At 46.4% G+C, this 133,778-nt stretch overlaps 1 protein-coding gene and 1 non-coding gene across 3 annotated transcripts; both read left to right on the top strand.

Annotated features, from left to right (window-relative positions):
- Positions 1-14,687: 14,687 nt before the first annotated feature.
- On the top strand, positions 14,688-104,978 carry LOC119431139 (eyes absent homolog 2-like). 2 transcript variants are annotated; one of them, XM_049657858.1, is made up of 14 exons: positions 14,688-14,966; positions 43,157-43,227; positions 50,286-50,538; positions 51,012-51,214; positions 51,711-51,820; positions 52,731-52,880; positions 53,775-54,017; positions 59,651-59,728; positions 60,615-60,766; positions 75,940-76,029; positions 96,274-96,332; positions 96,897-97,190; positions 100,281-100,503; positions 101,842-104,978. In XM_049657858.1, exons 1-14 carry the CDS (start codon positions 14,811-14,813, stop codon positions 101,920-101,922), a joined length of 2,163 nt encoding a protein of 720 aa, XP_049513815.1. In that variant the 5' UTR covers positions 14,688-14,810; the 3' UTR covers positions 101,923-104,978. The 2 variants fall into 2 exon arrangements, with proteins under 2 accessions (XP_049513815.1, XP_037554540.2); XM_037698612.2 differs by lacking the exon at positions 14,688-14,966 and adding an exon at positions 33,332-33,604.
- Positions 57,592-57,673, top strand: Trnal-aag (transfer RNA leucine (anticodon AAG)). The gene has a single exon. It is a non-coding gene; the product is annotated as a tRNA-Leu (tRNA).
- Positions 104,979-133,778: the final 28,800 nt, after the last annotated feature.

Raw genomic sequence — 133,778 nt, 5'->3', positions numbered from 1 at the left:
TTTTTCGCAGAAACACCCCGTATCGTGTAGCGTTATAATGATAACTGTGCATACGATCGTTTGTAAGTGCAACAAAATCATATTCTTTCGATTACGCTTTGCACCTCAACCAACGTTCCGCAGAACGAAACGGGCTGGGACAGTCCATTGGCGTCTGTCGCACACGCGCGCGTTGGCTAGAGACGCCGCTCGGCATAGCACGGTCCGTACGGCTATCGCCGTCTGGTGGCCGCCGGCGGAAGGCATCATTCTCCGTGCCACCGGAAAGCCCGCGGTCGGCACACTAGTAAGTATATTCTAGGCACTATACCAACAGTGAACGCTTCGGTGGTCTCAGCACTACGACGCCTCGATGCCAGCATTCGAAGGGACGCTGGCATCAAGAAGCACTACCAACGCCACCTAGGTGGCGTTCACCGTACTCAGCACAGCGGAGCGTGGCCTCCGCAATTAGCTCTGAAAATGTTTCTGAAGTTGATCGCGGAGGCTGCAATTACGACGCGCTGTACGCGCTGATTTGACTCGGTGACGATTCAGTTACGTGCTTTGTCTTGCGCGTTGTATTAGTGTGTCAGTTACGTGCTTCGTCTTTCGCGTTGTGCTAGCGTGTGCAGCGTAGTGCAGCTTCCATATGCACGACGGTTGCTCATGGTCATCGACGTTGGTAGTCGTGATGGAGGAGACGTGCCACCAGGCGTCAGCGTGGGTGCATCAACGCCTAAGGGCGCTTTAGCCACAAAACACCAATAGACATTATATATCAATGTGCAATAAACATTACACTACTTCTGTGAAGACACGTTTCACTTTCGTGTTCTATACCGATTCCTATATAAGAGGGATCAACCACATTTTTTAATGTATCTTCTGCAGACACTGTATTGCACACGTAAGCACATTCAAAATTTCACCGCATCTTTGCCACGTTTATCTGGTGCTCTACGTGGGAGCGAACATCAAGGACAAATTTGGTTCATCGAGTAAAGAGAGGTGGTCTATCGTTGTGCCACTTGTTTCTTCAGGAAGTTGTATCGCGTTTCATATTTCTAAGAGACGAAAGAGACCCGTTTCTGTGTTGTTGTTGTTTTTTCAAACCATGTTAGCAGGTGTTATACCCGATTTTTTTAAATCTTCGGCCATTGGCCCTCGTTACACAATGTCACGGTTCTTGCGTGAAGTTATTACGTCCTATCGGTTCCTCAGAGCAAGATTTTCACTTGAGTACCTCCCCAATGTGAAAAGAAAGCTGTCTTATGAAGGATCTTGTGGAGAGTGTGTTCCCTGTACCATTGTATCGGTTAATGTTTCAAGAAGGGCGTGGGCAAGACGTACTCAAGAGGGTTAAAAATATGCAGATACCAGCCAATGTTAAAACTTTTTTCTTCAAGCTTCACACGGGAACCTTGCCGGTTAAAACGTGGTTAGAAGAAAAATGCATTTATGTGCCGTGGTGTAGCAGATGCTTTCTGTGCAACAAAGCTGAAACTATTGAACATGTTTTTATTGACTGCAATAACGCTATATTCTTTTGGGATATATTACAGAGAACTTTAAAGATAGACCTACCCCTCAATCCACATGGCATTCGTTTTCTACCGCCTGAACGCGATTTTGAACAGATGGACGTTATCTTCTTATTCGGGCTGCACGAAGTCTGGCGTTCTCTGTTGGCATATAGACACTGTGATGTTAAAGGCCGATCTCTGCATGATTATTATGCTGAAATGGTTGTGAAAGTACATGATGTGTACAAAACGACTGACTGTCATGAAGATGTGATATCAATGTGGGATGCTTTAGCACATATAAAACGAGTGTGATCTGACAAACTCCTGTTCAGGCTTGTAGCCAAGCCACGACGGCTCCGCGGTTCCGGCTGACTAAAGGTGTGCCTCGTGCGTGCGTTATTGCATACGTCACGTCGCAGCCATCTGGCTGACTAAAGGTTTCACCGCAGGGACTATAATGCTTCTGCCTTACCACACGTATTCAGTCTTAAGTCTCTCTGCCGAATTTTTGCACTCATAAGCAACTCATAGTCTTGAATTTGAGCCGCTTGGGAGGAAATACAATCACACTCTTTCGATGTACGTGCCATGTATACGAGATCAAGAAGGTATGAGTTTTCACGACTGCATACCAACTTTATGAGTGTGGCCCAGTCGGTTGGAAACGTACTGGGGTGAAAAAAATTAGTTAACGACGCAGGTGTGGATGATAATATGACTTATGAAAAAGGACTAAGCGATGTATTTCACGACAGGTTGCGAGAAACGGTAGATTTAAGCTTAATTTAATTACTGTTATGGCGGTACGGCTGTATTGAGAGAGAATAAAACGAACAGAATTGTTCCGAGCCATTTAAATCACATGCGATAAAGTTTCCTGAAATGTATCCAATATTGACGCAGCTTATTCAAGCTTTGGTCCAATTAATGATTTATATAAGAGAAGATTTAAAGAAGGTTATTTGCAAAAAATGCGACGAGCAATGCCAAGTATGCGGTTTCCGTTATTTACGATGTAGGTTATGTGCAAAATCCTAGTTTGGCTAGCCATGATATGTACGCCTAGATGCTTATATAAAGGTACATGTTCCAATGGTATGTTAGAAGGTGAAAAGGCAGTGTGTTAGTCGATCTGAACACACGCGTGCATTTACACTTAGTAATGATTAATTAAGTCTTAGCAATGTCTTGCAAGACGAACACACTGCGTGAAAGTCAGATTGAAGAATTGTTACGTCGTTGTCACAAGCTATTTTCCTGAATGCTACCCAATCATCTGCAAATAGGTGAATACTTCAAGAAAGAAAAGAAGGCAAGTCGTTTATATAAATTAGAAAAAGGAGAGGGCCAAACACTCAACTTTGCAGTACACCAGAATGTACAGCGCCGAGGCAAGAATTTGTGTTATCTGAGAAAATCTGGGAGCGATTACGAGGATGACATTCAATCCAAGTCAAAAGTTTATTATCTGTGTTAAGTAGAAGAAGTTTGTATCGAAGCAGTGTACGGCAAACTTTGTCGAATGCCTCGGAGAAGTGGATAAAAACGCAATCGGCTATGGAACCATTATCCAGAATGACGTTTAGATCATGCGCGAAGGTTACTAGACGAGTACGTGTGTACGTGTGTTTCAGACGAGTACGTTTTACGAAGGCCAGGCTGTGATGATGAAAAAATAAACGAGTTAGATTCAAGGAAGTTTATAGGATGTGAAAACAAGATATGCTCAAAAATTTTATACGGTATGCTATAGTAAGCGAGATGGGCCGCTAGTTATAGGACAATGCTTGTTATCTGATTTATACGTAACATTTATGATTTATGATTTAGATTTATGACTAAAATGCAAGCAGGGCGTTATCGCTAAGACCAGGCAAATAAGTAATGTCAGAAACGAGGTCGGGATGGAATGCAAGTACAAGGTCCAGAGTGTTAGCGACTGACTGCGTTATTCTAGTTGGTTGCTTATCAAGCTGCGCTAATGAGAAAGCGTAAGTCTAAAATATATTTAGCTAGAGAGCAAGATGGATGAACGCTGGAAGGATCTCTGCACCACTTCATGTTATATATATATATATCACTCTAAAATGACGCACCAGATCAAGCGCCACCGCGGAGGCAGCAGCCATAGCCCTCGCAATCAAAGAAGCAGAACGAAGAGGTCGCTCCGCATATATCCTGACGGATTCACAGGCCGCCTGTCGGTTATATCTTAGAGGCACACTTCCCAGGTGCGTCACCGATATCCTGGGCCCCACGCTGACTCAGGACCATGGGGTCGTCTGGTGCCCAGGACACACAGGCCTGAAAGGCAACGAGGAGGCCGACTGCGTAGCTCGCGAACTTGCTGGCCGAGCCGCAGAAGACTCTACGAGGCACCTCACAACCACCATGAAGATCCCATCACGAGCAGGCAGATTTTGGAGGACCAACGCCTGACCAGACGGAAGTACGCTCCTCCACATCCCAAGTTAAGCAGCCAACAAGCCAGGGACTGGCGCCGCCTTCAAACCAACACTTACCCGCACATATCAAGGTTGCACGCAATGTTTCCAGAGGTATACACAACCAGTGTATGCCCCTGGTGCAACGACCACACAGCCACACTGACACACATTACATACCAGTGTACGGCACGCCCAGCCGAGGCAGTATCCAGGCTGGTGAGCTCATCACAGACACTCACAACGTGGTCTTGGGAGGCACAGATTTCATAGCTGGCACTGGGAAGCCAACTGGCGACCCTCGACCAGGCCCGGCGAGCCGCCGCGGCCAGTGGGGCTTTACAACAGGGCTCCATCCGAGATGAACCACACCACTCTTCGTACAATAAAGTTTATTCATTCATTCATATATATCCATAGATATACTAAAATCACTGAGTAAATAGAATAGGAAGGGTGGCGTGACTGTATATATAGTTACCGCATGTAATTCATTTACAAAATACTGCGTAAGAGTGTGATGGTGATAACATGCACTCGGAACTACTTTCTGATGGGCTGTTTGAACTACCGCCCAGACAGTCTCTACGTTGGTCATAACTGGACCATTTTGAGACGGTAAATCTTTGCCGTAGGGCTAAGAAAACACTGCCACCCTGACGCTCGCTACAATCCTATAACGATAGACCGGGAAGTGTTGCTTAAAAATTACATGGTCTTGTTTGCGAGTGAAGCCCTGTTTCAGTTAAGGCTATTATAGCATCTGCATTACATGTGTCTTTTGCTGATGATAAAATGTCGTGTTTGGTAATGATGATGCGAATGTTACCAAAAAAAAAAGAAGGAAAGACGTTTTGCGTTGTTTAGACCCCTGCCCCTCACTGATCCCTATGTCGTCACGTGTGACGCGGAACCCGCCTAATTGGCATTGGTTGATATAGGCACACGTGTGCACCTACGCCCGTGTGCTTGCGTTGTAGGGCACGTTAAAGAACCCCAGGTGGTCAAAATTAATCCGAAGCCCTCCACAACGGCGTGCCTCATAATCAGAACTGGTTTTGGCACGTAAAACCCCAGAAAGGAGAAGAAGACACGTGTGCGCCTACCGAAATATAGCGAGTTAGACGCAGATATAGCGGCATGTTCTTTTACGGTATCAGTTATGGGGGTCGTGCACACACTACTTCCTGTTGATAACGAGCTTTTAAATGCGAAGCATTTCTTGGCGAACATTTGCCACTTCGACAGTATCTATCTATCTAGCCACCTACGTCTCGGTGCTCTCATGGGCGTTTCGTTCACTTGTATAGGTACCAAAATAGGCGTAGTATGACAAAAGTGTATGACGAACATAACTGATAGGTCATGACATGAATATCATGACATGCGTGTCATGTAGGTCGTGAAACAGCCACCTACGTCTTGGCGCTCTCATGGTGGTTTCGTTAACTTGGTATGTAACTAGAATGGGCTCGGACGTTGATACTAAGTGAAGGAATCACTAAAGGATGGTGGTAGAAGTCATAGTCATGAGCATGACTCAGCAAAAAAGACAATGACTGAGCGAAAAAAACATTAAGACTCAAAAACCACTGCAATGGTTTGGACGTAGGCACTGAGTGCAGGAAAAACTAAAGCATGATGGTGGAAGTCATAGCCATAAGCACGACTCATCAAAAATGACAATGACACTCAGCGAAAAAAGATTAACACTCAGAAACCACTGAAATGGGTTCGGACGTTGGTACTTAGTGAAGGAAACACTAAAGGATGATGGTGGAAATCATAGCCATGAGCATGACTCAGAAAAATGACAATGACTGATGGTAAAAAAGATTAACACTCAAAAACAGCTGAAATGTGTTCGGACGTGGGCACTAAGTGCAGGAAACACTAAGCAATGATAGTAGAAGTCCTAGTCCTGAGCGTGACTCGGCAAAAAGGAGAGTGACTCAGCGAAAAAAAATTGTCGCTGTTTCAGCCGGAAGGCGAAGCATCAATTGCGATAGCAAATTAGTAGAGAGCTATATGGAGTAAGGATAGTAGTTTTATCAGCTGTATAAACTTGGACATGCAGCAGCACCAGCAACGCGCAGAACTGTTGTCGACGCCGTCGGCGTTTTGCCCGAATTCGCACCAAACGCTGGCGGCGTTGGTGACTGTTGCCGGTGCCTCTGGGGGCAGCTCGGAGGTTTTCGATGAGATCAAAATGGGACACTCGTCGAGAAGCGTCGGAAATCTTACCCACCTTTGCCCGAATTCGCACCAAACGCTGGCGGCGTTGGTGACTGTTGCCGGTGCCTCTGGGGGCAGCTCGGAGGTTTTCGATGAGATCAAAATGGGACACTCGTCGAGAAGCGTCGGAAATCTTACCCACCTTCTCGCCTCGCAACGTTTTTATATAAATACGCATTTGGTGCCGCAGCTAAGCGTCGCCTCACCTCCCTCCCTCCTGTCCCCCCCACGGCCTTTCGCGCGACGGAAGAAGTCGCGTTTGCTCTCTATATATGGTGATTGTAAAGGAGGAAAGATACGCTTAATTCTGCAGCCCTTCAGGGAGCACGGCGCAGAACGCGCGTTTGCCCTCCGACATGCGTTCGCTCCCCGAGAAAGCGCGCGTCCCTCGCACCCTTTCACTCGCACATACAGCGTCCGGAGCGCGGCGACGATTTCATCGCCGTTGACGTCATACGGAACCTCACGGCGACGGCGACGGCAGAAATCCGCTTTGGAGTGTCCATATAATTGCTATCGCAATAAAAAAAATTAACACTCGAAAACCACTGACAGGGGTTCGGACATAAATGATAGGTCATGTCATGACATGCGTGTCATGTAGGTCATGAAACATCCTACGTCTCGGTGCTCCCATGGTCGTTTCTTTAACTTGGTAGGCTCCCCACACACTGCTTCGCATAACATCGATTCCCACAGGGCGTGAGATCTGGCGGCTTTTTATATCGCAACTGAAAGATTGGTAAGCTCCTCGCGAACTTGGCGTACGGCAGGTGAAAAGCACCCACTGACTTTAATGCTTTGGTCCACAAGTTTCTGTCGAGCGGAAATCACTGTATTTTTGATGCCATGGGGTTAGAAAACTTGACGATGATAAGGCGGCATTTATTTGAACATAAACATTGCGGCGGTAGGCACGTTCAATCGAATTTTCGGGCAGTTCGTGAAGAGCGGCTGCCAAACATTGTTTAATTTGTGTTTCGGACTGCGACCATGCTTCTAGCGAGTCAGGAATCCCACGAAAAAGCAGGCTGCTTGGTGATTGATCCTCAATCTCATTCTGTCGCGAATGTACAGTGGCAAGCCAAGCGTCCATCACCCCAACTGAGCTTTCTAAGTTGCCTGTAGCCTGCTGAAGTTCAACAGACTTGGCTTTAGCTTCACGTTCATCTAGTCTGGCATGAATGGCATCAATCTTTCCGTCAGTGCTTTTCTGGCACTTCTTGATTGCCTGACATTCTGCAGATTGAGTTATACTCGTACAGGTCACCAGCCCTTCCCCTGTCGAGAAAATGGAGGTAAGCGAAGCTTGTCGTGTGTGTATCTGACCTTCGTGGTGATTTTCTTTCTCTCTCTCTTTCTATTTTCTCCCTCTCTTTCTTTTCCTCTCTCTTTCTTTTTCTTTATTTCTCTCTTTCTTCTATTCTCTTTTTCTTTCTCTGAACTTCGTGGTGACTTTCTCTCTCTCTCTTTCTCTGTCTATTTATTTCTCTCTCTCTCTCTCTCTCTCTCTCTCTATATATATATATATATATATATATATATATATATATATATATATCTGTTTCTTTCTCTTTCTCTATCTATCTTTCTTCGCTCTCCTAATTTCTTTTTCTCACATTCACTTTCTGTCTCTTTCTCTCTTTATTTCGTTCTTTTTCTCTTTCTTCCTTTCTTTCTCACTTTCTCTCTCTCTTTCTCTTTTTTTTTTTGCCCTGGTATGTGCCATTGAGCTTGGACCTTTTCTGCACTATCACCAGGATCGGATCACTTTTCAGCGTGACACCGCCGCCGCCACCACCACTGCCGACACTTGTGAGCCTATAAAGCTTTGCTTAAAAAGTTAAAATACATTTACCCAGGAGGGAAGGATCCTGGGGCAAAGATTCAATTTCGTGGGGTGCGACTGTTTTCACAACAAATCCGTGCAGGGGCGGGGCCTCGCCTCGATGACGTATCACCATTTTCTTTTTTTTTTCTTCCTCTCTGTTTGGCGGCGTTGTAACGCCGCCGGCGTTGGAACGGAGAACACGCTGGGCTGGTGGTGACTAGGCACAACTGTGGCCGCTGTTAAGGGATCGATGATATTCCTAAATAAACGCATCACTGTTTTGATGATCCAAAAATAATCTCACTATCAGGGAGGGAGCAGTCTACCTGACTGGAGCAGTATTTCTTTATTTGGGGTGTTGCTATGCTGCGCTCCGCAACACCCCAACGACCGCCGCTTCGCGTCGGTGCCCGGCACCGCGGCTTCTGCCGCGGCACAGGGGCACAACCAACCGAGCCGCCAAACAGAGAGGAAAAAAAAGAAAATGGTGATACTTCATCGAGGCGAGGCCCCGCGCCTGCACGGATTTGTTGTGAAGACAGTCGCACCCAATTTGATGAAGTGCCCTAGAACGCGTGTAAGGTCTTGGGTTCACTAGGGGTACGGGAAAGGGGGAATAGAAAAAGTAAAACAGGGAGAGAATGAGTACTGAGTACACGTGGGACGATGTACAGGGACACTATAGGCGGTCTCTTAAACCGGTGCACTTCAAATACTGTACTAATGCACGCATCGCTTTTTGTGCCAGTGACGGGTGTAGCCACGGTCCGAGTATCTTTGACTCAGAGAACGGTCTCGAGTCCAGTCAGTTCAAAGTTGTCCTGAGAGAGAGGCGTTGTACGTCGTAGCGAGGACTATGTACACACAATAGGTGCTCGATGGTTTCCTCGCACATACAGGAGTCGCACATCGGGCTCTCGGCCATTCCCATACGGAATGCGTAAGCGTTTGTGAACGCCACTCCCAGCCACAAGCGGCACAGCAAGGCTGTTTCTCCGCGGGAAAGGCTAGATGGCAGTTGTAGACGTAGCAAGGGGTCCAACTTGTACAATCGGCAATTGAAGGCCCTTGAACACCATAAAGCTTGTGACTTTTTGCGTGCAAGCAGACGAAGTTCCCTGGCAGTGTCCGTCCTCGCCAAAGGTATTGTACGCGTCTGGGTGTCTTCGTGGGCAGATCTGGCAGCCCTGTCAGCAATGTCGTTGCCGATGATGCCACAGTGAGCAGGAATCCACTAGTGCAGGGTAGCAAACCGGACGCTCTTCTGGTTGACCTCCCTGCCTTTCCACTCCTTGCTCTCTCTCTCTCTCTCTTGGGTTCACTTCAGTATCGCCACACCCAAGAAGCAATACCATCATTGAGAAACAATCGCGCACTGTTGAACAAAGTATTTGTGGGCACGGAAGCACGAGTAGGCAAAGATTGTTTTTTTGTTTTTTTGTTTTTTTTTTTTTTTTTTAGATAGAAGGATGAACTCCTACGCACCTGTAACACGCAAAATGGCGGAACGTGAACGATGCTGTCCATCGCGGTGCCTCTGTGCCCACTGAAGGGAGCGTCGTGTTTTCAGTGTTTACAGCGCTTTGTTTTGGCCAGGAAAGGTGACGTCAACACCGACGCTGTAGGTGTGCAGGCACGGTGACGTTCCGGCGCATATACCAGATGTGGATTGCACGTTCACGCGCAGGTAGGCGAGGTGCAAATAGCTGAAACTTTCATTCGTCGACGGCTGGAGGGCTGAAGATTCCGCCGCGTGGACAGATTGCGGAGAAAACACCAGGAAGGCAGCAATGGAAACCTGTAACACGCAAACGCGCGGAACGTGAACGATGCTGTCCATCATGGTGCCTCCGTGCCCACCAAGAATTCAATTAAGGATTCAAGCTTGAAAGTTTTGGGTATTCACCCCTAGCCAAAAGGGAGGGTGACAGACTTCTGTCACCAGCTGGATGTTGTCTGTTCAACTGGAGTATTCGTTGATCAGAAATTCATTTAACGGAAAGATTTTTGCTAGAATGCAGAGGAAAAGCGCCGGGGATTTTCTATAAGTTCATTATTCTGAAATATTTGTTAAACCGACGTGCGTACAACTCAGAGTTTACTGTATATAGTTTACGTGGTAACCCCATGTCAACTTTTCTGGAAAATAAACACCTAGAGATTAAATAGACTGGGTGACCTGAATTTCGGTCTTATTGAGCAAGAGGGAGGCAGTTCATTTTTTTTTTTATTGTGTGAGTGAAACAATGCGGCTTTAGTCTTAGAGACATTTAGAGTGAGCGCGTTTTGAAATGCTCACCTTTCAACCAACCTTAATGTATTCTTCGCTACGTTAGCTAGGTCAGCACCCGTAGCACCAAAAGCGAAAAAGAGACTGATTTCTTCCACGTACATCATACACTTTCTGGAGACATCAATACTGAATATTTCATTAACATAAAGAGTAAAACGATAGGCTCTCAGAAAACTTTCAGATCTGAACGAATCGGGAGTGATGTTGTAAATAAGATAATACCAGACTGTGAGCCTGTCCGCGAATATCATGACGTTGTTGCTGCTTAAGTTAAGATTCGATGACTAACGAAATCGAAGGCCTTATTAAAGTCTAGAAATATGCCAAGCACTAAATTCTCATTCTCAAAATTTTCTAATATATACTCCTTCTGATCGAGAAGCGCAAACTCAGTGGACCTGTTCCTCCGAAGGATAGGTATGGTACGGTATGCAAGGTAAACCTTTAGTAAGGTCCTTCGGAACGCGCGTCAGCAGGTAGCGGGCCGCTCCCACGTCGGTTTAGAAAGGCCGAGCCTCTCTGCTGCGTCGCGGGCCCGATGGACAGCCCCATAGCTGTGCTTCAAGATCGGGGCTGCTTAGGGCAGCCTCCCATTTGGACGACGTGGCACCGTCGTGTAACGCGGGGCACCGCCAGAGCATATGTTCCAAGTCAGCTAGGTCTGAGCATAGCTCGCAAACATTGGTCGATTGTATTTCAGGATAGATTCTGTGTAACAGTGCGGGGTTAGGGTATGCCCCGACCTGGAGTAACCTGAGTGTTAACGGCTGCGGTCTGCCTAGTTCCCTATGTGGCGGAGGATATCGTCTCCGTCCCATGTAAGAATGTTTGGTAAGTTCGTTATAAGAGGAGGGAGGGTCCCGATTTTCCATAACCTCAGCGCCGCGCCACCCGGTAGCTACGCGGTCAACGACTCCTCGCGCAGCTCTGTGGGCCGACTCGTTGAGGTTGGGCGGGGCGCCCTCGATCTGCCCCATGTGTGCGGGGAAAAAGGGGTAATAATTGCCCAATTACCATTAGGTAATTATTATTAGAGACCGAATGTTTAGTCAAAAATTAAAAACTGCTATTATATATGACAGACTTAAAGTTCTAATTGAAGGCATATATGCGCCAAATACGGTGGCGAACCTTTCCTAGAACGTCTAAAATGAACCCCCAAATTCTGAGTCAGAGCAGCGCCCGCGCATTCAAGTTTTTAAATGATGTCGGCTAGAAACGCGAAGTGAGCGCAGAAGTCACAAGTCACTTTCGAGCGTATCGTCGCGTAGCTCAGTTCTTCTCATAGAGATGTCCTCGTCTGCTGCAAAGCTGTTAATAACAGTCTTTACATCGGCAAAATGTTAAAGTGGTAATTATCGCAGCCTTCAGCCTTGTTCCCCAGCTGCGGATGATAACATTATAAACAAAACACGGCTAAGACAAAACACGGAAAAATGCCTTTTCAGGCTCTGAAAATTCAATACCGGCACCAACATCAAAATATGCATTTATAGGCACAATAGAAGTATCGCTATTATGTTTCTAGACCCATAGTTCGTGCTTATTTGTTAAATATGCATGCAAAAGACGCAAGGAAGAAATAGGTATTTTCTCTAAAATTCCGGTCTTTACTTATTATGTCGTAACATTCGTTAAGTGACCAAAAATGTTTGAGAATAATATTTTCAAGACCTTGGGAGAATATCGGCAATATTGGAATTCGACGGTAATTAGATAACCCATTTCTGTTGCCCTTTTCGTGACGGACGACGACTTTCATTAAGTGTACGTATCGCAGGAAAATTCCCGCAGAGAGGCAAATGTTATAAACGAGACAAAAGCAGTGCAAGATTATATGAACGGCGTATACTTTAGTGGATTTATTTGAACCCCTGAAACATCTACGGATTTGCTATTGTTGATGCTCATGAACACTGCAGAGACTTCCCTTTGCCCTAAAAATAAGGTAGGATCGGACGCTGCCAACGCTAAACACCATAGCCTGCTAAACGCCAAATTCTTGTAAATGCATTGTGTGACAGAGCCTATGGCAGCTTGTTTGTAGAATGTAAAATAGAGCTGGCTATTGTCCTTTGCCCATTGGTACTATACTTGTAGGTTCACAGCAACACCATTTCGGGCAGACAACAACCGTCGTGCCATGGAAGACGATCGCATCCTATGCACCTAGGAGAAACTGTGTGGCCCTTCGTACACTCGAACGCAAGAGAGCAAGTCGACTTTATCTTTTTTCAACTTATTTATTTTCTGAATATAAGTGTCAATGTCGGACTCCGCGTAAGCGCTAGCGTGTCGACCGGAACGGAAAACAGAGCGGGTCACATTTCCCGGCTGCTGCAGGGTAATGTGACCTGCAGCACACTCACTCAGCCTGCAACAACAGGCTAGTTGGTTGACTGTCCAGGTAGACTTGCCAGCACCTGTGCAAAACACGGTAGAGATTAGTCGGGCCATCGGGCCGCACAGACTTTCACCTCGATCGCTCCCATAGCTATCGCAGCCTCTATACGGTGCGAGGGTAAGAAATGCAAACGTATGTTTTCTCTGTAGAAAGATGAAGATGCGGATTCTCGCAAGTGCGCTGAGAAAAACCCCGCTACGCCTTAAAATTTTGTATTGCATACAAGTCACGTTATAAGCTGTACGCAATATAGGACGTACTCAAACACTGGCGCTGCGCGCAGAAGCCCGTGAGTGGTGCGGCAGTGTACTCCACGGTTATTTAAGGGGTATATATTACTGGCGACATGGAAACAAAGGCTTAAAAGGAGGGGGTAGGAAAGAACTTTCCTATTCCGCTCCTACTAAGTCTGTTTCCTCGCCGCGCTATAGTATGTACCCGCCAGACTTGAGCCAACTAGCCAAGCAACATATTCTACTCACAGTTATTTATTTTCTTTAGGTTTAAAGAACAGCTCCGTCCAGACGCTTCCTGCCCAACACTGGAGGCGCAGTCTCAAACCATAACCGAAGCTCATGCGAACAAGACGCGAGATACACGGGAACAAAATTCAACTCTGGAAACATAATACGGCCGACGTTCACCCCTTTACCGCCCTGAGCCGAAACACGCCACGCGAAATGGCAACGCTCGGCGATCTGCCAAACAACGACCGACCATAGAAAGCGACCGTCGCGCAGCCTCCGCCAAAGAGAAGTGGGAGCAATACGTGCCGAGCGCCGCCTGCCAGCAATTCACTTAGGCGCTGCGGCGAAGCGCATCTCGCAGGACGGGAAACGGCGGCAGACGCACGATCACGCAGTCCCGGCGGCGGCATCGTGGTGGGGGGCAGCAAACAACCACCGCTGACTGTCGCTGGAAACTAATCGATCGATCATCGACTCGGCCCCGGCTTGAAGGGGGGGGGGGGGGGGGGGCAGATTGCGGGAAGCCTTCGGGCATACGCACACACACCTGTGCGAGGGCGGAGCTTATTTCCTGGAGGCGACGCCCCCCCGTTTTTGAGCCGGTAAGCGCCGCCTTCTCCCGTGTTCGAACCCAGGCCGGCTCTTTCTACTCTGCCGCGCTAGTTGCATGCAGTACGGAGGAACTTTGCCGCTTTCGGCTAATTCTGTCCCAGTGATAACTTAGGAGCTCAAGCGTGGCGTCAGCGCGTTGACAGGCTTTGTTCTTCCGTTCCGGTCCTGGCGATTTCATGACTTCATGCTTTTCCGCGTAACATATATCGTCGGATGTCGATTTCGTGGTTTGTCTGTCTTCTATGTAGATGCATACTTAAAACTTCATCGAGGCACTATTGAAAAACTGGTGCACACGCACATAATTTGCTTCAATTGCGTTTTCCGAGTAATTCGTTCCCAGGGCGAATTGTCATTCTTAGATACATTGTAGTGTTAGTTCTCGAATCTCAAGTACATCATCATTCCCAGTATACAAAAGAATGAGAGTTGGTGAAAACGCTCACGAGACTGGCAAATGTATAACTGGAACCACGAAGTATTGTAAATTGAAATATAAAAGAGAAGTGAACGGCAACGGTGAAGACTTGAAGAGGTAAGTTAAACATCCGCAAACGCAACTAATCGCAAATGGTATCAGCCGGCACCAGTTCGTATCAGCGGTTTCGCGCAATCCGATCTACTTTGCTTCGCATGGTAGTAGCTCGGCTGCCCGCAAATGTAACCCGCTCCTCACAAGTTCGGTGACTTGCCTGTCTCAGCTCTTCGCATACGTCGCGTGTTCTCCTTTCCCCTGCCTCTCTCCGTCTCTTTCTCTGAGCCGCGGTGCTGCACCGAACCTTCGGCGTCCCCTTCCTCTCCTCCGCCGTGGTCCCTTTCCTCCTCTCGCGGCGTGGAACCGAGCCGCTGCCAAAGCACCGCGGAGGCAACGCCCGGAGTCGTGGCTTGGGGGCCACGTAGTTTTGTCGGTCTTTCGCTCACCGCTAGACGGGGTTGCGATCTTTTTTCTTTCCTCGAGTGCGCGGTCGCCGGTCTCTCGGGCCTCCCAACAACCGCGGCGGGACGGATGTTGTAGCATGCTCTACGGAGTGGCGCACTCCTCTTCGGTCGCAACCGCTCACCAGTCGAGTCACCACAATCACCACGCTTGTGGCGGCGCCGCCATCCGGAGGAGCGTCGCCGGCGGCCGCTGCGCACCATCCAGGATTCAGCTGGCGCCCTCCAATCAGCAGGTGAGTAACTTACACGCGCTGGTCTCGCGAACGCGCGTGCAAGGCGCGAACACGCGATATTAGGCCGTCCGTTTTGAGGTGACTCGATAGATCTCGTTATTTTATCGTTTCAATAAGTATGGCAGGTCTAAAGGACACGCACTGAAACCAGTGTCCCTTTGTGTATACCCTATGCATGGCTGTTCACAGGGCAGCTTGTCTCTTTTGACAGCCGGTATATAGTGCACAGACTTTGAACCATCTGTCTGGAGCACTGTCGCTTGAGCGCAGCACGGTGGCGTAAAGCGAGGGTAAAAACACAACTGCGAGTTCAAATGCAGTTTGCGATCACAAAGCGCGTTTGACGTTTCTTCTCACAAGCAATTTCTCAAGCCGAGCAGCAACGCAACAATGTCGCGTTCTGTACTTCGCCGCTGAAAAGCCTCGTGACCGAAGGGTAGACGACAGTTCAAAGGACCTACTGTACTCAGAAGGATCATTTTCCGATTGCAGATGCATCGTCATCGACTGTGGCATCGACGCATGTCCGGATTCCCGAAGTCGTGAGGCTAATTGGCGATGTAGCATGACATAATCTAAAGGACTGTGTACTAAATAAATGCGAAAGTATAAAAAAAGCAGAAAAGGAAGAATATGAAGAAACGTAGTGGCGGTGTAAGTGCGGATTAAATTCTTTGAGTTCCAACAAAAACGATGCGAGAGAAGAGTGGTCGTGTAAGCTTTCGGTCTGCGGCAGGCTGCGCAGTGGCCCCGGGCTTCGTTGAACGTGTGACGATAGTACAATATCGAAAGTAATCATCCGTATCGATGGTTGGATACTGCAAAAATGTCATGGTTCGGAACTTCAGTCAATATTTCCAACTTCAAATCGGCACGAAGACCGCGTCAGGAGCAGCGGACTGCGATGCGCCACTCTTGGAAAAACACTCTTTGCTCCGCGGCTAGCTGTGGCACAGAAAACAAGCAGTATCGCTCAATAGAGCGCGCCACTGGCGTAACCGTATTTATCAATACCGCTAAAATATTGACACAGATATACGTACATTTTACGACATTTTGTTGTTTCAGTAATCTTAGTCTTGTTTTAATAATGTGCCTGTCTAATGACAGGCAAAAAACATTCCGCAGATAAAAAAAAAAAGAATGATGGCTCAGATACGCCTGTACTGGAATAATCATACCGAAACTTGATTGTTCTGAAATGTTCAAGCATTGAAAAAGACACGAAATAGTGCAGTCAGGGAAATCTGCACAGCAGTTTCCAGTGTACGCCTTCTGTTTTAACAGCCAGAAGTGCACTGACATTTATACACTTCTGTTTACACTCACTTTAGAGAGCGTTAAGGAGCAGGGCAAAGAGCGTGCCTTACCATAACTGCGGGGTTCAAGGTTGAACCACTACAAATTAAGCTTGTTTGGTGGCTTCTTCTCATAAGCACTGCTCCTCAAACCGACCAGCAACGTAAAAATATGGCTTTATGTGCTTATTGTAAGACCGCAGACCATTGCGCTAAGAAATGCAGTGTTGAAAACAAAAACTAAGTGGATGACAGAATCACGAAAAGGAAGTTACGTAAATAGCCGCGTATGACCCACGTACACATAAAGACCCGGCTGGTTTGTCGCGACACGTTTAATGAGGTGCTCATAGAAACTGAGACACATAGTGCAGGCACCTTTAAGTTTTAAGGTATATATATGTGGTCATAGAATCCTTGGTAAAATCAACAGCTGAATACCACAATCCCTGGGCCGTATTCTGAAACGTTCCACTTCGGCGATATTCTCTTTTTCGCTTTCAGGCGCGCGCTGATTGGCTGGGTGAGCAAAACTGAATGATGTCGGGCTCAACCAGCCAATCAGCTCATCCAATTTTCCTAAAACAGCCAATCATCGCGCGCCTTAAAGCGAAAAAGAAATATCGCCGAAGTGGAACGTTTCAGAATACGGCCCCCTGTCGCTGTGTTTTTTCGCCCTCTTGGCTTTATTAATGCGATAACAAAAGCCCCACTCTTGTCATAGAATCCTGTTTAAAGCGCACTGACGCATCACCGCGGGAATAGGAACGAGAAAATGTTGCTTCACAAGAAACTGTCACTTCATCGCAGTCGTGTACAGGCGTGTACATTTACGTGCATTTATGTACCCTTGTGTGTGCATGCTCATACTGGCACCTTGATAGCTGCTTCGCTGTTCTTACATGTATATTTCTTGTACGATTTTCATTTCCTTACTCGCACCACATAACGCGTAGGGATAACAACGTATGGTGATCCGTTATGCGTGAATCTTAGGGTATACAGAGTCATAACGAGCGAAACAACTGTGTTCAAAGTAACCTGCGCTAATCAGTACTTGATTGCTTAATTGTGGTCCTGTTTCATATGCATTCGTATGCATACTTCCAGCCGGTTGCAGTTTCATCTTATATCGAGCACCAGGTAAACTGATGTTAAAATTGCATTTTTATTTTCAGTATTGCATTCCCAATTTACGAAGAATTGAAAAATAAAGAATTTTGTCTGAGCAACGTTCCAAGTATAGAATATAGTGTCTAACGATAAAGCTCTTGCGCTGCGGCTTGCATGGATGAGGAATTGGGCTACAAGGCAAACGTTTCTGGCATGTGGTCGTGGCGGTCTCTCTCTCTCTATTTTTTTTTCTGTTCTATGTGGAATCTTGATTGCCATGCAGCAGTCGACTAACGCTCATTTTGATTAGTTGCCCACTATAGGAGAAGTCTAGCTGCATATGGTCACGGCTCACTTAACATTCTCACCGTTCTCAAAACGTTGTTCTATCAATACCTATTTTTATTTCGAAAGCGAATACAGGAAATTGTTGATCCCGAGGATTCCTCTCTGGCCAGGTACTTTTAAAGTTTCCGAGCCAGGTGGGCTGATGCTTTCTCACCAGGAAAGGGCAGACTGCCAGAAACGTTGAAAGCATTTTTTTCTTGTCAGTATTCTCGTCAAGGAATCATCCCTTTGTGTCATGGTTGTTATGTTGCTCTCCACCCATACGCTGGGCAGCTGTCCGACGATATAACGGTTCGCCGACTGCCTCTACATTTTCTTCACATGTAGTGACGGCGGGGCCCTCCCTGGGTCAAACCATCGTCTTCGTTTTCTCCGCGGACTCAAGATTATCGTTGAATCAGACAAACACAAGTAAAGGCCCTTGTCATAGTTAACAATTTTCGTGTAAAAACAATTCTCGTAATTTGTTCGCTATCAACTTCACGTTTGCTCACTGTTTCATCTAAGAATTCATGACAAGGGCGAGCGTGTTCCTCCTCCCTGTCATATAGCCAAGAAATAAATTCTATAAGAAAGCGAAGTGCTTAGTATGTGAACCATATAGAGAACCTATAGACAGTTCAACTTAGTTTTTATGCTAGTTTTGATAACAGTAATGGCTGTCATCATGGCCATCCTTCTCATACTCCCTTCACTAACTTGGCACAAATGGGTGAGTTCAGTCTTTTCTTTGCAGTGAAGCTACCCCATCCATTTTTTTTTCTGCGGCACGGTACGCGACTCGTCGAATCAAAACGAGAGAGGTCGTGTTTTGAGGTTTCTAGTGGGCAGTGTTTGGCAGTTGCGAGTAGAGCTTTGTGCGCTAACATCAGTGGCCGACCACAACGGTACGTCGACAACTGCGACTACAGTGGTCGACACTGGGCAACTCGCTTCGAAGAACCGAAATATATGTCTGGCTTGAATTAATTCCCGGCTATAACGCACGTCGATCACCAGTGACGCGTCACAGTGCACAAACCCCATAAAGCGCACTGCTCCGCTTTAGACGTGGAGGGCGAGACAGATTGCCAGTCACCGCTACTTACGAGGGAGTCTTTTGTGATGGCGAGTTGATGCAGACGGGATTAACAGCGGCGTTCTTAGGAGAACGGTCGTGAAGAGAGAGAGAAAAAAAAAAGAATAAAAAAGAAAGGACGGCCACGAAACGATTGGAAATGGTACAGCCGAGTGATGTACTTCACATTCCTGACTAGTTCAGGTGACTTCTAGTATACTGCGCCAGTCTTGCTCATGTAGACGAAAAAGAAAAAAAAAAAAAAACAGAAAAGAAAAAGTTATTGTCTGCTGCTAGCACAGCACTGTTGGCTTGGCTTGGCGCACAGGCCCATGATGGAGACCTATGGGGGCGCGTCTAATGAAGTGCGGCTCCCAGCTCTAGGGGGCGGTTCAATCGGTAGTCATTACGTTTTTGGGGAGTGGAAAATCCCTGCTTTTGCTCCGCTGTGTTCCCGTCGAGAGGGGCCTGTAGCTCTATAACAGAAGCGGCAAAAAGGGAACCGCTGGCCCGAAAAGCGACCACAATGAAAACCGGGGACGACAGCGGCTTCCAAAGGGAGGCGGGAGAGCAAAGGGGGGGGGGGGGGGGGGGGCTTTGCGGACACAAACAGCCGGTCTCACTCTGTCCCTCTTTCTTTCGCAAGAGAACCCTGCGGCGTGGAGCTGCAGGACCAGGGGGGTCACAAGCGCCCTCTACAGCCGCAGAGACACACGGTCCGCTTTTTTCGTGTTTGTTCGTTTAATAATCTTTGACGATGCTCGAATCGGTGAATGTCACAAGGGCAGCCGAGCGGAAGGAAAATGAGAGAGAGAAGGGCAGGGTGCTCTTCGCTGGTGCTCTTGGTCGTCCGGAGGCAGCCGCGGCTGAAAGGGGGGGAGGGGGGCCAAGAGGGGGCGCGATCCTGGTTTGGCGGTGCGCACACACCAGCGAACTGGCATGGCAAAGCGTTCGTCCTTTCGTTCCCCCCCGCCACCACCTTTCCCGTTTCGTCCGCCATTGTGGTGTGGGAGACTGTCGTCTGCTTCCAGTGAAGCAGCCCGCGTGCTGCGCTGTGGTCTGTTGCGAGGCGCGAGCAACGTAGCAGACGACAGGCAGAGAACTGGGGTCGGTTGTTGTCGCTTGGTCCCTGCTTGCTTCCTGAGTTCGCGTCATCGCGATTCGAGTGCGTGGCCGCAACGCAAGACTGGCTATGTCTGGTCAGTCGGGTACGAACTGCTGTCACTCATATCGTCGTGTTTTTTTGCCCTCTCTCTCCCCCGATGTTCTCCCGGGTTTGTGGTTCAGTGCGTCTGACCGGAACGCTGCTTGCAGAAGGTCAAGAAAGTGGTCCGAAGTGGAATGGACGGGGATTGGAGTTCGGAGGGGAACTCCGTTGGAGGGCGTCTATTCAAGTCACTGCTTGCTCTCTTCAGCGCCCGAAGAAAAAGAGTAGTCGTGTTAGTTCTCAAGTGGATCAAGATATGAATTTAGATTGCATAGGTAATTTTTTTCGATGTACCTGCACTGGCGAGGGTGCACCGATGGGGCAAGATTACAGTATAAAAAAGAAAGCTCAAAATGCGTGCGGCGTTGGTGACTGTTGCCGGAGCCTCTGATATAAATAGGCACTTGGTGCCGCAGCTAAACGTCGCCTCCCTTCCCTCCCCCTCCCCCACGGCCTCTCGCGCGTCTGAAGAAGGCGCGTTTGCTCTACATATATGGTGTTTGGCGCTGAGCCGTGCTCCCTCAAGGGCTGCAGAAGATAGCGCCAACCTTTCCCTTTCCCTCAAGAACCACTTATCATCATATATGGTGATTGTAAAGGAGAAAAGAGACGCCTACTTCTGCAGCCCTTAAGCGAGCACGGCGCAGAACGCGCGTTTGTTCTCCGCCGTGCGTTCACTCCCCGTGAAAGACGCGCCCCTCGCGCCCTTTCACTCGCACATACAGCGTTCGGCGCGCGGCGACGATTTCATCTCAAAATGACGTCATACGGAACCTCACGGCGACGGCGACGGCGACGCCGACGGCAGAAATCTGCTTTTGAGTGTCCATATAATTGCTATCGCAATAAAAGAGACGCCTACTTCTGCAGCCCTTAAGCGAGCACGGCGCAGAACGCGCGTTTGTTCTCCGCCGTGCGTTCACTCCCCGTGAAAGACGCGCCCCTCGCGCCCTTGCACTCGCACATACAGCGTTCGGCGCGCGGCGACGATTTCATCTCCAAATGACGTCATACGTAACCTCACGGCGACGGCGACGCCGACGGCAGAAATCTGCTTTTGAGCGTCCATATAATTGCTATCGCAATAAAAGAACTTGGCTTCACGTTTACACGACCAGAGCAGCTGGACAGGAAATTACGAAAGCAAGTAGCTATTATTGCGGAAATAATTCAACAGTTCAGTATGCATGAACCATATATGATCATCAGCTTGTTAAAAAAATGTCACAGTTTCGCCCTAAGGGCGAAGCAATGAATGCGATAGCAACACAGCAATGTCATACGAAGTAAGGTGAGCGGCTTTGGTAGCAACAACACGCAGAACTGTTGTCGACGCCATCGGCGTTTTGCCCGCGTTAGCTCAAAATGCGTGCGGCGTTGGTGACTGTTGCTGGAGCCTCTCATATAAATAGGCACTTGGTGCCGCAGCTAAACGTCGCGTCCCTTCCTTCCCCCTCCCCCACGGCCTCTCGCGCGTCTGAAGAAGGCGCGTTTGCTCTACATATATGGTGATTGTAAAGGAGGAAAGAGACGCCTACTTCTGCAGCCCTTAAGGAAGCACGGCGCAGAACGCGCGTTTGTTCTCCGCCGTGCGTTCACTCCCCGTGAAAGAGCGCGTCCCTCGCTCCCTTTCACTCGCACATACAGCGTTCGGCGGCGCGCGGCCACGATTTCATCTCCATTGACGTCATACGGAACCTCACGGCGACGGCGACGGCGACGGCGACGGCGACGGCGACGCCGACGGCAGAAATCTGCTTTTGAGTGTCCATATAATTGCTATCGCAATAAAAAGTGTTGAAATGGGTGGCTGCGCAAAAGAATGAAAACAGTGAAACACAAAATTTGAAAGCGATGTGGGGTCGAAAGCGATGACTGACGAATCCGTGCATTCTCGATAAACGTTCTAGCAACTAGTGGGAAACCTAGACCTTCAATTTTGCTTTCCTCTTCACCTTGGGAGAATGTTTTGGAACTGTGCGGAGAAACAAACAAAACACGCAACTACTCCCTGAAAGTTACCACTTTACTAATGTCTGTTAGTAGAGTTTGGGTTTTAACTAAATTGCGCGCATTATTAATTAATTTCAAAAACCTGTAGCGCCATGCAGGGGGTGCCCAGGCCAAGGCTTAATATTCATTTCACTCATAATCTGGCTGCACATACAAAGAAATCACTTCTTCGAGGTCCCTACAGTGTTCCAGTTCTCTGTAAGGCTGTAACAGGATCCTACAATTCCGTCACTATAATACTAGCAGGTAAGAACATCTCAAAAGGCTATTTAGTAGCGCGCACTTACACATGTTTCCATGTGTATTCTTTCGTAGTGTCTCTTTCTTCGTATTCGCGCAGTAATTGGCTACGTTAATCAAAACTGCTTAACGATTACCTAAGATTGCCTTTTGCAATGTAACAGCTTAGTGGACCACCTTGAGCCAGATAGGAGTGTCGTAGAAGTGGTAGGAGTTTGTTTCCTTGCTACCATCAATAACGTGCACTTTCATTTTTAGCCAGTTAGATTAGCTAGGATGGCGAATATAACAACGTCGGGTAATCTGAGAGAGTGAGATAAAGAAGATAATAAATAAAACGCAGAGGGGTAAACATAACCTGAGTGTCCTAAAATGGCAGATTCCGGTCCAATCGTGTCAGCAGTTTTACAGGGTCATGTCGGGTCGTTTCGCGAGTGGCGCGATCTATAAGACGCCCTCGCAGCAAACCTAAAACTTTGGTCACTAATCATAAACTAAATCATAATCATAAGAACAACGAATTCGATGCTTTAGGCTACCTATGGAAATCGTGTTCACCAAACAGGGATCTAACGAATGAAACAGTTTACGTATACCTAAAAAAGAAGAAAGATATGTAGAAAACACCACGGGAAGTGATCGGGCTTATAGGTTGATTGTAGATGGCTATTCGTTCTGTTAAGAGTATTTTTGGGATGACGGAGCAATTCCAGAGGCAGTCGTGATGATAGTCACGAGAAGTTTCGGTCCGTCGCCATGAATTTGCATGGTCCCGCCCTCTTGTGGCCGGATATATATCGCATGTATCGCTATGGTATTTGTGGTCACCTGGCCATTCCTAGCGTCATACTGGTAATCCCTCCAACATTCTGTTTGGATTACCGGTCTCATTGACTCAGATGGACTCGCATTCATCCTAGTAGTGGTACGCAGCCTAGGAGCAAGCACGGCTAGGAGGAGAGAGAGCACTGCGCACAGCCGCCGCTAGGGAGCGCTGCCTGTCGATCGCCTTTATAACGAAGCGCTTGGGGCCTCCGAAATCATTCGTTATACAGGTACCTTCGTTGTAAAGGTTGCGCAGCGCACTACTCCCGATAGAACCGTGACAAAAGTATTCCTGGATCCGTTATACAGGTCATTTTGTTGTAGCGGCGTTCGTTCTAGAGGCGCTCGACTGTATAAGAAAATTTGGCTCATGCAATCGTCCGGCTACTACTGGAATTATGCGTATAGTACATGAATTTATATAATTTTCAAGCTACTAAATTCATACGTTCTTGTGGCATTGCTTATTACGCTTTATCTTTCTAAACACCAAAGCAATCGTAGTTTTTTAAGCGCGTGAAGTCAATAAGTTTCTGCGCACCTGCATGATCACAGCCAAGTGCTGCATTTATAGCGAATATATTGTTGAAAATGATCAATTCGCGAAGCCGTTCGAAGTCAAGGACAAAGTTTAGACATAAATCCAAGTGCTATGTATACCTCGTCATTCTAATACTGGCTGAACGGCCATACTTTCTGGTCCCGTACACACTAGTAGCAGACTTCTGTATAGTAGTTTTGTGTAGGAAATGCTATGCCCTACGGGTCCCGAACATAGAGATTCCTGCAAAAATTATTACAGGGTTAATTCTGGCGCTATAGTGGCTGCGGCATTAAAGGAGCTGAAAGCATAGCGGTTGAGCCACCGTGGGAATGACGAGGTATGTATAGCTCCTGGATATATGTCTAAAAAACTTCGCCCAGAGACTTCGAACGGCTTTGCGACTTTGCAAATTGATCATCTCCAACAAAAATATTGGCTATAAATGCAGCAATTGGCAATGATTATGCCTGTGCGCAGAAACTCATTGACTTCGTGCGTTTAGAAAATGATTGATAATGATGTTTACAAAGGATATGAAATGGAATGAATAACGCGAGCGTCTGGAAGCACAAGCACGAAGGTTACACAAATATACATGCACTACCGGAGATTCCCGTAGTAGCTGAGCGATTGCAGCGCCACGGCTTCCGCTAGTAATTCTCGTAGGAAACTTCATGGCCGACGGTCGGCCGTCGTAGCCCACAGCGGCGGCCCTCGAGCTCACCTGCCATTGACTTCGCAGGCTCGACGGCTCAATCGCTCAGCGCCGCTGTTCTTTTCACTCTGTACGCGTAGCGCACAAAGAGCGCCGAGCCGCGCCTAAAAGAGGGAAAGGCACACACACTCGCGCACGCGCACCAAAAATACACAAAGGTGGCTAAAGCCCAGTGAGCGGTGTTTGCTCTGCGCCCTGGGCGGGTCTAATGAGGGCTCTTCACACGCCCCACGGGGACCGCACAATCGGCGACCGTGCCGAACCCCCGCTGAGCGAAGAACGCACACACAGAGATTCACCCGGTTTCGAACGCAGCCTCGTACACGGTTCGCGGCGGAAAACGACTGCGCGTTCCGGTACAAAGAAGCGAACACCGAGTTGAGGCGTGCGGAACGCATCCAGACAAGGACGTACACGACGACGACTCAATACGCGAAGCAGCGGCTGCCGCGAGCTTTGGGAAGCGACCCCGAATGGAGCCGTTTTCTCTGCGTTTTGCAGAGTTGGAAACGTGCCGGCTTTCCTTTCGTCGAGGAGTAGGTGCTCGAAATGCTCAGGCAGAGGGGCGTGCGTGTCCCTTTTATGAAGAAGAAAGAGTCGTCAACGAGCCGCAAAGCTTAGCGATGCCGTTTGTGTAACACACGCATACAGGAGGTGTGGTTTTGGATTTTGCGGTTGGTGGCGGTGCCTGACGTGGAGTCTCGAGATGTGATGAATCGGAGGCGTTGAAAGAACTCCTGAGCGACGTTGAGGAACCGGAGACGACGGGCGTTTTTGCGAGCGACGTAAAGGGTGAATATTCTTAGGCATTCGTTAGGGAGCTATGGGGGCGCTGGTGACAAATTAGGCGCTTCGCGATATACATAGACAAGGAAAGCAGTCGCATGCCAACCAACGCGTGTCAGGAGTCCGTTTCTTCGGAGACAGATATATTCAGCGCTGTTCTTCGGGCAGGTATAGGCTTGGTGACGGAACAAGGTGTACCACCGTGGAAACGCGGAAACCTTGTGTGATACCGGCACCTCTAATAATCTAGTGTCATTTTATCGCAGACGGCTGCTGAATCGTCAGAAGTTATATGTAGCGTTAATTCATGAGTGCGTATAGTGGAAACGCCGTTTTGATTGCTGTAACTGACACCATTGTAAACGGTGCTCGTCAAAAATGATAATAATGCTAATGCGAATTCGTTTTTGATGAGATAAGCACATATATAGAGCTCCATTTCTTTTTTTTTTAAGTCTGATTGGCGTGCAGCCGAAACTTATGGACTGGGAAAATGAATGCGCCATAAAGTTTAGTGGGCCAATTTATGACGCACAGTAAAAGTACACGGGAAGTTTCACGCCTTTAGCGTTCTTGAGGGTCGCTGATTCAGTTTAATTGCAGTAACATGAAGTTTGCATGAATCATGTCATCGCAGCAAGCATTGCTGGCATCAAAGTGCAGGAATAAAGGCACCTGCAGGAACTCGCAGACTTGCTTGTTTATGTCAACTGTGCCAATAAATCTTCCGAGCACAAATGCAGGGCACTTCCTGTTTCTACAAAATGTGCGCAAGGCAGACGGGACCAAGATGCCTATTATAACCGCTCTGCTGTCAAGATGTCGGTAATGCATTTGTGTATTAGTACTGTATAGAAGTTGTTGATAGACCCCCTCTTCCCCTTCCCTTACGTAGAGTAGCAGGCCAAATGCTCCATATTCCGGCCGACCTCTCTACATTTTCAAATCAATAAACTACTTCTTCTTCTTCTGTCAGTGAGTTTGCTCTCACTCAATATGCAGACAAGTAATCGTACAGAGGGCAGCTGACTTCTTCAAGAAAGCGGGAGACTCGTACCACAGAAAAAGATTCCTTAATGTATTTTTTTTTCCTGTGAGAAACTGGACCTTTTCAGTGACCGGTCCGTTTACCGTATTATGTGTTTGCCCAAGAGAAAGCAAATATTTGTTTCGTATAAAAAAAATAAAGCAGTAGCGATGCTTGTTGTTTGCGGGCACACTGCCACTTTTTGCCGCCACTGAGCTATGGCAATCATCCCGCGAAGCGGCCCCCGCTCGACAAGTTCTCGGCTTGATTCAACACAGCTGGGGAGTACCTACAGGGGGCTTCTCCGCATGCACCTGCGTTGGACGGCGGAGCCAACTCTTTGTGCGGAAGGGGCAAATTATATTTCCTGTATCTCGCTCGAACGCAGCAAGCGCTGAACACGAAGACAGCCCTACTGACGCATTGTTCAGTGAATCATTGGCTTGCGTTTTCAATCGAGGCGTTACGCTTGCTTCTTGTCTCAGAAACTGTGGTATATCTGTACACGCGCGCTCATGATAACGGAACGCATGCTTCTTCTCTGTCCCGCGGCCAATATCGCCCACCTCTGTCGCCCACGTACTGTTTGTGTTTACAACCGCCTGTCGCAATGACGGTGCTAGCACTTCCTCTTGTAGCCCTCTGTCTATCATTATGTGGCTCTTTAGGTGCTAGGTTGCTGTAACATAGAATAAACCATGTTTGAGTATCGTCGGCCTCTTCGTCTGTGGAACCTTTAAACAAACACGACAGAAACACCACAGAGGAAAGCAGGATTTGTTATACGAGTTAGACACCGCTCTCCCCACTTGCTGTCCAGGGAAAAAAAAAAGAAAAACGACCTGCACGCAAGCAACGTTGCAGTCACGCGCTCGTCTTGAACTGTCTGAAAGAGCCGGTGAAAAACTTCAAACACGGTGAGGCTTCATCAAGTCATGCGTTAGCACGGTTCCCGGGGGCTCGTCGACCGGGTTTCTCGAGCCCAGACTCCACGCGGAATCCTCACGCGACTGTTCATCTCAGGCGGGCCCCTTATTTTAGGCCAGCCGCTCCGTTAACCGTTTCGGTCTATTTTAGCAGTTACCAAAAGGAAAGAAAAAAGAACCCGCCACAGTAGTGCTTCTATCCATTCCTGGTCCAGCCCTTTTCTTCCTTCCCTATTGGTTCGCACGTCACCGCAGCGCCGTTATTATCGCCAGGATAGCCCACTCGGTGCGATGGCTGATAAGAGAATCGAGCGGAAGGAAAAAGAACCGTTAGAAAGCACGGCCACCGGCAGAACGCAGTCCCGCATTGCTCGTATCAATTAGCGCAGAGGCGTGCGAGAACCTCCACCCGATTTGCGGTGTGCTTGGGCGCGTGTTGGTGATCTCGAGGCTGGCGCCAAGGTCGTAATGGCAGGAGAGAGCAACACGCTGAGGCTAAGGGAGACGGCAGAACATAGACCGGCCGGCAAAGGCTTCAGCCGGAGGGTCGATATCCTCCCCTTCCATCCTTTCCCTTTTCTCAGCAGATGCCACGCATGCCCGGATGGGCGGGCAAACGATGAGGCCCGCCTTCTCTTTCTCTTCCCCTTCTTTATTCCTCCTTTCCTCCTTCTATTCTACCCGCTACTCACCATGCCTTCTCCTCGCCCGGCCTAGAGCTCTGTCAACAGCCCCGTTCGCGATTGCGCTAAGTGGGCTTGCTGCGTGGTTGTACCACTGCGACTTTCCCTTTCTTTTAGAGAACAGATATGGATAACAAGTTGTTGTTCAGACAAAGGTATCACACTCGCCCACTCTTCTACTCTTCTACTGCTATCGAGCTAAATGGCAAAGCGCTGCTTTGTTTTATGCTTCTGATCACAGCTATACGTAACGTTGCCGCAAGCTTTGCTTGTATAGTTACGTAAGCTGCAGTAAGTAGCTTTTAAGCTACGGCTACGCGCTGTGAACACCGCGAAAGACAGGGACGGGCGAGGCGGGAGGTATATATAAGTGGCCGGACTGTGCTATTGGTTGGTTTTTCGTTTTCGATTTCTGGCTTGTGCGTCTCTTTGCCCATGACTTTATGCTCTGTTACGTGCTAGCATAAGCAGAGGCTTTGCAAGTGGGCGGCAGGAAGCGCTTGGGCCTCCCCGGTCCTCGAGAACGGGGGGCTCAGCCCTCCCTTTTCGCAACCTACAGCTTCCGTTATCCTTACGCAGGACAGACACAATGTCCATGCCAGCCGTGTCATCACTGCACAAAGGAACGTCGCCTTCTTAAACCGAGCACACTAATCCGCGCAGTAAGCCTATGCATTGCCTCATTTCCTGGACGTCATGCGCGTGCCAGCCATGAAACGCACGGAACCGGGCATGTTACGTATATAGAATCGGCTTCATTACTTCCTCGCGAGACTCCGCTGAAAACCGAGCGCGCCACGGTACACCCCATTCCTCAGGAACGGAGGTTCAGGTCCCCTTGCAGACTCCGCCAGTGTGTTAAACCCTCCCCCCCCCCCACCCCTTTAAGAACGCTTCCGAAGCCTCTGTGCATAAGTGCTTTGTTTTCGCTCTGCTATGACAAAGAGATGTAATTTGTCAGTGTAGAAGATACCATATAAGGCGCACATATAGACGACAGAAAGGGTGTCGTACCCGAATGGATAACAATTCGGGGGTTTTAATTACGGGCCAGAACCACGATTTAATTATGAAGCACGCTGTAGTGGTGGACTGCGGATTAATTATGTCCCCGTGGGGTTCTTTAACGTGCACCTAAATCTAAGTAAACGAGCGTTATTGCATTTCACCCACGGCCTCGATCTCAGCAGCACAACAGCATAGTCTCTAAACCACCGCTGCGGGTGCCCGAATGGCTAAGGTGATAGACTGTAAGCGCGAATTGGATCTTTTCATGCCTGACTGTCCCAACGTGGGAGCGGCCCGCTGCGCGCTGAGTCGCGTACCTCAGGACGTTCATTAAAGTTTTCCATCCATCCATCCATGCATGTCTTAATCCTGTTGACCACATGTGTGCTTTTCTGTATTCTTTTTCTCACCTTTAGAATCCGCGGATATCGGTACATGAGTTGCTTCTTGTACAAAGACATTTCCGCGTTTCTCGCGCTGTTAGCCGAGTGCAATACAAGCAGTCTAGTGGAGGTAATATATTACGCATTCGTATATCAGCCGCACCCGCTACCTCTCTTGTCCATATCTTCCTGTTGGTTGTAGTTGCACGTATGATTTCTGTTCCTCTCTTGTTACGCGGTTCTTACCATTACCATTTTTCCTTTTTTTTATTACGTCCAAGTAACCAAACCCACAGGTTGATACTGTTAGAAGTATACGGTCACAAGTACAGACAGCATAGAGCCACCACAGTGAGTCAGCAGGTACAGCGTCCTGCTGCTGAGCTCGACGTGCACGTGTGCGATTCCGGGTGCTGGTTGCAGCATTCAGTCGCGTGCTGAATGCAAAATACGTCCCGCGCTTTCTTACGTGCATTTGCAATAACCTCAGGTGATCAAAATTAATCCGATGACGTCAACTATGCCACTTTTCTGATGGCCTATATTCTGCAGCTTTGAGACTTGAAACCACATCAATGTTCAAAGACAGTGGCGTCCGGAGTGTTGGGATGGAAGGGCACATGGGCGATTGCTTTTGAACCCCCTTTAGTCTTTTGGTGACTGCCCGTGTGAATTACCCTGGCTGAAGAACGCGGTATCCGGTACGTGGCGTGACAAACCGCGCGATTGTCGCGGCCGCACCTCCCAGGCATTTCCGTCAGCCCCTGCTTGAATACCTTCAGTTTTTCACTGCGCCGCTTGCTTGCATTGAGGGTAGGGAACATGGAATTGAGAGCGATTGATGCAATGAAATATCTTCTTCTTTTTTTCTTTCTGGGGCTTTTAGTGCCAAAACCAGTTCTGATTATGAGGCACGCCGTAGTGGAGGGGCTGCGGATTAATTTTGACCACCTGGGGTTCTTTAACGTGCACTACAACGCAAGCACACGAGCGTTTTTATGCAATGAAATAAAGAAGTGAACGCAAGCATTATGGATCTGGTTTGTGGGCTATGTATTTACACTGGGAGAACGTGATGACTGAAGGACACATCTTATGTACACACTGTCCCGCGAAAACATACAACTGTACCCATGACGACAGTCGTGGAAATAGTCGTGGTACTTGGTACAGCTGTTTAGTTAGTTAGTTAGTTAGTTAGTTAGTTAGTTGTTTGTTTGTTTGTTTGTTTGTTTGTTTGTTTGTTTGTTTGTTTGTTTGTTTGTTTGTTTGTTTGTTTGCATAACCATTCCCCTTTGACATGACCTAATACAAGTGAAAAATAAAGCGGGGATATATTCCCAGCCGATCTCGACGTCTTTCGAAATGTCTACACTGCCAATTCGAGTATTTCCAGGAAACTCACCCGATACACTAAAGGCGAAAGGAATGGTCACTTGTTTCGAAGGAACGAACGCAGGCAAAACTTTTCATCCATACTCTTCATCCGTACTAGCAGAGCAGGGCTTTCTTTATGTGAAACTTTTTAAAGCTCTTCGAAGTAGGTGACACACAGACCCCAAGCTGAAGGTCAAAGTATTTCGCAAAACAGAAAAATAAAATAAAATAAAACAAGGCCAGAGAATGACCGTGCAAAACACGGTGCAGTGGGGGAGTCGCACGGACACGGCCAGCAGCAGCGCCTCCTCCCGAGCTTCTCCGCAAACGACGCGGCACGACAACACAGGCACTGTCGGGCAAAAGCGAAAACAAAAACACACTGTTCCCGCCTCGTCCAGATGTTCGCGAGTGCACTCCGCTGTGCGCTCGCATCCGCGTGCTCAGGAAGGGTCCCGGAGTTTTACCACTTGCCATAGTCGTCGCCGCCTCGGAGGAAGAGCACGATGTATTTTTTTTTTTTTTTTTGCTCACTCTTTTCCACGAAGGAGGATGAAGGAGAAGAGGGCGAGGGGGGATCAAGAAGGGGGGGGGGGGGGGGGGGGGGGCTAGGCACGGCCATTAGCGAGAACGATGCTCGCGGCAGGCGAGCAAGCGAGCAAGCGAGAGGGAAGGAAATGCCTTCGTCTAAGCCGAGGGCCTCAGCACGGGTTTTAGTCGAGGGGTCGTCGACAACCGAGGGTGAGTTGCGCGCGAAGTGTATGCACGGCGGTTGAGAAGAGACGCCGGGGCCCAAGCGAATGCCCTCCCCCCCACTGACTCCGCGCTCATCCTCTTCTGCGTTTGCTCGAAAGCACGAGCGCAACGAAGGCGGTGGCGGGAATCACCGTCTCTCGCTGCTCTGTTTTGCTCGTCGTCCGTGCTGCCTGAAAAGACCTCAGGGTGGTTGGCGCGACCCTGAGAGAGAGCTCGAAGCTCCGAGAAAGCTCCGGCTGCTGCAGTGAAAAGGATGTGGGGCAGATTCCGAAAAAAACTAGCGATGGCCCCCTCGCCCTCCTCTTCCTTGCTTATAGGAAGCACCGAAGACAAGAGCAACCCTCTTTCTTCTCGACAGTACTTCTTGCAGTCAGGTTCAGTCGGGGCATGCACGGTGCCGTGACAGTACAGTTGTTCTTCCCTTCGCTTTCAACACTGTGCGCGTCGGCCGTCGGAGCCTGAAGACCGAGAGGAGCTTGACAACTAAGTGCGGCGGGTTTGGCAGAAGACCATGCTGACGCCTTGGGACTGGCGACGTCATGTCTTGTTGGCGCACTGTGGATGATGGCGTGTCTTTTGGAGTACTGATAACCTGTGCAGACAGCGAGGTGGCTGTTATCACGTGAAGAGTTCGTCAAAGTGGCAGTGGTCCATCTCCTTTCCGACGTGGATGTTGGGAATAGGCTCAATTTACCGACTCCGCAGTAGGTTTCGTGCGAGTGGCTTGATTTGTGCATATATATACAAGAGCGTCGAATGCATGACATGACAATATACTGTGTCCAATGGGTATCAACAGAACGGTGGCAACGACGCAAGTGGTCTTGATTCCTCTCTCATGCTTTGACGGGCTAGTTGCTTATGCACTGCGGCTGCGCTTTAATATGTAAACGTTGGTGTACTTTGTGTTAGGGAACGGCATTCGGAATTCATTTGTGGGTATTGTTTGTGAGGACACCGACCCTGCAGTTTCAGTAGCCAGCTGCTACCGGCGTCACTTGGTTTTATGTCCATGAGGCGTGAATTTCTACAGTTTTGGTAAACTTTTGCAGCGATAAGGTCCGTTTGCACTATACATTATTTTTCTTGTGCTTGGTGCAAAATTGAAGTCTTGTTGCTCGGGATCGACGCAGCTGTTCCACCTGGTTCCTCTAAAGGATGCGCTGCATGCAAAATATCCCCATCTTTACTTTTGTGGCAGGGCATCTTTGGACTGTCTTTTGATTACTGACACGGGTAGCTGCAATTGGATAACGTCAAGAACATTCGTGATCACTTCGAACCTCCGAAGTACGCGATGTGTATCGAGTGGCATCATAAGTCTATATGTTCAGTTTGATCGTCGTTACACCCTCAGAACATAGAAGGGTAGTGCACGCAATGTTCTAAAATCCTTGTTGAGTACTGGGGTTTTGATACACGGGAGTAAAGCAACCAGAAAGATAAGCCACATGGTAGGAAGCATTAAGCTTCCAAAAGGCAGTTGTCAAACGCGAACAGGTCTTAATGGCTTACAGATAGCGACGCTGGCTTGACACAACATGGTTGTTTTGAGAATTATGTGTATGTTGGAGACCACGTCAGATATTCCGACCACGCACGAAGAACGCAGGAAATGCCGAGCTTCATAAGCCAATTCGTTACGAGAAGCCTCCGACTTCAGCACAGAAGACGTTGATGACTTGTACTAAGCGAATCTCTCCAGCACTACGCAAAACTCGCAGGCAGCCTGACGATCTTTCAGTCTCTGTACAAGCTTTGTAGACAGCGCTGGCCGCAACGTCATTCGGTGAATAACAAGCATTACGAGCAGATTCCTTCAAGGAAGTACTGACGGCTTGAACCGACCGTTGGACAAAGTGAAGGTTCGAGGTCCTCCGCCCAAGGGCATAGGCATTTCAAACGACGCCACCAGCAATTTGTGAAATAGAAGAACAATAAAAGAAAAGCGAGGGCACGAAGAGGATCTCTGCAGTGAAGCTTCGGCATGGCGAGCAAGTGCGCCGTGCCACCGCAAACCACCGCCGCGGGAGTTGGAGCAGTGGTTGTTGTGAAGCAGGAGCCGCCGTCGCCTCCGCCGATGCTGAGCCTCTGTTGCTGCGCGCGATCATCGCACGACGCAGCAGCGGCGGCGCGCCGACGAAGCAGCATCGACGTCGGTGGGATCGCGTTGCCTCCACCGCTGGCGTCCTCCCCTTCGGTCGGCAAGTGGAGCCTGCCCAGGGGCCGAGCCTTCGGCGGCGAGCTAGCGTTCATTCGCCTGAGGGCGCATTCGTCAACGGAACCCGTCCACAGGCGGGACATGGTCGATTTGGAGGAATCTGAACCGCAGGTAAGAGAATCCCCAGCAGCAGCAGGCAGCCGGGCTCACACGTCATTATTTTTCTTTTCACTTCTCTCACCCTCACTTTCTTCCGCTTTCGACTTCTCTCTCTCTCCCCCCCCCCTCCCCCAACCACCCAACCCCACCACCCCATCGCGCGAAACCCGACGTCACACCATGGCCCGGATTTCTACTACGTGTGCTTGCAAGTGGTGATGGCAAGCGTGATGTTGACCACATCTAGTGCGGTCACGGACGGTGGACATTCCGTAACGTGCGCCAGGACTTCTGTGCCACCTGTTGATCTGGGGCCATCCTCTTCGGAAGTGGCCTTGTCGGGTTTCATGCGGGCGAGTTGCTGATGTGGAGCAGTTAGTTTCGTTCGCGTGGCTTTCCCATGTTGAACACTCGGGGCTTATAACAGGAAACGCGGCTGGCCTGTGGCGCCTGGTTACATCTATGTATTGTAACGCCAAGCTCTTCTGCGCAACCACTTCCCTATTGGAAAGTTCACTCAACGCACCACGAGTTGGCGATGGTTGTTGCTTACCTTCAAAGACAGTCCAAGATGGCCGCGTCTCGTCATTGCTCTTTAAATCTATGTACCTGGGATGGTCTACGACGGCATTCGTTTATCGAAAGATGGTTGCATTTGCGCAACGTAATCTACCTAGACGTTTCCCGGCCGCTTGCCTACCGCAGGTGCTGGAGTATCTTTCTTTCGCGTCCAACAGGTGGTTGTTTCCAAGTGCGCTCGCACTTCATGTAGCTGTCAAAGATGGGTCAATGTATAAGGAAATAAGTGATAGGAATGATTTACTTCAAATATGCTCCGTTCTTAGAAGCGGCTTCTTCCCGCGTACAATGATCAGCGCGCTCGCAGGTTATGCGCCCAGTCCTCTCGTCATATTTTTCAATCAGTCCGTCAGTCAGTCAAACTCTCTCTGTCCAAGCACCCTCCAGGTGAATGGTAAATTTGGCAACCTGAGGGAAAAATAGTAATTCGTTCGGCTGAAATCCGCGCAGCGGGATATGTAGGTCAGTCTCGTAGTCCGGCTGGTTTAGCTTTGCCACTGTAGCCTTGAACGCATGCGAAGATAACGATAGTGCGCGTGTCAAGCGCAGAGTTCGTGCCTCACACATCGCTGAAGCTCTTTCGACTTCTCGACAGCCATGTGATTATTTACCCTTTTCACCTTCAGCTAGGCGTGCGCGCCCTTCCTATTAGAAACAAACAAATGCCCTCGAGCTAACACTGCCGTCCGATGTGAACCTTCTTCAACAATCGCCTTCGCTACCTCTTCGCCCACTCGAGATGGAGATCTCCAGGTGGGTGCTTGGGCGTGAGTGGACGCGTGCTTGCACGTGTGTCTGCCACATTCAAGATACACCCCACATTTTATACACTCCTGCGAAGGACACGCATGAGAAATCCGCTCCTTTAGTTCTACAGATCACTGAAGCACGACTTGAGACCGTGTTTGCCCTGCGCAGTCACAGCCGGTGTTGTGCCCGAACACTTTCTTAGTATTCGCTCGCAAGTCGTCATGAGTTCCACGTACATGAATTCATTATCATCATCATCATTGTCCCCAGCCTAATTATATCCACTGCAGCATAAAAGACTCTCCATTACCACTTGTCATGATTCAAGCAAACATGCCCTGTATCCCCGCTTTTCCCTGATCACATCCTCCCATCTATTTCTCTTATGCCATCGCCTGCGGTTACCTTTGCTTGATACCGACTTTGTCATTTTAAAAGGTCACGGCTTATCCGTTCAAAGCATCACATGACCCACCAAAATTCACTAAATGTCGTCTAGAATACCATCAATGCGGGTTTATAATTCATAACTGCACTGCATATTAATTGTGCGATTTGACCAAAGACCATTAACGGTGGACATCGTTTTAGAATGCCGACCTCACAAGCCATCGCATCTGAGGGCGAGGAAGCATTCTTGCAGTGTTTAAGGGCAACAGACCTGCACAGGCGGATGTAGCCTGAATTGGTGTTCGTAGTGCTACAAGTGCCGCTGTGTGGTGATAGTACTATGCGGTGATAGTGACCGGCTGTGATTGTGTGTCTGTCCTCCCTTTCTCTCTACTTTCTTATCTCTATACCTCCCCTCTCTCTCCACTGTAGGGTAGCAAACCGGAATTTTACTTCTGGTTAACCTCCGTGCCTTCCCCCTTTCTTCTCTCCCTTTCTCTCTCTATGTGGCTCTCTGTGGCACGGTGCATACATGGCTTCTTTCAATCTGCTTCCTCAGCCATGAAGTTTCCTGGCTCATAGGCTGGTACCGGCAGAAGGCAGTGGTATTGTGCTGGTATATCTAAGGACATCGTCAAACTTCGTTCATGACTTGGGGAGTTTGGCCCAACTGCATTACAACTCAGTACCATTCTACTGCCTGTAGACATTCTTCCCATGATCAGGCTCCTCCATGACAACGTGGCTTAGACAACCGTACTCTATCGCTGTTTTTAAAAGAGACGACTCGTAAGCCGGTGCCCCTGACGAGGCTATGAGCATTATTTCCGACGTAACAATAGCGGAATAATTTTCATTTAAGTCGCGAATTTGTTGCAAACAGCAAACAGAGTTGCCTAACAAGGACATTGGCATCTGTGTTCCGGCGATTTTCAGTTTCATCGTTGATCGTTATTCCTAATCCTTCCAAACTTTCTATCTGACAGCGAATAACAACTGAGAGTTTGCGCCTACATTTATGACAGCATTCCTAAACTGATATTTTCATACTTTTCTTCTGAGGAAGTACGATAGGTGTGTAACCCGTGTAGGTGTTTTCTAACGTATATTCACGAGGACCTCATTGATCTCGTGATCGCTCAATGCTTGCACGAGGAGAGGCGTTTCCAGTGAACCCAACATCACTTCATAATCTATGGCCTCCATACACAGCGTCGGTTATATTTCGTACATTTCTTCATAACCTGATTATTGACATAGAGATGATGTATTGTTCTTTTTTTCTGGAAATCTCCATGTTTCATATCAGTAATCAGCAATCAACTGTAGATAGGTACGGTGGTGTGTACAATTTGAAACCGTATGGCTCCCGAGACGGCTAAATCTTCGTTGCCCTTCTCTTGAGCGTTATGATTTGAAGACTCCCGAAGAGCCGCCATACGTTCGAAACGAATACGGTCAATCAAGCGGTCAGGCGACGCCACAGTCGCACGTCACACCAAGATTGCTTGAAGCTATCAGATAATGAAGCCATTATTGTACGCGTATATGACAAATTTGATGTGTTTTAGCATTGACATGTAAAGGGAACGAGGGGGGAAATAAAAGTAGGAGACAACTTGCCTCCAATGGGAGCCTAACTGGTGGAAACTTCCAAATGATGCTCTACCATATGGAGCTACGGTGCCGGCTGTGAGCCCTTCCACTTTCTTAGGTGTCTTTATGTCTTGTAATCTGGAAGTGTTAGTCAGTGCCATTAACAGCGACAACGGCGAATGTGGAACATCCTGTAAACCGTACACTGCAAAGAGTAAATGAGAAAAAAAAAAGAAAAGAAAAACCGGACATTTTGTATTTTTATTTTTAAAGATGACTTTTTTTTTCTGTTCAAGGTGAACAAGAGAATTTTTCTTGATTTTAACAGAATCGGTCCCCATACGTTAAAGTGAAAATTTTGTCATCAGTAATCGTCCACTGTCAATTGAAACCATTCTCGCGTGTCGTCGACTGAAGACATCGCAGCTGAAAGCAACGAAGGGACTGCTTAGGTTTTTAAAGGAAACGGGCTTGGACAAGCGGCTATGACAGTGATGTCACGCATCACGCAAGAGTGACGGACTGTGACTGACGATGTGTGTGCTGTGTACGTTATGTGCTCTCTCTCTCTCTCTCCTCCCCATCTTTCATTCCCCCTCACCCCGCTCCCATGTGTAGGGTAGCAAACCGGTTGTTCTGAACTGGTTAACCTCCCTGCCTTTCCTTCTCCACTCTTTCCTTCCTTCCTTCCTTGTCATCAGTACAATCAGCGAAATGAGATTTGTTCGTCAGTTAACATTTGTCTGCAGCTTCACCAGCCATGCGAGTACAGATACATCTCGTATACGCGAGTCAATTGGTCTTAGTTTCTGAATAAGATACCGCTGCAATCAGAGCGAGTAATGCCGCTCAGTGCATGGCTATATAAACTTGTAGAGAGGACAGTTGGATTGTGTCGCGTAGTGCCGGGTGTCTTGGCGCAAGATGTCTTGTCAGGGTGGTCACATCTCATATTTTCTATGTATCATGCTGTACACGTATGATCTGTTACACAGCCGCATGCCAGCTTTTGAATATCTTGTACTACGCGAAAGCTGCACTCATGAAGGAGTAAAAGCCACTCCCTAAAGGAGTAAACCATTTGAAAATTCTTTCTGTAACATTAAGCAAAATCAATGAACATATTATGTTGGTGATATCACAGAAAACCGAGTTAAAAGGGCAGGAAATATATATTTTTTAAACTTATATAATTTTCCTGTTTTCATCGCACAAAAAATTTTAACAGTGTTGGCGTCGCGTAGTAAGTGAACTTAGGAGCAAGCAACTGGCCAATAAACCTTCCTACACTACCTCAAGCATGAAGGGTGCCAGGACCATGACCCTCAGACAACCGCCCTCTGTTGGCTTCATTTGCTTGTAATTAACTCGGTGTCCCCGATTCTTTACGCTAAAAGAACTGATCATCTGAACATTGTATTGTTTGAAAATTACCTCATATTGTTTATTTTCTTACGTTTGTAGGGTTTTGAACGGATTTCTCTTGTGGATTTACGCTATAACCTAGCAGATGCAAATTCTCCCTTTTATGAATGTTCCTCCAGCTTGGGGCTTCCCGAAGAATTCACATCGTCCCCTGTACGGTCCAGCTGCTATACGTTCCAGTTGAACAACTAACTAGTTTAACGCCAACAACTGCTTCCCCTAGATCAGTCACAAAGTCAATTTCTGAAAATATCCCTCTATTGAAACTAAAAAAAAAAACGAAAAAAAAAACCGAACGAGAATGCTACATTGTAACTTTTTGAAGTCAAAGATATGCTTCATGCAGTCCTTACAGTCTCCCCAAATTAACTTTTAAATGCAAGAAATTTCACTCACACATGTGATATGGTTACCTCATGACATCATTTCCGTCGCTTGCGCTTACCGAATGAATAGGAAAGGGAAAGAAAATTAACTAATTTAGACTGGTGGTCTACGCGTTCCCACTTCTCACCATGGAAAAAGATCTGGTTGTTAGCTGAGTAAATTGAAAACAAACGGTGCCGAGACTGTGCACGGCGCTAGTGACATTCTCGTAACATCGAGAATCTGACTGTTTTCGCGTATTTAGGATGTTCTTGGCCTGAAACGGCTCCCCAAACTTGTTAGGTAGCGCTTTTTGTCATTTTCGAGCACAATGTATTCAACCTGTATTAAGAAAAGTGTTAAACAGTTTCTATAAGACGCCGTCACATCTGTGACGTCACGGAGAAATTGTGAGGAAATCTCAAGTTATTGGTGCAATGCCGTCTTCCCTTATTGAGTCCTTTCGGGCTTACCAAATCTTAGTTCACGTTATAATGACTTATTTTGTTTTCTATACGTGTATAATTTACAAACTAGCTTGCCTTGGTGCTTATTCTTGAAGGTACACTAAATAGAAAATTAATTTGAGTGGTATTTGTAAATGACTCTTCTAAGTTATCAAAGAAAACAGTCTTACCACAGCAGGAGAGGCTTGGCAAGCCAGAAAAGAAACGCTGGTGGCGACGCCACCTTGAAATTCCCGCACTGGCGCGCTGAGTGGTCATGTATTTTGACGCAGTCTGCTCGGGCCTAGTTAAATTTTTATCGGCAACGATGTATTCGGATGTTATTGGCAACATTGCATTCCAAAAAGAAATAAGAAAAAAAAAAGAAGGAAGGAAAGAATGAAAGAAAGAGAACTGAAAGCCGCAATGTGTCAAGAGACTCTACTGAACGCCACACCTCCCAAATCCGAAAACAGTACTTTCAAATCCACGATGTCACACAGACATACCGGTGCTAAAATTCCAACGCAAAAAAAAAAAAAAAAAAAAAAAAACAGAAAAGAACACAAAAGGAATATAACGTTTACCTTCATTGTCTTTCAAAACATAAACCTACTACCGTAACATTTACGAGAATGCAGCTTTGACAGAATACATTATCAGTGTCCATTTAATGCTCATTTTAGTATGTAGATTGTAGCTTGTTGTATAAAAAGCACTATACAGAAAATAAAGAAAGTATTGTATTGTCACATGAAGCGCCGTGAGCCTCATGTCAACGTGGCTGAATTTTCGGTCTCCAGGCACACACTACTGCCCGTCGGTGTGCAATGCGAGGAGTCAAGCGTTTTAGGCTTTCAGTGAGGTAGCGGTGCTGCACGAGTTGTTTTTAAACTGAGTCATCAAAGAACGTGCGTGCGATTCGCCCTCTGTGACGCCACGGCTGCACAGGATGGCGCATAGTTCTACCGTTGCCTAATTTCCGGCTGATGAACTTTTTATTTTTTTATTCTGTAACTACAAGTGGCTGCAAAACGTGCTTTCTAGTAGGGACGCCTGTACTGCACTTACCGCAAACACGATTGTCGCGCTCCACACGGTGAAAATCTGCATTAGAGAAGTGGCATTGACAGAAGAGGGAAGGGGGGCGGTCCTTTTCTGTCCCGTTTATCTGCGAAATAAGCATGTGGTTTTTACGCTCTACTTAAGATTGTTACCTTGCTTGTGAGTTAAAGAAATGCTATATTCACAAGATAGCACTACGTTGCGGAACTAAGTATACAAATTTGTTACCTTCGCTTGCTTTGTACGTTCTTATCTCTGCATTTTGTAGAATTCGGATGCCTGTTTTCGTTCCGAAGTTGCGCGACTCTGAACTTGAAGTACTACTTTTTCTAAGATTTCTGAAAGGCTTGTTACATACTGTTCACAACTGGGGAAGTCAGCAAAAAATTTAAAAAAAAATAAAAGAAAAAAAAAATCACGTTGTAATGCACTCAATGAAACTGAATACAACTAGCCTAATTTCTCCCTTTACTAAAAGAATAAAATAAAGTGATAAAGAGCATATCTTTATTATTAGTATTACTAAATATGCGCACCGAGATGTTGGCGCCTCGCAGAGATGCTGACTATTCCTGTGTTACGACATGCGATAACAAGTGAAACACTGAAAGGAAATGAAACGTTAGGAAGTGAAACTAGAGCGAGAGAAAGAAACATTCTGCAATGAGATGCTGGATATGTTAGCCTGGCTATTCGCCTCACATGTGCTGCATGACAGGTGCTGGGTGATGATTATGATATATGCAGTGACACACACACACACACACACACACACACACACACACACACACACACACACACACATATATATATATATATATATATATATATATATATATATATATATATATATCACTATTTACAAAGTTTCGGTAAGGCTCGTGGTGGTGATGAAGACTTGTATTGAACAAAGAGAGAGGGTGAAGCCTGACACCATGAAACTAGGTGTCGTCCTTAGTCCGGGACGTCATTGGTGGTGGTGGTGGTGGTGGTGGTGTCACGCGGAAAAGTGGGCCGATCCTGGCGATCGTGCAGAAAGGGTCCTAGCTCAATCGCACATACCCCTGTCGTGCGGGCCGATCCTGATGATAGTGCAGAAAGGGTCCAAGCTTAATGACACATACCAAGGACAAGAAAGAAGGAAAGAAAGAAAGACAGAAAGAAAGACCTGTATTGGATATGCTACACGCGTGATCACGTGACGCGCGCGCGACCAATCAGGTTCGTTTGGTGTGTCGCGAGGCCCTAGGGACATGGAAGGAAAACGGGTTGGTGCGAGCTCCTCCGGGCTACCCTCGCCTCAGATCAGTTTCGGCGAACAGATGGGAAGGCCACGCGTAGTGCGCTCGGAAAAGGAGCAAGCTGCGTTTGATGAACGCCGGCGTGAACTCGCTCGGCAAAGGGCTCGTCGTCGACGTGCCGATTCTAGCGTGAAGGCTTCCCTAGCCGAGGCTCGCCGTCAGCGAAGAGCCGACGATGCCCGAGGCGAGGGCTTCCGAAGCCGATGCCCGCCGTCAGCCACGATCAGGGAATCCCGAGTCGACGGCTTCCGAGCGTTACCCTGACGAAGATCAGATACACACTGACCAAGCTTCGCTTACCCTCATTTTCTCGACAGTGGAAGGGCTGGTAAATTCTAAAATGGTTCAAATTGACTTATAAAAAAGTGCTTCAGAGAATGTGATTCACCAGGGCTTCTTTTTCGCGTCTTCTTCAATAAAGCTGAATGAAAGATCATGCCGAGGTCACATAATTTGCCGAAACTACAACTGAGGTTGCTTAGAATGTTATCACAGTGCTTGGTTTCTTCAGTGTGACTATAGCTCTTTGTTATAATGTTTTACTGTTTGTCGAAGTGGCAATGTGTTAGAGAACGTCGACCCCGTGAATTCCTGAGAACACAAGCTATGTGCACATAGCTGGTGCAGATAGCTATGTGCATATAGCTAACAGTGCCCCCGCCACTTGATCAAACGCACAGATCAATACGCACAGGTGTGCGTTTTGATCGAGTAGTCGTGACAGTGCACAGTAGCTGGTGTTGTATTTATGTCGTCGACAGCTGAAATGATTTGAACAGAATATCTATATTTTACTCCTCCGCACGTTTTCGTGGTGGTCGGACTTTCACCGGCGCCGAATCAAAGGGTACCTGCTCTCGCCCAACTGATTGCTGGGCGCGTTCGTCATCGAACGCCGGCTATTATAGCTCGCTGAGCTCACGTGCTGTCGCGTGAGAGCTTTGGGGGGTCTGAGAGTTTAGCAACTGTGGTGAAGCGCTCGGGAAGGTCAGCCCTCATCTCCCTGTCGCCCCTGTAGCAGCTACGGGAGAGGAGTACACGACAGTCACCTTCCACGCCGGCGCTCGCGCCACTGGAGACAACACGCGCATGACGAATCGGCTCTGTTATCTGCCGAATTACGCAATGAAACAACAAACGCCAGCTAAATATCTTCGCTGCAACAAGTATGCCAGTTCAAGCACATCATTCCCTTGAAAAAGGAAATACATTTATTGAGTAGTTCGATTATTCGCTTATATTGACAATCATCGTCGATGGTTACTGCCCAAATGTTTTACCTTCACGGACGACTTATGCGACCGAGAGAGAGAAAAGTGCAGAAAAGGCAGGCAGATCAACGAGACGCACGTCAGGTTTGGTATCCTTAGCAGGGGAGAAGGGGTTATAAGTGATTGACAGAAAGAAAAGTAGAAGGAGAGCGATCACTATGGTTGTCGATTCTTGCGGAGGTGCACATCGGAACTGTATTCACTCACTGAGGTGTGTCGACTTGACGAACTGCAGTAATATTATACGTATCGCTTTCCGTGCTCGGGAGGCATATGATCACGGTCCGAGTAAAAAGTACGCGACTTTAATTCCTAAAACACAAAAACATATAGGAGTATATAGGTGTACTTATTTCTTGTTTTATTTTGTTTCAGGCGAAACGCAGACGGCAGGACAGTGATTCGGACCTCGCCGTCGGAGGCCAGCATGCTCTGCAAGAGTCTAGGTAAGCAGGACGCCTTCCGCGGTCATTGTGCGGTGTGTGCGTTGCTTATGCAAAATGCACTTCGTGGAGAGTGAGGCGCGACGCGTTCTCACCAGTGTGTGTGGCGACATTAATTCGGCCACTTAAGATAAATATTAAGAGAAAGGTGTATCCCAGGAGCTCCTATACAAACATATAGGAACAGTTCAATCATATTGCTCGGCATTCACTGCACCAAATTTGATGACATTTATTCCATTTGCATGCCCTGGATTCTTAAACACTGCCCCTTCGAAAACCTGCTGAGCTTGCCCGCAATACATCGGCGCGTTCAACGGGCAGCATGTTCAAAAAAGTATATTTCAAGATATCGACCGAGTTTCAGCAACCTTCAAATAGTGAAGTCCAGCGGGTACTTCCTTCTAATGGCGTATACGTATTTGCAGCACTTAATCGGCACTCACTACTGCGTCAGAGCAGTGATTTAGTCCTGACCAAAGGCTGTTCAACGCTTGGCTCCGCATAACCTTGAGGAGCACGGTTTGCTGTAAATAACCGCTATAAAGAGAGGAAACGAGTTAAAGGATAAATGAAATTCTCGCATAGCGTCCTTGAGCTGTAGACCGATAACTTGCTAGACCAAACAACTGCGCAATGTGACCTTAAGCTTGAAGTAAACATTGCCGAAATGTCCGCCGTTTTAGGAAAGAAAGAAAAAAATAAAGAAAATGGAGAAAGACAGAAGCGGTGCGAAGGTTACTCCTCAGCACACGGCGGTCGCTGCCGTCGCTGACAGCCCAGCGACGCTAGAAACGAAACAGCGTGTGGCGTATTTTTGGTGCCTGCAGTTGACTTCTTTTTTCCCGTAACTTTTTTAGCCTTCTTATCTTCTTCTGGGCTGACCGGCTTCTTTTTCGGGACAAACATATCCTGCAATGCTTTATTTTCGTGTTTCTTCTGTTTTTTAAAGTTTACTTGCTCCTTCTACTTTTGTTCCGACTGCTGATCTATAAGCAAAACAGGTCATCCGGCCCCCTGCGCTAAATTGCGAACTGACGGATTCGGGCTGGCGACACATTTCATTTGGCCTGGGAACTAAATAAATAGAAATGACCCTCGAAATAGGTTCCTCTTCGCCTTCCCCTCCGAAACTCTCTCACACTTTATCTCCTAAGCGGTTACCGATTATATATATAAGCAGCCTCGGTTTAAAGCCGGTGATAAATTGTTGGCGCATCAGAGGAGGCGCATACGTACGGCTCGGTTCGCGTGAGTGGAGATAAGCCTCCACCGGCGTCGGGGAGGGCGCGAAAATACGGCGCGAGTCGCGGTGACCGAGGTTGCGGAAGGGGGACGGAGGGTGGAGGGGAGTGAGGGGGGAAGTTGAGGTAGGCTTGATTAGCGGTCTCAGCGGGCAGCTTCCGAAGACGCCCGTGCGACGGGCGATCTCCAAAGCAAACACATCCAGCTTTGCGAGGGAGTCGCTGTGACGTGGTGTCGCTGTGACGCACCACGTGAACCCGAGGGCGAGAGCGGAGAGGGAGCGACGACCATCTGTCGACCGCGGAGCCCAGACACGATCCCCGCTCTTTGCGACACCGCGTATACTAAAAACAATGATGAGTGTTGACGGCTTTTTCCTTTTTTTTTTTTTTTGATCGGATTCCGTGAGATCAAATGAAATTCAACTTACTCGACATTTTGAGTATGCAAGTCACGAGCATGGATACCGTGCATGACGACTTGTTGCATGACGACCGCGTTTTAGTGACTTTCTATGCGCTTTGCCGCGGACTCAAGTACACTTCAACATGAACAGATACTACTCATGCTTAACGCAGATCATGCGCTGACTCTGAAATACGCATGATTTGTGCACATTAGCAACATTATGTGATGTTACTAGTTTGGTTGGGGAGTGTATGTACGGTGATCCTTTCAGTCTAAGCGATTGCGAAAGCGTTTGATTATTTCTAGTCTTTTTTTTTTCTGTTTATATTGTACTCTCGTTTAGTTCTTTTTTTTTCTTTATGAGCTACGATTTTGGGATAGCTGGCTCCTGAGTAACCAAACTCTTCGTACTGTCTCAGTTAGTAACCAAGAACAACAAAGGCAAAAAAAGCCAAACAAAAATTGGCTTTGCGGGGAATGCCAGGCCATAACGCTGACAGGCATATAGTTAAATATGTTATCAGGAATGTTTCCGTAGTAAACGTTTGGAATGTACAGGCATGGTCAAAAGTTCACCGAAATGCGATATCTGAGAAAAACCAGAATACTTCTTGAGCCTGGGCATGCCGCTTGGATTTCAAATGGGATACGTGTACTTGTGGACAAACCAACATAGTGTTGAACTGTTTTAATGAATGCAAGCTAAACTGGGCTAATCTAGACTTTCCCGCGGTCATTGCATCCAGTAATCTTTTGATTCTGCCTGTACATAACAAGAAATAAGAAAGGGGAAACGAGCACTAAAAACATACTAAATTTTACTAATAGTATAGAAAGACGGCGCGGACGATGTTCGACGAAGTGCTCCACAGTGAGTTATATATCCGTAAATAGTTAAGACTAAGAAAAAAAAAACGGATTTGATTTAGTCAGCAGACTTCTTGAATCTACACTATCGATTTACAAAGGCAACTGCGCATGTCTGATTGACATTTTTGTATATGTTGATGTACCGTGAACAATGAAGAACTAGTTTCAAGTGAGCCCTCGTGCTGGTCGTCTCTCTAATTGTAACGGTCTCTTTTGTTGTGCTTTTCAAACCGAATCAAATTCGAATACTCGACACAAGTTGGCATTGAATATTGCATAGAATACCGAGTACTTCCTTATTTGCGTTCACGCGTTCGATGCGTTCAATGGGGCCAAGCTAGCGTTGCGTGCACGAGTGCAGTGCATTCCGCGTGCTAATATACAGTTGAACCCGCATATATAGAACCCACATATAACGAATGATTGTGTATATGGAAGAGCTGTAAACTCGCCTTGAAAATTTCTGTATATAATTTCTTATTTTATGTGTATAATTACCTATATATCGAACTTTTTTTGATCCCCTTCAGATTCGATATATCCGGGTTCGATTGTACATATATCGTACCACGTACCAGCCTTACAGTGCGATCTCGCGGCATTAAATACGTGCGGCGTCCATAAGACCGTCCTCATGTTGGCAAGAAAATACGCCGCAGTTCATCCTCATCCATATTGTTTGATTGAAATTCTTTTACAGAGAAGTCTGCCCACCGTGCGGAAAAGCTGCGATCTCTGCTTTTCTTCTTCTTTTTTGTTTAAAGGAAACAAAACGTCTGATTAAAAGGAAAAACAGATGCTTCAGATTTAGAAAGCCGTGACGTGACACTGTTGCATAAATGGCGCTACGAACCTATTCTCGGTAAACTTTAGAGCACGAGGAACTCTCATAACGCCGAGACCTCTGGTAAGAAACCACATTTGTTTCTTATCAGCGTGGTTATATCACATGACTAATGTTTCAGGGCACCCTAATAAATCTGTGTCAGTATATGTCCCCTCCTTTTACCCCTCTCTTAACTTTACCATCCGACTCTTCCTTTTAGTGCTTGGATTTCAGCTTCTTCCGGCATCTGCTGAACACGTGTGTGTTATATACGACTTCACCGTAACCAAAATTAGCATGTGTGATGGCATGCACGTTGCATTTGCGAGCGATCTTGTTTTCAAGTGGTGCGGCGGATGCGATACGTCTGCTACACAAAGCAGCTACAATATATGTAGGCTCTATACGTGTTTGAAATAATAATTAAAAAAACTATTATGTTTCAACCTCAGTAGCCGGTGTGGGCCCGCGGGCATAAACCGTCGTGTTCTCTTGTAGATGAGACGGAGTCAGAGCTCGAGAATAGCAGGTAGGGCGTTGGTTAATTTCTCGCACGAGCCGAGGAACGTAAACATGACTTCGTTTTTCCTCGGAACTATCGCTGACTGGAAGCAAATATTTCGAATGGGTGATCTTTTAGGCAGATTGGAAGGTTTTCTTCTTTAGTTAGTAGAAATGCTCTACACTTGTTTGGTGCTGAGCCGTGCTCCCTAATAGGTTGCAGAAAATAGCGCCTCTCCCTCTTCACAATCACACTCTCTCTACGATTGTTTTATGTTTCAGTGTTGTATTGTTGAATTTGCACATTGTAGTGATTTGCTGTACATCTATATTCGCCGTGCTATCTGTCTGCCAAACAAACAAACAAACAAACAAACAAACAAACAAACAAACAAACAAACAAACAAACAAACAAACAAACGAACGAACATATAGCTTGAAGTGCCAGCTATTATTATTATTATTATTATTATTATTATTATTATTATTATTATTATTATTATTATTATTTGATTTGAAAATTAGCAGTGACTTAGCTCGGCTATGCCAGGATATACGTAGCGTGAGCTAAGTCAGCCACATCGTTCAGAACCGGTAGACCTGGTGACATGGGCGGGTAACGATATCCATTGGTTTGAAAGTTTGAAAGTTTATTTAACATAAGTAAACAACACAATTAGAAACTACACATTTTTGGGACCCAACAAATTTGTTAAAGGGTCCCTACAACGCGGTAAAGGGTCCCTAACGCTAAAGAGTGGAATCTTCTGCTTGACGAGAAAGTTATTGCACGTTGTACAAACCCGCGCCACGGTTTCACCTCACTCAGGCGGCGCCGCTAAACTCAACGTTTCACGAATGGCACTACTTACCGGCGTCAAGTCTTTCATGTGCCACAGTCTTTCACACACGTCGCACACATATCCAAACGGATTGTTTACGAAGTCTGTCTCGAAGGTCCGAGTCGTACTGGCGCTTTCGCTAAGTTTCACCGCATAGTCAATCGATCGGCCAGCCCTGACGTCATCGACGGCGTCTTGTTGCTGCTGCTGAGATGGTCGGGCACGTCGCTCAGCCTCCTGGCGACGCCGCTTTGCTAGACGTTCCTCCCTTTGCTCTGGTGTCTCCGCAGCACGTTTAGCCTTCTGTTCGTTCTTCCTACGCTCAACCGCTAATTGCGAGGCAACTACTTCGGGATCCGATGAGTTAAGCTTCTCCGCTCTTCTGCGCCGCTGCTCTCCTTCGCCATGGCTATACCAAACTGGCAAACGCCCAGCGCACACTATCAAACGCCCAGCACAAACGCCCAGCGCGAACGCCGGGCCCAGCGCGAACGCCGGGCCCAGCGCAAATGCCGGGCCATAGCCTCCTCTATGGCCGGGCAAACGCCCGGCGCGCCAGCTGTGCGTCGTGTGCTCCTCGCGCACGCGCAGCACGGCTCTCCAGGAGCCACGCGAAACTGCTGAACCTCGGCCAGTGTAGCTCACGCTACAGAACATATACACAGGAAAAGGAGAGCAAGGCGCAAGGCTGGCAACTGCCACCGCAAGGGGCACAACGCCTGCCTACTCTTCAGAAAGGAGGAGACAGAAACATAGAAATGGAATATAGGAAGGAGGGGAGGGAACAGGAAAGAAAGAGCGAGATGACAAATCCCCAAGAATAAAGTATAACACACATTACAGGTCACACACAGTAGGGCCGGTCACTGCAGGTCACGCTACTAAAGAATGTTAAATACAAGAAATAGTTTCTGGGTTACAAATGTGCCTCTAAGTTCGTTAGTTCTACAAAAGCAAGGAGAGCGCGATGAGCCTGATCGCGTCGAGACGCACAACGACTGGAGTACAAACATTCGTCTAGTGTGGTACACCGCAGGTCAAAGAGATTATAGTCCTTCACTAGTGACATGCGCTGCGCACTAAAAGCGGGGCACTCCAATATCAGGTGCTGAAGTGTCTCGCAGCAACCGCAAGACGTACACGATGGACTGGCCACACGTCCTTGTCTGTATAAATGTTCGCACACGTTCGCACAGCCAACCCATAGCTTGAGTAGTTGCGCTATAGCGCGACGAGGCAAGCCTCGACCGCGAACACGGGGCGGGAACGTTCAGTTTGCGAAGCGCTGGTCTGGATGCTGCTTGAGTAGGTGGCGACGAATCAGCGGACGAGCTTCATCAAGCTTGCACAAGATTTCAGGGGAAGCGCAGTCGTTATGAGTGCTAGTTGAAGCCACCCGATCATCCTCTTCGTTTCCGGCGATCCCTACGTGTGAAGGTATCCATTGGGCAACGAGAGATACCCCACGTGATGAACTTTTGTTGGCAGAGTCAGTAATGCTGTGCACAACTTGGCAATCAATATGGTTGCTTTGTAATCCGCTAAGTGCAGTGCGGGAGTCCGTAAAAATGGCAATGTTCGATGCGGTTAACTCCTCTTGCTCGTATTTCAGTGCAACATTAATTGCTACTATAGCTCCGCAGTTGTTGACGAGGCTGGATGGGGTATACGAAATATACGTCGTACTTGAGTCGAAGGGCAGAAAAAAGCTGCAGAGGCGCCTTGACCGTCGCTGTGTACATATGCATCTGTGAATATTTGAAGATAGTCTGGAAATCTTTCATGTGAATGCTTTTCAGAAAACTTTACCTGCGTTCGTGACTTTCCTTATAACGAAGGCATTCGTACACGGACGCAGATGAAGAACAGCGCTATAACATTCTTACATAAAACGTCTGTGTTCCAAGATTTAACTTCAACGTTTCGCCTGTAAAATGGTTAATTAAGCGCCACCTGTTTCTGTTTGCTGTCAAGCGCCATCACTAGTTTGACTCGTGCTATATGTTTTACATCCTCCTCCTCTCGTCATCATCACCCATCGTGCGTGCCTCTTTCTTCCCTCTTTCTGTCCCTCTTCCCCTTCCCATAACGCAGAGTAGCTGGCTAGAGGAATGTACCTCAGGCCGACCTCTTTGCATTCCGTATCATTAAACTTTTCTCTCTCTCGTGCGCCGTACCAGATACGCCTATAGTTGTAAGCTACTTACAGAGACGTCTGGCTGGAAGCCGAGCTGTAGCCACTGAAGAATACGCAACGGGCGCTGGCAGAACTTCGCTGTTGCGTCCCTTTGGTGCTCGAACAATGCACAGTGATGACAGGATGAGGTCGTAGATTCAGCGCACTCAATTTGGTGCCGCCCTTATCGCAGCCAGGACAGTCAGAGCAGCCCCGCCGAGAACGGCTCGAGCGCCGGCTCGGACAACTCGGGCCCGGACTCGCCCGTGGGCGCTGACGACGCTCTGGGAGGAGTGGTGAATGGTCTCGGCTCCCTTCCCCAGCAGCCACCTCCACCGCCTAGTCAGCAGCAAGCTCAGGCTCAGCAGCCGGCCGAGCCGTACCCGACCACTGCCTGGAATCTCTGCAGCGCCCAGAATCAGGAGGCCCTTGCAAAACTGCACCAGGTCAGTGGGTGCCCCCGTCCGTTCTTCCCCACGCCATCCCAGTTCTGTGCAGTACTACGGAAGGTAGAGAAAAGCCAGAGAGAGAGAGAGAGAGGGTGGGGGGACGGTTGAAAGGTACACTCCACTAGCATACTAGGGTAATGGTGAGGTAATTTGATGGCCTATTTCATATTCTAAAATTGCATGGAACACAGGATGTATTCTTACCGGTTGGTTACACAATGTTAGGTTATAATTATTACAGTTGTTATTGACGAACATCACAGAGTGGTAGGTAGATCAAATTATTGATTAGAAATAGCACAGAATTCAAGGGGCACAAAATAAGAGGGCACCCCGCGCACACAGTCACACACGAAGCACTTGCTTACGACTGAAACATCTCCATTCACTGGAAGTGTCGTAAAGTGTAGACTTTTCTTCAGAACTTAGGCGTTGTTCTGCTTCCCGCTTGGGCGGTGCCCGCACCACAGGGCTCTGCGGACTACGCGGACTCGGCGTTGGGTCCCGTGGCCGCACCGTACGCGACCGACGGCTCCCTGGGCGACAGGCTTCACTGCGGGGCCGGACGGCTGGGAGTCGTGTCTCCCACGGACGCCGACCCGCTGCCTTCCAAGAGCAGCCCCGCCGCGGCTTCGGCCCTGGATTGCGCCGCTTACGCGCCATATTACACCAGGTTAGGCGCGCTATTCTGTAACTGAGCCAGCTCGTAACTATCTTTCCCCCCAGAGTAACCGCAATTCACACCGATTCCAAACAAATAGCTCATTTCTGAGCAAAGCTGTAGAGAGATTTATTTGTAAATAACAAATCTAATTATGTGTTTAGCCACCCAGTAGTTATTTCTCTTTAACGTGTATGTAACGAAGAAAAGCAAATGAGTGGCGGCCGCTGTTTGACGTAGCATGTAATTCGTAGGTTCAAAGAAAACGCGGAAATCTGCACCTCTAATGAAGGCTGGTGATGGGACGTAATAAGTGCGTACCTCCCTCAATGCTATATAGCTTATATTTAGCGAGACTGACTTCACTTGCTACCGCGTTGCCATCGTTGCTTTTGTTCGCAACTGTTTTTTACCGGTGGGTTTAGGATGTCTATAGCCAATGCTTGGTAAGTCGGGACGCTGCATTTCGTGGACACACGCCGCCCTCACCTCATGTCTTTCATCACAGCATGCAGGCGTACAGCCAGCTGAACAGTGGTTCCTACTCGATGCCGGCGTCGAGTCTATACGGCACCCAGTCTGGACAGGCGTACAGCTCTGACGTCCTCTCCTCGTACGGTCGGTGCCTGTTTTCCTCCTGTTGTCCGCATCTTTCTCGCTTTGTTCTACGTAAAGCATGTACTATCGCACTCAGCATGAGCTACAACGGGCGACCGCTTTTGCCACGCGCTTTAGCGTTGTAGCTCATGCTCAGCGGATAGCACGTCTTGTTACAGCTCTCTGTCTCTACAATGTGTGGTATTTCCCACGTGTTGCGCATTATCGCATGAAATCTGAGCAAGGCGTTGTCCGCTGATAATCGAAATCACAAGTCAAAGATAATTGAATTAGTTATCCGCTCTCAAACTGGATTTCGTTTATTTGTTGTACAGCCCATAGAAACTTGACTCTTCCTAAAGTAACAAGGACTACGGGGTCAAGGTTATTCTCGCCAGCTCCTTGTCCAGGAAGCCGATGGGTTTGTACGAACGCCGATGTAGCTACCCACTCAAACTGACGATCTTGCGCTTAGTGTATGGTGCAAGAGTCGCATTATAGTGAGAAGAAGCGAATATGCAAGATGCGCAAGAGCATGGGTATCGGACCGCAGTAATATTCGTTCGGAAACCACATCTCCCCTGTGTTCACTGCCAACTACACTAATAAGGGTAACTGCTGAAACATACGATTTATCTCTATATAAAACGTCGGTTATTATTTTTTTTTCGCACACCCTTTATTTCATCCCAACATCCATGTGAGATCACTATACAGCAATAATCTAGCTTCTGCATCTTTTCATCTTGGTATGTGACCGTCTAATTTCTCTGACATCTTCGTTCGACAAAGGGGAAGATACATGTGCTCCGTACAGGGTAATACCTAAACCTGAGACGAGATGGTATTTACCTAGAACATAGCTGGAGTTTCAGCAGATAGTTGCCGGACGGCGCATGAAGAGCCTTTTTCTGGTGTATGTGACCCGCAGGCTCCCGACAAGGCTCGTCGGCGAACGCATCGACTGGCCAGGGCAAGTCGAACCTGGCCCAGTCTTACCTGTACGGTGCTGGAGGATTCGCCACCTCCAACGGCACCCAGAGTCCTGCGGCACAGGCGGCCCAGGGACATTACGCTTACGGTAAAGATGACACCTCCTGCCGCTTTTGCCTTACACCCTTTATACCACTTCGCAAAATCGAAGGCATGCTGTGTGCTGTGCGAAACATGCCGCAAAAGATGCAGAAGACAGTCGATGTAGACATACAGTGCCTGTGTCGTGTGTTTTTTGTGGTGCCTATTGGCACTGCAGACGGCAGTCTGTAAAAGCGTCAGTTAAAGGTTCCGCGTACCCTAGTTGGTTCTTGACCATGGGCGCCAAGTTGCGCTGCATACCTCTAACATGACAGACGAATCATCCTGCATGGATGATCGTGTCTCTTACGTAGCGTTTTGTTGGATCTATTCAGCGTAGCTTCCCATCCATGTGTAAGCATCAGTTTCACAGCAACGTGTTTTCCTATGGTACACTCTAGTAAGTGCTTGTCATTGGCTGTCGCTTGACTGTCCGCGACCTATCACTCCCACATTTCTTAATTAATAGAGTGCGGTTATCAGTCTTCATCTCGCGACTGTGCACCAAGCGCTGAGTGCAGCTATACTGCGGGAAGGTTCTATCTTTGCGCACTCTGTAACGGTGCGTAGCATTTCTTAGGTTATAAGCAAATAAAGAGTTCACAAGGGACGGTGTTGAAGTTTTTGACGTCACGGAAATGGTGGAGCTGCATGGTGTGGCTATTTCAAGGTAGCGTCGCCACCATGCACCCGTCTCGTTCTTGCCTTTTATTCATTTATTTTATCTGACACACGAACTCTCCGCTCCTATTTCGTATTTCATAAGTTCGATTTGCTAATCTGCTCTAACTTAATATTTCTCTATGACGTGCTCTTAACTTATTGCGTCCTAAATTGGCGCTGCCATTCCACGTGGTGTTTTTTTCTTTATTTTTTTTTTTTTTTTTTTTTTTGTTGACAGGTTCGAGCTACGCGGGTAGCGCGTTTGGTGGCTCTGCTCAGGCCGGCGGTGGCGCGAGCGCTGCGCAGACGGCGCTCGACTACTCGGCCGGCTACGGCGGCTACGGAGCGCAGGGCTACCCGTACTACGCCCAAGGCTACGGCTACGTCCAGGCAGCCGCGGCCGCGGCGGCAGCGTGCGCCTCTCCGCTGGCGCCCTCTACCTACCAGCTGGCCCAGTTGCCGCCGTCGCAGCAGCAGCATGGTACGTGGCGCCCCCTGTCTTCTCGTATGCACTAAATGAAGTGGTGCCATTCTGGACAGATATGAAAAAAAGAAACGAAAAAGATAACGTTTTGCTTGTAATTACCGCCATGAGAAGCATCAGTTACGCAAATTGAAATCAAATCCACCGCTCGTTCAAATGGGACAACACGGAGGTGCTAGATAGTGTCTACAGCTCGCGAAGTGTGATTATTATGCAGCCTTGGAAGCAATAATTGCACAGACAGTTACGTAATAATTATCGGAAGGAAAGCTAGGGCTCCTGTATTCACGAGCCTCTGTGACGGAGGTGTCAATTGCCCCCCCCCCCCCCTCCTCCCCCAATTATGGGTCGTAGTAGCGCTGGCGTCAAAAGAAGTCCGCTTGACTTTGCAGTTCACTGCTTTTCACCGCATTTCCTTCGTAAATGCAGTATCTGGCCATAAGAAACCCAATTTAACCGCTGACTGGTGAACGTTCATGGTTACGAAACTCGCAAATACAGTTTCGCCAGGTGTCGCGCTAGGCGGCATTAATAAATCACATCTTATAAGTGCCGACTCGCAGACGAAAGTAGTTACGGACTTCTTCGAAAGTGCAGCACGTGCATGGCGGCAGCGTGGGGCCATATGAGGGAAGGGACTGCAGTCATGTAGCATTAATTTTAAAACAGCGCCAAAAACACGGACAAGGGAGAACACGGTACGAGGTCTGACTGCCCACATCTTTTTTTGAAGCTTGCGCAAATATATACTATTCGCAGTGGGCTGAAAGAGAGAAAAAAATTTATGATCCGTACCAACTAGCTCGCACCCTTCTGAATCGTCATTTATCACCCACTGATCTGACTGGCAGAGTACCAGAGCAGGCATCCCAAAGTCTATTGGGAAGTTGGGGCAGGAAGGTGGATTCGTTCTGATAAAATGTCAACATTTAGTTCACCTAATAGATGGGGAAATATGGTGCCCTGATATGGTGCCTTACACGCATATATCTAATCAGAAAAGTCAGCAGGATTTTGTGCAACATTAATACTCTTGGAAACGCTTGAAGGAGAAAGATAACCAGCCTTCAGGTAGTTCTCCTGGCCAACTCCTCAAAAACAACTTATATGCTATGCAGCCAACTTCATTTTTGTCCGCTACATACGGCATTGGCTGATGTGGCCTCCGAAGTGCGTACGCTGACGCCATCAATCTTGGAGTCCGAGTATCGCACGAAACCATGTCATCATCATCATAAGCCTGTATTTATGTCCACTGCAGGACGAAGGCCTCTCCCTGTGCTCTCCAATTACCCCTGTCTTGCGCTAGCTGATTCCAACTTGCGCCTGCAAATTTCCTAACTTCATCACCCCACCTAGTTTTCTGCCGTCCTCGACTGCGCTTCCCTTCTCTTGGTATCCATTCTGTAACTCTAATGGTCCACCGGTTATCAATCCTACGCATTACATGGCCTGCCCAGCTCCATTTTTTCCGCTTTATGTCAACTAGAATATCGGCTATCCCCGTTTGTTCTCTGATCCACACCACTATCTTCCTGTCTCTTAACGTTAGGCGTACCATTTTTCGTTTCATCGCTCTTTGTGCGGTCCATAACTTGTTCTCGAGCTTCTTTGTTAACCTCCAAATTTTTGCCCCATATGTTAGCACCGGTAGAATGCAATGATATAAACCACGTACTAACGCACAAATTTCCAAGTGTGTGTGTTCCGCGATAGCTCAGTGGTTAAAAGCTAAATTAAAGGAAAACATTAAGTCGAGCTAGATTTAAACGTGACGCTTCTGTAACAACAAATTCGTCATTCAGAGCGAGAACAAAACTTTTGCAAGAGAGAAAAGAACGAAAATGAAAAAAAAAAAAAAAGCCGGCAGATCCCACCCCACGCCCTGTGGGAATCGATGTTATGTGAAACAGTGTGCGGGGAGCCTACCAAGTTAACGAAACTACCATGAGAGCACCAAGACGTAGGCGGCTGTTTCATGACCTACATGTTACGCATGTCATGACATTCATCTCATGAGTCCTCAGGAGTCCCTTTAGTTACGCCTGAGAGACCTTAAGGCGAAAGCCTTAGTCACGCTCATGACTAAGGCTTTCGCCTTAGTCATGAGATAGATAGATAGATAGATAGATAGATAGATAGATAGATAGATAGATAGATAGATAGATAGATAGATAGATAGATAGATAGATAGATAGATAGATAGATAGATAGATAGATAGATAGATAGATACTGTCAAAGTGGCAAATGTTCACCAACAAATGCTTCGCATTTAAAATTGGAGTGGCACCGCATGTTATTGGCTAAGGTACCTCTGACGTGACGTCAGCACTGGCTGATTCACAGAGAGCGGCTTAGAGGGAGGTCATGTGGAGGCTACTTCCACTCGTCCGTATTGGCACGGGTGGTTCAAATTGGAGAACAGCAGCTGGAACTTAGGTGGCAACGTTTCTGTGCAACAAAGTGACGTATTGGCAGACGAAAAATAACAATAGACTTTTAGATGAATAATATATCGATCTAGCTCGACTGACTATTTTCCTTTACGGTCCCTTTAAGTGCGTCCGCCTCTCAACTCTACATAGCCGCACGGGTTCGAACCCTGTTTTCTTCGACATTTGATGAGGTGGCGATAACGAGATGGGGTGACGACGACCGTGGCTTGATGGAAAGGATGGACAGCTAGCACAGCACACCCAGTTTCAAATTCCGAACTGCTGTCGCAATGCTGTCATCCTGTACAGCGGTACATGCAACGCCCGAAAAGGTTGCAAGACTGAAAGCTTTAACATGACGTGCGGCTGTTATGCAAGAAACCCAGGCAACAACGCTTTCCCGCGACCGAGTTGCAACACCGTGGGCGTTGGGTAAGTAGTGGCAGAACTGCCGATCGACCTTTCCAACTTAATTGTGATTTCGGGTACCGCGCATTCTGAAGTTCCTGGTCTACGTACCTGGACGTTGCTTCTGTGATGTAACAATCGGCCCGGACGGCGATCCGATGACGCATAATGCCACCTGGTTTGCTAGTGACGCAGCTTTGCGCTGGCGCTGCAGAAAATGAGTACATCTACGGGTAAACAGGGGAGCGACAAGCTCCTGAAGAGCCACGGTTTCGCCTAATTTCAAGCTCACGTGACGATGCACGTGCTGCTGGAGGCCAGCACTGCGATAAAACTTTATCTGTGCATTTTCATTACCATGTCACGCTGACCAGAAATATTTGAAGAACAAGATATGGGAACAAATAATAAAAATTGGCTATGCCTTAACTAATCAATGGAGTTTTTTTTTTTTTTTTTTTAAACAAGAATGCTGCTCCCAGCCCAAGTGGTCGAGCACGGTTGTCCTATCGGTACCGTTGTATTATCATGTTGCTGAGATCGCTTCTGAGCAAGGCACTGCCGAATGATAGAGTGCACACGCAAAAGCGCGTTAACAGTAGCAACGTTTCGCGATAAAGCCGGCAGGGTGCGATTAGGGTTTCACCTTTGTCAAAGCGCTCTTATCAAGGTCAAGTAACCGGTATACGTGTGTTCCGTAGAAAAGAATCTACAGTTCACTTCCGTCGGTAGCGTGGCCGAGCGGTCTAAGGCGCTGGTTTAAGGCACCAGTCTCTTCGGGGGCGTGGGTTCGAATCCCACCGCTGCCACAATTTTTTCGTTTTTTTTTTAATTTTTTAGTCGTCAGTGGGGATGCCCGGATATTAGGATAGTGCCAGGGCCTTCGAGACGTTGCAACCTTTTCAATGCATATTGGAACTTTTGTTTCCTCCCACACCATATCGTTCATCATATTTGTATGAGCTCTTGAAGTGAGTGGAAGAAAAGAATGCTGCAGCAGCCTTCTGACGAAACAATCCTCATGGCAAGTACGTTTAGACTCGTAATTGTCTGCATGTTTCTTCGATGATTAAATAGGCTTATGCAAATTTTAGTGTTTCTTTCAGCAATAAAAATACTGCTTTATGGACACATCGCGTCAGCTTGAGTGAATTTGATAAGGTTTAGCAATTTAGCTTGCTTATTAGAGCGCGTCTGGTGAGTCGTTCTTTCTTCCTTATGAAATTTTAATGAAAAACGGACCTGTTCTTTCAGGAGAAATAAAAAAGCAAGCTGACTACCGAAGATGCCCTGCAGCTGTGCTTCAACATTCCGGATGATTCGAAGACAACTGTCCACAGAGAACGGCGACGATGTTTTACAAGCATTTAAGATCGACACTGGCTCCTTGGGAGAGCTATAGGCCAGCATAAAACGGGACACAAGCTATACAGAATGCAACAACACACGCAGATGAAAATAAAATAGAGGAAAGGATGAGAGAAGTGCCCTTTGACAACGTAGACTTCTTCCATTGAGGCTGCTGGTTGCAAGACCGTTCTTCGAAACGCAGATGTTACGAGTGGAATGAAAATTATATCGAACCTCCGTGTAGTGGGCAATGTGCTACTTCAGCTGTCCGCCGGCCTGTGTGTTTGGCCAGCACAGATGACTTTATGAGATGTGGCGAGCTTCCAGTTCAATTTCTACACGGGCATACATTTGCGTGTTTTCGGCCATTTTTATTACACCACTGAATAAATGAAGAGCTACGCCATTAGAATACCTACTGGGTAGAGAGGGTAAATTAAAGAAAGTAAGTAGACTGAGTTAATAAAATCTGTCGGCTCTGAGACCCATTTTCCTGAAAGTGAAGCAATGTCTTTAAGCTCTGTAAAAAGAAACGAGGGTGTTGTCATTTACTGTGCCTGACTTCATTCGTTCTTTTGTTTGGATGTGCAGCACTCGTTGACGACAACAAACACAGTGTTGCCTAGTGAGCTCCCCCACCCTCGTTCTGATAGTTATACGTGTTCCGCATTCTTGTTGGCATAGAGGTACCAAACCTAAGTAGCCAAAAAAGAGTGTGCACAAGAAAGTCGACAAAAGATGGTGGTGGTTATAGCATGGCAGACGAGGCTGGCAATTGCTCCCCCTATAGCGCAAAGACTTGCACACTGTGTGTGCTCTAATTATTTTGCTTTGAAAAATTTTGTTGTTTTATTCTCAAGCACGCAATGATCACTGAAGTGAATGAATGAAGCGGTATTGGTGGCTTTTCACAGTCATTTGGACCGCCGTACCCTACTTAAGAGCCCCTCATGGGAAATGGGACCAGGTATAGGTCGCACACATGGTTCAATGCTAAGTTGTCGCAGAGTTTGTTCTAGCCCCGTGTATGACACTTGATATATCTGTCATTTCTTCCCTGTTTTTTCTGCATGTGTTGTCGCGTGAGCAGAATCAGAAGATTGCAGTCGTTTGCTGTAGTTGATAGATTACTGTTTTCGCACTTCTCCGTGTGCTTGTACACGCGCACTTCATCACTTCACGCTCGTTTTCTCCGACACGCATCATCTCGCGTACTTTACATAACTGCATAAGCAAATTCATGCCGTTGATCTAAGTTCGTTCTACCATTTGTAGCTTTAAAAAAACGAAAGCTTCGTATTTCAGGACTGGTCAATGCAAAACTTACAGTTCCGGCTTGCTTATGTTTGTAATGTTTCCTTCGCGCTGAATTCGCCCGCAACTGTTTTCTAAATCGTATGAAGTAAGTGCACGCGCCCCTTATATATCTTTCGCAGTGGACGGCTCGTACGGCGCCGACAGCAGCCCCTCCCCTCCCGCAAAGTGCGACCCCGTCACTGGAGGAACCAAGAAAGGTGATTGCCCCCGTTCTGCACTATTTGTCACTTTAACTCTTGAAAGGCTTTAATTATTTACGCTGTAACTTTGTCACACGACAATGATCGTCAAAAAACGTTAAAGCTATGCGCTCCACTACTCTCTATTGTTAGGAGTGTCATGGGAAACTGAGACCCGCATGGGGTTAGTGACCGGAAAGTGCTGAGTGCACATCAGTAATAAAGGAAATGCTTGCGACGCATATGACTGTTATTTATGTGACAAAGTCACGTTGACCTTGGGAGGGACGGAGTTCGTTTGCGTAGGGAGAAACCCAAGGAAGAAAGTAAGTTCAAATTGATTACTTTTAACCTTTAGCCGTGTCAAACTATATTGAACTGCTTGCTTCGCATAGACCATTTTGAGAGTCTGGATTTGCTTGCGACCCCATAAAATAACTGCCTGCTTTCGCAGCCATAGTCGTGTCTGATGTTGAACCCGCTGTGAACATTGTTGATATTGATTGGGTTATTCCAATTGATTGATTGTTTGCGGAATTAAGTTCTTATCCCTACTGAAGCGTTCCATATGCACTTAGATAATTTCATACGTTTTCCGTACAATTCTTACGGAAATTATATAGAAATTGTATGGAATCCACATATATTCTGTGAACATTTTACGGAAAACAAGGGGAATGTTTCGAATGGCACACGGAACGTTTCAGTAGAGGTTAAACGTATTCCTGACTAAAACTAGTTTGTTGGAGTTTTACTGTCAGAATGGAAAGAGTTGGCGATCTTAGGTTCGATCACTTTAATGTCACTTTCCTCACGAATGGTCTGCGGTCGGAATGCGTGCGCAGTGGTCAGGGAAGATTTAAAGGCAGCGCGGTTTATAAAACGAGGTTCGCGTGTTCTGCAGGTCGCAGCGGCCGGGGCCGCGGTCGGCGGCAGGCGAACCCATCTCCGGACCCCGAGAACAGCCTGGAAAGGGTGTTCATCTGGGACCTGGACGAGACCATCATCATTTTCCACTCTCTACTCACGGGTACCTTCGCCGGACGATACGGAAAGGTACACGCGGCAATAAGCGCTGTCTCACTAGGACAAGCTATAGTGTTTCAGCGAACGCTTTCAAAAATTTTTAAAGGTTGCCTGTGGGAGTTGCACGATTCTCGTTGACGAGCTGGTCTACTGAAAGAGGCGGACATTAATTGCAAAAAAAATTGAAATGCATAATCCACTAATTAACAAAAATGCTAATTAAGTTTTTAACTAATTATCCTATGGTCCATATTGCAATTTACAAATTCTTGCCGTGGAGTTCGCAAGGCGAGGTATCCACTTGGAACGAATTCTCAGGATTACACCAGTTTCGAGATATTAATTCCCGAACTTTGCGGGGAAATGCATTCGCGTTCCAGTTACATTTGTGCTTCAATGCATAAAACGACGTTTTGTTAAGAAAGTAACTCGAACGCGAATGCATTTCCCCGCAAAATTCGGGAATTAACATCTCGAAACTGGTGTCATCCTGAGAATTCGTTCCAAGTGGATCCGCCTTGCGAACTCCACGGCAAGAATTTGTAAATTGCAATATCGACCATAAGATAATTAGCTAGAAACTTAATTAGCATTTGTTAATTAGTCGATTATGTATTTCAGTTTTTTTGTGCAAGTAATGTCCGCCTCTTCGAGTAGACCAGCTCATCATCTAGAATTGTGCTATCTGCCACAGTCAGCGTTTAAAAATTGAAAGTGTTCGCTGAAACACCCGGTATATAGTATACTGTATTGCTTATGCTACGTGCTTTGCGTTCCTTTATCCGTGATGCGTTCTGTTGGATGCAACATCCATGCCATAAGTGCAGCGAAACGTGACGCAGCACGCAAAGACACTCAACGAAGTGTCTTTTCGCAACTGAAGTTTGATGCATGGAACGTGAGTTTAAGAAACGATGGTGCTTGTCACTCAGTGTCACACTAAGAATGGAAGCACTGTAATACACAAACAAATAACAGTCGATAGCAAATATTCAGCCATGTGACCATGAATTGTATGAAGGGTGACTTGATGGTGCTACCTTGAATATATATAAAGGTGGTTGCTTGTAGTTGACCAGTCCATGGCGTCCCTTTCACGAGTTCCCGGTACCCGATGTAATCCGCATGTTTTGCGCGTAAACTACATTACACCTTGCCCAGATGACGCATTTTTGCGTTGATTTAAACGGGTCTTTGACATCGACAATGGGCCACGGCGGCCGCATTTCGATGGGGGTGAAATGCGAAAACACCCGTGTACTTAGATTTAGGTGCACGTTAAAGAACCCCAGGTGGTCCAAATTTCCGGGCTCCGCCACTACGGCGTGCCTCATAATCAGATCGTGGTTTTGGCACGTAACACCCCATAATTTAATTAATTAATTAAGTTAACATCGACAATGCCCACAGTAGCTGTCGCACATCTTCAGGTACTCGTACATGGTACTCAAGAAATTGGCCTCAGTATTTTTTCAGTGCACATGGATTTTCATTCTCGCCTTGCTCAAACAGAACACCACCACAAATGAAATATGGAAAATTACCGAGTGAATAATTTTATCGCTCGTCTTCTTGCTTTATTCGTCTAAAGTAAGCTATCAGCCGAGTTTGAAAACATATTAGTCTATATTATTCTATATTCGTCTATAACGTATTTTGACTAGTGAACTGCAACAAAAGGCGAATATGTTAAAGGAATCGTTAATGGACACAGTGTTCACGGAGTTTTCTTCATTAAATGGTACTGCATAGCTTGCGTACTTAGAGTTCGTACATACAGGACTTTATTTTTATTAATCGAGGGATTTTACCGCAAGGCATATGTACGAAAGTATTAGCGAAATGGCATCAAATAAATGCATGCAGTCCCGCTTGATGCAGGTTCTGCAGCAATAAGTTAGCGGCTTTTTTGTCTGTTATCCAACGAGTAATGTCATCGGGAACATTCGACTTTAGTTTGGCCTCCCTGAGCACCTTGTCTTACATGCAAGACTTCTTAACTACAGGTTAAAAACCGTAAAGTACACTGTATATGGCCCACTCTTACAGGGAGCAACTAAATGGTGAACATAACGGAAACAATTTTTCAACTTTAGTGAATTAAAACGCTTTATATGAAGCTTCAGGTATAGACATATATGTTTAGACAGTTATAGACCGTGTGGACAGGCAGACTGTTGTAGTCTTCAGGAATTCGCGTGACCTGTCAGCTGTGATTGATGACAATGTACTAACCGTGTGCTAAGAGTGGACTTTACTGTACATCCCGTATTGTGCGGTGGCATGGGAACCAATGAGGCATACACGTTTCAGACGTTTTCGTTTCCGTTGTTTTTGACGCTGCTGCCGTTGTTGCTTTTTGTCGCCGAAAAGACAGAAATTGAACCGCCGAGGCATTTTCTATTTGGACCTCGCCAAATCAACTCATTCTTGATGGAACAGAACAGAAAAAAGCAAAATGATGAAAATAAAGAACGAAAAGAATTTGACAAATTTTCAGTTAAGTAGGAGAAAGCTGCGAAATGCACGTGTTCGATCCGTAAAATACCGCGCCATGTCCACGTGAAACCAATAGACAATGAAGCTAAAGAAAGCATTGCAGAAATTAACCTTTTGTACGTAAATGAGCTGTAGAATAAAACATGGTCACGCGAACGAGGGATTCATTACACTGAAGACTATTTACAAGACATGTTTATACAACAACTGCAGCGCTGGCTAGTTCAGCCGGCAGCTCGAGCCCAAAAAGCAGTTCGTTTTCCTCGTCGCGACGCCCGCGCGCATCGTTCAAAAGAAAGACGCAATATGCATGTATCGATGTGTATATATATATATATATATATATATATATATATATATATATTGAGGGTGAATTGGCGATACATTTTGTGGACGTAATACTAATAATAATAATAAAAGGCAGGTGAAAGTGCTAAGAACGACTACTATGGCCGCTGGTGGCAGTCGAGTTCCTTGGCTTCACTGTTGGCTTGGCATGGTCGTAAATCAAGATCGAGCCTCAAGTTCAATTCCTCGAGCTCAGAAGCATTGTTCTAAGAATAGGTATACATTCCGACTGAATGTGCCCGGATGTTGAGATTGAGCTTCGAACCGCGCGAGAGGGACCCACAACATCCACGCCCGATGAAGGAAGTTCCACCTATACGCCGTGGCCCCGACGTAAGCTGAGAAGGGAGCTGAGAGACAATCGTGATTGTTCCCCGTGCGCGCGCCAAGCGAGCGTCGTCGTCACTTCCTTGGTACGTGCAGGTGCTGCGCTGTCCTTTGTTGTTGGTTTTCCACGAGGCATAGCAGCGTTGCGTATGTGGAATGTCGCTCACTATCAGGACTACAAAACACAGCATTTCTGGATGTCTGCTTTTCGAAACGCCACAGAGCCTTGTGCGAGCTTGCGCAGCGCACTTTTATGAGGAAGGAAAACTTCGTCGACATTGAAGAGTGACCAAAAGGTCGCGGGCACGAGTTCTGGTCGCGGCGGCCGAATTTCGTCGAGGGAGGAAAAAATTATCTACTTGCCAAATTTGGACGCAAGTTATAGAATGTCCATTCCACTACCACATGGTCCATGTCTTGTTTAAGAATACCAATGAATGAATGAATGAATGAATGAATGAATGAATGAATGAATGAATGAATGAATGAATGAATGAATGAATGAATGAATTGATTGATTAATATGATCAAGTAATATTTGAACACCTGCAAGTGCTTATCTCACGTATTTTAAAAGGGTCTGCTTGTTGCTAAATAGACCCGCCGTGGTTTCTCAGTGGTTATGGTGTTGGGCTGCCGAGCACGAGGTCGCGGGATCGAATCCCGGCCACGGCGGCCGCATTTCGATGGGGGCGAAATGCAGAAAACACCCGTGTACTTAGATTTAGGTGCACGTTAAAGATCCCCGGGTGGTCCAAATTGAATCCGGAGTTCCCCCCTCTACGGCGTGGTGGTTTTGGCTACAGATGGTGGTTTTGGCACGTAAAACCCCATAATTTAATTATTTTTTTTTGCTGCTGAAGTGTTTCTTTATATAATGAAAGAAGTAATCGAACATACAATATTAAGTATAGAGTCAACGTGACTACCCCTTCCCGTAAGCTTTTCCTGTAGGAATATATCCGGAAAACGCTAAAACGCGGTGAAATCCGGGACGACATACTTACGTCATCAGCGCCTTGGTACACTGTGAGCGCGAAAATGTGAATTTTGGGGTAGCTTGGTTTTGATTTCTCCCTCTACTGACCAACAGCATTCTATCAAATATAAATTGTGTTTTAGGATAGTACTGTGACCAGACTAAACTAATTTCGCGCTCCTCTTCGCCATTGCCTTTTTAAATATCAGCAGTAGACATTCTAAGGCAAACAACGAGAGAAGCGCCATCGCTTTCTGGTACGGCCGGGCGGCGTGGCTTCCTCACGGCAGGCAGGCCTGGGCAGCAAACGCCTGCGCGCTATCATCGATTGTAATCGGAGTCGCGCGCTCAGGAGAGCCCGGATGTTCCGGCGGCGGCCCCGACGCTGGCACCCCCGCACCGTCCCCCCTTTCTTCTCGATTCAACCACTACGTCGCGCGAGGGAGAGTTGCGCGCAGACACACACACACACACAAAGACGTGCGAGTGCTTCCCAGCACTGTCTCTTTCCTTTTGTCTTCGTCTTTGTCTCTGCGTGGATTCTGTGCGGGGGACTCCGTCTTCCAGTTTCAGTCTCAGCCGCCGAGCCCTCTCGTCTTTGCACTTCTTGAGTGCTGCTGCTGCTTCTGGTGCAGACATAGACGAGAACGCGACGACGACGCCAACATCGACAGCATGCCGGTGACCCATCATCCTTTCCCGTCTAGCTCCCTCCTCGCGTCTCGTTTCGTTGCCGAGGAGGCACCTTCGCGTATTCCACCGTGTGCGTCGCCACCGTTGTGACGCAACCACCCCCACCTTCGCTGCCGTGTCGTTGATGATGACGTGTCGATCGATCGATTAGGGCGGATTGGCCGTAGTCTTTGGCGTTGCGATATGAAGGAGGAGGGACCACTGACGTTGAATACGGGTCACAAAGCGGCTTAGGATATTACGACACCCCGGTACTGCGAGAACCCTGATAAGATTGGTGATACTAATGACGCATTAAGTACTGCTGAATAAGATGGAGCGATCAATCGATCAATCAATCTTTAGTAGTGACATAACAGAAGTGAAACATAGGGAAATATTCAGGAGATCCCAAGGTTACAAACCGCGGGCGGGACCTCCTACGTTGATACGTTAAATATATATTAAAGGACACAGAAGAAAAACTAAAGTCGGCTAGTATGTAAGGAGTAACAAAAACAGCATCAAAAATTTTAGTCGCTAACCTGATTGAAAACGATGACGAGAGATGGTCGCCTTTGCGTCATTGCTACCTGGCCGTTGCAGTTTCTCATATTTATGCGCTAAACATCTTTCATTGCGATCATCCAACAATAGGCCAACAAAGGTTACTCAAATGAAATAAAATAAAATAACAAAGAAGGAAAAGAAGCCTACCTAATTAAGGAAAATCGTGGTTATGTCGAGTCGAGTTAGCGAAGAGACCATAGTCGTTAAAAGCAAGGACGTTATTCAGATGTCTGAAGTGGGGAAGGACTGCTATCTTTTCACCAGACAGAAGGTAATGTGAAATAAACGTGAAGCGCCTGTTGAGACTGAACCCACAACTTAGGAAACTTTAGATTAACTCCCCTCATAAGTTTAGAACGCTGCAATATCCCTAGCTGCACTTGGCTCGGTGAGTTTACTATTAGCTTGACAGAAATGCAGAGAAAAACAATAATTAAAATTTATCAGAGGCTCAGTAAGCCGACACTTATTGTGTCATAGCTTTCAACTCGACTGGCTACAATAAATTCTATTCTTTGCTTTTTTTTTTATTCCTCTGAAGCCCATGTTTTATAAAATTCACCTGGCGGCCGAGACAAGGCGGCAGAACAGGAGGAATATTCCGCTCGAAATTTTGGCTACAGAAACACGTATAAAAATGCTAGATATTTATATTGTGAAGCCATCGTGGCCGAGCTACAGTCAGTTAAAGGCACACTAAAGAGGAACTCTGTGTCAGTTTAGAATGATAAATTATTATATGAAATCTCAATTTTCGGTAATTTCGTGGTAAGAGGCTGGTTTATCAGAAGAAGACAAAAAAAAAAAATGAAGCCTAAACTTACGTTTTTTGAATTTCGCGCCGTAACCACAGCGTTGGCACGTTCATGTGACGTCACCGATTGCAAAGCAGTTTTTGTACATGTGTCGTGGTGGCGCAGTGTAAGTTGCCGACATTTGCTAAGTTCCCTCACTGGTTCCTTTGGAACGCAATTTAGTTCATCTTAGAGTCCAAAAAAAGGAACTAGGCAAGCGAGGAATCCGTCAATATACATGACGTCAGAGTGAATTGGTTCAGGAACATGAACGTGGCGTCGCCACGCATCTTCATGTTTTCTAGCTTACACCGAGCTTTCCTCACGGTAAGAGCGATTTTCTTGGTATTGCAAGACGGTATTGCAAAATACAGCTCAATTTACTTTCCTCTTGCAATGTCCCTCGAAGGCTCGCGTGAACTCTTAATCCAAAGTTAGAGCACTGGTTGTGGTATTACGGTGCTTTATGGCGTCGGCCCATAGAGGCCGCAGCCTTTTTTTTTTATTATTATTTATTTTTACTCAGACGAATGGAGTCAGTGCAGCGCAGGTCAGTGGAACTAAAAACTGAACTTTACAAACCTCGAGAATTTCTACGGCACCGCAGCGGCTTGAAAGCGAGAAATACCTTGAAATGTGTGACGTCACACTGACGTACCGGTACTTGGCCTTTGGAGCGCCATTTACGGAATGGAAGTTTTAAAAATTAGAATTGCATTACAGGCCGGTGGTACTGTGCATTTCAAGGACATCTCCCTGTAACTGAGTGTGTCATGCTTGCCACGATAGGGTTAAATGTACTCAGAGATATTTTTAGTAGCGCTTCTTTTCTTCTAATATTTCATAATAGCCTCGGGGCGTGCCTAGATCTCCCGCTTTTATCAAATAACCGATTACATGTAGGCTCTTCCCGTTCGTTCGATATTGTTATGACCCCTACCCGTAGATGAACTACTGTCATGGCCGAGTGGTTAGCACACTCGGCTTACAATGGTATACTATAATCTCAGTATTCGAAGTAACAACGTACGAAACGTATCTTTTGTGAACCGCTTTTACCTTAGGCAGAAGCCACATTAGGCTGTGGGGGTCGACACTTGAACATGGAAGTTAAAGAACGTGCAGAATGAAGGAACATTGTAAGCTATATCATACAGCTGAAGACAAGTGACATCAATAAAAACATACATTTATGCTCCTTCAGCAGGTCATCACATCTAAAAACGGCGCATAATTTTCATCGTGATAAGAGATGTGGTTTTGAGGTTTGACAGACATTGGTTGCAAAAAAGGAAAAGAAAAATGGTGGGAATGTTTTTACTCAACCTCGACATCTTTGCTTGACTATTATGCAGTGCTTCTATTCGTTAATAGTTGATAGCGTTGATTGCGTTAATAATAATCGCACTTACCCAATTTACGCACTAATTATGACAGAATGACAGCGATATTTATGTATACTGTTTTGCCACATGCTACCTTCTGATTTAAAATTATGTACATTGCACTCATTTTGTCAACGTCTTAAAATTCACATTTTAGATAATTTATGGCTTGCTATCTTTGTGTTCATGGTTATGCTCCTTTCTTTTAAACAACTTTTAGTTATTTACCATAATATTCGTGTATATCTTGAACAATGTCTTTATTATCTCACAACCCGCCGTTGCCTGCTAACCAATGCAATTATCACCAGACTACGTTTTGGTAGAAGGTCCCCCTGGAAGTTTTCTCTTTTGGACCGCTGATCGCACACTCATCCTGTACAAAGGTATTACATGTACAAATGTACAAGTGTCAATTACGGATTAATAAACTGATGATGTTAATAGTGATTAATGCAAGTGCTTGCATTTAAAGGAGAGAAAGGGACAAAAAGAAGAACCCCTTTGATTAATTTCGTTTCCTCATGATAACAATGGTGGGAAGGTGACTCCATTCCCCGGGAATGGAACCACCTTCCTTCAAATATCGTAACCATCACCGATAACAAAGTTTTTCGCGAAACATTAGCTAACATTGTATAATCAGGAGAATCATTGTAATACCAGAACTCACCGCACTGGTTAGTTTGATATGCTTTTCTTTACTACTCTGTAACCAATCCCCTCTTTAATGCCATATGGCCCTGAGGGTATTTGAAATAAATAAATAAATAACAGGTTCGCGTATTCACATATGCTACCGCCACAGCTATCCCAGAATATTCCTATTTGCCTCGAATTATCCAAGTCTTGCAAGCCCTTTAATTATGAATACACGTGACCACTGTCAAACCACCCTGCAACGACCAATTGAGATCTCTGTGAAGTTGACGAGTCGTTGTTTTCTTACTTTCTCTCTTCTCGCCAGCTGTACGCCGTCAATGAAATGGCCAAAGGGGCCTGATACCCTTCCAACCTCGCTTACGACGCATGGGTTCTTATCTAATCGCACTCAGTGCTTCGCCCCTTGGAGCGTCTGCCACCGGGTCGAGCCCATCCGCTGCGCATCGCATCTTCTCCGGAGCAGACCACGCTGTCAGCGCAGCCGATACTGCTCAGTGGAGAGGCCGTGGCAGCCCCTCGGGGCCAACGATTAAAGTGGGGGGCAGTGGAGAGGGGAGGGGGGGGGGGCGCTTATTCGCCTTCTCGCCGAAATACTCGCCTGGCTCAACAAGGACGAAGATCAGTACGCGGCGCCTAGCGCGTCAGCGTCGTCGTGAGCAGCCAGAATCACAGCCATCAACAAAGCAGCCAGTGGTTGAGGCGTAGCGTAGCGCTAGCGTTGAGTGGTGCCGGAAGAGAAGGACGCGGGATGGGAAAGGGAGCTCCCCCCACTGCCGTGGTTCGAGCCCCCCGGCGGAAAATCGCCGCGGCTGACGACGGGGGGCTCCTCGCCTTTTCTCTCTCTCTTTACTGGAGGGAAGATGAAAGAACTGGAGACGTTTCTTTTTTTGATTTCTTCTTTATACAATGGCGTCTGCGTGTTTGCCGTTACTTTCTGTCCGTGTTTGTCGTCTGCTCCTCCGGACCGAGAGTTCGTTTCCAGAAGGCCTCTCAGTCGCGGCGCCATCGCTGCGCGACGTGTGTACACAACGCTGGAACTGCGTCGTCTGCTATCCGGGGCGGCACAACCACTGACAGAAGTGCATCGCAGGGCGAGTTTTAAGCACCTCGGTCCCTCGGGTGTCTCCAGCGCCACGCCGCGTACAGGAACATGAGAGAGGATTGTGCTCTCTTCTTCTTCCTCCCATACCTCTCACCCCCGACGCCGTCAGTGCAGCTCTCTCTCCTCCTGCCACTTTTGTGCACCCTCTTTCCGTGTCCTGGCCCTTCCTCGCTCCATTCCGCAACCTGCGCCTTTTGAGAATTACGTGCAGCGTTAAGGATGGCGTGTGACGCAAAACTCCACTTGAGTCATTAAAGGGACGCTAAAGAGAGAAGTGATTTGAGCTGTATGAATTAAGTACCCTTCTACAACACCGAAAGGGTTACGCTCACCGTGATAAGAGGCTTAGTAAGCCAGAAAACACGCTAAATCGCAAGGTGGTTGGCGACGTCGGCTGTAATTTCCCGCACCAGCTTGGCGTGACGTCATCGAATTCGACGGCATTTGATAAGGCATAGTAAAATTTTTGTCAGTAAAGATGGACTACTGCCTATTCAAAGGAGCTAAAGGCTGAATTTTGTTCCTTGTTCTTTATTCGGTGAAAACCCGCAGCATCAATAGGTATTATTGGGGGGGGGGGGGGGGGGGTGGCATAAACCTGAATAAAACATATCGACACAGCTGCGGCTCACAATTTCCTCCAGGTAACAAATTCCATTCCATAATAGTACTCGAAAAAAAGAAAACGAAAATTTAGGAAGTTCTTTTCTGGGGAGGTACACCTGACTTTTAAAAGCGTCGTCTCTTCGGGCAAATATGTAATCAGGCTACAGTAACTTCGGCTTTGGCTATTATACATTTTGTACAAGAGCTTTAAGCGAGGATTTTGGCGGCATTCGCAACGAGGAGCCCCAGCCTAGGTCTTCTTCATATTTATTGCACTATCATTTACCGGCTGTAGCACGCCAGAGCATATATTGCGACATTAGATTGTATTATCTCTAATGCTATAATGCGGACAGAATGGGACGGTTCCCACACAGGGCAGGCGTACTCGAGCATTGGCGTAATGTGGGCTTTATAAACAGCCTTCCTAAGGTGCTTCTCTACATGCTTGAGGGTCAAAACAACTGAAGCACCTGCTCTACGAACAATGCTGTCAACGACCATGAGCCATCCGCAAACAAGAACACCATTCTCACAAGAGAACCAGCACGTTTCCGGAAGCTTACTCAGCCACTGCTGCCCCCCCCCCCCCCCCACCATAACAAAAAACCAAAAAGAAAACATTGAAATTTGTGATGTCATACTGACGTGCCGGCGTTGGAGCTTCGGCACGAAATTCGAAAGAAGAAACTTTGTCCTTCATTTTCCTTTCTAGTAAATAACTTATTACCCCGAAATACACGAAAGTAATATTTCGAAAGAATACTTTATCAGACTACGCTGATTTACTGCTTGTCTTTAGTGTAGCTTGAAGTGACACGGAAGAGCAACGAATAATAAGCTTACATTGGAGAAGTACTCCTTCAAAGCTCTGTTTTTGTTCACTTGGAAGATGACGGTTGTGTATACCAGTAGCGAAAATGGAAGCCAAGCTTTCCTTAAGCGAATTTCGTGCCGATACCTCAAACCTTGGAACCTCAGTGTAACAACACAGATTTTAATGTATTTTCTCATATTTGGGCCACTTTAGCGCAATGAATGTTTTAGAAACTTGATAGATTGGGTCTCTGCTTGCTTTATAATACAACGTATTCAACGTTGCACTTTATAATGCAACGCTGTCTACCGATAAACAACTAACTAGACCAGAGTAGACGATGTCAAAATATATGACGTCACGGCATGCTTCATAGGGACGTCACCCTCCAACTTTCGTGTATGCGTCTTTTCAGGCTCAACAGGTCCCCTTTCTGCCACTGTGTGGCCATTTTGCGCTGGCAGAAGCGTAAACTATTGATACCTAATATTTAAGTATCTTATAGCGGGTGTTTCTTTTCTTCCGGCTCCTTTATAAAGACGTAATTACCACGCTGCCCGGTTTGAAGTGCTGCAGCATCTTAGCGCCGCAGATGCAGAAAGATGAGGAAGGTCCTTGTTCTTGAGCCGAAGTGACATGAATGCGAACGTTGACGATGATCTCGGTGGTCGTGGTAGTGGTAAAGACAGTGGCGATGATGCATAGGAATAGTGACCGCACAACTGCGAGACGCGCACTGAAATACTCGACAACGACCGCTGAGTGTACTTACCCGAAGTGAGGCCGGCATAAGGAATGCAATTAAATGCCTCGATAGTAGTACGGCAAGGCTACGACAACCATTGACTATCAAAAATAATTTATATTATTTTAGTAGGAAAAGAAGTGGGAAAAGAATGCGTAAGCTTTGAATAAAAGCGATGAACTAAGATATGCGCAAATTCGTGCATATTCGACATTTCGAGAACAAAGTCGAAGAACGAGAAGGCGAAATTGGGCAAAAATATCAGAGGCAGTAAAAAGAAATTGAATCACCTCAGTGAACTCAGAAGTCGTAATCGCAATGAATGCACCACATCTGAGATTTAGAAATCAGTTTAAATATAACGTGAAAGACGACGCAGCACTTATACTAGGTTCTGCTACTTCGAAGGGAAATAATAACGTTATGATTTTATTGTGAAAGCATCTTTGTTATTCTCCGCATGTGTTATCCATTGCTTACCTCTACTTCTGGGATGGAGTTGTACGGCCAGCTTTCGTTTTCGTTTTAGAAGTGACTACAAGCACCTTAACGTGGTACAAGCGACACACGAGAGCGTTGGTTCACAAGTCTCAGTCTAGGCGCCAAGTGATGAGCAATATCACAAGAAGCACACCGCACAAGGTTTATAATATTTCACCGACTTCTGTCGGAGCCTCCAGGACATAGCAAAGAAAAACTGAAACTGCAGTGAACTTTTAAGAATTATTCTTGCTTAGGAAATTAGATACTTGGGCGTGTTTGCAAGGGGTATAGTTCAGTGTATACAGTGCGGATAGCAGACTCTGATGTCGATAAGAGTTACTAGCTAGTCCTGTGTTTTCCTCGCAGAGCACTGAATTCTGTGTGTTTCTTTCATACTTCGCACTTCACGTAAACACCCATTCCTCCACCTACTGCTTAGCGTGTTCAGTTCACTATAACGCAATGCTCCAGCTCTGGTCCGCTTTCAAGATATTACTGTTGACAGCCTTGACTCATGTTTTACAACCCTCGCGCTTCAATTTTCTTTGTGCTTCTAAAATTTATTTAACTTCTTTATATCTCCACGTGCAGTACGGGCGTCGTTGCACCGAACTGTCCTGCCCGTTCTGCGCTCACCAAGCGAGGGAGGGCGAGAAGGATACGTGGGGGTGGCGAGGGGGGTGTGCTCCTAGAGTGGAAAGCGGCGTTTCAGCGTCGTTCGCTGCCACTGGCGCTCGCTGGGAGAATAAGCGAAGCGCGCGCGCTCGCCGATCTAGTCGAGCTTCCTCTCAGAGCCCACTGCAAGCGCACGGGCGCGCACACAACCCCCCTCCGCGCGCAGGCCGCTCGCCGGGATGGGACCGTCCCGGCGCGGCTCGGGTTTCGGCCGGGCAGCGTCGGGTTACAGCCGCTGTCGCTGCCGCAGCTTAGGCACGCAGACCCTCCCCCTCCTGTTTCCCAGCCACGGCTTGGCCTCCTCCCCGACTACCTCCTCAAACCTTCTCTCTTTCTCTACGCCTCCTGTTCGTCTCTTTTCCTCTCTCCCATTAAAACACTAACACACACACTTTTTCTGTGAAAGAGAACGGAACACAGGATTTCAAGATGGCTGCTGCAGTCCTTCGTCACCGATAAAAGGGCGTGTGGAAGGGGGGGGGGGGGGGGGGACCGCGAGGCAGGCTTTACTGACTACGTGTTGCTCTTCCCTCTTCCATAGACCCTCGAATTCGTCTCTCTCTCTCTAGCCACTCCGAAGCTCTGTATTGACGCCCCTTCGTTGAAAGTGAAAGGGGACGGAGTCCAAGATGGCCGTCATGGGTAACTACCACCTCTCGGATAGGGGGGCCGGGGACTTGGCGATGAGGACGACACGCCATCTTGTTTTGCCTCTTGGCTTCCTAGCAAGAATGGGAGGAGGGAAGCGGAAGGCCTGTCGAAACAGGTGGTGACGGCGGGCTCGCGCGGAGGAACGGAGACACGGCTGGAAGCTCCGGAGGCCGCGCTGTGGTAGGCTGTGCGTTGGTTTACACTCGCCACACTACTGATTCCTTGTGAGTGAAAGAAAGAAAGAGAGAGAGAAAGAATGAAAGAGAGAGAGAGAGAGAGAGTAAGAAAGAAACCAATCCATAACGGTGAAGTACGCAAACAGAAAGAACAGCTAGCAGCGCAAAGTTGTGGTGACCTATCGGTGCGAAATTTTGGAGGATGTGTGGAATGAAGGTATAGATGGTGAGTACGAAAGGGTTGCCGCAGTAGTTATTAAAGTACTTGCTAGCAGGTTTGCACGTTCAGTGTTTTTACAATAAAAAAAAGCTCGTTCGTGGGCTAGTTCACGGGCTAGACACAAATGAACTTTTGCCGAGCTAGGAAAGAACACAATGTTAAAAAAAAAATTCATGGCTACGTTGTGCTGAGCTTTACACTGGCAAAATAAATAAATAAATAAATAAATAAATAAATAAATAAATAAATAAATAATAAATAAATAAATAAATAAATAAATAACGTCAGGAACAAGGATGCAGGCGGCAAGCGGACTGCGTGCTTGTTCTTTTCCCTTTTTTTCTTTTTTTTGCCAGTGTAAAACTCAGCGCCACATAATCATGAACGTGCACCTATTATCCTCTTTCATCGCATTGTTTAGAAGAAATTTGTTTTTAAAAAATTTATTCGTCTGCGCCTGTCTACGTCGTTTGTGTTGCTTTATGTATTGTCTGTCTGCACTGCACAAACTCAGCTTTGACGAGCAGTAGTTTTAATAATCCAACCAGATCGCACGAAGTTGGACCATCCCTGTTGTCACGGGTGCATTTGTGCCTACTCACCGCATTGTGTTTCTTGGCATGCGCAGCAAGTTTTCTGGAATGTAGACACAATAGCCGCACATTGATAGAATACTAGAATCATCTTGTTAATTTGACGCTCAAGCAATCGCATTCATTCATTCTAGTGATACGCGTGTGTTGTTTTGTTCGTATGTTAACACAGATATAGATTTGCTCGGATACTACTGTTTTAAGAACTCGGCGAGCTGATACGCTTGTTTCCTTTTTGCTTCTCGTACCTTGCTGTTCATTTCGCTTGACACAGTTCGCTCGTGCACATCGTCCAAATACTCTAAACATTCATATACAGCAAAGCGACAATGTGTTGTTAATGCAGTCACAAATCACTACTGGCCTGAACAGTTCGCAGTATATATATATATATATATATATATATATATATATATATATATATATATATATATATATTTCTTGGGGGGTATCGTTTCGGAAGTTATTTGTTTTGGGCCCATTACGCTGTCATCTCACTCTGAGCGTTCGAAGTGAACGATACTCATGTCAAACAAATGACACGAATGCATTGAGTGTTCACTGACACCTACCTTGTTCCCTAAGTAGTCGGCTGTTCACGTGCTAGAACTTCACAGTTGCTCGGGAAAGATGCGCTTACAGTGTGAAAGCACCGAGAAAAAAAAAAGCGTGAATCTGCGCATTGATTTTGCCGAGTGCTCTAGCGCAGACAAAAGTAAAGTGTGACGGCGCCGAGTGTAAGTCTACAACATTATTAAAGCGAAGTGTTTGGTTGTTGTCTCAGTCGTGTTAGCGCTTACGAAAAAGTCTCCATTGCTTCCTTCTTACACTTGTGACAATGACGTCATTTGAGGGCAATTAACCTTCTACAATGAATCTGTCTCTGTCTCACCCGCAGGATACCCCATCCTCAGTGCAATATGGACTCGGAATGGAAGAGATGATCTTCAACCTGGCGGACTCTCATTTCTTCTTCAACGACCTCGAGGTGAGAGCTGCCCTCTCTTGCCTCTCTACACTCAGATCGACCTAGCTGTCCAGGATAGTGTGCTCAACCAAGAGCGATAAAACAAGAGGATGAAAAAAAAAAAAGCATAGTCCGAACATGTGATTAGATAGAAGTAAGCGAAAGTGGAATGACCAAAGAAGGGAGGCTATGATAGTTTGATCACGTATCAAGGAAAGATAACTGAATTGTCAGTGTTTCCTTTTATGAGTGTTTGCTTATTATTATTACTTAATTTGTGACTATCGAACGTTTGGTGTTTATTCATGTCGTTTGTCTTACTTTTTTAAGATATGCTAAATTCAGGTTGTAACTAAATCCCCCTACAATAATGCCTTGCAGGCGATGTAGTTATGCATAATAAATAAATAAATAAATAAATAAATAAATAAATAAATAAATAAATAAATAAATAAATAAATAAATAAATTCAACTTCCAAAGTTTGAAATATCTGGTACGCTCATGGCATAAGGGCACTGCGCATAGCACGAGTGAATTGCCTGCCCTGCGTGATTCTCTTTTTAAGCCTCGTTGTTTTAGTAATGCCGTCACAATGAAGTCACGTGAATGGCCAGACTTATGGGAAGTATTCTTACGAAGCACACTACACTCTTACACGGGAAGTTCGATGCTATTATTCCGACGAACTAGCTTGCGGCTGTTCGCACGTATCCTAAGGTATTCGGCGCGTATACCTTGTGTATTCTTGTTTCGTCTCGCTTATAGCGCTGTTTACTACCAAAACATGCACCAACTAGCTCACCGAGCCGCGTTATCCCATAAAGTAGCCGATAACACTGGTCGCTTCAACAAAGGGTTTAGTAGGTTCTTTGAGCAGCGGAACATCTATGACACCTGGTATTTCCAGGTTTAATTGCCATTTGTAACTATAAAGGGAGGTCAAAAATGGCCTTGTCATTGTCAGGTTTCCATGAAAATATAGATGTGAAATAATAACCAACAATCAGTCATTATTCGAGACTGAAAAATATAAGATTAAGAAAACAGACAAAATTTAACTTAAAGCTCTAACTATATGCCAGGAAGGGTTAAAAAACGACACTGGCGCTCACAACGTATCGAGAAAACAGGAGAATGCAAATTACTCTTGTCATAGTGGCTATCCTTAGACTTGCTTTCTGAAAAGTTTGCCTTAAACGTTGTTTCTTGTTAGTGCATTGCTATTCTGCGGTGAAGCCAAAATTTGGCACTGTGGTGAAGCTTGGTCAGTGTGCAAGTCGTGTTAAGCTCGCGTGCGGAATCGGTGTTCTTTTCAGAAAGAGAAAAAGGAAGGGTAAATGACAGTATGTTCAATAAAAATTATAACAATAGATAATGATAATAATGACGCCGTTATCAAGATGCAGATTTGTGTAGCAGTACCTGTAGAAGACTTTTGGGAAAACAATGCATTGGTGCATCCACATATTTCGCAGAAAGTTTGCTACTTGCGTGTTTCAATATGCTTACTCAACTTATGCATCGGGCACTGACAGGCTTCGGTTTGGCAGATGCAATAATATAAATAATTAAATTGTAATTTAGTGTAATTGTGCCGACTACTGATTGAAAATTATGGTTTAATTGTCATGCAACTAATGTCCGCTTCTTCGTTTAATGCCGCATTAGTGGAAAAATTGCACCGTTTACACGTATCCGCCTTGTTAATGCTTTAGTATTGAGAAGGAGCTTTAGCCCGAGGTCAACTCATATTTTCCCCGTTTAAATACATGTAGAACGCAGAAGTGTTTTGTCGCGACAGCTGCATGACCGATTTGAATGACATTTGTTGCAATTGAGGGAGAAAGTTGACTGTTATTGACACTATAGGAAGCAAAATTTTGATTAAGGACCTGTATACTTTTTTATAATTTGACAACTTAAAAAAATTGAAGCATGAAGTTAACAAATTCATAACTCTTCACTCAGAAATGGAAACCACGGTTCTGTAAACTGAACCTGTTAGAGCATCTAAAGGCGACTACGCGTCTATTTGCATAATGTAATTAGAAGTTTTACGACAGCTTCGATTGACGTCGATTCCAACAAGTTCCATGGATCTGCCTTAATTACCGAATTACGAGGATGGCAATGGATTCAAGACGTGCGCCGTCGAACTTGCTGTAAAAATTCATTGTTGTTCCACTTACATTTTAAAAACAAAGATTCGTTTTATGCCTTATCGCTTGAAAGTAACTGGAACGCCGATGTACTTAGTCGCCCACTTTAGGGATGATTATTTCAAAACTGGTGTCATCCTGAAACTTCGTTCGATGTGAAATTACAACATGCGACGTTAAGTAATCAGGTAAAAGTTAATTATTGCAATTTTGTTCAGTAGCCTATACTGTGCATTTCAGCTGGTCGTGAAAGTAGTCCTCTCCGAATAATCCACCTCAAGGACCAGAACTGCGTCTGCGACAGACGATTTTTAAGAATTCTACATAGTCGGAAAGAAAAGAAGAAAAAAGAAGAAACAACGTCGGGCATATATGTCTGAGTGTGGGCTTTGAAGACGCTAGTTTTCGGTGTGTTCACATTGGTCCCATCTCGGCTTACGCACTGCGATAACTGGTTTCTTTTGCCCAAAGCGCGCCTCACTGCTTGTTTTATTTATTTATTTTCCTTTTTTTTTCGTGCATTCGTGCTTCTTGAATTGCTGTGAGGCGTCCGTCTCCGCGATCAAGAAACACGTGTCGTGCGCTCTGTCTGACAAGCGTACGCTTTTAGCGGTTACTCCGCGGACCTACGCCAGATGCCGCCAACACGACTGCTACAAGCGCTGTCGCTTTTGAGGTCGCACGTGTTTATTCTCCGCGCAGCCGACACAAATGTCCGAGGCGTCGCAAAGGGCGCCTAGATTCGTTTATGTCCTTATTAATTCATTTGCGCGTCTGAGGCGCCTCCTTAATGTAGGCTACGCCTGTCACAACGAGAAGCAACACGTGCCAGCGAACGTCTTCTTTCTCGCCCTCTTCGGTCACGTCTTTGCGCTCAGTGCACAGAAACGGACACTGGCCAAGGCTGTCGCCTCCATCAGTGTCACCTGCTCTTCGCCGCACCTTTGGCTTCATTAACAGGGCACGTGGCGTGGCCTCTGGAGGGAAAATAGCTGCCGCGTTTGCGTATATTTATGAATATATTGTCAACAATATATTTAGGGTCCCGTTGCAGTTGTTGACTTTGGGACCCTCGTCTGTATACTATATTTTACATAATCATTGTATTGAACGCATAATAAATCGAAACTGAAACAGGGGCCGTTAACATTGTTCGATTGATTGGTTGTCTTTAAAGTTGCTTGCTTTTTTTAAACTTTCTCTATTTGCATACGAAGGTTGAAAATTTCTAATCCTACCAACAGCTCTACCCTAACTCAGTTTCTAAAGTATAAATTTTACTTTAACTATCTGGACAGCAAAGGTAACGATTTTGTATATAAACAGTAGTCGCGCGAACGAGGTCTGTCCGATCGCTCAAAATAAATGAAGATAGTTATCTCTTACTACGTGCTACGTGATAGACTCCTACTCGATAGCAGACGACAGCAAAGAGAAGATATGAAGATGCCACACACGCGCTATCAACGACACATTTTCATCTAAAGCAATCGCTTATTGCACGCTTAGCACGCGTTTTGATGTACTCTTCATTCCGAAACGCTTATTCACAGCACACATATACATACTGCGACGAATCATTGATGCGTAAAACAATATTATGGTTGGTGTTCTATGCGTTCGAATGGTTGTTAGATTGTCGACAGTTTGTGATCGTCTCTGTGATGCTGGACGCAACCGCGATGTCTGCAGCTTAGCAGGTAACCGCCGCTTGTCCGCTCAAACAACTGCCGCCTGCTTGCGACAATAACGTCGGACTATGCAAAGACGGCCGCCAGCACCGTTGCGGAGAAAAAGAAAGGAAAATACCAACAAACACAAGGTAACAGATGCAGTGCAGCGAAGCTAGTTGATGTGTTTTGAAAGAGGTCCGTAAAACGAGACGCTCCTCTTAACTATTAAATCTTTCCTCGTCTATAAATGTCATTTGCTCGATAGATTTATCTTCTATAACTGTGCCAGTGTGCCTGATTCTGCGCAAGAACTGGTTTGGTGTGCTTCAACGCTGCACAAGGCCGCCAATGCCGCTATCAAAACCCAGTTAACTAGTCCACTGACTAAGACAAAGGCAACAACGGCCTCACGGGAGCCTTCAATGAAACTCACTTCCTCCCAGAGTAATCGGGATTCTGCTTCTGCATTTGTAACCATATGTTTTAATATGTCTAGCGGGAGGGTTCCGAACGAAAAAAAAAAAGTAAACAATAAACTTGTATTCAAGCTATATTACTGCCAGGAAGACATGATTATGATAGTCTCCTTGCTGCGAAGGTGTAGAAATGTACACCGGGAGCCGAAAGGAGCAACACCTACTTCTGTAAAAAAAAAAAAAAAAAAAAAAAGAGAGAGAAAAAATATGCGTAGCCCTGCTACCGCTAACACCAGAGACCAGCGGAGTTAGGGAAAGCCTAGTAATGTAATGGCAAACCACACACTTTGTTTCCTGGCGCTTAGGATTTCTTCACGATGTTCTGCGTAGTATCGCTGTGAATTCAACCTGCCACGTTCACAAGCCTCCGGATCTTCATTTCTTCGCCTACGCGAACTCTCGGCTTCCCTCAATCTAAATCTCGGGATGTTCTCTTCTGCGACACTTGCTTTCAGCTTCCCTAGCTCTCGCTTCAGTCTTTCGGAAGCGACTAGTGCCTAGTTCTCAGGTCGAAATCCGCCGAGCCGCTGCCAGAGGCATCGGCTGCAGTCACGGACACCAGGCGCGTTCGACGCGAACGGGGGGGGGGGGGGGAAAGCGATCGTCGTGGGCAGCAGCTCTACGCGTCCCACTACCACATGCCTTACTCCTCCTCTCCACCTCGCATCCGCTATCAATGCCACCTTTTTCTAGGTGGCATTGCCGCTATGCGGCACGATGCTATTTTTATAATCTGCTTTCACTCTCTCTCAGCTCTCTCTCCCCCAGCTCGGCGAAGCTATTCCACAGCTGGTATGAGGTTGCTAGGCAACGCAGTGACGTCATAGCTCGGCGAGGTTTTTGCGGCTGGCGGCACAACTTACGGCCGGCTTAAACAGCTCCGTGGTTAAAAAAAAAAAAAAGATCTTGACGAAGTCCAAGTTATTATATTACCACCATCTGCTTCGCCATCGTCACCTTAATACATTAAATGGGCAACAAGGGCGAAAATTAAAATAAATTACTGCTGGCAGTGTACTTTTATACCTGGTTTCCATGTCTACAGCTTCAAGAATTTAATTATCAGAAAAACAAAATACGATGAGTCAAACTTCTTTAAACCGCAGCTTGGGCGACGATAGCGTGACGTCATAAATATCGCTGCAGTTCTCGTGCACCTGGGCTATTTCTTTAGGCAGGAAATGCTATGAAAATATGCCAAATTGAGCGTCTGTTCACTTTCATTTGGAATGTAAGCTTTTTTTCATAATCAAGTACTTATAGATGTGTAACCCTGAGTATACGGTATTAAGTCCATCACGTCATGAAGATGGTGCATAAATCTCAACGCTACGTCTCCCGTTTTCCCGTCTTTTGTAGCTTATGAAGACTGACTTCGAGAACCCTAACTTACTGATTTGGTTCAGATTGACCTGACCTGAGGCCACTAAAAGCAAAGTGCCGGCTCTTTAAATAAAGTTTACTTCTTCTTCAGATTAAAGAAGTGCTGTCATGACATTTTCGAATTGTCTCTTTTTATGTTTTTGTGTTTTTTTGTTAAGGAAAGATCCTAACCATCTAAACCTAAACAAACAAACAAACAAAGAATTCGGCAGATCCCACGCCCTGTGGGAATCGATGTTATGTAAAGCAGTGTGCGGGAAGCCTACCAAGTTAACGAAACTACCATGAGAGCACCAAGACTTAGGCGGCTGTTTCATGACGTACATGACACGCATGTCATGAGTCCTAAGGAGTCTATTTAGCTAGGCCTAAGAGACCTTAAGGAGAAAGTCCTAGTCATGCTCATGACTATGACTTCGACCATCAATCTTTAGCCTTTTCCTTCACTTAGTAGCACATTCGAACCCGTGTTAATCTTTTTTTGCTGAGTCATTGTCATTTTTGCTGAGTCATGCTCATGCTCATGACTATGACTTCTACCACCATCCCTTAGTGTTTCCTTCACTTAGTACACAAGTCAGAACCCATTTTAGTGGTTTTTGAGTGTTAATCTTTTGTCGCTGAGTCATTGTCATTTTTGCTGTCATGCTCATGACTATGGCTTCTACCACCATCCTTTAGTGTTTCCTTCACTTAGTACCGACGTCCGAACTCATTTCAGTGTTTTTTTTTAGTGTTAATATTTTTTTGATGAGTCATTGTCGTTTTTTCTCGGTCACGGTCATGACTATTACCTCGACCAACAACCTTGACCTTTTCCTTCATCTAGTTCCCCATGCGAACCCATTCAAGTGGTTTTTGAGTGTTAATCTTTTTTCGCTGAGTTATTGTCATTTTTGCTGAGTCATGCTGAAGACTATCACTTCTACGAGCATCCTGTAGTGTTTCCTTCACTTAGTGCCTGCGTCCGAACCCATTTCAGTGGTTTTTGACTGTTAATCTTTTTCGCTGGGTCATTGTCATGACCTACATGACACGCATGTGATGACATATCATTTATGTTCGTCTATACTCTTGTCATAGTATGCCAATTGTGGTACATACCAAGTTAACGAAACGACCATGAGAGCAGAAAGTCGTAGGCGGCAGGATATATATAGATCGATAGATACTGTCAAAGTAGCAAATGTTTGCCAAGAAATGCTTCGCATTTAATACTGGCTAGCGCCATAACGTCTTAAATAATTTTCTGGACTACTTGCTTCTAGGAACCAGTTTTGCTTGCGGTATCTATGAAGGTGAATGCGTTATCACGTCATCATACATTATCTCATTCAGATTCTGCGATTGCTGCGGCTGCCACGCGTGAGCCCACCCAGAAAGCAATGCACGTAGCACTCTTGTTTATTTTTGATGAGCAGCGTCGTCATGCCTAGTCTTACAAGTGATGTACAAAATATGGCGGCTATGACGTGTTTCCGGCTCGGCAATTGCTTCCGGCGCATCCAATCCGCACGTGCATCACATTCGATATACTGTATGTGTCTGTTACACCAAGGAAGCGATCGCCGGTGGCTGGATTTGGACGCTACCTATTGCTACATGGCGCCAGCAAATTTCACTCTGGGTCATGACATCACCATAATACCGATGACGTGAGGTGTGGCATTTCGGGACCCCAACTTTAGTATCAAATTAAGATAACTCTAAAGTGTTTTCCAACCTCCTTTCTCGCCAAGTGTGCGGGAAGCGTGTGGTACAACTCCACCGAATTTAGGTGTCAATACTATTTAAAAAAGCACCACCCAAGCACTCCTTATAGACCTACACCACGGAGCTACGTCACGAAAATGCGGTGGCGCTGTCGTCGGAATTTAGTTTCGCTTGGTAGGCACTCCGCCGCCGAGCCGCCGCCCGTGTCGCGCCTACCACAGCAGCCGCTGGGTTTCGCGGGTGGTTGTGCGGTTCCATCTGTGAGGTCTTTATTCTATGATTTTACAATGAAAGAAACGCAGTATGTGGACGAGCTGAGTTGCGTCGAAATACGCAAGAGACTAAAGTTTTCATAGGTTTCCTGTTGATGAAAACCGTCGCAAGCAATGGGCCGCCGCGGTAAAAAGCGAAAGTTGGATTTATGATACCAGATCATCCATTATGCGCAATACATTTCGTAACCGTTAAGCTTCTCTTTTATTTTGATTGGCATGCATTAGCCGATCTTAGGATCGTTACGATCTTAGGATCATATACGATCTTAGGATCGTTATTAGCGTGCCATTATAATTGCTTGCCGCACTGTGGGAAAGCTAGATTAGGATTAGCCTTGAATGTAGGTCGAGCGAGCGGATGCCCCACAAAACACGTCACATTCGAATTTGTTTTCATCTCAAAGAATTGAGCCCCCAGCAGTGTAAATATCCTATCACACGTTCACATACGCAGGCAGCAGGGTAACATCTGCGTTTATTGCAGTGTGGAAGTCATAAACGCGCCTAAACGTGTCAGTTAAATTTCGAGCGCGAAACAAAATGTACAGTGTTAGTACAGAGTTGGAGCGGTCGGACGGCCGCGTACAACAGCTAGCTCACATAGCGCGGGCCTACACAGGCGGCGTCGCCGTAGAGCCGGTACCTCGCCGGTCCCATCACCGAGGCGATCGCTTCTATCACCGCTCACGGCGACGTAGAAATCGGCTGCAGCTTGTTCTTAACATGAAATAGCGCTTAATAGAAAAAAATATCTCGAATTTGCGCGTGTTTCGTAAAGCAGCGTCCCGTACTAAACCAGTGGCGCGAACGGCATTTCGCCTCGCAGACGGGAACCAATTGGCATCGGCCGTCTCAGCGAGGCGGCTCGGCTGGCTTGCAAGTACTACGTTTCGTTTGCTATTCGCACCAACGACACCAACAAAACCAATTCATTTAAGCCCACGTTAATCGTGTTGTCAAAAATAAGCGCACAATGATGAGCAGCAGGCCAGGTCGCAAGCGCTGTCGGCCGTCACTGCGGCGGTCAACCAGCTAGGCCTAGCGTCTCGTTCGGCCGTATCCCGATGGGGGCGAGATGCAAGAACGTGCACTGGGTGCACATTAAAGAATCTCATGTAGTCAAACTAAATCCGGCGCCGCCACTACTGTGTGCTTCATAAAGGAAATCGTGGTTGTAGCTCCCCCACCCCATTAAAAAAAGATGCGCCATCCGCGCGTGCAAGCGGTGGCGGCGAACGTGGGCGGAGCCAAACGTTGGGCGGAGCCTACGCGACGTCGCTATAGGGTCTAAAATATATCGACGGTGCCTACCGCTGTTTACAAACATGGTGTAGGTCTATAGGGTCTAAAATATATCGACGGTGCCTACCGCTGTTTACAAACATGGTGTAGGTCTATAGATGGTTAACCAGCGAAGCTGAAAAGTGCGTCCCCAGTGTTTAGCAGTGGGTTAATCCCGACGCTGTATTGAAGCGTTTCTCAATTATTGGTTACATGTTTGTGTTTCTAGTGGAACGGAAGCGCCAATTGCGGGCGGATGCTGCTAACTACGACGCCGAGCTAACTCGAGATATCTAACGCATGCGACAACGGCGAGCCAAAGAGGCGGCGTTGCGGGCAGACAAGGGTCAACGTGGCAATGGCGGGAACGCGTTCGCCGGGGCCAACGCCCGCTTTCGGCGGGAGTTTCTCGAGCGGCACTTTGGCTTTGGCTGCGACAAAACGTCCACGTTCAAATCGCGAAGTGGAACGCAAGCGCCAATGGCGGGCGGATGCTGCTAACCACGTCGTTACGGTGGCTAGATGACCCATCTAGCCACCGTAACGACGTCGAGCTAACTCGAGATATCGAACGCATGTGACAACGGCGAGCCAAAGAGGCGGCGTTGCGGGCAGAGCAGGCGCGCGTGCTTGGCTACGACGCTGAGAACGACGTCACTAACGGCGCTGACAATGGCGCGTGCGCTTGGGTGTGACGTAGAGAACGACGTAACTTATGGCGCAGCCAATGGAGGCATTTAGCGAAACATGGGACAAACGGTTTTTAGTTTCCCCTAGCCATATACAGCTTTCGCTGTAAGATTTCCTTATTGTAACCCAGCCGCTGTATTAGCTCTGCTGCTGACCACGAGGTCGCGGTTTCCAACCCCGCGCGCCGGGAGCATGCTAAAACACTTGCGTGCCGTGCATTTGGTTCACGTGACAGAACACCAGGCGGTCAATAATAACCCGGAGTCCGCCACTACGGCGTCCCTCATTATCCCCTGTCGGGTTTCGGGACGTTTAACCCCACAATTTAAGTTTTGTGGCCCTTCAAAACATTGCTTCGTGTCAGCCCACTTGACAATGCTGTCCTAGTCCTAGTCTGTAGTCTAGGCTTTGTTAGCTGTAATCGTGTACTACCGAATAATCTAGATGTGCATGCTGCTCCCCTCTCACAGAAGAAAACAAACGAAAGTGAATTCGCAGTGGGCTCCTTATTCAGCGAACTGCGCCTGTACGGCTTCTGCTCGAGTGCACTTAACTACAGGCACACGTCATTCGAGTTTGCTCACTGTGCACTTCAAGCGCACGAATGAGCGATGTCGTCGCCCCGCGGCACGAGCAGTCCCAGCAGCGTTGCGCCCTTGGACCAGTTTGTGCCGGGCCAGCAAAGCGGAGCCGCGAACAGAAACTGGTTTCGCAGTGTTGCTGCTGTGTGTGGACACTCAGTAACGCCGCCGCTTTCGGCACGCGAGCACATAGATATGCCCAAGGTGTCGTGCCGTTTGCCGCCCTTGGAACAGTAACGCGGCTGTTGGATGCAATTAGAGTTTGCGTTGTAATTATTGCAGACACACTGTTACAAAACAGGGAGGGCGCCCGCGGCTGTTTCTTGTCTTAACCTTCCCCAAGGGCAACGACCGTCGTCGTTTAGTTAAGACCTTCTCTCTCTCTTGACAGTCGCACGGTGGTACTGTCGTTAAGAGTCAATCAAGAGTCGATAAAAAGTGCTAAGCCAAAGTATATAGACAGTCTATATACCAATCCATGTGGTTTTTCGACGGTCTTTCCATAAACAATAGTTGCTAAAATGTAAAGGCTATACGGATATATAAAGTCTTTAGAGAATCTACAAGGATTTGGGCATACAGATCATATCGATAATAGTTCACCAAAAGTGTAAGGTCCCACATTCTTAGACTGCTAAAGACAAGCTTGTGCGACTTGTCTGTAGACAAGCTGTAGAAAATACTCAATAGGACCAATGGAGAATTCGGTTATGTTAAAACTCACGCACAGCGAGGAAAAAGGGTGCGGTATATGTATTCGTTTTATTGGATTTTGACATCGCAATACGTCATGTATGCCCACAAAACTCGGATCATTTCTATAGTCCACCTCTACTTAAAACGCCACAAAACGCGGTTGGCGCAGCCGCGACCGACCTCTAGGCGCACATGCTGCGAGCGTATACCACAGGCGCGGATAATTGTAATAAACAAACATGGAAATGATTAATTATGCAGCGCCCGTCTCTTCGATTTGCACCGAGGAAGTGAGACCCGTTCTGTGCGCTCGAGCGAGCCGATAACTCTGTGCGCATTCATGCAGCTGGCGGAACAATCACTGGTCGCGGAAATACACAAATAGCGTCCAGGCAGACCGGTAAATGCATTTATATTATTCCTCTTCTCTAACCTAACCCCCCCCCCCCCCCTTCCCCCTTCCTGCTATTTCCCGAGTCCCCAACTCCTGCCTGCTTTTTCGTTTTCGGCTCGTCTTGATTCGAACCCGCATGCGAAATATCCGCAAGCTTGTTTTGCGTATGCATAAAAAGCCGGCAGCAGCCGTATATAGAAGCACCCGAAAACTTCCTTCCGCTGCTCTGCGTTGTTCAATGCCTATTCGTATGCACAGCGTCCCATATATCGCCGCGCCTTTTAATACAACCGCTTATGATTTCCTTGCAAGCAACCTCGTAACGTCTTCTTTCTATATAAATGCGCTGCTTTGCCCAGAAGCCTATTGCGTACGTGCAGAATTTGTCCGACAGGCGCGGCGGGGTGCCTTGTGTGCTTGGGTCCGATGTGCTTGCTTTGTGCCACAGGGGTTGCAATCACACTTCCCACTTGGATATGAAACGGACACTACCGGTACCAGCCCGAGAAGCAGTAAGGCAGCGTTTTGAACAGCAAGTAGGCGTCTAGCTGCACGCAAGTGGCCACGAAGAGAAATAAAATTGTCTGTAGAAAGAAATTTCGCTGCGTTCAGCTCGCCACGTCGAGCACTCTCCCTGACATCCACAAGCATTTAGGAAAATGCGCGCTGCTGCTTGCTAAAACCGCCTCTTTCATTATTTTGCAAGATTCCATTACTGCAAGTCCTCCATGATTTGTTGAACTTGCCGACAACAGTATCGACCTGCTCCTGCAGTTGCACTTCTTGAAACTACCAGCAAAATACAATATATAACTTTCCATTCTCACAGCGGAGATCTTCACGTTTTCGCCACTGTTTCAAAAAAAGTATTGCTTAGTTTAATTTCATTGCAGAGTGGAGCGCAAACATGTCAGACGGAAATTGAAATGTGCTGAAAACAGTACGCACTCTCTTCCAGCTTCGCGCTTTTGATACCGAAGGAGGAAAGAAAGAAATAATAGAATAAAGGGGAGGGTGCACATTTCAAAGCAGGATTGGGAGGGCGTGGCGCCATCATGGCACCGCCAGGGTTAGAACGCCGCTCGAAAAGGGGGAGGCACCCCGTGCGTGGGACTCGGCCCCTATCCAAGGGCGGGAACCCCGGGCAGTCGATAATCGCCGCCCATGTTTCGTGGAGCGCCGCCAACTTCGCTTTCAGGCCGCACACAGCGAGGACGCTAGCTCCATCTCTAGGCCAATGGGATAGACATATCGAGAACGTTCACGCTGTTTTGATTGGCGGTTGTTTTCGCAAATTGGTGACCATAGAGAGGCTACAAAAATTACTAGAGGGTGGTTCATCCGGCATGGCAAAGATTGTTAGTACACGGATTTGCCTAATCTTCGTCCTTCTTTCTTCAAACGGCTTTGTGACTTCGTAAATCTATAATGTTCTACAAAAAACTGTACCAATTTGGAATAATTCTGCACTTGCGCACAGTCTTGCTGCATTCTACGTTTCAAAGCGTATAAGGATTGTTTCGTAATTTAGGCCATTAAATGCAGACCAAATGCAGTAAAAAAAGCCACAAGAACGTCTCCAGCTACAAGCACGAAGATGAGACAAGTCCATGTACTAACCAATTATTCCCTTGGAAGCTCAACAATCTCTTGTAATTAAAGTGGGAAACTCTATGTTCGGGGTCTCGTTAGTATGAATAGTGTTGTCTAATTGTTGTTGTGTTCCCCGGTTTCAACGGTGCATCTCTGTTAGCGAGCTGGAGATAAGCGGATGAGGACATAACGTGCAGGTTTTCACAGTGCAGCGTTATGGGGGCGGCTATAGAATCAATGCGTACTATTTATGGAGGAAGTCACAACCCTACGAAGCAACGTACAATGAAGCCAAGGAAATATAGATGAAGTTAACTGCTAAGTTTAATTAAGCTCCTCGGATTCGCTTATTTATATCCCTATGGAGGAAGTCTCTTCCCTTTCTCCGGCTTTCTCCCTGCTAAGGTCCGAGCACCTGTCTTGGAGGGTGCGTAGGATGATGCCGGTGCATTCGACCAGACACCATTTAGGATAGCATAAGCCGTAAGGTCTCTTGTGACAAACGCATGGACCCATATGGATGGATGAATGGTTGATATCAGTATTAAGAGTGCATGGTGGAAAGTGCCGCCAAGCTACTTCTTTTTGTCTTGCCGCTGCCTGCCAATTTTTAGCTTTCGACTAATAGGGCAATTAAGTCGTGAGGAAACTCGAGGGAGCACGAGGGAAACTACTTTACTGCATTGAAAGACGTTGAAGAGTTGTATTTCTTTCGGATCAAGAGCCGGAATTGTGCGAAAATATTAGAGATTGTGTAAACGCACTTTAAAAAATTACCCGTACGACACGTGTGAGACTGGTCATCTTTATTTTTTTCCTTTTTCGGTGCAATAAAAATAAAATAAAAAATATTTCCTCACCTATAATGGTGACGGCTACTCGACTTCACATAATAGTAACGAAAAAATTTTGTAAAGTGAGGAGTGTTATATCACAGAAAATCTAGAGTGGAGTTGGATGAAAAACGTAAGTTAAGCACGCACGTAGTCATAGCAACAGTGAAACACAACAATAAAGGCGAGGGCAAGTTGCACCACACACTACAGAGTCTCGACACACGCGTGTAATGACCGAGTTTCGAACACATTAACGGGCCGCGTTGCAATCCAGTATGAACATGCGTACAGATGAAAAAAAAAAATACGCACAGGTTACACAGCTCTTTATATCTGGATGACGCTATCAATTGCCGATTGATGTGTGCCGTTAATAAGTGACAAAGGTTAAATAAACACCTATTAAGGAGTAAATCAGTGATTTGGTCGGAGCTTGGGAGTTCAGACTTCAGATATCACTTCATTTATTAGCGTCTCCTACGCACTGAAACACCAGAAATCAAGTTCTTCCTTTTTTGTTTTTCCTGCCCGCGGAAACTTCCCAATTTCTATTTCCCCCGCGAGCATTAGGCTAGAACTTCTATGGCCTGAAAAAAAAAACAACAACAAAAAGGATGCGATTTGTTTTTTAAAGTTAATGATGAAAAAGGGGGCAAAGTAAAGTAGTGTAAGTGTAGCAGGAATTTCGCTGCTCTCTCTCCTTCCCATCTTTCATTGTCCCCCATCCCGCTCCCATGTGTAGGGTAGCAAATCGGTTGTGCTGAACTGGTTAACCTCCCTGCCTTTCCTTCTCCACTCTTTCCTTCCTTCCTTCGTTGAAACGACTTTGGTGAGATGGATGCGCACTCCCGCTATTAGTATGCTTTTATTATTATTATTATTATTATTATTATTATTATTATTATTATTATTATTATTATTATTATTATTATTATTATTATTATTATTATTATTATTCAAGCATAGGATAGAATGCGGTCCGTGTTTATGACATATCGTGTGGACCTCCTAGTAATATATAGCGGCAAGTAAACAAGAAATGATGGCTTACGAAACTGAAGAAGTCACAATTATGCTGGTTAATATAACCAGCAAATAAAAGCGGTAAACGTGACTACCTCCGTTGTATAGTTGATGTAATGCACAGTATCATACATTTAACAAGATACAAGTAATGCTATCGCTTGTTTGTGTGCAGTCCGACTTCTGTGAAAAATTGCTGGGAACCCTTGCTTACCGGGGCTCCTGCAACGGGGGAAGCCGGTTTTCGATGCAATAATGCGTTCACGGTGGCATCCTTTTTTCTTTTGGTCGATTAAACCGCCCGGAGGAAACGTCGTCACCGGGCCCCTCCGTAGGGGTGACACATAACAGAGCAGCCACTCTGGCGCTCTTCGTGTAATCTTTTCCGGCACTGCCCCTCTGTAGAAGCGTGTGGCGATCCATCTTTCACTGCTTCGGGTCACGGCGACTCAACACAGGCCTCCTTCTTCCCCCACCAACATGCACTGACGCCGATCATTTTGGGCCTGTGCTCGTAGTATGAGGAGCGCGCATGCAGACGAGCTTGTCGTGTTTATTTATTCCTTGCAGAGTTCCATAAACTGTCAGTAGTCACTTCAGCGCTTTTTCTGTGTCCTTTTTCTCTCTATCACCGTCCCTTTTAAGCTGCCGTGAAAGTTGACCTTTAGGGGTGACACATTATATATCCAGCTATTGACCTTCAGAGGCAACAATTTGCTGTCATTCGACAGCCAGTTGTACAGCTTGAACTCCAGTAAGTACCATCAATGTCGTCATGGCTTCTCTTAAGAAGCCTATATTCCCCCTATTCCCCTTTAGGAACACCATCATATGATAATATAACTTTCATAACATAGGTAGAATCTGATAAAGTCTTATTGAGTTACAGGATTTATTCGACTTATGGGAAACTAGTTTTTTCTAGCAATTAATTTTGTTTTGATAGGCTGATGGGGTTATCAACATCAGCAGAAACAAGAGCGCAGGAAGAGCTACCGCCGAAAGCAATCACATCAGCAGCAACAAAGGCGGCAACAATGGCGCGCTTCGTTGTCTTACATTTCTGCCGTTCACCTATCGCTGTCATCGACTTGTAGCTCTGGCGCCCATGACGCGCTTTCTGCAAAAGAAACTTCCTGAACGTTGTCTCTAATCCTATAGTCGGCCCATTCGATTCCCCTGCACTTTCTGAACTACCTCACGAGGTGCTGCACTTCGCTATCCGTTTCATCAGTTCAACATGGAGGCATCTGCACGTTGCTGTTCGTTTCACCCAGTGCAGACCTCATTCCGGACGAGTTCACAGGATTCCCTGCACTCGTCACACAGGTAGTGCACCGTTCGTGCAGGAGGTTTTGTGTGCTTTCGCACGAGCAAGATCTGGCACTGAACTGGTGGGAACTAGTTTACGAAGTGCAGGGTTAATTGAATGGCCCTAGTAAGAGTGCGTGTTTAATCAGAGTGCGCGCGTGACACGAACTGTTGTACCGCATTCTCGAATCTACGTGAACACCAGCTATTGCTTAGGAACGTACTGTGACAAATACTGGACCGACTTCAGCCGCAGATTGGATTCGAACGATCGACGATCGTGTTCGCAGCTATGATGTCTGGTAGTATTCCAAATTCTTCACTGTGACTACAATGTGACGTTAGTGACCACGGCAAAAGTTGGAAGAAGCGTCAACATATAATACCTCTAATCAGCGGTATAGTAATCTTGTGATGAACACGCGTAATGGTTAAGAATGAAATCAACACGGGATCAGGTTTAAATATTTGCCAGGAAACAGTCTGAAGGTATATTGAACGTATGTTAGAACAAAAAGAAAGAAAAACAGAAGAATGTCAGAAACGCACGCATTATTTCATAATGAACACATTGAGAAGTTCGAGAAGCAACTGCGGTTTCTTTTTCTTTCCTTTGTTCTCGCTGTTGGTCTCCATATTAACACAATTGAACAACAGTTTCGACTATAGGTTGCACGAACTCCAGTAATTTCGGGCACGAATCGAATAGCCTTATTATTCTGCTTAATAATTTGATATTCAATATTTATGAATTTTCGCTTCTGTCCTGACAGACGGTATAACAACGAATATTAGAGTCTAGAGATATCAAAATCATTGTAAGGTCGCTTCATGTGTCCGTTCTTAGTCCAGTTCAAATGAAAATACTTAACCCTTCATGGACTCTGTGCCCCAAAGGAGTGCGCTTCACGCGGCGTTCCTGATGCCATTGGCTTCCAAACAAACGTGTTGTATTAATAAACTATTTCTGCGAGAGATGCTGTGTTCGTCACACCAAAAATAGTTCGTCATTCGGGTTGGCCGCAGGTACGTTTCCAAATAAGTGAAACATTGTCTTTGCGTCGCTGGGTGGACTTCGATCACCATGTCGTCACCGCTCCGAAATGATGTGTTCGTATTTTTTTTATAGACATGGTGCATATCAAGCGGGTCTATTTTATAGACCCGCTTTCGAACTGATTCAAAATTTATATTATTTGAACACCCCTCGCTCAGGAATTAAAAGCAGAATCCGGCACGTTCATGGCTAAAGTTCGTGTCGACATGTGTGAGCATGAAAACGAAGATGAGAAACGTTGTGCGATGGCGATACGTGTTACGACCTCGTCTCATCATGCCACCTCTGTTTGTTTGGTGGCTACATGCGAAGACTACGGCCACACGAGTTGGTGCTATGGAGACAGGACATGCGCGCCTCCGTGGTGAGCTCGCGCTAAAAGCAACTGTCACAGGTGGTGGACTTCACGGCATTACGTGCATTTTGGCGGCGAAGCGCGCTTCCAGGAGGCTGAAACCGATGGTGGGAAGTTAGTGCTATGCAGCGGCAGCTATTATGGGTAATTTATCTAAATTTTACGAAGCCTTGAGCCGTCAGCTTCTGATTCCTTACTTGATAATTTTCCCTTTTCTTTTCCTTCTTGTTTTTCGGTGTTTTTTCGGCGGTAATTTGAGCGCGCTTCCCGTTTCACAGGAATCTCTGCGCGTCGCTGGTGCAGAAAGCAACGAGAGCAGTATCTCAAGATGACAGGTGTCTGCGACTGTTTAGAGAGTTGCTGCGCATCTTCACCTGTGCCCGCAACAAGTGCTCCATCTCTCCCCTATTTTCTCTTTTTTTTCGTCCCTATATCCCTTCACCCAGTGCAGGGTAGCAAATCAGACGTGTGTCTGGTTAAACTTCCTGCCTTTCTTCGTTCCCATCTCTCTCACTTTCTACATTCGCGTTGTTGCTGGCTATATGTGCACTGCAATTGGAGCCCACGGTGTTGGAAAGACCTGTGACGTCGTCTTTTGCTGTCGAGGAGGCTGGTCACTGTGAGAATGACAGCGTGCAGGCTTTCCTTCGAGTGAGCTGTTTTCGCGGCAACATAAGTATAACATTGAGCCGGCACAATCGTCACCGTGTGATCTACACACCACGCTTGTTTGTTTGCCATGCTCAGACATGGTGAGGGAGGCGCTTTCTAAACAACTAAGGAAAAGTGCCTAGAGAACGCCGGCTGCACCGGCTTAAACTGAACATTTACATTTTAAAGCTTGATTCGGGCGCGACAGCTTGAATATGTAGCATTTATCCACAAGCAATGGTGCTCTTCGTAAATGCTGCGGCTGGCGACTTCTTTCTGCTTCACTGTTGCTAGCGCACATAAGCGGGCGAGTCCTGTGACCTGTACGCACACTTCAAGAAGGCAGGGAGTACAGGAATTTCATTTGTGTGAGTAACTACATTTACCATAATTGACAACAGATAGTTTGGATAAATCAAACTAAAAATAACTGACAATAGATAGTTTGGAGTACGTTCACTCCCATCGGGCACAAACAGGGGAAGCGCACTTCTGCGGAGGAACGCAAGAACTCTTTGAACTCAGCGTGGCCAGCCGATATACCGTCGCGCGGTGTAGGACGCCATGAATGTAGTTAAATATGGGATTTGCAGACGAAGGAGCTGTGAGCAGTTCGTTGTCGTTAGGTGCAGGTTATGCGGGGTGACGCCTATAAAATTTCCACTTTGTTTGATATATGTACACAGAATTACAAGTCAGGCGAATCTTTGAAAGCTGGCTTTATATTCAGAGAAGCAGTGTGACTAGTAATCGTGAGCAAAGCTTGTCTTGTAAAGAATGCGTGTAGTCTTAGAGGACGCGTGTGTAGCAATCAGATTTTGAGTACTTGCTGGTGATATACACTCTTAGAGACAAGGCAGGACGTTGACGAGCCTCGCTCCTGCAGCAGCGAGGTGTTGATACTCGCAGATGCAATCATAAGTCGCCGGAATGTTCCAACAGAACAGCGATGCAACAAGCGCCTTCATTAAACCGGAATGTGTACACACCGCTCTGTGACCCACAACGACCGCCTGATACCTCTTGTATTGCTTAAGTTGTCGCAGTTTCAGTTCTACGATACTTCGCCGCGGCTCACAATCCATGATCCCGCGTACGAGTGAATCACATTTGCAAGTGCGCGGCTCGCTGAAGCTGAATCCTCCTCCAGTGCCGCGGGTATCTGACCGCTCTAACTTCAGGAGCAAGATACGAGATTACGTAACGCCGCACCGGCGGCACAACCTTGCCTACCGAACGCAGAGGGAAGCGCTAGCCGTTATGTAACAGGGCTGGGACGGGCATTCCGGCGGGCACCTGTCAGCGGCGGCAAGCAGCTAGCGCTCCGTTTGCGTCGCTTGGCTGACTTTGCCGGCAGCGTTTCTTGTTCGCTCTCTTTACTAGCTTGCTTTTTTTTTTCTTTTCATTTATTTGTGAAATCTTCGGAGGCGTCCTATAGAGAAGGACGAGCAAAGGAACGATAAAACAAACACAGAAAGAAAGATGGAGGGAAGGAAGGAAGAAAAACCGTGCACCCCAAACATCGGCGGGCCGCCCAGAGCGGGATGCAAATGGCGTGAGATGCGGTGCGTGACGAAGGACGTTTTCGAGTTTCCCGGCGGCGAATTCGCGCGTGGGACGGTGCGGCTGCTGCCTCTTTAGCTTGTGAGCGGCGCGTGCCTCGTTTCCAATGGGCGCGAGAGAGCGTGGTCTAGAAATTCGAGGATGAGAACCTACTCAAAATTGAGTGGGAAGAAGAAGAAAACATATATTGTGGCGATGCTTTGTCCGCATCGCCAATGAGTGGGAGGAAATGTAGTTCTTGAAAATTTCAGCCAAAATCTTCCAATCAAACACTGTCTTTCGCCGTAAAGCGCGTTGTTGCTCATCTCAAGGTCGTGGGTTGGAGCCCCATGGTGGGCGCGGAGATGTAGGTGCAGGCTTGCTGCTTCCCGTGCGCTTGATGCGAAGCAAGACACGGACAACGGATTGTCACTTTTTTGTCGGTGTCTGCAACGGGTTATGCTTTCCGTTCAGGTGCTGGTTATGTGCACCTGCCACAGGCGTTCCCAAACTTTCGAAGTGATATCGGCTCTCTTCTCACTGGACCTTCTTTTCTACACACTCTATTTCGCAGGACTGTGACCAGGCGCATATCGACGACGTGGCGTCGGACGACAATGGCCAGGACCTTAGGTAAATAACGTGCTTACTGAATTTATAGATTACGGCGAGAGTACGAAATTTGTCGCAAATATTTATGTTGAACCGCTAGTCAACCTGCTGCTCATGTCACGAAAAGTCACTATGGCATGACGCTTACGAGGAGGAACGATAAGTGTTATGTAAAATGTAATATGTTTGTTCTGCTGTTGATAAAATAAGTAGAACCTACACCATTTTAGAGTGCGATTGTCCCCTATTTTCTCATGTTAATAGGTGTAAAAATTGAATTTGAATAGACCAGTAATACACACCACATCCCTCTTTCCACATTCAATCTCTCCACTTTTATCCTCTCCACATTCCAACCATCGCAGCACCGAACCCGTATGAGTCCACAAAGTAAGGTTCGCTTTAAACAAATACCGCCGAGCGGCAGTCTCTTTATGTTTCTTTTTCAGCGATATTTTAAAGCATTAGGTGAGCGAGACCGTTTGTCCTGCTTCAGGGTTGATTATAGAGATGATGATTATGATGCTGATGATAACGGTGACGACGACGATGGATGACATCGGTCTCTTCTTGTCGTCCTCGCAGCAACTACAACTTCGCGGCCGACGGCTTCCAAGCCGGCACCGGCGTCGGGGCGTCGGGCGGCGCGGGCGGGCTGTGCCTCTCGTCCGGGGGCATGCGCGGAGGAGTGGACTGGATGCGCAAGCTGGCCTTCCGCTACCGGCGCATCAAGGACATCTACAACCAGTACCGCTCCAACGTGGCCGGCCTGCTGGGACCCAAGCGGGACCAGTGGCTCCAGCTGCGAGGAGAGATCGAGGCCCACACCGACAGCTGGCTCACGCTCGCCATGAAATGCCTCTCCGTCATACACTCCAGGTATACGTGACGCCACACTGCAGAGCCCCCTTCGGGTTTGCACGCACTGCCAAACAGTTATTATTGGACGGCCTTGCAACCAACCTCGTTTAAGGCCGTCTGCAATGAAATTTCACGTTGATTAAATAGGTTGTATGAGCAACCTCTATTTCTATTGAAGCAAACTTGGCAAAGGTGCAGGGCTGGTAATTAGCCAATTTTCTCATTAACAGCATTTAAAGAGAAACTAATCAGGCGACACGTGCACCTTGTGGGTAGCAGATGTGACGTGAATCCCAGCACGTCGCCTCAGAGATGCCTGAGCGCGCCACGGGAAGCTACGGGTGTCGGAGAAGGTTATGCTGAGAAGCCACGCACTCTGGGTCATGCGTACTTTCTTAAGAGCGGTAATGGCGCCGATATTATTTTTTTTTTCAGTTTCGGTATCAAAAACGTCTATTTCTGCGAGCTTTTCTTGACGCATCCACTGGTATTTCAAACGTTACAATTTGCATGGAGGCTGGACTAAATGTACACTCTCAGAAACTAGGCTTTCCATACGCTGTCCAAGATTTCGTTGCCGTTCGCCTTTAAGGGATCATCAGGTGCTACCATACACGTTCCGAGATTGAAAGCCTGTGTTATCGTCCTACGGCTAAAACGACCGACATATAATTTTCAGAAAGTTTGGGTGACAGCGCAAACAGACGACCACAAGAAGGGAGACACGGACACACAGGCGCTGTTAACAACTGGTTTTATTGTGAAGGAAAGCACACCTTATATATGCCAGAGTGAAGCAAGGGAAAGGGGAAAACATAACAAGGGTGACATCGTGCCAACAACGCAAGCGCAATACAGCCAACCAAGCGCAACAAGACGCAAACAAGTTTCTTTCTAATCTGAACCCCCGATAGCCGCCTCCAGAAGGAGAGCAAGGGAAGGGTTGCTGAAGCACTTGCTACCGAACTTCCTGATGTGGTAGACTTCCAAACTGATGCGCGCTGTCTTGTCACTACTCTTTCCTAAAGTCGTCGTCTCCTTTAACCGGGCCACACAATCAGTGCACTTACAAACGTGCGCAACTATATGTGCGTATTTGTCATCTCTTTTTTTCAGTTTTAGAGCGTGTTCCCCTAAACGGTCATTGACACAGCGGTCAGTTTCGCCGACGTAGAACATCCCACAAGACATGGGAATGAAATACACCACTCCAGTGGAACATTTAACGAACGGCGGTTGGTGGTTCTTCTGGCATCCACGTTTACTGGTGTTGCAAATACGTGGGCACAACTTTCCCAGCTTGTTTGGGGCAGAAAAACACATTGGCACGCCGTGCCTACTTGCCACCTTTCAGGGGTCCACCAACTACCACAGAACTTCAAAAAAAAAAAAAAAAAAGATGCTGGCTCTCCCGTAATTGAGAGTAGATGTCAGCATCAAATGGCTACCGGCAAAGCAGAATGGTGCCGCGACGCAGGCCTGAAAGCTTACTGAGCAGAAATGAACCTATGTTGAACTGAACCTCGTTGCAAGTCTCGTCTCGGCCTAACAACCATCCGCGGCGGGCCGGATGCTAGCTGCCGGGTCACGCAGCGTGGCGCCATCTCTCGAAGGAGGCGGTGCAAAACCTGCGCCGCGGAACTCGCGGGCCGCTGGCGTTGAAAAGAGCACAGGCAACCCTGTCTCAGTGCTAAAAGATGACGTTAAAGTGTATTGTGCACTGTATCTGCCTTTTGAACATCGCTATTGGAAGTGACTAACTTCAGCGTACTAGAAGTTACAGCTTGAGTGATATTGTGTACAAACATTAGGAAGAAATCGGAAGCAATATTTTTTGTAACTTGTTTGGGCAGTAATTAGCGTATGTATTGCGGTCCTGTACAAGGGCTTGGGGACCAGAAACCACATTTTCTTGAGTTTTGCCTGCTTACCCGGATGATCTCGTCTTGCTCTCGCAACGATGCCCGGATGTTCTCGTTTCGTTCTCACCCCATTCTCGTCTTGAGTGCCCATATAACGGCTCTGGATTTTGGCTCAAGGTCTCGTGAAAGTCGCCGACAACAGGAGCTAAAAGCATTTCATGCGTAACAATAAAAATAATTATGCATACTCAACGCAAACATCGTAATCTCTGTGAAGCGAAGATTTCGTGAAGCGGTTAATTAAATGCTGGAAACTGCTCATCCTCTACAGCAATCCTTGTGGCATAGTGATTACGTGCTTGTCCGGCAAATTAGCGAGGCGCGGAAGCCCTCATCACGGGATCCATGCAACCTCCGGAATCGGCCTGCTTTTCATCACGCTATCTGCAAGATCAGCCCACATTCCTCGGCAAGAAGCCGACCGAGCAGACGCGCCAAACCTCGGCAAAGAAGGAATGGAAAGCTTCGCTTTATAATGAAGGAATTACGGGTCTGAAAGCGCGCTGTGCTGTGCTTTAATATTTGTTTAAGTGGCTGTGGCTAAACATCCGCTGTAGTGGAATCTCCGCACCACTACAAGAAGTTATCGGACCAGATCTTTATGTATAACATTTGTCCTTGAAAATGAGGTTCCGTTGTTGGATCGCTTTATGCGCTCCTATATACCAGCGGTTTTCGACTGCGGGAAGAAACTATTTGGAACTCTGCCTCTTATGATTTGCCATTAGGAGGCTTCCGTTCTAAATTTCAGATTAAGTTTATTCCCACCAATGTAAAGTTTGCAGAGGATTTTCGGGGGGCATAAAACTTTCCTTACAACTTGACGAGCGCTAATTCTAAACACAATGACAAGAACAGGGCGGTAAAAAACAAATGAGTTTGTTGCAATGTGGTTTGCAATAAGAGATGTATCACTAATACTGATTTCACTTTTTTATCTTTTATGTGTACTTCCTCTAAATTTTCATCCATGGGTCTCTCTCTTTCCCTCTCAATTCTGCATCTTTGCTTTAACGTTGTATTGCTTAGTCTGTGTTCTTGCGTCAACCTGGGCGATCGCCCCTTGTGAGTTCATGCCATAGGTTTCAATGGACGAAAGCAGCGACAAGATGGCCGTAAACGTCGTGCTAGTCGGGAAACGGAACGCGCGTGGTCTGCCCACGTGACCGGATTCTCCTGTCCGCAGGTCGACGTGCGCCAACGTGCTGGTGACGACGACGCAGCTGGTGCCGGCGCTGGCCAAGGTGCTGCTGTACGGCCTGGGCGGCGTGTTCCCCATCGAGAGCGTCTACAGCGCCACCAAGATCGGCAAGGAGTCGTGCTTCGAGCGCATCGTGGCCCGCTTCGGCAAGAAGTGCACCTACGTGGTCGTCGGCGACGGGAAGGACGAAGAGGCGGCCGCCAAGCAGGTTGAACCAATACTGCACGTACCTATACGGATGGCAGTAGATGCATGTCGATGGCTATGCGAATTTAGGCCATTACTAAGGGATCCTAAGGCCAGAAAATAAATGAATACGTTTTGAAGAAAGAGCTGCCCTTTGGAGGACTATGGACATTTCCGACTTGTAATTTTAAAGGCCAAGCTTTTCTTTGCGAATCTCGCCGCGTTTCGTTAACGTGGCTGCAGCCTGGCTGTTCTCTTGCCGAATAGGCCAACTTGACCAGCTCAAGAGCGCAGTCACTTTACAGTTTGCTAATTTTACAATTTACGAACAAGTTTAAACGCTCCGATTTCCACACCGACCTGTTTGCGAAGTAGGGGGTTCCCACTCTATCGAAAAGAGCAAAGCAATCCCGCCAGAAGCTTTTGCGCCAGTTTGAATGCACAACCGTTACAGAATTATTTCGATGAAGCATACTTCCTTTTCGGAGACTCTTGCTTCATGGCACGACCATCTGAATGCTCTTACTGAATACGCTTATCGCGACCACACCTTAAATATTAATTCTTCCCACAGATAATTATAGAGAATGGAACCGACTTCATACGCGTATCACAAATGTTCGTATGGTTATTGGTCAATTCTATATACTAGTGTGCATTATCGGGTTGTGTTGCTTGCACAAACAAACATTTGTACATAATGGGTGACTACTTGTTATATATAATCTATACACTGGTATGTTTTACTATGTATTTCATATAATGCCGTCTATTAGAATTGCGTATTAGAATGTGTTGTTTGATTATACTACTATGATACAACAATTATATTTATTATGCTGTCGCTGTTATTGGATTTTAGTCTCTGTATACCGCGTTTGCTTTAAAACTAGTTTTCCACTAACTTTTGTCCACCTGCTGTGGTCTCATCTCTGGCAGTATATTAAATATAATTTCCGACTTTCGGCTATTTCCGAAAAATATTCAGGCCCTACGTCAAGTAACTGCTCTAAACAGGCGGCATGTCTCAGGGATGCGCCCCCCCCCCCTTTTTTTTTTTCTTTTTTTACTAAAGGTGGCTGAACACAGCGAAGATGCACCAACAAGCCCACATCGCCACCCTTAAGATTCTTGTTTAAATGAAACAAACTTCATGAAATTTGGTTCAGTAGATGCAGGGAATTTTTTAAAAATTTCCCTGTCTTTGCCATGCGACGACGAGTAGCTGGTTCCACCTAATGGCACCAACGTCTCTTTTCAGATTGTGTCACTAAAAAATAAATAAATAAAAGCATGATACCTTAAGGTCAGATGCATCATTGCGCGTTTTTTGTTCGACATGCCAAATTTTCTCCCGCAGATGGGCTTTCCCTTCTGGCGCGTGAGCAGCCACTCGGACCTGGCCGCGCTCCACCATGCTCTCGACCTGGGCCACCTGTGAACGGCGGGTGCCGCTCCGGATAAAAACCACAAAAGGAAGCACGGGAAGGGGGACCACCACGACCACCACATTCCGAAGCGGGACGTCCCGCGCTGGGAAAGAGGAGACGCGGACCGAAGGCGGCCCGCTTCTCACACGATGGACTGCCCGTATATAGTGCTGGCCGCCGACACCTTTGACTTCACAAGTACACGACGTGCCAGAGTGCGTCGCATGGTCGCGAACTGTTCCAAGTAGTTCTGTCGGCTGTCCTATTGATAAGAAAGAAGGCATAGACAAGCAGCCGCGCGAAATGCGATCGTCCGGCCGTGTTTGTCTGCTCGCACTTCTTGTAACTTGAAGCAACCGCCCTAGTCCCTATAATAGTGATCGGGTGATGCTGCCTGTAGTGTGTGCAAAGAAGGGCTGTTTCGCCCTGCCGCGGTGTTGTGTGTGAGCGATGGGGGTCATGTTGTGTGTGTGGGGTGACTGGATCACCGGTGACGCGAGGTGACCAGAACCAAGAGCCCCGACTGCAGGCGTCTGCGTGTGCAGAAGACACGTGCCAAAAAACTGTACGTCCGCATCGCGGCCACCTCGGCGCTGTTCACTGTGCCAACTCCGCTGTATCGCGATGACTTCGCGCCGTTGGCAAACATTGGGCTTCGTTGACGCGTTTCCAAGGAGACGCTGTAAGGGCTGCGGATTAAATCCTTTCTGCAAGGACACAGCGCTGGTAACTTCTATGACGGAGCAAATTCCATAATTAGGTAGTACCCGGAGGACTCTTGTATTCTATCTATGGGAGTACTATTACTCTGCTCGCATCCGATAAGAGTGAACATGATTCAATGGGGTCTAGAACATTTTCGAATATGGAGTTAAGTAAGCAATGAAGCCGTCACACTCCTAATGGAGTCATCCGTACTCCAATGCACTGTCCGTAGCATAAAATCTTAACTTCTGGTCGAGAGCAGTCAAGAAAAGGTGCGGTAAAATAACGACATCTCACTTAAACAGGCGCCCCGTGGTATGTTATTATAGTGCTTTGAACGGCAGTCTTCTTAGATATACTATATTTGTGCTTACATAATCGTAACATCGCATTTGCGGCTTCTTCGGCCTCGATATCAAGCAAGGTCTGATTTACTTTTGTCAAAACTACATTTGATAGCCTTTTGGGACAAGGGTACGTTGTATGTACTGTATAATTTCAACATCCAGCCCTTGCGCGTTTTCTTAGAACTGCGGACAGAGGAGCGTGTGGTCCTTGTACAGTCGCGATCATTATGTGAGAGAACGCATGATAATCAATCCAGCAAAGCGTATTGTTGATTGTTATTATTTCAATAACTTTGATTTCATGTCTTATCGTTGTACTGCGGATGACATCCTTCCTGTCTGAATGCTTTCTTTCTTTGTGTGTGTACATGTGCATGTCAACATGAATGGATGGGCTCTCTCACTTATTTTATTTTCCTTTTAGAGCCATGAAATTACAGCCGCCTGGGTTTCCTTAAATCGTCAAGTGGAAGTATTGAAAGAAGCCCACTGTTTAGCGGTCCGTTGACTGTGGAATATCATTGGTCATTATCAACCATGCTGAGGACCATAATTGGCATTTCGTGGCATGCTGTGCTTCGTTGACACAAAGTTGACAGCCAGATTTAGAATGAATGTTTATTTAGAAAGAAATCAAGCGGGGTAGGCTTGAGGCTTATAGGCCAGATTCATCTTAATTTGGGAACATCACTTCCTAAACAAAATGGGGAAAGAAAGAGCTCTTGCATAGTTGCAGACGACGTGTTAGCATTTACCATCGGCAGTAAAATGGGTCTTTTTTATTATGTCATTACTGCACTAAATTTGCGGTGGTATGATGCCAGAGTCAGGAAACATTAATCGCTTAACTATTACGCCGCAATGTAATGCGAACACCGCAAGAAAAACAGCCTGGAAGATACAATGGCGGGATTTATTATTCACGGACGTTTAGTGTTTAGTGCTAGAATGCACTTAGCGCCTGATAATGCCAAGTTCACACAGAGCAGTTTTAAGCAGCCCAACTTATTTTCCTATGCCCCGTTTGGTTTTAATTCATAGTCATGTCAGTCACCTTGCTAAGTTGCATTTTGACCCGTGAGCGCGTGAAGCTGTGGCGAATGTGCGCTTTGCACGATTGTACAAACTGAACCATGAACACATGATAAAGACGCCGTTGAAAATAACTCGACTCATACGCTTGTGTTAGGTTTGTGTTCATATGGAATTATTAAATGGTACCATACTGGCTACTTCAATTCTACATGCACGCGAAATAACCTGGGCAAAAGGGAAAAAATCAATTTTTCTGATCGCAGAGAAGTTTGCGTACGCGTAGTACTTAAACGCGTCTCCTATCTGATAGTGTTTTCTCTCAGCACTGAATGTCTTTTTTATTTCTTTATTAAGGCATGAAATAAGTACCACTTGTGTGTAATTGTATCGGTTGTTATCAGAAACAATACCGTGATAGCGTTTAAACATTTAAGAACCTTTTTAGATTTAAGCTCAGGTGTGTCTACAACAAAGGAGGTTTGGGTAAAGTCTCGGGTATTTATGAGCAGTTAAAAAGTCGAAGGCACCCATACTACATTAGTGAAACTATGAAAATACGTTGCCACGTGATTTGGATACAAAGAAACTATTTCCTGGTGACTGCGCTCGACCTTTTGACGCTTATAAGAAAAGTTTTCTTTCTTGCAGACTTGCAACATTCAGTTTGACAGAGTAGAGAAAATTGAAGCCCGCGAGCTATAAATACGCGCAAATTAGAAATGCGTCGTGATATTCTCTGGAGCGTCGAATCTCTCGTTCGCTACCATGGTGGTCGCCACTGTATGAATCAGCCTCAAAGCCGGTGCCACATTGCTGCATTCAGCGACACAAGCCACCGGTCTACGAAGTGATTGCTTTTTCCGAACAGCTCGAAGCCAAAGATGTCGAAGGAGACGAGTGAAGAAAATATAGATCAAGCGACCGTAGCTTTTATGTGCTGCTGTCCTGGTAACCAAGAACCAATAAAATCGAGACCTTTCTGTCTGACTCGATTTATTTCGTGTTATCCGGGTGGCATGTCGAACGGGCAGTTCGATTGCAGGAGCTAATCTAGATGATATAGCACACACTCCTTAATACATTAATTGAGTTTCAGTGAATCAGCCTTGCTTTAATAGGGCAAATACAGGCAGCGTAAAAACAGATAAAACAGTTATGTTAAGCACTTGTAATATAACGTACTGGCTTCAATAGGCCAATAGTACAATCATTTATAATATTTGTACTATATATTAGTAAAACAAGTCACGATACTAATTACTACACGTGTTCAAGTAAATAAAGCTGCTTAATTAATATCACATCTGAGAACAGTTCAACTGAAATAATATTTTCGTTAAGAATGTTAAGATACCTCGGTAGAACGTTTGCCGACTGTTTGCCATATTTGGTGCAACAGAAAGGTTGACACCATTGGACAGAACTGTCGCGTATCATAAGCAGGTGTGGAACGGTTTAGCTTGGACAAGCACAAATGAATGTCATTATTACCTATAACTGTGCTTTTTGAAGAGTATTCGCTGTTCAAGATGGCTGCACAGCGCAAGAGAATTTTATTCGGACACAGGTACATGATACACACGAATGACAAAGCTGCAACACCGACAATTGCTTGAAGACAGTGATTGAGTTTCGGTGACTCAGGCTTGCTTTCATAGGCCAAAAACAAGCAGCTTAAAAACAGATAAAACAGTTATCTACAGAGGGTGAGGGGGGGGGGGGGAGAGAAAGGGCAGGTCAAGGTGCTTTTCCCCCCGTGTAGTTGCGCTGTGTAGTCATCAAGAATTCATACCGACTCGCTCAATTCTCATTGCTTATTGCCTGTTCAAGTTCATTCCGCACCGTATTCGTCCACATCATCAACACTTTTCTCTCTCTCTCTCTTTTTACTCACATTTCCCTTTCTTAATGCTGAGAAGCAGGCCAGAATTTTGACTCGGGCCAACCTCTCAACTTTCCTGTCATAATAAATGCCTCTTTCTCTGTCCTGCACATGCTCAACACCATGAGGCATACAGATCGGTGATATTAAGGATATGAAAAGCAGCGAAGTATGGGTGAGTGTCTGTTTACCGGGGCACGTTCACGATTAAACCTATCACTCATTTTTGAGCAACAAGAATTTTCAGTTTACATTGTTTTGTTATTTTGCCTCATATATCAAAACAGCACGAAATAACTGGTAGTATATAAATAACCATTGTATCTCAGAACCTTTGCTTGCTGAAGAAGTATGTGTCTATGTCAATTTAGTGTACCAGATATTCTGTTTATTCGTAATATTACGCTATCGACATGCACATCCCAGCTGTGTGATTTAGGCTTTTTACAGGAATTATGCGCTTGAAGCTCATATTTGTTGCGCTGAGGATATTTAGGATGCGCATGCGCAACAATGGGCATGCGGAAGCATATGCATGCGCAAGAAGATTTAGCTTAACGTGTCTCAAACGTGCGCATGCCTAGAATATAACCGCAACGTTTGGCGTTGAGTGCATGCAGGCTTTGCGGGCTCTTGTAACACGTTCTCGCGAGATGGCGTTGTTCGTGAGAACGACAGATCTTTGGAAAAATTGCGGTAGTTAAGTGAGCGATGCGAACTGTTGCAGTGCGTGGCTAAATTTTTCAATCCCTTTAGACGTGGCTCCATAGTGTAATCTATAAAATAGGTCTTGGCGCTGCTCCATGACGGTTGCATTTGTATTTCAGGATTCCTCGCAGTAGCATCACATTGACGTCAACTTGCCAGTGCTAACCGGGGGCCGTATTCTGAAACGTTCGACTTCGGAGAAATTTCGCCTAGGCGAAAGTCGCGTTCAATAGTCTACCGGCTGCTCACCCGTGACGTCAGCATGCACTACCAACACGCGCACTCGAACGCCCCGCAAAACACACGTGAGGGCGCACCGTGCGAGTGCAGAGCGGCTCGGGTGTGCTGTTTTCGAATGTATCGGCCGCAGAACGACACAGGCGTGTTCGTTTATTCAATACATGTCGAGAGCACCCACTGACACCGTGACGTCAAAGTGACGTACGCCGGAACTGCTAGGTGGCGCGACATCTTTTCCGGTTTTGGTCAACCAGCCCATCAGCGCGCGCCTGAAAGCGAAAAAAGAAATTTCGCCAAGTGGAACGTTTCAGAATACGGCCCCGGGATAGTGGTGACAGCCACGGCAGTGCACAAGCTCTGCGACTTGCTGCTTCGAATGTTGCTTCGGGTGATCGCACCAGACTCACACTGCAAACGTTCTTATTTCTCGCGGTGTTCCCGGATACACTGTTAAAGATTACCAACATTATGCGTTTCTGCTGGCATCGGCTGGCGTTTTGCCAGTCAGGAGTTGACGTGGAGAGAGGCAGAAAGCCGAAACGAAGGCGACTTGTGTAGAATCATTCAATCTGCGTCGGCATTTATGGAATCTGGAGAAAAAAAAAAGCAAAACAGAGCAAGAGTGCGAAGAGCGGGATCACCTGCTACAGGATATGTTCGACTTTGTGCGGGAATTCAACCATAAGGCTGTCTGCTGCTGATTTGCAGGTCATCAATCTCCTTCTAAGAAAGAGTAGACAATTCATGTCACGATGATAGCACGACAGCGCTCGACAGCGCTGTGCTCAATTCGGTGGAGTAGAGGAAGTGCTTCGAGTCGAGAATCGTTTGAGAATACGGAGCTTTGCCTCATTCCAGGCACTTAGCGGTAGTTAGGCAGGTAGGTTCCTGCATAGCGTCGTTTCATGCCTCTTCAATTCAGTTGCTGCCTTCGGTCGGAAGGAAAGTCGTGCGCCACATTCAGCTGGATACTACGATGTATACGAGAGGCCACACTTGCACAGTTCGTTGAGCAGACGCGCTTGTCCTCCTGTGTACCGGTGCACAACTTCGCCACAGTAGGTTCCATCGCGACATCTTATGAAAGCACTTTCGGGGCCTCTGATATCGTGCCGAAAGCGCCTTTTACGCCGCTACAGTAGCTTGCTATGCACCAAAATTATGACTAACCTTCCTGGTGCCAATGCGGAGGGTCGTAAGCGCTGCTACTGAGTTGTCGTCATTCCGTACAACTAATTTTAAAGCAGCGGTGGAGGCGCTTACACTTGTTCTTAGTCACAAGAGGCGCAAATCGCACCATCGCGGTGATTCTAGCTTCGCAGAAAGCGCGATAGTTCTTGCGGCTGGACTGTCTTTCACTGGTCAATGCCTTATTTGCGGCCAGAAAAGGTAACAAGTCCATTCCCCCAAGGATCAGTTATAGGCCGCCAAGAAACTTCACGTCTCCTTATCGCATTCTTAAGAGAGACTGGTTTGATGGACATATGGTGAAACACTGCAGTGATATTGTAAGAGACGCTCGGGCGGAGTTATCATTTGCCGGCCTTGATCGCCAGGCTAAACCCGCCTGTTGCTACAATCCACTACCACCACCACCATCACCACCGTCACCAAAAGAGTGGCTTGTTAGGCGAGTTTACACTTGGTACTACGTTAAGGTAATGCCGGCAAAAGGAAAAGAAAAGCAGAAAAACAATCACGAGGAAGACACAGACAAATCAACAGGAAGTGTGCTGGAACTCTTCAGTGCCCTTCTGGTTCCTTTGTCTGTGCCTTCGTCATGATTTTATTTTCTGCTTCTTCTTTTTTCTGTTGGCAACACCTCAACTGAAACGATAAGAAAAGGTGTCAGCGCTGTCCTCACTCCCGCAGTGGCGTAGTGGCGAAACACCATACATTATTCCGATTCCGCTGGTCACGTGACTCCCCCATTTTCTCGAAGACGACATAGCCATTACCTGCTCTTACAGGTCGCCAGTTGGCTCAAACCTACGCATAATGCTTTGAGCTCTTTTGCAACCAAGATCATGCAGATGTCCGTATCCGTTCTGCCCTGACGAGATGGGAAGAGTGTAAACAGCATATACGCCCACGACTAGCTGGATTCGCGCGTATTATCAGGGAGCATTTGTAATGTTGCTGCCGGTACAGTGTTGCGTCGTTTTGTCGGACAGGACACATCGTTTTTTTTTTCTGCCCTTATTCCGCTCAATCACACAGCATGATGCACCAACTGGCGCAACAGCCAACTGTTCTGAACAGTGTCTGTCTTGAAAGTTTGCCTATCTATTAATGCACAGCGTTACGGACCCCTTCTTGCAGAAAATCCGCTGTCGGCGTCGGCAGCGTTGTCCGTTAGCGAAAAGTCATCCCCGAACCACGCAGGCTCTCCGCGTGGCGCATAGGCGTTACTGAACTAATTGAATTTCTCAAAGTAAACTGCGTCACAAAATTCTTAAAGTATGACTTACACACAAACTGCAGACATTATAGCGTCGGAGTGTATTTTGAATATACGAGAAAACATAATTCTGTTACGTGGAAACACAAACCCCTTTTCCAGCTGCCGTTTGAGGCATGTCTTAGTGGGGGCGGCGGGCCCCGCTCGGTTCCTTGCAACACCATACAGATGGCGCTCGCTTCCGCGAGTCCGCGGCAGCGGCGGATCCCGCCATACGGGGGAAAGAAAAAAATAGGGGAACTAGACAGCTCGAATTCATGCATAGTGTTCGCCGCCAGCATTTGCAGGTAAACATTGCGGTTACATAAGCTGCAGTTGCCGGGAAGCGTGAGAAACAGTCAGGAATCTTTGAATGCTATCGCGTTCCACTCTTAAAGGCGAAACTTAAGCATGCTCCAAGTTTTTTCGCTCGAGCCAATAATTGTTTGTTGTGGCGCACAGGTTATTCGTTGTACCTTGAGTACGATTACATTGTTCTGCTTTTCAGGAAAATAAGCCGTTTTTGATGCGTTGCGTCTTGTTGAGTTTCTCGTCTGGTGGTTCCATGACTCACTGTCCACATGAGTCGTCTTTTCAGTACCCATGGGTGTAACGATTTGCTTCGTTCCAGTCCGAACTGATAGATCTGCATTTTGAGTCTTAAGCCATCCTGTGTTTACCGCAAGATAGGGCTCGTACAAAAATAAAATGCTTCATGTGAGCTTGGCTCGCTAGATGCTGAGCTCATTCTCTGAAATAACAGCAGACGCTGTGGTATCGCCGACGACGAGGCATGTTGTAGTTTTTGTTTTTACGAAAATAGCTTGTTCACTCGCAATAGAAATTGGCCTTATCGCAGTTGTGGTAAGGTTCAGGTTTTTGTGACAAGTTACGGTATGATACATTGGCGTTGCCAACTTTGAGAGAAAATTCAGGCGCCGTGACTGAAACGGCCTTGCTCCAACATATGTAAAGACAGCGCTCTCTGATTACGCGACAATTTAGCGAGTGCGCGAGAGTGGCATGTCTACTTCAGGCCATTTATCCCCGACTCGCGTCCGCCGCGAATGCATGGCAGCGGTGCCAAGTAAGCGGTTAAAACTCACCTGGCGCAACGAAAGTGCGCAGTCATATTTATTTCAGAAGACATCTGAAGCCAGTTCCTAGAGCTCAGCTTATAACGAAAGAGCACTTGTTATACAAATAAAGAATAGATGTTCGATGCCCGATAAGTAAAACCAGGACGTCCGTGAAGAAAAACACACAGCAGGCCAATTACGTTCTATAAGAGGAAATGATGCAACCTGTAATTAACTCGTAATGACCACCGTAATTGCATACAGGTCGAACTTAACGGTTGGCATGATGATTTCAAAGCCCCGCTTTCGAATTGTCACCACCGAAAGGACAGAAACGGGTGTGGCACCTACACGTAGGACAGTTGTGACTTCGAGGATTTCCGTAGACAGGAGCCATCGGTAATGCTTATTTAGTATTTCAGTATGTATAGACATTATTTCTATGGTACATTTCTGAAGATATATAATTATAGCAATTATAGAATAATTATAGCAATCGAAATATTGTGTGACGTCTCTTACTGGAATTAGGTTAGCTAGTTTATGCAGGAACGTTTAGTATTTCTGTATGTATAGGCAATATTTCTACGGTACATTTCTGAGGATATATAATTATAGCAATTATAGAATAATTATAGCAATCGGAACATTGTGTGACGTCTCTTACTGGAATCTGGTTGGCTAAGTTATGCTACGATCACCTGCACGATGAGCAACACGATGATCACCCGTGTTTTCTCTGGGTCACCTGCACGGATCACTTGCATTGGCTACAGCGCTCTCTATACCACCGCAAGAACTAGTTTTGGCACGTTAAACCCAGAAAGAAGAATACCACCGCGGTAATTGATACACGGAATCAGGTACTTCCCCTGTGATGAGGTGGGTGAACGTCTTATGGGGCCAAGAATTCCGCTTCTTGGTTGGTAACAACTTTATTGAGGTCCTGCAGAGCTTTTGCCGACGGGGCCTCAGGTCTCACACGTGGGGATGTCGAGGTGTTGCCTCGCCGCCGCCTCGCGGGCCTGCTGGACGGTCCACCGTGTGCTGGACGGCTTCTACCGTGTGTGTTTTACAGCGAAGCTGAAAGCGCGCGAAGGCGAGGGACGCGCGCTTTCACGGGGAGCGAACGCACGGCGGACAGCAAACGCGACTTCCCAGCGGAAGGGGAGCGCTGGGCGAGGATGGCATCGAGGCACCCTAGACTGTGCGTGTGCGTGCCCACTCTCCCACTTTGACGCTGCGCCGTGCTCCCTATTGGGCAGCAGAAATAATCGTCACTTTCTTCTTCAATAAAATCACTACTGCTACTGCTCTCCCACTGCGGCGCATGCGCGCAGCCCTGCCGGCCGCTGCCAGCGTTTTGACAGCGGCTGTGTGCGGTCACACAAAAAGTTGTCGCAGTTTCACCTGAAAGGCGAAGCATCAATTGCGATAGCAAACTTGTAGAGAGCTATACGGAGTAAAGATATTAGCTTTATCAGCTGTATAAACTTGGACATGCAGCAGCATCGGCAACACGCAGAACTGTTGTCGACGCCATCAGCGTTTTGCCCGCGTTCGCTCAAAATGCGTGCGGCGTTGGTGACTGTTGCCGGAGCCTCTGATATAAATAGGCACTGCGTGCCGCAGCTAAACGTCGCCTCCCTTCCCTCCCCCTCCCCCACGGCCTCTCGCTCGTCGGAAGAAGGCGCGTTTGCTCTACATACATGGTGATTGTGAAGGAGAACAGAGACGCCTACTTCTGCAGCCCTTAAGCGAGCACGGCGCAGAACGCGCGTTTGTTCTCCGCCGTGCGTTCACTCCCCGTGAAAGACGCGCCCCTCGCTCCCTTTCACTCGCACATACAGCGTTCGATAGCGCCAACCTTTCCCTTTCCCTCAAGAACCACTTATCTGCGGCGACGATTTCTTCTCCAAATGACGTCATACGGAACCTCACGGCGACGGCGACGGCCGGCGACGGCGACGCCGACGGCAGAAATCTGCTTTTGAGTGTCCATATAATTGCTATCGCAATAAAACGCGCACAACTGTTGTCGACGGCGGCGGCGTTTTGCCCGCGTTCGCACCGAACGCGCGCGGCGTTGGTGACGTGTTTATGAAGAACGTGCCAACATTTGCCGTACACCCTATGGCGGTGTGCCGTAGCGATCATAAGGCCATGGTGCCTGTGGTCACTATATAAATAAATGAAAACCACCGGATCGTATATATTTCTCATTCTCTAATAGTTCAAATAACCAATTACACCATCACATTTTAATAGTCATAATTGGAAATACATAATTCCCACCATAGTACAGCTTCGCTGGTCTTCCATCTCCACCCCAGTGGAAGGGCTGACAGTTTTTTCATGACACATCAGATCCTTCGAAGACTAGTATCATCATCATCACCATCATCATTATCATCAGCCTACATTTATGTCCACTGCAGGACGAAGGCCTCTCCCTGAGATCTCCGATTACCCCTGTCTTGCACTAGCTGATTCCAACTTGCGCCTACAAGTTTCCTAACTTCATCACCCCACCTAGTTTTCTGCCGCCCTCGACTGCGCTTCCCTTCTCTTGGTATCCATTCTGTACCTCTAATTGTCCACCGGTGATCCATCCTACGCATTACATGGCCTGCCCAGCTCTATTTTTCCCTCTTAATGTCAACTAGAATATCGGCTATCTCCGTTTGCTCTTTGATCCACGCCGCTCTCCTCCTGTCTCTTAACGTTAGTGTAACATTTTTCGTTCCATCGCTCTTTGTGCGGTCCTAACTTGTTCTCGAGATTCTTTGTTAACCTCCAAGTTTTTGCCCCGTATGTAGGGCTCCGTGTTCTCGGAGTTTATTTTTCTTGAAATTCGGAGGGTGTTTTTCGGAGTTTATCGGAGTTTGTGTCACAACACGAAAACATCAGAACACACGAAGCGTATTTTTGTTGTCTGGAAGCTTTGAATGCACAAACACATACACACACAAGCACAAATACTTGAAAAGAAAACAACTACGTTTGTGCGTAGTACAACCTTAAATTTGTTGTAATTGACGCAATCATACTTTACGAGGTTTCTGTCACTCATAGAAGCACGCTCTTTATGATTGATGATTCTCAGGTTTGAAAATTCCCTTCCAACGTTCGCGCTAGAAGACTCAGCGCGCAGCGAGAAAGCATTGGCCACTGGACAGTGTGAAGTCTCCAAAGTGACAGGGGTTCAACAATGTTACTGATTAATTAGCTCTGATAGTTCGCAAAATCGCTCATGAGTTGGCTCATGTCGTCAGTTTCAAGAAACACTAAATTGAAAATCGGCGCTTATGTTTCGAACGCGGGGGGTAACTCATGCTTCACATTTAGATTCACAATTTGAACATTATACCAAAACGATTCACTGGTGCATCGAAAAGGTTCTTCTCAACTGTCTGTCTCGACTTTTTGGCGACAGCAGCCTAATATCCAAGAAGGTCGGCGACAGTCGTTGAGCGGTCGTATGTCTCTCGCTCCGTGCGCGGCAAGCCCTTTGGTAAATGTGCGATGGGTGTGGTGTACGAGATACTGTTGACGTGAGGTAAAGTTTATATCGGCCAAACCAGATGATGGATCAATGACTGCTTAGAACATGCCCTTTCGATATAGAATGGAACAGGGTCATATTGGCCGTTAAAATCGGAGTTTATCGGAAAAATCCGAATTGTCAAAATTTTTACCGACGAGTGTTTATCGTTTTTTTTTTCGGATTAAAAAAAAAAAAAAACACGGAGCCCTACTCATATGTTAGCACCGGTAGAATGCAATGATTGTACACTTTTCTTTTCAACGACAGTGGTAAGCTCCTAGTCAGGATTTGGTAGTGCCTGCCGTATGCACACCAACCCAATTTTATTCTTCTGTAAATTTTCTTCTCATCATCAGGGTCCCCTGTGAGACCTAGATAAACGTACTCGTTTACAGACTCCAGAGGCTGACTGGCGATCTTGAATTTTTGTTCCCTTGCCAGGCTATTGAACATTATCTTTGTCTTCTGCATATTAATTTTCGACCCCACTCTTACACTTTCTCGGTTATTCTTCTTTCTGGGGTTTTACGTGCCAAAACCAGTTCTGATTATGAGGCACGCTGTAGTGGAGGGCTCCGGATTAATTTTGATCACCTGGGGTTCTTTAACGTGCACTACAGCGGAAGCAGTTAATGTCCTGAATCATTTGTTGTAATTCGTCCTCATTGTTGCTGAATAGGACAGTGTCATCTGCAAACCGAAGGTTGCTGAGATATTCGCCGTTGACCCTCACTCTTAAGCCTTCCCAGTGATGGTGTGGAGCAGAGGTAGAACACCGGGCTTCTAATCTGAAGGTCGTAAGTTCGAATCCTCCTCAAGTCCACTACAGTTTCTGGCATGAAGAGGCGCCTGGCGCCGGCAAAAAAAAAAAAAAAAATGGCCGCGTATCTGCGTGCTTCGCTGCAAATGTCGTCGAAAGACGATAGTCTTCTGCCGGCCGTACTACATGAGTGCTGGTCTGATCCGCGGCCACCCGTGATGCTGTTCTCGTACCATTTCCGTCCTGGCATGATAAATGCAATGGAGGTTTGAACAGATTTCATTTTACCGCATTATCACTGCTGGCATGCCATGTGTTCGTCGGCGCGCAGTCGGGGAAACACGAGCTTGTGCAGAGGGTTCCCTCCCTTCGTGGCAGACGTCGTTCGTCGGCGCGCATAGCATGGCATTTTCAGCGCAGCTTAAGAAACTAGGTCTTTAGAGTTACGTATCTTTGTATTTTCTATTAAAGGAACACACCTCCTAATACTTACCTAGTGATGTTGCGCCTCAGATATGCGTAATATTTACTTTTTGATCGATAACGTTCACAAGTATGAACAGCCGTACCAGTTTAAGTAGTGTGGGCGGTAAGCAAGTGGTCCAACTTTGGCCGGGTGGCTGAATCGGTTGACAGACATACAAACAGACAGACAGACAGACAGACCAAATTTTCAGCGTTTAAGTTCCCCAAGAAAGACTATCGTCTTTAAAAATTGCCGAGAGCTAGTGGGGCTATACTATTCCAGGTGCAGCCAAATTAGGAAGGCCCACTAAGCTTCAGCAAAGTCACTCCCTCATCAGAACATGAATTTGCCTCACTGGTGCAGTATTCAGCCACTATCTCCGTCATGACATGAAGACTAGTATAAGCTGGGCTTAAAGGCTGCACATAGAATCTTCATAACGTGACTAATAATAGCCGACTGCAATGTTTGCCATCGATACTCGAGGGGCATTAACTACGGGCTCTGGCAGCACATTCGGGCCTTCGCGACAAGCCATGCTATGTGGAGAACTCATGGTACAATTCCAACACGTTTTAGCAGTCCGAGCAGCCATATTTTCATATTTTCGCACGTGCTATCCAACGCCGCGGCGTACCATGTGTCTTCTAGTTTAAAGCGGCACTAAAGGCAAATACTAAGTCGACGTGGACTGTTAAAATACCAGTCCAGAAACCTCGAAGCACTTGTTTCTTGCCAAGACTTAGTTTACGAGAAAATTGCGTCGGAAAGCTCCACATACCTTTATGCGCAATCCAAATCACCCGCTCCCGAGCGGGGAGTGGTAACGTTTAATACGCAATCACTGCCCTTTACTGCCGTCGGTGAGTAAAACGGTGCCCTACAGACGGCGCTACGGTTTTCTGTGCAGAACGCAAACGCGCGGTCATAGAGAAACCGAGCCAGGACAGAGCGTTGGATTCGCCGCTGCAGCTGCTCTCGGTCAAGTTATAGTCCAGTGGCGTGGACTCTTCGGAAATCGCGCGACATCACATGGACGTGGCATTCACTGTTTCTTGCGGTTTGTGTGAGTTTCGTGAGCCAGAAAAACAAGCGCAGCACTACACGATAGCGATACCGAAACGCGAAAGCGCGTGCGGCGCTCAGCGGAGAAAACGGAACCTTTCGACCGCTCGCGTCGTCAGCGGTAACGTTAATGCGTTCTTTTTAAGCGAAGCCTTATAGGCACATAAGTGTCGGTGGTGGTGGTGGTGTCACGCTGAAAAGTGGGCCGATCCTGATGGTAGTGCGGAAAGGGTCGAAGCTCAATGACACATACCAGGGACAAAAAGAAAGAGAGAGAGAAATATAGAGAAAGCAAGAAAGAGAGAAAGAGAGAGAGAAAAGAAAAAAGAGGGAAAGAAACAGAGAGAGGGAGAGAAAGAAAGAGAGAAAGAAAGAGAGAAAGAAAGAGAGAAAGAAAGAGAAAATCACCAGGAAGGTGAGATACACACACGACAAGCTTTGCTCACCCCCATTTTCTGGACAGGGGAAAGGCTGGTGATTTTTTGTAAACATTGAATAGAACTGGAAAAGTAGCATTTTCTTCCGTCTTACAATGCAATGCAATTATCTTTTTATTATGAGTGGTTGAGTGCTAGTGGCAGAATTATAACGCCGCCTCCGTAATCGGGCTTAGTACTTGAGTGTCCCGAGGGAGTCTCTGATAGTGTCCTGCATTTACCTCGATTTCTCGATTACTAAAACTCTGTTGTCGATAATATTGACACGGCGTTCTCGAGCACTAATTTATCACTTTAGCTTGACTCAATCTTTGCCTCTAGTGCCCCTTTAACCCTTTTATATCACATCTATGCTACCTCTCACACGAAATTAAGACAGTTTGAATTTAACTAGCCTTGCAGGGTGCGGAAAGGAACAGCGAATCTTCTTTTTTAAAAAACAAGGCGTAATTTGGGGGTTTTAAAACCAATTTAGATGGTAGTTTGAGAAAAAAGATGCAACTCCAAGTACTTTGCGCACTCCTATGGAACGCGTCTCACAATACGGCCTCTGTAGACAGGACTACAATATTCTGGAGCATAGCCTTTAGTGATCCCAGCAGCATAAATAAACGCTTAATCGTTTAGCTTAAGACCAACAAGGAAACAGTGATGCTTGTCATTCGAGCCTTCTTGAGAGCACTGTGAGAGCAAGTGATTTTGTGAACAGTGTAGCTGTTAAACTTAAAAAAGATTTCTTGCTGCACATGAAGGATAAAGTAGAGGTCTACAGAGAACGGAAGGAAGAAGTATGGAAAGGGCTCAGGCGGGTTGAAGGAGTTCACCCAACCCACATCTGGAAGAACGTAAAATCTGACCGAGGAAATTCCCTGTACGTAGCGTGGAGCACCCAGGATGGAAGAAGCTGTAAATCTGTAGTTTGCAAAAGTTGCTAGCCCGACTGATTATAGATAACTCAAATAAGCTATTTCAGAAATCCTAGACCTGAAACTGTGGTTCTTACACTTTCATATGAATTCCTCACAACCTCCCTTTCAACCCACGTTGCGAATAATAAATTAGTCAGCCGTTGTTAGCATCGCGATAGCTCCTAAATAACCCCGTATTACGATAATACTCGAGCTGCCTACGTATAAGTGCGATCAAGTCCAGCCACCGTGAAGTTCGCTGCTCTATAAACAAAATCAGGGTAAGTACGCCGTTGACCATGACAGTTACCTACGCCGTTGAACAGCGAAGCGGATCGAAATTCCAAATCCACATAGAATACATTTATTATTAATGCACACATTTGAACAGCGAAGCTGTTTAAGCCAGCCGTAAAGCGTGCGCGTTTCACGAAAAGCCCGCCGCACCGTAGCCATGGCTTTTTCGCGCATTGAAGGCGTACGCTCACTCAGTGTCCCTAGTTGTGCTATAGCTTGGGCCGCTATAGGTATGTGCCCGTGGTAGTGTTGCCGTCGTGGTCGTTGCATCGTCCTCATACTAGCTTCGTCATTCGACTCTCATCACGTTGCCGTCGTCACTCAACTCCACCGTCGTCAGTCTAACTTCGTTTCGTTTTCGGAATCCGAAACTTCGTATCATTTAAGAATCTTCGTCTCACTGTCGCCATGCCGTCGACGTCACACCGCTTATCTCCTTCCATCGATGTCATTCCGTCTTCGACATTCCATCGTGGTGACTGCGTCGTCGTCACACAGTCATCGTGATGACGTCATGCCCATGGGCGACCTTGAATAGCGAGTTCCATAACAAAGTGGGCCGATACCGGAGGCAGTGTATGTCGCATGTAGCCGAAGCACCGGAAGTCTCAGAATGACCACTGCAGATTTCAAATAAACCTGATTTCGGCACTAAAATGATGTCGCTATTGCTTGAATGCTAATCGCGTTACCACCAACAGCAATCGCGAGATAGGTTCTGCCGTAACATTTTTTTTCTTGTATCGCTAAAGCGGCATTCAAACTGGACACTGTGTTCGTGTAACTGACGCCTCAATTTCCGGTAAAACCATTTAAACATGCGCATGCACAACATAGCAGCTAGAAAGACGGTTATGAGGGCGCTCAAGATTGTTTTCACTTTACCTTAACTCTACAAAAAAAAAAGACAAAATAAAATCTCTTCATGCAGTCTCCAAATGCAAGTACGGCGATTGCACAACAAGGAACCTCCGGCGCAAGTAGCACTGAGCCACACACCGATTACCTTGTTTCAGTTATTCGACAACTTGTGCACTTCTTTTGCTCTCATTTGTAATTCGTTCAATTGATTGATCGCACCAATCATCGCGAGGTCATGGATAAAAAAAAAGTAGGGCGGGAGAGGGGAGGAGGGATTCCGCGGCACTCTGAGAAGGCAGCTGGGGTGGCCCAAGGCGAAAAGGTTTGTGAATCCCTGGGATAGATGATCCATATAACGATAGAAATATCTGTCATGTGTTTGCATATTCTCAGACTTGCACGATATGCAGCCTTCGTCGTCCGCCATACCTTCCACTCCGAGCATTTTCTTCCCGCAGGGCAAAACAGGAGGCGGCGTCACTCCGTCCCAGGCCGTCCTCTCTGCCTTTCGTATCAAATAATCGTTGCGGGCCTCTATTCACGCCCACCTGCACACGCACCAATGTAGGTCACGAGCGCACTTGTGTGAAGAACAATCGGCGGCAAATTGCGCTTTGATTTGGAGCATTTATTTCGTATGGTCCCAAGCGAGATGGTATAAAGCCCGTTTGCCAGAATTGGTCGGCTGGACGTAATATATGTTTGTATGAGTAGATTAAAACGACAAACAACTGCCAAGAAAGCAAACGCTAGAGGCCATTTTGCTATAAATTAAAAAAAAAACGCTTTGTCTTCAGAGGACCTAAAAAAATTAAATTAAAAATTTAGCACAGCATCGAATTTTGCCAGGGACTGATGTAACACGCTATGAGAATACATGGTCATTAGTGGCGATACATGAAGCCAGCAAACCAGTTCCCCTTTTTTGTTTTATTTATTACATACTGCGGTCCGCAATGTGGTTGAAGTAGAACAGGCCTGTTCTGTAATGTTTGTAATGTTTTGTAGTCGCCAAAGTAAATAATAAATAAATAAATAAATACAAGTGTTTTACGAGACTAAACCACGATATGATTTATGAGGCAAGCAGTAGCGTGAGACCCAGGATTAATTTTGACGCCCAGGGGTTCTTTAACATGCACCTAAATCTAAGTACGCGAGAGTTTTTGCATCTTGCCCCTATTAAAATACGGTTGCCGCGGCAGGGATTGAACCCGCAACCTTCAGCTCGGCAGCGCAGCCAACTGAACAATCGCGGCTGGGCAAAATAAACAAGGTTGTAGTCTACATAGAATACATTGGACTCCGGCAGAAAGCAAGAGAAACTAAAGATTGTTAGTTATAGGAAAATATGGCGTTAAAAAGTGGGATAAATGGTGTATGTGTTGCGAACGGAGGAGATATATTCATCGGTCACAGACCAACTAATAGTAAAGAAGCAAATAGAGAAGATGTAGATGGTTCTTCGTTTTTAAAGTTCCAATCTTTCAATACCATTGGCCGTCATGAGGTCAGTTGGTGAATCAATCGGGTTAAACTTATAATAAATCTAAAATCTTTTTTTTTTATTTAGATCGCTTCAAGTCTCCTGATACTAATCTTACTATAAATATCCCACATAACACACTCCTATCTTGTTTATCTTGCCAAATAAATTTAATTGTAAAATTGAGTTTTATTTTAAAATTTAGAAAGTGTGTACTAGGTACTTAAAGATATGCATAATAAATGAGAATTTTAAAACTCTTGAAAGAATCTTGTTTGAGCTAGTTGGAGGGTCAAAGTAATTTTTTGAATAATCCCTTCGTTCGTTCTTTAAGAAACGCAACTTACAGAAGGTGAAAGTACATATGCTATCGATGTGCAGATTCCAAGGAAGATCAACTGTTATTGGCACATAGAGATATTTGTAGCTACTCAAGCAGCTCCAGTGATGATGTGATGCCCATACATTTGTGACAGACATGCCCACATACATATGTGAAATACAGATACATGGTGTGACAGGAAGACAGTTCGAATTGTTTTCATGAAGTGAAACAAACCCAACAAATTCTGTCATATATTATTCTATCCATCTGATTAGTACGTCAAGCAGATTAACCTTTTTAAGCATACGATAAGTTTGCCATGAATAACTAAGGGACCCAGGCTGTACGAAAATGAATTTCAGGTTCACATTTGTCCAGTCTGCGAAACCAGCACATCTGTTGATTCTAGCTATCGAAACGATTGAGCCGGCATTGTTTGCTTGACGAGGTTTAATGTCCTGAAATAATACAATAAATATGAGAGACTATATAGTGGATGGATTTGGATGAACCCTGACAGATTATATTAGCATCCTATTCTTCGTATACTATCGTTTCTGCATCCTACAGCAACGTGCTCAGCGGAAACCTGCTGTAGTTAGTCAACCATCGCGGTAAACCGGCAACCCACGCGGAAATTATAAAGGTTTCTCATATTCCCACTTGGGACACGCCAACCTCAGAAGCTTACGAGGCGTAACGGGAAACTCTTTATCGATACCATAGGCATCGATTGAGTAGAGTAGGTGCTATGGGACCGAAAATACTCTTCGGACTCTGACTCGCCGTTATTACATTATTATGAAGGTGCCTCAATCTTTTCCCTTCTCTTTTCTTGACACAAATACTTCTCGTCAACTTCGCTATACACCTACAATACGAGGCATCCATCAGAATTAACCCTATAGAGCCAAGGTCAATTTCACACTCACTGGGACAGAGGTGGGTCGCTTAACATACGGTCTTCGGCAGGGCCGAGATATGGCAGGCCTTCAAGAGTATACGATGTGCATACATAAAACAAAGGCAACGGAGATCATAACTCTCGGTATTGTTCCTCGACACAGAGCTAAAGAGCTTCAGCCTTCAAGGAAGGAAGGCCTTACACATAAAAAAGGGTACACGCGAACGAACCCATAAAAAAAAGCAAATTGTTCCGAGACCGGCATATAACACCTTCTGGGTGAAATAAATAGAGGAAGCCTGCAAAAGAATAAAAAAAAAGTCAAAGGCCGCACGCGTGACTAGCCATCAAAAGTGCGCAGGCCATGCAACGCTATCGTGTACTGTCCGGTGTCGAGCCTTGAACCACAAGCGCTGGCTCGTTCTCGCCTGCGAAGAACTGGTTTCGGCAGTGAACCCACTTTCGCTTTACCGGCGGACGGGCAGCGCACAAGTCTTTTCCTTCCTAGCTTTTGTACACGAGCTTGCACGAAAGAGCCTGACGTGACCCCGAGTTAAGCGACCAGGGCGAAGGCGGTGATCCCTCCATTAACGCCGCGCCAGTCCGCCCGCTTCCCCATGCTGCCTGACCGAGCCCAGGGTTTGATGCTAGCTGGGTCGAAAGGGCTGGCCGCCTTTCGCCAATGATGTCTGGTTGCGCTGGGCTTCGCAGTACCACACCGGTGCATTATGCGGCTCACGCTGACATCGATTCCGCCACGGTAGACCTTGGCTGCGGAGTTGTGCCGGTCAAGGCACCCGGTGCTTGTTTCTTGCACTTCCTCTTGTTGTTTTTCGACGATGATGATACTATTTTCCTGATTTGTTCCGAGCACTCTGCGTTGCAGACAGTACAACTACAGTTCTGAGCCTGCGTTCTCTTTTTGTTGTGTCACTCACTGCAAATACATTGTGTGCAGTTTCCTGCTGTAGCTTTAGTGTCGAAATTGTCAAATCGGCCTAAGTCTATGGGCAAATCCTCAAGTAATGTTCTTCATAGAAAAGTTTAGCTAGGAGTCATCCCGCATTTTCTTATTAGGACACATGAGATACCCATTCATGTTCTTATTCTGCTACAGGTGAAAATATTGGTGGAAGTTTGTTGCAGTTGGGGCAGAAAGTTGGACTGTCAGAAAAAAAAGCTTGATTCAGTGTTCATACAAATTGAAAGCAGCGAGAATAAATAAATTCTAAGAAAAACTGTTGAAGAAACCAGTTTGCCATTATTCAACTCCTCACTGAAGATAAGCACCGTAATACCAGAGTCCTTCCTGGTAATACTGTGAGCTGCAAAGATTGGGAAGTGGACAACATACTAAATCGGTTTCTTGTACGGCACTCTGGTATGTCACACTGAATCGTGAATAGAACTTTCACAAAATTAACGTGAATTACGTAATAATTACATGTAAGCTGTAAAAAACTATCGTATTAGTGCGCTGTAGACACTAATATATGTTGTTCAGGCGAGTGCAATCTCGTAGTGGCAGTCGGTGCTTAATATATTTTGAAAGATACTCACTAATGGCAATTTTCTTCAATATTTGGTGCTCTGAATAAAACGTATCCTGTCGTTAACCGGGAGAATATCATCTTCCGTTTTAAATGTGGAAATATTCACGCAAAACAACCTAACATTTGAGTAATAATACAATAGAATACAATACAATACAAATACAATACAATACAATATTATTTTATTTTCATCAGAAAGGGGATGAGGGCGGGGCTGTGGGTATAAGATGCCCCTCGGAACAGCTTGACAGAAGGCCATATCCCGAGTATTAGTCAATATTAGCCAATAGTAACCAGTAATAACCAACATTAGCCATAGCCAATAATAGCATATGTTTTTTTTTCCGTTTTTCATGCATTTGAATAGGGAAATAGCAGTTGGCTCCATATTAAAGCTTTCTTTCATATAGTACATTTGGCAAGAGTTAGATAAAACAACGAAGGAAGACAAAACACAGACAATGTTTGCATATATATTTCACATAATTATGTGTATTTTATTTACGTATTGAATTACGTTGTTTGCTACTACTCCAATTATTTGAATTTTGTTGTTGATGTTATTGGATTCTGAGCCCAGTATAACCTTCTTTCTTTTGAAAATGTTTTTTTTTTTTCATGTAACCATTCTTCGCCTTTTATGGTCTCATGCGGGGCTCTAAGTAGTATAAATTATTATTAATTAAATAATTGAATTAAACGTGATTATATTGTCATATTTCATATAATATATCTGTAAGCTCCTGCTAAGCATTTTTGTGTTCAATGTTTCTGTTTTTTAATGTTACCTTACGAGCCAGTTCCAGTGATACGTTATTCATTTCACAAATAAGGCACGCAGGAGTTATTTACACCGCCGCTGTCAGAACGCAACTGTGCGAGACTCGCAAATCGTCGAGGTGAGGCGTTACGAGGCCAACAAATTAGCGATAGGAAAAATCAAGACATCGCAGAAAGAGAAATTATATGGAGAGAGTTTCTGGTCGGACACTTCCTCTTTGACACCTTCACGTAATGACTAAAGCTGTCGGTCAGGAAAGTGGCAGCAATTCCATAAATGACATTTCACCTTCCCGTTTCAACGGTGACAAGGAGGGGGCACGTATGACTAAGGTCAAACGACACGCGCATTCGCCGTGGTTGGTGGCGCAGGTGGCACACATGACCACGCAACCATACTGTGTTTTCGAGCACTCACAAACGCTGCGTTAGTGACGCCACAGAGCCGCACAAGCCTCCGCCAGCTTCGCGAGGGTCAAAAAGAAAACAGAAGCCGCCCTTCTCTATACGACCGAGTCTTCAGCGCCGGCTGGGTGCTTCCAAGAACAAGAAGGACGCGCTAAGGCACTCACCGCTTTTTGTGGCGCACTTGCCTCGCGGCATCCGCGCATGCATATTCAACAACGACGCCCTCTGCTACCGTACTCCCAGTGCTCGATGATAAGAAAGAAGAAACGAGGTCCTCCACACGAGACGATACACGTGGGCGTCGAGTCTGACACTTCTCGCAGGATCCTGCATGTGCGAGTCTCACTAATTCGCTGCAGTGTTACCAGAGTTGGAGGTGAGAGGCGATGTGCGCTTTCGTCAGAGCTATGAGTGATGGAACCTCACCGCCAGCCATGGAAGCCTGTTAAATTTCCTTTATTTATACTGTTTGAGCTGAAATGTTTTCAACGCCTCTGTGACCATACGTTGCACTCCTTTTTTCACAGGCCAGGCGCATTCTTTCGTGATTATTGAAGAAGGCCCTGTTACAATATGTATCCTCCTGGTACAGAAGGCTTTATTATTAGGTCCCATATTAGGTGACAGGGAAAGGCATGGTCAAATGGCTCCGATTGCATTCTGCAAGTAGTCCTTCTTTTGGGGGACATTCAATTTTATAAGCAACGATTCGCAACCTCTTGTTTATATTTGGCTCCTGAACGCGCAAACCGCTTGCAAGAGACGTCAAACAGCCTTTAATAAGGCAAGCTGTAGAACGTCTAAGTCAACACATACAGCGGTGAAGGTTTGGTTGACCATGCCAAGTCAAACATGCGATGCTGTAAGGATGCCAACACCAAAACCTCGTCATTACAGAATAGAAACATTGCAAGACGGCAGTAATACGTGTTGTACGGACGTTGTTCTTTCCTTTCAGGGGCCTGTCGCATCCCTAAGGGGCACAGTGCACGCAAGTAAGGGCTAATAGAAGTTGCTGGTGCATCCTTGGCACCATCGGCTGGCACGAATAATGTGCCTAATGCGTGAGGCACGAACGAATGCCGCTTGTTAATAGGGTCGTCAATAAGAGAAGGCGACAAGGCACACCGGAAATAAGAGCCGAGGGCACGTGCTAATCACTGCTCAGTGCGTGGTGAAGTGCCTCTTGCATGTACACGCTTCTTCTCTGCCAAACAGTCAGGGTCGTCTGAAGGCTCTTCACCTTGTAGTCGCACTAAAAACGCTAGAAACACATTCTTTGGCATTGGAGCGTATCGTAAGTCTCGGTTCCATCAATCAACAAAGGTAGGTTGTTTAGTGACATTTTGTACTCGTGTGCAGGTACGTTCTGTAATGACGTCACCAATCGCGTACGTCACTTGCATTTCAACGAGACCTACCATTCATTCGCCTTCGGTGAAAAAAAAAAAATTGCGCCCTCGGCATTTACAGTCGTTAATAAACAGCAGTGACGTCAAGCAGACGGGAGCAACGAGGAACATACCACCTCACTGCACGCACATGATAATGACTGAGCGCTTTCACAAGCTCACAAACAGCGCCCAGATAGTAAGCCATGGCCCTGTCAGAACAGCCAGCTGGTCTGATGGTTGTCATGGAGGACGAGATGGAGAGAGAGAGAAAAGTGTAGCAAAGGCAAGGCGCACGCCGGTTGGCTACCTCACGCAGGGATTAAGGGACGAAAAGAAAGAAATGAGGGAGAGAAAACAGTAAGGGCGCATTCCTGCAGTTCCTGAAGTCCAGAGATTTCAGTGACCGAGCTTAATGGCAAGGTGCACCACTGCGTGATGAATATCATAAAGAACGAACTGATCTACGTGCTCGCACTGTGTGTCACTTGTGTTTCGCTTACTATTCAGTAACTTTATTTTATGAATTACATCGAAAGTTAAAGGCACCAGTAACGTAAACAACGTCGCTGGCTTACAATTCACATCTTCATAGTTTTATGCCCAACACTTTATTCCCAGGTAGCTTGAGTTATCCAGCCAGTATTACGGTTTTTACCGACTCCCTCCAGCAGGCCCACGAAGCAGCCGCCAGGTATTCCCTGTCGGTCCCTACGTGGGAGACGCCCGCTACGCGCTAAGCGCGTCCTGCAGGACCTAAATAAAGTTTTTCCAGTCTAGTACATGGAAGGAAACCCTAACTGCTCTATACTCTATAGGAATACTGCTGCAGCTGATTTCCTTTTACATGGCTACTCAAAAGTAATCCTGTGATTCGGTCTTATCTGCGATAAATCAATGTCTAATTCGGTAAACACAAATATTGCAAAAATCGATTATATGCTTAACCTGCCTTCGCAAGAGTAGCGTTTACCTAATACGGTATTTTGACTTTATATTAAGCTATACGAATTTAGGGGCTGCAAATGCAAGTTAGTAATTCGCAAGAAAGTAATATCGTCGTTTATGCTTGTTGATAATGATTATCGCACACTGAATAACAGGTCATTTCGAACAATTACATGATTAATTGCCTTTTTCAGAACATATTATTTTTCTTCTGTGAGATTACACATTAAGAAAGGACACATTCAAGAAAATAACGCCTACAACAAATACTGATGTCAGGGGAGGAGATTCGTGTGCTCACTACACCCTGCGTAGGACGTTTCTGCTACTTCCGTTTCCTGACGTGCAAGGTTAATCTTGTCAAAACGGCTGCCCGGTTAGTTGGTTACCGATATGACGACCCACGTCAATTAGACTTGCCTTGAAGTGAGATCTCTGTCAAACGAATCGCATCCTCGGTTCTCCTTTCACCTTTGTTAACAGAGTGGCAGTGTACGCACAGCGTTGGCGCCTTCAAGGACTACGACAAATCAACCGGATTATCAGCTTTCCCGTGAACAGGTGGCTACAGAACTGAAGGATGAAATAATCGTCGCGACCTTCGTCACCGCCTTCCTGTTATGTCGTTACGTGACAACAACACTTTGAATTGGCATCGGAGTGAGCACAGACTAACTTCAAGAAACACATTTTTCTGCGTTTCCGTATCCTTGCATGGAGCACAAGGAAGGTTAAAAAATAAAACAAGCAGTTGCATGTGTAATACATGTTGGAGGCAAGCAGCGAAGATAATGAGTACGTACTGCATCTAGGCATCAACCACTGCTAATTATGTGTAAAGCAAGGATGGCTTCATACAGTCTCCAAATGACACATCTTTTCTATAGGGATGTCAGAAAACCACTAGATACATAATATTATGCATTCCTTTGTACAGCTGCATAGATAAAGTTAGTGCAGTATGGGAACACGAGAGCAGAGACTGCAGACGTCAGGCGATTAGAGGATAACGAAGACATTATACACGAAAAAAAATTGCATTACCACCAGATGCAACAAATTCGATTCTGGAACAGCGGTTGCCTAATAACAGCTTAATTTCCTTTATGCGTTTCATATGTACTTGAACGGGGAGGATAAGAGCTACACCTTCCGCTTAATGGAGTCTCATCAGGCTGTCAGTGAACGTCCTCGGCGTTCCTCTCGGCTCACTTCTTGGCAGGTCATTAGGCGATTTTTCAACACCTGTTTCGTTTTCTCTTTGTAATTTTCTGCCGTCCTTCCTCGTCACTTTAATGGGCGTGACACGTAGTGCGGGCGTGAAAGGAACCACAACGGGAGGTATAATTACGAAACCGACCTTGTCTGAAGTCGACCTTCCGGAAGCACTGCTGTCAGAAGGTCGTTCGCAACCATTTTACATCCAAAACTACTCCTCTGCGTGGGATTTTTAAGGCAATAGTAATGAATGACGGGTTTTATGACCTGCCATACATCTTATAGGATTTAAGGAATGTATGGCGCTCCATCATAAGATAACTCTGCATTTCTTAATCCAGCTCTATGCTATTGTGGTCGTAAACATAACATCTTATTTCTTGCAGTCATGAAGAAGTTGAATAGTTGAGCTCTATATAATTTATCATGCAAGACGAAGCTGTCAGCGGGAACAGGCATAAAAAAAAAGATACCTTGGCAACGGCTTGTGGGGGAACCTGGCCACCTCATACACTAGAGAGATTCACAGTTGTTGACAAAAGACGGAAAAGGATATTACTACTTGGAAATAACCGATTTTTACACGAAAAAAAAGTACAAATGAAAGGAAGAATCGTACAGGCAAACGATTTACAATAACGAATTCAACGAACAACCACAGGCACAGCTATCTCAGCGGGAACGTACAGGAATGCCAGTGTCACCTAGTCTAAGCAATGTAGCCATTTAGCAATGCAGATGAAAATAAGTGAATTGGCAACAGTTGGTTCGGGACACATTAACTTTACGATTTTTCATTCAGTTTTCATTCAGCTATATTACAAACCAGTATCTCTTGAAATAATGAAAGAAATATTGTCATCTCAACATTTGCGTTAGGCGGAGGATCGGCGGCTGCATCTGTGACGGCAATAGGGGCGAAACATTTAGCGCGCCGTTCTAAATCGGAGCTTTCTTCTCTAACCCTCCCTGACTTCCCTGACCATGGCTGTTGCCTTGCCGAATATACATGTGAGTATATATATGCAAAGGTTATATAAAGGTACCCATGAAATGGCTTATATAAACCTTGTATGCTGACCACGTATTTCCAGCTATGTGCCGCGTAGCAAAAAAAGAAAAAATACTTCCAACATAAAACGTGCACATATAATGTCGGCTCACGGGTATCTCTAAAGCCCACCGATCTGTTATTGGAGTGGTGAATTACCATTTATCGATTCTTTGATTTAATTTCTTTTCTTTCATTTATCCATTCCAGTATATGCATCTGGGTTCTTGGTCAATCCTCTAGAATGGGCATGTCCCACTATGTACGATTATTACATAAAACGTGAAGATGTAATGTCGACTCACAAGCATCTCTAAAACAAAGCGATCTGTTAATAGAATGGTTAATCACATTTCACGAATTGTTTGATTTACTTGACTTCAAATAATAATGTGTCACTGGGGATGAGCCCATTCTTGGCCAATCCTCCGGAACAGATATGTGCCACTGTGAGACAAGAGGTACCGATTGCCTATAATCTTGCTTAATACTTGTCGTGGTTTTCGGTGCATGCATACACTTGTCATCACCAAATTGTATGCATCGCCATGAGCTATAAAGCATTTCATTAACCGCTTTAGTTTGCTTTGCATAAATTCCAACATTAGCGTTGAATCTGCGTGATTTTTTTCCTTTTTGTTACTTAGAGCGTATATACAGCACCTAATGGAGGCACAAAACACTTACCTGTAGAAATATTTACGCCTGGAAGCGAACACGCCACATCATGCTAAGCAGCTGAACGCCGTAGTCACCAAACCACTGTGGCGGCTGACCTTACGCATACCGATCTATAGGGGAAAAATTCAAGCAACGGTTTACGCTAGGTAAATACAGGCAGTTAAAAAAAAAAGCGCGCAGGCAGCAATACGTTTGTCCATGTCACTTCGTGCATCCATCTTTTCTAGCTTGCCGTACGTTTAACTGAAAAAATGCAACGCTTGTGAGGCAGGCGAAGAAACGATCAACGGCACCGCAACTTTTCATAGCCGTTGTATAACACGTATTTTGTAACAGTCGCAAAAGGCGGTTCAGCGTTACTTTAAAGCCCATAGCCTCTGCGAGCTCCTGTAAAGGCCACCGGATGGTAACGAAGAGCTCCTAAAGAGCGGCGCATCTTTCGCCATTCTATGTCGCAATAAGGTAGCACGACCTCCTCTCAAGGGAGGTCGCGCGACCTTCCGTTGCCAGTCGCTCATCCCGACGACACGTCGGAGGCGTCTTCGCCGGTGGGTGTTCTGCGGCTCCTTCTGGCTCGACCTCGAGGTCTCGCCGAAGTCATCGTCGTCGAAGAGCATCATCGCCCGTCCTTCTCTCGCTATACCAGGCAAGGCCGTCACCAGGAATCACGAAGGCGAGGGATGTCGGGGAAGGGGCGCATGTTTACTTTCTGCGGCAGCGTTAAACAAAGAAGAGGAGCCGCCGCCTTCGCGCACTAAACTCTTACGGAATAGGCCACCGCCCTTCCCGCTCCGCCACACCACGTAACTCTTCTCGAGACGGCTGCTGCCGCCGCCCGACCTGAAGGTTGCGAGGGTCCACTGCTGAATAAACATGTGCTCCTAGCAACGGGTACAGTTTTGCCGAGCCGTGGCCGCTTCAGACGGCAGGTTGTGAGTGTAGAGGTGTTCGTACGTGCGTGCGCGTGTATGTGTGTGGCTGTATGTGCAAGCTATAGTACGTGCGCGTGCGTGCGCGCTTTCGGAGGCTGGCCGATCCCAGGAAGTGCCCATGTTCGCGGGCCAAAGGTGGAGTCAACACGCTCTACCGGGTTATAAAAAAAGGTTACATTGTGCCGAAGAGGCTAAGATGACAGTTTAAAGCAGAAGAGGTTATCGTAAAAAAGTATGATACTGTACGTGTGGAGGTTCGCCAGTATAGGTGCAATGCACCCAATGCCGGTGCGCTGCCTATACATTAGGTATTAAACATATTGTTACGGTGTAAAAAGGTTACGACACCCGCTACGATCGATATTTCTGTCGACGGCTCGCATATGCTCGAGAGCGGGTGAAGGTAGATGGCGAACGACATGGATATGCGTATACGACATGATTATTTGTATGAATTTCATTTGAAAGGGATCTAGAAATTTTGTTTCACTGATGCATACGCACTCATTGGAACGTGACTGCCGTCGCACATGCGATTTAGACGCTCAGCCTCGGCAGCGATGAGCCAAAGCCAGCAAGGCATCGGCGGGTATATAGTTCACCAAGATTCCGACCAGCACGTGCGTAGTGCATTACGCAACGCTCTCTTTAAACAGGAATCGTGCCAAGTTTTCATCCCGTTTTGCAAGAGAAAGCGAGATGTCAGGGATCAACCACGACTTCGACAGCGTGCTGCCAATGGTTTGCGGCACTCCTGTCGAGACGGGGCTGTGTATGCACTCTTTTATATAAAGTCTGCAGCTGCAGCCCAAGCTCGCGGTACCTTTGCCCTCGCAGAGATACGCTGTAAGCATATTCCGCGACACGAAGTGCGGAATGCGTGTCGCAATTTCGCCACCTCTGCAGAACGAGCTCCGGCGAGAGGTTTCCGTTCGCTCGGTCCTATCGCCCACCGTGACACCCGACAGGTGAAAGAGTAGCGCCTATAGTCGTTCACGCAGAAGGTGGCACCCGAGGGTTAGTGGATGCATTCTCCCTTCCCTGTTTTCGTTATTTCAGTGCTGCCGCAGCGAGTTCGCTGTTTTATGAATATCAAATACAATAGACTTACTCATGCCATCTTGCGTATAGTGGACGAATAAACTTATAAACGACAAAAATCAGAAGTTCGAGCAATTTAAAGGGCTTTGATCCGATCTTTCGAAGCTCTTGGAGAATATTTCGCCGTGGTCGTGGCTAACTCTCAGCACTTCATAAGGAAAACAAATATTTCGGACACGGCAAAATTAAAATTGACAGGCACTTAAGTATTCTTACGTGATTTGAATGCGAAAGCACTATGATTTCGCGGAAGTATACTTCCAATTATCACGTGACGATGATACGTGACGTCATACATTGTCACGTTTCCTTCACAACTCTGCCTTAATCCACCTTCATTCACTTTACTTGACTTACAGCTTTACTTTACTTTACAGCTTAGAGTAAGTAACCTTACTATAAGCTGTAACTTTACTTCACTTTACTTCACTGCAATTCACCTTAATTCAATTTAATTCACTTTATTCACATTAATTATCCATTAGTATTATTAATTAACGTTATTATACCACTTACTAGCTTCTGTATTACTAAATATTACTACTTCTGTATTACTACTATTGCTATGCAGGCACAAGTTGGAATCAGCTAGCGCAAGACAGGGGTAACTAGAGATCGCAGGGAGAGGCCTTCGTCCTGCAGTGGACGTAAATATAGGCTGATGATGATGATGATGATGATGATGATGATGATGATGATGTATTACTACTGACGTCATACAAGACACTGGTGACGTCACATTGATTATTGGTGCCACTCGTTGTGGACAACGCCGGCTTCTCTGCCTTATGAGACATATAATGCTTTCGCATTAATAATTTATTTCAATCATGACGACTTTTTCACTCTTTAACGATCCATACCGATCGGCGGTTAGTAAGTTTTTGCCCTATAAAGTAGGGCGCCCCCAGACCATGTAGTTATTGTTTTGGAAATTGTTTGAACAGCGTTGTTGAAACTGCATTAAACCCGGAAGGAATGTTAAAGCGCGTCACTATTATCCACTGCTCTATCTTGAGCATTCATCGCTATTTTGTTTCGTTTGTACAAACAAAACAAAATAGATAAACGAAAACAAATGTGACTGATATTTACATTTTTTTTCGGGTCGTTGCTCATTATTAATTTCATGTTGTTATCCCTACTTACGTTCTGCCCGCCTGTTATATTCTCTGTTTTATGCTAATATTAACGGTGGCGCAGAATTGGCTAGAAACCTTTACAACAATATTGTCGTGTAAAAGCAAAATAAAAAAAACAAGAAAGAACAGAAAAAGAAAACAATGTCAACGTGCTACTAATTTGTATATATATATATACACTTCGCGTTTTAAATATTTACGATCGGTCCTGTACTTTGTCTATTTTTGTTCTTTTACTACTTATTTTTAACGTCTGTTCTAGTTTCGCAATGTCATACAGATTTCCGTGCATGGGATCTCTTCTTCCAATTTTCCCACCTTGCTGTCAATTTCGTCTTAGAACGTTGTTCTTCATTGTTCCAAATGCAGTACTTTAGTTACTTTGAGTCTGTCTGCAAGCGCAACACCAGCTGTCAACATGTTCGACTGTATCATCCACTCAATTTATGTATTCCTTCCATGGTGTCAAAGTATGCTGTGTGGAAGGCCCGGTTTCTTCAAACAGCTTCCCAGCACTTTATTTCCCGACCCCCCCTTTCGCCTTTGCCGATAAAATAAAGTTTGATTTCGATTCTTTCCCTCGGTGTAATACTTATCAAGACTCTACCATGCCTTGCTTAGTAGTTTTCTTCAAAAAGTTGATTCCAACACGTTGGGCCAGTGACTCCACGGGTTGATTTCTCGCCTAAATGCCAAAAGAAATATTCATAAATACAGCTATCTAAGCAGTATTACTAAATTGCCCTTCTACAGTATACCAAAAAGCCCATCTTACCATGAGCGATGATTCGGTAAGCCCAAGTAACAAATATGGGTGGTGACGTCGCACTGAAGTTCTTTCGCAGAGCATCATGACGTCATGGATTTTGACAACGTCTTAACGGGCTTAACTAATACTTCATCGTTAAGGATCGACTACAATACATTGTATTCCTAAAATAAAGGAAATGGCGGAGGAGGGGGGGGGGGGGGAGGCAAGGGGAGTCGGACAAGGCAACATTCAAGAACATTTACTAAGCCACAACGACGCAAATACGAAAAAGTCCACTAAAACTCTTGATGTCACACTGAGGTACCCACGTTGAGGTTTCGGCGAGAAAAGAAGAGAAGGAAAAGAGAAAAAAAAGGAAAAACTTTGACCATCATTGCCTTCTCTAATAACAAACGTAC

Source organism: Dermacentor silvarum, chromosome 10, assembly GCF_013339745.2.
Source record: "Dermacentor silvarum isolate Dsil-2018 chromosome 10, BIME_Dsil_1.4, whole genome shotgun sequence".
In the NCBI taxonomy this organism is placed as follows: Eukaryota; Metazoa; Arthropoda; class Arachnida; order Ixodida; family Ixodidae; genus Dermacentor; species Dermacentor silvarum.
The sequence above is the reverse complement of the archived record's forward strand: the minus strand, read 5'-3'. Positions and strand labels throughout refer to the sequence as shown.

Coding starts and splice junctions, on each gene's coding strand:
- LOC119431139 (XM_037698612.2), top strand. CDS start 33,353: ATGCTGAGCCTCTGTTGCTGCGCGCGATCATCGCACGACGCAGCAGCG. Junction 33,605..43,156: donor TGGAGGAATCTGAACCGCAG/GTAAGAGAATCC, acceptor ATTTTGTTTCAG/GCGAAACGCAGACGGCAGGA. Junction 76,030..96,273: donor TCTTCTTCAACGACCTCGAG/GTGAGAGCTGCC, acceptor TCTATTTCGCAG/GACTGTGACCAGGCGCATAT.